At 44.3% G+C, this 144,179-nt stretch overlaps 1 protein-coding gene across 7 annotated transcripts; it reads left to right on the top strand.

The window, feature by feature from the left end:
- Positions 1–28,836: 28,836 nt before the first annotated feature.
- BCL11A (BCL11 transcription factor A) lies at positions 28,837–129,394 on the top strand. Of its 7 annotated transcripts, none has more exons than XM_047067866.1 (5): positions 28,837–28,910; positions 29,393–29,574; positions 36,506–36,835; positions 113,653–113,754; positions 119,063–124,313. In XM_047067866.1, exons 2-5 carry the CDS (start codon positions 29,520–29,522, stop codon positions 121,081–121,083), a joined length of 2,508 nt encoding a protein of 835 aa, XP_046923822.1. In that variant the 5' UTR covers positions 28,837–28,910; positions 29,393–29,519; the 3' UTR covers positions 121,084–124,313. The 7 variants fall into 7 exon arrangements, with proteins under 7 accessions (XP_046923822.1, XP_046923825.1, XP_046923824.1 ...); XM_047067865.1 differs by lacking the exon at positions 28,837–28,910 and adding an exon at positions 128,885–128,965 and having other exon boundaries at positions 29,046–29,574; positions 119,063–121,085; XM_047067867.1 differs by lacking the exon at positions 28,837–28,910 and adding an exon at positions 128,885–129,394 and having other exon boundaries at positions 29,047–29,574; positions 119,063–120,957.
- Positions 129,395–144,179: the final 14,785 nt, after the last annotated feature.

The raw sequence follows: 144,179 nt of genomic DNA, 5'->3' as shown, positions 1-144,179 counted from the left end.
AGAAAATATAGAAAAAGTTTAGAGTTTAGTTCAATGAAATTAGACTGGGCCTTGAGGTCACCAAGAGGCTGATGGTGTGGTCCCTGCCTGGAAGAGCTTTTACTGGTCTAGTGCATATGCCTTGACTCCTTGGCCAGATTTAACACTCTTGGGGGCCAGGCTTGTCTGCATCCGTGCCACCAGGCCCAATTCAGTAAATATATGACAGAATCAAGGTTTGGGGGATGGGAAGTTTAACTGTAACCAATTCTAACTTGGTAAATGACCTCGTAGGTTAAATTTGTTGGCCTCCATCTTGGGAGAAGGAGTTGGATGTTGAGGAGAGAAGACTGAGTTGAAAGAAGATAGAGCATCATTTTTAAGAGCTTCAACTCTATTCCTGCCTTCTAAAGTAAGTGAGGGGGCAAATGCCCCTTTTCTGCTTATCTTCCCCAGTGAACATTTTCTGAGGGAAAAACCATGTAAGAGGAGTTTGGTCAGGAAAGTGAAGACAACAGATACATTTTGCATCCCCACCAGGTAAGACTGCAAGACTTTCACCTGCTGAACAGGGTCATTCAACCCAAGAAAACCTCTACTTGACCAAGGATCATGGGAAGTGTGGGTTAATTCCCTTTCTGTGACTTGTTGGTTTGTCTGTGTAGACTCAGGGTCCCCAGAGGGCAGGAGCCTGGCATACTTAATCTTTGGTTCCAGCAACATTTGCACATGGTATATACCACAGACGCATTTTATTAAACATATCTTTATATTATTAAATGCTTTAGTTTTGAACAGGAAATATGTGCATCTGGCACAAAAGTCCAAAGAATCAGGAGCCTCCCTTTCACATTTGTTCCCTAGACACACTGATCTCTTAGGTCACTGGGCAAGTACTGTAACCAGTTTCTTTTCTTTAAAAAAAATTGTTTTTAATGTGTATTTAATTTTTGAGACAGAGAGATAGAGAGACAGAGACAGAGCACGAGCCGGGAGGGGCAGAGAGAGGGAGACACAGAATCCCAAGCAGGCTCCAGGCTGTGAGCTCTCAGCACAGAGCCCCAGCCCTGGCTGAACTCACACACCTGACTCATATGACCTGAGCCAAAGTGGGCACTTAACCGACTGAGCCACCTAGATGCCCCGTAACCAGTTTCTTTTGGGACGTTTCAGAGATATTCCACACATATGCAAGCAACTGTGTTAACAAATATTCTTGATCTGTCTAGATTATTTTAATTCATTATACATAAACAACTATGTCCACTTCCTTCTACTTTTTCTGACATTACCTCCAATGCCTTTATTAGAAGTGTAATCTGTTCACCTAACGCATAGTATACCTAACAACGCAGTTGAAGCAGTCGCCATCGCGATGACACCGCGGTCCCCGTGAGGATTCCCGCCACGCTTGTCGGTTCAGGCCGCGCGAAGGTCGCGCCGCGCCTCCGGGGGTGTAGTGCCAGGCTCCGGTCGCACGATGGCGCGCGCTTCCTGCGGACCCGGCCCTCGGCGGCGGCGCAGACAAAGGCGGGCGCCCGGCCTCCCCCGCCGGGCAGCGGAGGCGGCGGGCGCTCCGGGTGGCCGCGGTCGCCCCTGCGCGCCGATCCGGGCAGCTGCCGCCTGAGCCTTTGTCCTGCCCTGCCCGCCCTTGTGCTAAAGGATAGGCGAGAGGACGCTGGGCGCAGGCGGCGCCAGCGGGCATCCACCCGAGTCCCGACCCGGCTCCCACGCTCGGAAGCTCGGCCCCACTAGAGCTCGGGTTAAGGGCAAGAAGCTGGAAGCGCCTGAGTGGGACCCAAACGCCTGCTCAGGAAGCTTCGAAGCCTCCCCTTCCACCCCTCTGCAAAGAATTTGCCCCAGAATTCCACCTTGTGGATGATTTTCACCACTGACTCTCCAGTTGAAATGCTCTAGGGCCTGGGTGTCACAAATTCAGAGAAGGTACTGGCATTTAGATTTACCAGGAAACTAGTGAGCGCCTGGGTCTGGCTCCCAAGCTCCTGTCTGCAGGACCCAGTAAAACTTCTCTCCACTCTTGCCCTCTAGTCCGGCAGTCCGATTGAACTTTCTGTGGTGATGGAAATGTTCTGTATCTTCATGGTCCATAATTTGGTAGCCATTAGCCACCTGTAACTATTGAATGCTTGGCGTGTGGCTGAAGAACTGAATTTGTAATTGCATTTAACTTTAATGAACTTGAAGTAGCCACATGTGCTTGCATGTGTGTAGAGGTCCACGGCTACCCCCTTTGGACCATGCAGCTTTAAGGGCTCAAGTTCATCTGGGCGGTTGAATATGTAGTTACGTTGTTAACAGTAACATATTATAAAGATTCACATAAAGGATAGAGCATGTGGCTGTTGCATCTGAAAAGGTGTCTGGAAGTAGGTGGCCTGGGAAAAAGAAGAAGTGGGGAGTTTATTTTGGCTGTTGGGGGAGATGAGTAGGGGGTGAGCTCCGTGCAGGGTGAGGTGACATGGGAAAAAAGGTGAAGAGGAAAGGAGTCTTTAAAATACCCTGTTTCTATTGCAAGTGGGACTGGCCCAACTTTGATCTGTATTTAGAGAAAATTGGGGGGCATAATCACCATCATGTGGCTGAATATACAACTCCCACATGCTGGGCTTCCTGGGACAAGGTTTAATCAAACCCAGAAACAACTTGGACAGAACTTGGGTTCTTCTTCAGTCCTATGTGCGTGTTACCAGGCTTGGAGGATGGCCTGGGTCTGCATCACTGGCCAGTGCAGGTTGGGGTTCTGCTGCTGCTGTTTTCCCTGGATATGTGATAAATATTAAACAGAAACAGTATTGCTGTGGGTTAGGAGAGTGTGTGAATGGGGTGGGAGACAATCCCCGATAGGGAAACCAGAGGATTAGTAGTGTTTCTTCATGGGCAGAATGTCTCAGGTGGCAAGTTGACTTCTCACTCTTCATCATCCTTTTACATTCAAGGAGGTATTTAAACATAAAATTCACAAGTTACTTGCAGCAGCAATCATCAGGGCCTCTGGTACCTGAAGACTGCTTAGTCACCTGTCTCCTCCAAGAGTAAACCAATTGACAACTTCATTTATTTTGATTGAAAATAAACATGTACACCTGTATGGTTTCCCTGGTCTAGCTTATTGAACATTTCTGATAGCATTCCAATGATGTGACCATTTTCTAAAATCCGAGGCGGATGCTCCCTTTTGATCTTCTAAATGATATTGGTGTGTGTGTGTGTGTGTGTGTGTGATGGAGGTAAATGGAGGGAAGGGCAAAAGTGGACCAAGAAATCTTGTATTATCTTTGCGGATTCGATGTGCCCTTTAACCTGTTCTAAAGTATCCAGAAACCTACCTGTGGACACTGGCATCCTGGAGGAGTGGAAGCTGGCTGACGTGTTCTGGCCGGGGCTCCTTCCCATAGTCAGCATTCAGTAGATATTTGGTGAATTTTTATGAGAATGGACAATGGGCCATGATACCATAACCAAACTATCTGTGTGGATTGTCCATCCCTTTTTTGTTTTGTTTTATTTTTCCCCTGGAGATGTTCCCGACCACAAATAAAGGACAAGGGGGAAAATAGTTAAGCACACCTAGAGCTGCGTCCAAACAAAAGAGGCAAGAGACTAAACAAACCCAAGGTTTTCTATTTCTCCCTGAGCCACGTAATCCCTTTGATTACATCTAATACCTGCCAAAACCCAGATGGTGTGCCCACCCATCTCCCGTGTGATAATGCCACATTGTGAAATCTACCCATTAATATTAATTGTCAGCTAGAGAATCTGTCTGAACTACTAAAGCTTGAGATTGCCTTGAGAAAGCAGGCCCTGCTTTAGCAGGGATTTTAAGATAATTCTCATTCTTTCATTCTGTATCTCACATATGTAGAATGTTAAATAATAGTCAGAGAATGCTTTTCTAATTTTGGCACATGTCTGCCTCTCACAATCCAGGTCTTAAACCACTGTTCATTTGGGGTCTACACCTGCTGACCAAAATATTACCTTAAACTGCTGTGGGCTTGCCAGCGACATGTAGGCACCCACTGTTCTCCATGTAGAGAGAATTTTAACTCCCTGGGAGCTGTTTGAATTGAATGTGCCCTAGCATGCGATGCTCAACTATTTCCCCTTTATTTTTCTCCCTCTCAGTAATTGACTTGGTAATCCTTGAAAAGTATTACAAAATCTCAGTTTTTTTCAATTTGTGCTTGGGCCTTCCTGAGGAAGGAAGGCAGGGGCAGAGGAGAAGGCCTAGGAAGAGAATTGAAGGTCCACGTACCTTTGGGGTGCCTCTCCTGCCTGATGATCCCACTGTAGTGCATTTTGGACTATGACCCCAAACGTGCCCAGGTCGCCTCCATGATCTGATCTGAACTTCCAGCTCTCTAGCATTGCAGTTTCTGCTGCGTTCACTGAAGTTGTTTTTTTTCCCCCTCAAGCCACAAAATTTTAGAATCCATTTATGCCCGAAATAGATATGAAAATTTAGTAGGTGTGAGATTGAGTTTTTCCTCTGGAGTCTACCCCCCCACACCCCCGCCTTAATTCTCATGGGTTATGGTACAAACGCCTTTTGACAGTCGTTCTTATAGCCAGCACCTTAAACTTTATGAGTAAATGCAGAATCCGGCCCACACACTGTCTTTGTTTTTTGCCAGGAGCACACAGGGCTGGTAAAATGAATTAATTCAATATTCTGTGTCCCCTGTTCAAGGAGGGAACTTCCTGTTGCCTTGAACTTGATGTTAGCTCTGGTCAGAGAGGCAGCCATCCTCATTGCTGACTGACTGGGACAGAGGGACAGTGCACAGGTGAAAACTGGCAATGTTCTGTTCTTTTGGGTACATAAATGAATGTTGACTTCAAAGTCCTGACAGTTCTTTTATTAGCAAATATTAATTTCAACTGAAAAAAAAAAAAAACCAGAAGACCTTCCTGGAGCAGCATGTCTAAATAGACATTGAGATAATTTTAAAAACACCTATTGGTATGTAAAGCAACCTTCCTCATGAAAAGAAGTCCCTGCACAAGTGGCAGAAGCCAGTTTACACAGCTAAATATTTTGATTATTTAATTTATTGCCACTATTTTACAAAATGTAAAAAAGCCATTGAATTGCAATTTTGTTCCCATTCCTGGCCAGCTTTGTGATTCTATTTTATGAGAACGCTGCTTTTGGAAAGAGATGAGGAATGAGAGAGCAAATGGCTTTCTGTAGAGAGAGGTGAGTCCTCTTGGCTACTTAGGCTTCTGTTGATACAGGACTGGTAGAGGTGAGTTAGGGTCCTAGTGTCCTAGACTCGGTCGCTGGGTGTTCATCAGAAGGCATTGCGAAATAGCGGTGGTCCTCTGCTTCTGTCCTGCCTGTGGCGATTCTGCAGATAGTTCTCTGACTCCTTCATGGACAGTATTAGATGGGAGGCATGTGGGCAGGGAGAGGGGGATGGCTCTCTCTCTGTTTCCTCCCCTCACTGATGCCAAAGATTGGGACAAGTTGTTCTAATGGCACTCAGAAGGCAGAAATCAGCGCTTTTAAAACTGAAGGTGAATCAGAAGGCCTATTTCTGCCTCAAGCGTTTCTGTTCAACCATTTAAAACAACCAAAATTAACTTCTGAACACACCCATTCTTTGCACAAATAATAGTGGGAGGTAGACCAAATCAGTGTGCAAAAGAGAAACCCCCTGGAGAGTTTGTTTCCAGTGTATATGTTTTCAAATGATCAAAATTCACGTTATTATGGTGTTTGAAAGAATTCACCTGCAGGATCAGACCCCAACATTTCAAGTTTAGCTTTGAGCAAATTTTTATGACTGGCTTAGAGACCTTTGAAAAATACACTTAATTATAACAAGGCAGCATTGTGCAAATATGCTAGGGTGATGTTTACACTACTCCATTCTTATCAGTTAGAAGAAACACAACAAAAAATATTAAAGAGCAAATAAGCCAAAATCAATGTGAGAAGAGATGAAAGTGTACTTAATTGAAAAAGAGAGTATATGTGAAAATACTGTAAAAATTGTAAAGTATCACCACACATAAGGTAATATCCTATTATAATTATCTCTAAGCCTTAAGAGAGAGCACAGTGTCGGCACAATGTGTTTCCTCGTGTGCTGGGGCTGTCTGCTGTTTTGTGTATTTATGTATTTAAGCTGCAAGGGCAGTGAGCCATTTTAAACCCCTTTGTAAACCAGTTTGGACCTTCGTTTTATGCTGTGCCTTCTCAAAGGACTTTCCTGAAACCTGTAAGCGAGTCAGATGCCCCTCATGAGAATTCTGGTTGGGAAAGCCCAAACAGAACCATGAGTGGTTCTAACGAAATATTCCTTTTTAGGGATATGTAGCGTGTCTTGAGATGAGAGGGTCAATTTGAAAAGCATTATGAAGATTTACTAAAGGTGCATTATGTCTGATGTCATTCAACACCCTCCCTCACCCCCAGGCCAGTTTATTTGATTTCCTCTGTAGAGGTCACCTACAGAGGTACAGTGCTAACCCTTAACCATAGCACATCCAACATCCTGAAGCCAAAGCTGAAGATGCAAAATTCAAATGTCCCGGAAGCCTCAGGTTTCCAACATATTTGCTTGTAGTTCCAACTCTGGTTGGAACAGAACCCAACCAAGGGCCTCTGAACTGACACCCTAGGGATTCCAGGGGCTCCCCCCTCCGGCACGGAGCTGCTGGTATGTTCTTATAAACACAAATGAAAAGAAATCTCTTTGGTGTCTAATCTAACAGATCTGAAACCAAGTTTTCTTTTGCATGAATAAATTGAGGGGTAAAAACTTTGAAAAAAACCTACTTCCTCCCAAATCAGAAAAACAGACATGAAACAGATTTCTTCTATTCTTCATTGCCTAGGACCCTGACATTTTTAATTGGCTAGCAGAAAGTTATTTAAATATAATGGGCAGGGCAAAACAAATACATAATTTGATGGTCTGTTAGCAGCTCCTCTTACTTATCACATGCAGAAGAACACTTTCTAATTTTCCCTTTGATTGTAACTAGAAATCTCGTTTATTAAGCAGAAACATAGATTATTAATAAATAAACCACTTGATGCCTGTAAAGCACTTTGAGGGTGAAAAACCCCTACTAAATGGCAAATATTATTATTTTTATTGCAAGCTAACGGGAGGAAACTAAGCTAATGAATGCTTACAGAGCCCAAAAGTAGTCATCACACGTAAATTGCCACATACTGTAAACTATTAAACTTGTTTCTTAGATAGAGATGCATTTAGATTTTAAGTTGATACTTTTAAATTTTTGCCAAGGATGAAAAGCAACCCTTATGGGCCTGTAACTTAAATAAGAATAACTCAAGGGATTAATCAGTTTTCACATTTAAACAGAAGTTGCCTAAAACATATAACACTTTTGAAAGTACAGCAAGCAGAAAAAGAAAAAAGAAAAGACCACGGTTAATTTTCTGAGTTAAATTGTTACCGAGGGATATAGCTTTTTATAAGTATCACTTCTTTTGAATAATATCATATCCATACACCAACCTGCATTAAAATAATACCCTAAACAGATAAAGTGAAACCTGATGTTTTAGGGTTCAGGCTCAATGGTTTCTCATGCTATACTCTTTTGCATTTGGCCTTGACACTATGGTATATATGATATGTAAGATGAATGAAATCTTTTACTATCTGATATTTGAAGTAGGGAACCATATAAAAATAATACCAAGTCACAACGGAATAGTTCAAAATGGAATTATGGATGTAAGTGTGATCTTCCTCTTAGCATTTTTCAAAAGTCAGATCATAATTATTCACTTTTGATGTTAGTGAAAGTGGACATACTGTATGTTTTAGTGTATTATGTTAAATTTGCTAATACATACATGAATATGTGTTTACATAAATGGAATCCACACTTTTTGCTCATTCTTCTTGACAGTACATTTAATTTAAACCAAAACACATAATTTAACAGAGAAACCGATAATAATTGTAAAGTTTCCAATAGAAACGACTTTGTTTAAATCTCATATAAATATATATTTTGGCTAAATCCTGCAGGAGAAATCCATATGGGTTACTTGAGATTTTCCTCACTGAAAATGTCAAAGCAAGTCTTCATTCTCAAGAGAACTAGGTTCTGATCTGGGATCACAGCAAAGGTGCGCTGAAAGGAAAGCATTTAAAGACAATTTTCTTGTCTCTCCCCCACCTCCACACACACACACACACATTCCAGGCATTTTAAAAATGACACCATTATGCTCCATGTCCAGGACTGGAAAACAAAGTCTCCTCCTGTTTGACAAGATTCAGCCTGCAGTGATTTTAGCAGCCAAGATACAAGATTTTTAAATTAGGGCCTTCAGAATGGAATATTAGCAGACCCATATTAAAACAATGCTGGCAGCCCTTATGATGAGACAGGGTAATTTTCTAATTAGCAGAAGGCTATTTGAAATGCAGCATGGTGTCCCATTTTTCATACTGTTATTTTCTACTGGGTAGAGCTAGAGAAGTAAAACAAAAGCCACAAAACCTCACAGTCAAAGTTCTATAAATTGGTCTCTCCAGCCCTGTAAAGACAGAATCTAATTTTAAAGGGTTTTTAATTCACAGAACTTAGCTTTGCTGCACTAGGAGTGTTGCGCTACTCAGAGCACCATCCAAACGGTTAACAGATCACAATAGCTACTCATCGGTTGTTTGATTTTATGGTTTAAAAAGACGTATAATGGCCTGTCTTATTCATCCTTGTTACCTTATTATCTGTGTTTGGGTTCATTTTTTTTTAAGAGGGTTTAGCAAAGGGTTGTGTGTACAGTGAATGCCAAATAAATATGATTGGGTGGTTAGAAGGCTTAGATACTTTCCGGCATTTATTCTTCAGAGGTAGAAAAGAAGGGTTTCCTCCATGAGTTTGGGTCGTACTTTTTGGCAAACTGGGTCAGGGGAAGGAGTGAGGGTTGGAGGTAAAAACTTTCGGGACTCACACGGGAAAAGGCAAATTAGATTCTTGACATTAAGATTTCAAATATAGAAGCATTCAAAGAACAGATTTTTATATGTGAAGATTTCGAAAGTCAGTCATCCTGTGCATGTAAATAGAAATCACTGTGGAGAGCATCATCTTCAATTATGAAGGAGAAAGCAACGGTAATGTTCCATCCAAGTTGTGTCATTTGCATATGGACCTCTTCTGCAGATTGGCGAACAGGAAAATAGGTTCAATGGCAGAGAACAACTTGCTTCAAGCCATCCTCCAAATTGCCTCCAGGTTTTATTTTTCCAAAGAACATGTCACCCCCACCCTTCTCAAAAGCCTTAAATGGTTTTCCACTGCCTATAGAATTTGCTCAAGATTGTGAAGCGTGACATTCGAGGCCCCTCCCCAACTTGCTCCAACATCTCTTTCCGGACATCTTGCTGCCATGCCAGTCTATGCTGTAGCTACACCAGGTGAACTGCAGCCCCAAACTCATCACCCCTGTTGGCTCAGGCCAATGCTTCCACTCTGAATGCTCTTCCTGCGTCTTCCCACCAACCAAAGCCTTACTCATCCTTCCTCAGCAGCTGAGAAATCCCCTGCTTTGGGGTGTTTCCTTGATCTCTTCTTTATTTCCTATCCTCAGCCTGACTGGTTTTGTAGCCAGATGGGTGTAAATTTCTCCCCCAGACTATGAACCACTTGAGGACATGGGGACATGAAACTTTTTTTTTTCTTAACTTGTCTTCAGCCCCCTCCACACCTGGTACAGGAGCCTGGGTGTGGTAGACAAAACACCTGGCATTCCATTGACCCTAAAGAAGGGGCCTGCCTACTTCACATTATACATAGCGTTCGATATTCTATACATTAGAGAGATCAGTTATGAATTAAAAGCAAAACAAAACAAAAGCAACAGCTGCTGTATTCCGGGAATCACACTTGAAGCAGAGAGAGAGAGAGAGAAAGAGAGAGAGACAGAGACAGAGACAATCTCTGTCTTCAGAGATCTCTCTTCAAGAGAGATCTCTCTTCAAGAGAGAGAGATTGAGACAGCAGCTGATGTTTAGGGTTCTCTGGAGCCATTTCTTCATTCCCTTCTACCTCATTCCAACGTGATGAAAGCAACTTCCACATCCTTCCCAGGGCCCGGGGATTCATGGCCTGGCTTTTACCTGCATTGAAACTGGACAGTTTTGGCCCACTCTCCCCTCTTCCTGGGACAGCCTGATAAATGCAGACACACCTTATAAAGTTTTGGCTTTTTGATCATGGTGCAAATGTTTCTCTACATTTGGGGGCACTTCCCCTCCCACCCCCTGCCCCAGAACAGTCAAGGTTTAAAAAAGAAAACACAAAGGAAAGAAAAAAAATATTGTTCTATGATTAACTGAATAGAATTGAAAGTCTTTATTTTTAGGGTGATTAAAAATCAATGTGCTTCTCTGTCATGTCTGAGACTGGGATATGGTTTAAAAAGCAGTATGTTCAACTCTGTATCAGATCTCCTGTTCCAACTCCTTGCCCTGATGATTCCTGCTTGTCTTGTTCCTTGCCTGAATGCCAACAACTTGGTCCATCCTAGATGATTTTTCACTGTTGCTGCCGGTGGAATCGTAAATTCCATTGGCTCCTGTTTGCTGGGCCATCAACGATTTTCAATAGCCTCAGATGGCAGATGTCTCTACCTGCTTTGTTTCCCACAAGTAATCAGCTAAATTGTTTATCATACTTGTTTGCGTGTCTATCTCTACTCAATGGGTTATGCTTTTTCCTCTGGGTCTGGGTTCATGGAATTAAAAAAAAAATTTCTCTGTACCCTCAGAGGATACTGTCAGTGTTCTCACAGGTCTCTGACATGGTTGACATCTCTGACCACGGTGGGGTCACTGACTGCACTGCACGTTGCAATCTACCATATCCACCCAGGGGCTTGCTTAGAATCTCCTAGATAGGGCTAAACAGATTTTCACAATATGCAGGAAAAGCACTAGAACCTGCATCTTCTGATAGAACATATGTAAGTAATTAAGAAAAAAAATAATTGCACGTTTGAGAAGGTGGACTCACCAAGCAGTTGTTGAACTATAAAAATGCATTAAGTGTAGTCAGTTTCTTTTTTTAATTATTCAGGAATGTTGTTTATGTTATCATGAAAAAAAGAGGTGAGAAAATATATTCGGCAATTTTTGGTTTTCCCCCATTTGAGCAGATGGCGATTTGTAGTTCAAAATTTGTAACTCAAATTATTTCACATTTTTATTAATCAGTACAATATGTTTTTAAAACAACAAACTGCACTTAGAAATATCAGTGTAAGTTCCCCAATTTGCCTAGTTCCAACAGAGAGCAGTTTAAGAATTTGAGATTTTGTTAGCAATATTGGGAAACAGGACATTCTAGTTCAGTATTTCAATTGTAATTATTTGTATTCCAGTGTTCAGAGTATCTCATATGGGGGAGGGGGCAGTTGAAAATAGTACAGAAAATTGCAATGGGGAGCTGTAAAAAGCTGGGAGAATCTGTTTCAAGATGTTTGCTGTTTTGGTAGAACAAAAAGTGCATTTTGTTAGAGACAAATATTTTTGTGATAAAAAAAACATTTTATGTGAAGTGTAGATTGGACTTTTAATATAAAAAAGAAATGTTAAGCCATTCTATTTTAGGAAGGTTTGCCATCTTAGAATGAAAGCTGTTAGAACCGCATAGATTGGAATGTTCTCACAACTGTTGTCATCCTATGTTCCTCTGCAAACCTGTTAAATTTCATGAGTGTAGGAATAAGGGATCTTTTTTATTATTATTAATTGACACTCATTTTTAGCTGGCATGTGCTGGCAGGTCTTTCCAGACAAACCTCAGACCGTATAAGACAGAGCTTCAATCTGAAAGTTTGGGAGTATTCTAAAGCTCTGTAATATGGAAGCTAGGAAGTGTAATATTAAAGTGATAAACATCTTATATTCAGTGTAATTCACAGTTTCTTTCATTCTTTTTACTATCTATAGATCTAAATCAAAACAAATTCCATAAAAGAGGGGGTTATTTTCAAGCACATTTTCCTTCAGAGAGCTCTTGAATATTTTATCATATCTATTTCTATACATATGCTATACATTTCTAGATCCCTGTTGAACAAAATCCAAGGTGATGATTAAAAAAAAAAAAACTATGACATTAGAATTCCCAGGAGACATAAAGTTAGCCTTTGTAAATGAAATAAACTTTTGTTTGGGCAATTAAAGAATACACACGGATATTAAGTCAAAGAACAATATGTCTGAACTATTAAATTGTGTTTTTTTTTCCAGGAGGTTATTAAAAATGTATTTCAAATTACCAGAGTGGCAGGAAAAAATAAAAAATAACTTAAAACGGTTACATTTTCCTTTGCTGTTGAGAAGGCATATTGGATTTCATACGATTTGATTTCCAAGTACAATATTTCCAAATATCCACTTTAGGACGCGGTGAGAGGTTCACCCCCCACATTCCCAACAGTGAGACCTTTTGAGCTGTCACTGCAGCGAACTGTGAATGGGTGGGCACTTCAACTGTCATCTGGCAATGGGAATATATGGATTTTCTGGGCGTCCCTGGAATTGTGCAGAATCCCGGGATTTAGACAAGCTCTTCACAAGGTCAGACAAAAAACCAGACCCGGATCACGGTGCCGCCCAGCATCAAATGGGGCAGGAAGTGTAAGCTTATGATGTGAGGAGGGAATCTGTGGTGTCTGAACAGCGTCTTCGTCCTCAAATGGTTAATTCCCCCAGGCTGTCATATTGCATAAACAGATCCTCCTTTAATAAAATTAATTAGGTTCTGAGCTTTATAGGGTGATGCCCACTGACCCTTTACATGCCTATTGTTCCCAGATCCAAGCGAAAGAAAAAACAGAGGCTGCCCAGTCGACAAGAGAGAGTCCCAAGTTGAAAGATTAGAAATCTCAAGTAGGAGCTGCGAGAGGGGGTGGAGGAAGCTAGGTAATGTTTGCTTCTGCACCGAACTTAAAAAAACAAAACAAAACAACGCAAAACCCAGCGCTGTGATGGGGTTTTGTTAATTTCGGTTTTTTGCAAGCGCCACGAAATTCAGGCTGTGTTGAGCTCCTGAGAAACATCCAGAGTCATTGCAGATTGCCGGGATGCGCAGCTTTAGTTCAAAAAAGACCCGAGGCATAGGGGCAGGGTTAGGTGGAGGGCACCACAGGATCTGCAAAAGAAAAGCAGTAACCTGCAAACCCACTTAGATTCCCACTACATCCCTCCCTTTTCTTCTGGCTACCCCCCAGCGCTATCCCGGGCATTTCACCGCACAAGTTGCTTCTGATATTCTTTTAAGTTTGCTAAGGGAACTCCTCGAGGGTGGGAGCGGGCGCTGGGATGGGGAAAGGTGAAATGAGGACCGTGGTCTTTTCTTTTCTTCTTCATCACAAGGGGCTTGAGGTCCCCGTCCTGAGGATTAAGTGAGCGCATCCCGGGCGCCTGTGGTCGAAGAAAATCTGAGGCACGACAGCAAACACTGCCCGATGTTGTTAGAAAAAAAAAAAATTTTTTTAAGGGAGGGAAAACAATCGCCGTCGACCGGATGTTTCCAATTACCAGGGAGCCAGAGAACAGAAAGTGTTTGGGGGAGGGGGGGGGGACGTTTAGAGAGGATGGGCCAATATTTGGAGAGGATGGGGGAGGGTTGGAGGTGAGAAGAGACGCAGCGGGGTAAAATCCAAGCAATGAGGCTTCTGCGAGAAGAAGAGGAAAATAGGAAAATGAAGCAGAACTAGAAAAATGACAAAGTGTTGAGTGCTGATTTATTGCAGAAGCCTCTGGTCATTTCCATATATTGAAATGCGCCCAAGCGGCCAGTCAGTCAATTTCTTTTGAGCTGCTGCCGCCGCTGCCCACGGGCTGCCCACGTGACTCCCCCTCAGTCAGCCTCCTTACCACCCAGCCCCTGAAACAGACAGAAGAAGAGGAAAGAAAGAGAGTGTGAGGCAGAGGAAGCATCTGTGTACTGTAGTGGGTGATTTGAGAAGGAGCCATTTGGGTGGGTTTGGGGAAAGGAGGAATGTGGCCTGGGGAGGGGAGAGGTAGGTTTCAAGCTCCATTCAGGTGTTACATCCAGTGACTTCTCTGTTTGGCATCTTTCCATCTCTCTCTCTCTCTCTCTTTACTCTCCTCTTTTTTCCTCAGTCTCTTCTTTTCCTCTTTATGTCTACCCTCCTAAGCAGTTAAAGGGGACAGAATACACCGATAGAAAAAAAATCTATCTACAAATACATAATGGGGATGGGTGTGGGTGGGGATGTAGGATATTCAAGTCAGATTTGATTTTGGTGTCTTTGATACTGTCCGTTGCTTTCGTAGATTTTCCTTAAGGAAAGGCGTGCACGCGCGCGCGCGTGCGCGCGTGTACACACACACACACACACACACACACACACGCACATACACACACGCACATACACACACAAATCCTAGATAAAAGCCAGTGAGTTGTTAAAAATGAATTTGCAGCATTAGAGCTGTTAGCATCATTCAGCAAGCAGCAAGCTTGATAATTTCCAGGTGTTGGGGAACGCCGTTGTCCGGGAGCTCTTACAGAGCTTATAAATCCCTGTTGGGAGGGAGAAAAAAAATCTTTAGAGGTGAATGAAATATCAAATCACAAGACTCCTATGTAGATTTATGATTGCATAAGAAGCTTGATCATTTCCATATACTGAAATGTGCTGTCCTCCTGAGCCTGCCCAGCCCTTCCAGGAGACGAGGCGCTCCGTTCTGCCTTGATCAATGTTGACTATGAAGCAAGAAAGGAAGGGGGGGTGGTGGAAAGCAGGCTGGCACCAGATGGAGCGGGGTCTCGGGAAAGGTCAAGGTTAGCCCAGGCTGCTATTGAGTCGGTAGCAGCCTCACAGATAGATCTCTGCCTCGAAGGCACCCACTGGGGCTTCTCAAAATCAAATCTAATAGAAAAGGCAGTCACAGAATGAAATCGCTTCATCTGAATGCTAAAATTGTTATTAGGCTACATTAGAGAGATATCAGGCACGTGGTTACCAAAAAAGGGAGCATGCCTAGCAGTTTGTGTCTGAAAGAAAAGCTATGAATATGTTGATAACATCAGTAATGGGCAAGTAGAAGAGATGGTTATCTTTTTTTTTTTTTTTTTTTTTTGGTCTGAAGACCAGATTAACATATTAAATGAACATTTCCCCCCCTCTTTTCTGCAGAACTGCCTTATATTTTGAATTGCTTGGAATTCTTCTTTGGGAGGGGAGTTGTGGAAAAAAGTCATTCAATCCAGAAATAGGTGATCCTTACTGAGCAAGAAGTTTGACTCACTTAAGGAATTTTGTTAGCATCTTTCACCAGGTGTGTGCCTTTGGAAATTTATTCCTCAGGCATTACATCAGGGGTTGACACTACCATGGAAATAAGTCTTTCTGGCTTTGGACCACTGGAAATCTGTCAGAGGCCTTCCTCCTCTCCCACTTCTTCCCCACCCTCTTTTTCTGTTTGTATTCTTTTTAGAGACAGAACTGCTTCTGGAGAAAATTTCATCTCCCAGGCAAACCCAGCCTAGGAGAGCGCTTGAGACCAGACACACATAGCCTGTTAGGGTAGCCGCACTAGCATTTTTCAGTCTCTCCCCCCAATTATCATAATGAAACCCACATTAGCTGTTTTTAACCTACAGCACAGCCATATCTTAAAGAAGGATTTAGTCTTGTAAAATAAATGTGGGCTACACTAGATTAAACACGATGACTGCACTCCAAGGGTTAATAAATTTAGAATTAACAGATCATCCCAGCTTGATACAGCTACTATAGATGATTTAATATGCAGCCTAAGTAGGTTGACAGTCAGCTCACAGATGCAGATAAGATCAAACAGTCTCTTGATTCAATAGATTGAATGGTTGTACTGAGTGTCTAGAAGGTGAGTGACAGAACATATATGGCAGGGGTTCTGGTAAAGAGGAGCTTCGATTCCCAACTGCTGTTTTGTGCACTGGTTTTCTTTCTTTCTTTCTTTCTTTCTTTCTTTCTTTCTTTCTTTCTTTCTTTCTTTCTTTCTTTCTTTCTTTCTTTCTTCTTCCTCTCTTTCACAGTTAACCTATAGCAATAAAACCCAGAGCAGGGAACAGGGGTTTAAAAATTCTCCTCCTCATATAGAATAATGGGAGCTTGTTTAAGTTTTGAGTAAAGAAAAGATGGATACCTTTAATATCAAGATCTATTTCTAATTAGTTCTGCCTGGTAACTAATATCCACTGGTTCCTGTCCTTCTCTCTCCTTACAGGCTCTCAGGTCAGGGCTCCACAGACAGGATGCAGGATTCCTGGATGATGCAGATAAAGGCAGGCTCATTGCTAAAATTATATAGGTAATTTCCTCAGCCCTCTACTGTGCTCTAGCTGTGAAGATCTGAATATGGAAATGAAGTGCAAAGCTAAGGTGAAATTCAAACTCCAGTACATAGCCACTGCAAGATGTTTACACTAGGAGAGAGCTTCCCTGTCTGAAATTGGTGGTAAAAAAATAGCAAAATTGGGGGGTGGGGGGCTGGGGAAGCTTGGGGAGTGTCCAACAGAAAAAGTTACGAGTATCTGTGCATCAAGGCTTGCCTTGGTGGCTCTATCTAGAGTTTCTAATACCTAACTGAGCTTTTTTTTTTTTCCCAGTTTAATTTCCTTTATGTATTCTGACTGTACTATTTAAACAAGACAAAAACAGTTTTAAAAGAAGTGTGTGTGACCTGATGTGATAGACAAGTTTATAACAGTTTTATGATTTGATCAAGAGCAAGGGCTTCTCCTAAACCCATTAGATTCTGTCATGTGAATATATATTCAGGCAATTTAAAAATGCATATTATGTATTCAATAGACCGGCACAGGTCTGAATTGTATCATGTTATTTTGTTCTATCCGCCCCCCCCTCAAGTCTTAATATGAAAATCTCTAATAGAGTGACTATAGAGCTATGGCAATCAGTTTTCCAATGTTCCTAACTTGCTTGTTTCATTTATTTATTTTATTTCATTTTATTTTTGAATATCAAAATGTCCAGTCCACCACTATGAGGTAATGGCCCACAAGTTTTTCTTCAATAAATAAAGCCATTTGAAACTGAATAATAGCTCTACACATGGTTAACACCTTAACTTTTCCCTCTCTACTCAAATGTCCTAGTGGGTAGCATGATATTCTTCTAATTCAGAATTTATTATCATTAGGTAACCTCTAGAAAATTCTTAAAATACTTCATTCTTTAAAAAATGCGGTTTCAGGTCTTGATGTGTTTTTTTTTGTTTGTTTGTTTTGTTTTTTGGGTTGTTTTTTTTTTTTGAGAAATAAAACCTATTTCAATGTAACCTGCATATTTAAAGGTTTTGAGATAAAAGCAGATCTTCCCATTTTAGGCCAGGGAAAGTGTTTAAAGTGTATTTGTGATGGGCAGAAGGAACTCTGAATGTGGGAATGGCTGTTTCTGGAGCAGGGATGGTAGGCATTTATTTCACATATTAACCAGATCTAAATGCCTCCGAATTTTATTTTCCCTTTCTTGGACAACCTGTGATTGCAGCAGGGGGCACTACCAACATAGGAATTACTTGGAAGTAGGGAACTCCAGCTCTCCTGTTTCCCCGACTACTTAGAGGCATAGCCACTGAAAACAGTTATCTCTCAGAAATTTGCATATTTATGGTGCCTCCTGCAGGTTCCTGTGATTGCTTTACAGTCAGGAAAGGTAACAGAAAAATATATATCCTCCTTTAAAACATGAAAAAGGATCATATAGGAACAGTGACTCTAATAGGAGACTAATCCTTGCAAAGCCTGTAGCATGAAATTTGTTTCTGGAACATTTTTGTTTTGGTTTTGTTTTAGGATTTGAAGGGAATATTTTGGAAGTTATTGGACGAAGTCCCTGATTCCTTGAAAATAGATATAGGAAAATACTTAACATCTTGAGAAAAAAATTAGCATAGACTTACTTATTCATTGAATGAATACCTCTAAAGAACAGAAAATTCCTTACAGACACAGAAAAGCCACCCAATAGATCATTTAAAAGCCTGGTTCCATGGCATATCTATTTTTTTAGTCCTAGTCATAAGCAACGAACAAATGTGCAGCACAGCTTTGGATATAAAAGTTAATTAGGTCTCAGAAGAGAATAGTTTCATTTTTATTGGCTCTGAGTTCCAAGGATACCTTTGATACACCTTTTCTTTCAGCCCTTTTTGACCTTCTTTGTGGAAACTGTACATGGGCCACTCAGACGTGTTTCGTTCTGGATGCCAGATTTCGGTGACTCCGCTCACCTCTGAAAAGCACTCCACCAATGTAAGCAACACAACTGAAATTACACCCAGAAAAATCTAATGTTATGTTCACCTCAGGACCAAGATGCAGTTCACGTGATCTTTTAGTAGGGGTTTTAGTTCAGGAAGAGATTTCCTGCACTCCTCAGCTGGCAATACCTGAATACAGGAATATGGAGGCTGAGACTTTAATTCTGAGTTGTTCAGTTTCCATGTATCTTCATCAGGGCCTCATCCTTATTTTATCATGAGTGTATTCTGCTTAATTTCCTTCCCTCTTAAAAGGCCAGTGTACAGGGCTCCTAAACCATTACTGCAGTCCTTAGCAAACCTCCTTAGTGATGGCAGAACTCCACCATCCACAGCCTCCTCTGTAGCCCGTCTTTTCCTATGGAAGTGCCTATCAAAATCTAGGGGATGAAAATAATTTTTCCTGCAATTAGACTTTACATAATAAAGACACCATGTAGTAAAAATAATATGTGCTATCAATAATACGTGGTGACATAAATGTCCAAACTGTGAGCAGAAGGATTCTCTTATCACACATTAGTCACCACAGCAGTATGTCTACTTATGTACTACCTTTCAGTGCCACATTAGGCGATATATCTGTTTGTTATTCTGGGTAGGGAAATTCTCATTAAAATAATTACCGCCATCATCTTATTATTTCAGTGCAAGTGTATCCACAATGTTTAAGCATTTGGTATTATGCTGAAAAAAATATAGATCTCAGGATTCATATTTATTTACTTGCTGCTGGTCAATCCCTTGTCTCTAAAAAATGAAGAAAAGCTACCACCTGAAAATCATGGCTCTTTTGCCCCTCTCGGCTCCCACAGTGGTAAGTGTCTTCCTTCTACAATGTTTAAAAATTGGAAGTAATGAATCACAACTTCTTAGTGTTGTCAGAAGTGTATTCACTTTGAACGTTTCTATGAATGAGATATCATGTCAGTCTTACTGAGGGTAAACTAGCTGAAAACACAAGCCTGGACTCAGCTTAAAAGTGTTCTCTTTGTCACGTTAATTTTAAAGAAATTGAAACACTTCAATGTGAAGACCAGTGGAAATAAAACAATCCAGCTTGGAATTCTAAAGATGTTAGTAAAACTAAAGTTATACCAATTTTTTAAAAAAGTAGTTCCTCTTTGGTTTGCAGCTGCTTTTCAGTTTGATTTATTTATGCTAAAATAAAAGAAAAAATTGAAACTTGCAAGTTCCCATGAAGAAGAGTTGACTTCCTGTAAAACATATGCTTTAAAATGAGCATATTTTAAATGTTCTAGAATCTTTAAATCAACACATGCAAAAGAGCTATAATCTTTAGCAAACTCATTTATGGGCTTAATATCCAAATAATTAATATTCAAATAATTAATAATAGAATATATATGCTTCCCCCCCCCTCGTGCTCAGAGTCCGAGAGGGAGTTTATTTTGAAAATCCACTAATCTTGTGTTTTCTCCTACTAATTAAGCTTGGAGTTCAAGATTCAATATGTCGAGGAGAGGGCCATGATTCTTTTTCCATCTTCTGTTAAGAGCACATGCTGATATTTCCCTTGCTCCCTGAGCAAGGCCACAGAAATCACTGTTTGTAAGAAGTAGTAGGGCGGATGCCAGTATGTCTCTATGAGCCTTGCCTCCTTCAAATAAGAACCAGCTAGAACAGGTCTTGATATTTGAAGAAGGTAGTATTTGAGAATCAGGCTCCAGAATTAATCTCTCAGAGTTACTCTGTGTTATAAAGCACTTGGATTTGAGCTGTTTGAATATTTTATTGCATTTCAAAATCTGAGAACTGAGAATGATAAAGAAGACATTTGAATTTATGGTAGAAGAGATTTTGAAGTTCCTGAAAATCTAAGCGGTCTACTTTGTAAGTCTTTGTTCCTGGACCAGACATTTTCCTAAGGTCCTACTCTGTGCTAAGGGCTGGGGGGGGGGGGGCGGGAGAGGGGGAATGATGAAAATGGCAGAAGTTCTGCCCTCTAAGCACTGACAACCCAGGACTTGAGTCAGGTAGTGGTGGTGGTTTTTATGACATAAGTTATTAAATGAAATATACACAGAGAGACATGCAATTGTTTCCACCTGATACAAATGGGCTCACGGTTTATAATGTGTCAGATAGTAGTGCAAATGGCCTGTACTTCTTAACTATTTAATAAGTGAAATAATATGATTTTCCACTGTATGCATATTTATTAGTGAGCAGACACAAATACTTGAATCTTTTTCATCTGCAGCAGCAACTGAAAGTGCATCTGTGGAATTCACTCCTTGGTTCAACAAATGTATTAAATGTCCACTATGCATTAAGGAAGTGAAATAGCATCATTTTAAAAAGGCTACATTCACAAATGCATGCTAGAAATATAATATTGCCTACAAAACAAATGTAGTACAGAAAACTCACTTCTCAAAAGTAACTATTTAATAACATCATAAAACTGAAAACAATAGATTTCACAGATGTTCATGACCAAACCTTATTATTTACCATTCTTATTTATGGGAAACCAAGTTTCTTTTTCTAGAAAGTAAAAATTCTTGTGTCAGAAGTGACCAGAGCAATGTTCCCCAAAACCAGGTCCTTGCTAAAGGCTTAGAATTATTCAAATCAGAATAGTGAAGCCAGGGCTATACAAAGCAAGGATAATAGTGTGCATCAGGATGGCTCTGGCACGTGTGACTTGTGAACTTTATGTGATATGCTTGTGCCTGTGGACGTGCATCCTAGTGCCTTAAAAATAAAAGCCATATAAGAGCAGGAATCATGTCTCATGACTGCTCAGTGCGGTGCTCCATAAACAAAGAAAGAATAACAATTCTTGGGACCAGATTCTTCCTTTTATAGGAACCTGGAGGTTTAGATAACTGACCTTGTGCAAAGGATTTTTTTAAGAGAAAGAGAGAGAAAACAGGCAAACTGTGTATAAGCAGGAATGGGAGACTAGAGAGATTTGTTTATCCTCCACCAAGCTGCCAAAGAAAGATGAAATAAGAATAGGCATTTTCTACCAGAAAAGTTCCCTTTGCTGAATTTGGCAGCAAAAACAAATACTTATGATTAACTATCAGAAGAAGAAGGTGTCTTCGTTTCTGGAAAAAGGACCAGAATAGTCCCAGCTATTTGGTGATCTCTGGGAATGGTTGGCACACATCCGGAGAGGTCGTGGGGCTAGGCGTTTGTGGGGTTTATGAGAGATTGGCAGAAAAGGAACTTGAGCCTGGTGACATGTCTTGATGACTACTTCTCTTTTGTCACCCAACTAATGCCAGAGAAGACCAAGTAAAACTATTGTGAAGTGAGAATCGTCAAGGCCATAATGGTATATGATGGGCTGGTTTGGTGATCTGATTTCCGTAAGAGAGAACAGAGAAAATGAACTGCTGCTCTTCTTCTGGAAGAGAAAAGGTTTCTAAATGGAGATATGGTGGCTGCACAGTGCTTCGTGGGTCTTCCTGTATGAAGTCAGTGATCTTCCTGTCTCCAACAACACCCAGCCATGGCCACATCTTGGTGTGTGTGTGGGAAGGGCACAGGGGAGCATGCATTTGAAAACTCCACTTGAACTCATCTACCACCTGTTTTTTATGGGATGGCTAAAACAAGAAGGATTGGAGAAGCAAGGGTTTGAGCTTTCCACCTTCATCTTTCGTCCTGTTTTACTGCCCTCTCATGGACATATTCACCCCTATATCCCACTCCTGTGTTTATCACTACCATCTCAACCCCCCTAACCTCCACCCCACTACCATTGCCTCTGTTACCGCCACCGTCCTTGTTTTCCTTATCAGCCACATCCTCACCAACAAACATTAATGACATATTATATTGGTGGCATATCAGGTTAATAAAACATATTGCAAAACTCTGGTCCATTAGATAATCCAAGGTACATTCTTCATCTATCTGTGAACAACATCAGGCAGAGAAATATTTAGTGATTTGTGTGTATGTAGTCCTTGGGTAGTTCAATGCTGACTGTACCATGCTTGCTGTGACTTTCTGAGCAAACCAAGCGATAGCAGGAAGACTACAACTTTCTGAAATAAGATGTTAATACCTCTTTTATTTTTTACCACGGAGTAGATAGACTAGGTAGAGATAGAGGTGCTTTATTTCCTTTTGGTAAATTTATACTTTTTATCAGAATGTGACTTAGAATATATACATCTGTGTATGTATATGAGGCTGCAACATTCCTTGACATATAGTCTGAATTTTGTTTCTTTCCATTTCTCTCTTCCTCCCTCCCCCTCTCTCTTTGTATGCATATTCTAGGATAATAAAATAATAAAAACTTATAAGAACAACAAAGACTACTTGTCCAAATAAAGGACTAACTACCTATAAAATTTCCTTTTAGATAGTGAACTCATAGCTAGAAGTTGGCAATAAGACCGTCTGAAACCACTAAAAATCATTTCTGTGATGTTCTGTAAGGAAGACAGGGAGGATAAGAGGAAAGGAGTGGGGATGGGGGGAAGGAAGGGGAGGGAAGAGAGAGAGAGAGAGTTTGTTCTCCAAAAGCTTTCTCAGCTGAGTTATTCTGTCTTTTATAAAACAACTTCACATCTGGACTGATAAGTTGAATTCCACCCAGTGCCATTTAAATAGCCCAAGTTATAAACCTCTTAAACTTGAGGTTTATAATAGAAACACTGACAGACCCTTAACTATAGTGCCTCTATAGTAATGAAAGCACAACTATTTCATTATAGCAGTGTCTGGCAGGGCCGCTATAATTAAGAGTCTGTCAGCGTTTCCATTATAAACCCAAATTTTAAGAGGTTTTTAACTCACATTGTTTTAAATCACATTGGGCTGAAACTTGCTGTACAAAATGTCAGACCAGATGTGGCGTGTGTGTGTGTGTGTGTGTGTGTGTGTGTGTGTGTGTGATATGTTGCTTTTCCTCTTATTTACCCCTCCCCCTACCAAAAGAAGCCAATAGGTGAAGCTTGTTTTTGTGATTGGGTGTGAAAAACATGTACTGAAAAAAATTATTCCCTTGTTAAAAGCAGAAGATTCAGAGGGTGGCAGAGAATTAAGTTTGAGATACTTTTAATTTTTGGTCGTTTTGATTGTATTTTTTCCTTTAAAAGTGCTCTCATTTGGGAAACCGGATATGTTCATATCCAAAAAGCAATGTCAAAAAGTGAATCTTTTGATATTGGATTCCTGACATTCGTTTATTTGGAAGATATCTGATAATGTAGGCTGCTGGAGATGATGGAAATATCTTGCGTTAGTACTCTTAATTTTTCAGTTGCTCTAACATTTGGGATAATCTTTTTGAACTCACCATCTTTGGTGGGAATCACTTTTAGGCTAAAATTAGCTCTTACAATAGGGTTGCCTGATGAAAGCCTTACTGGTCTCTGGGGGAAACTAGTAGAATTTGAATGGTTATGTTGGTTTCATTTACGTGGTAATAGGATTTATTCACTTATTCGCTCAAAAACCATTAATGGAGCATCTACTGTGCACTGGGTATTGAAATACTGTGTATTCACATACTGTGGAACTAGTATGCTTCCATTGCAGTACGTTGGACTGGCTTTATTGCCCAACACCTATGTGTCTTCGATGCCAACGTTTGGGAGCTAAACTGAGTATTTTACCTAGCAGTGTTCTAACCAGAACTTGTCTTCCAAAGGACTTCTTGCTTAAATGGTGAGACTGCTTCCCCCTACCCATACATTATTGACTCAGCACACAGCAACCCAGTCTGGAGGCAAGTATAGACTTATTTAGAGCAGATTCAGCTTTTTACTTCTTTTCTTCCCTTTCTCCATTCCTTCATTAGTCCCTCTTTCCCTCCTTCTTTCTTCCTTCCTTCCTTTCTTTCTTCTCCTTTCTTTCTCTCTCTTTCTTTCTCTTTCTTTCTTTCTTTCTTTGGACAGAAACATCCAGGTATATGAAGTAGCCTGCCTGCCAGCCAGCTACAGGCCCAGGGAGCCTCTGGAGAAATACCAGACTAACTGCTCCCCCAGGAACCTCCCTGGGGAATGTTTGCCTTTGCATAAGGTATAGACACAGTCCTGGGGTGGGGGGGGGGCCTCCTTAGGTCCTAGGCTCTGGATCACACTGGCAGTAGAGGAGGAAGAAATGTTATAGGGAGGTGGGGGCTGAGGGAGGCTGGGGAGAGGAGGGATCAATGGTCCTTCTTCTCACCTTTCAATTTAGGGGGCCCACTTAAGGCCCACCCTCTTTCTCACACACAACTCCCTTCATTTTTTTAAAATTAATTTTTCCTTTGTCTTAAGGACACCCTAGCACTCCCACCCTCAAGAACCCCAAATGTAAAACCTATGCCAAATATTGAATCTAAGCCCAAGTTTTATTTTTATGAAGATGACTGCCCATTCTCTATTTTCTGAATGGCTATTAGGCCAAAAAAAAAAAAAAAAAGAAAAGAAAGAAAAGAAAAGAGCAAAAAAAAAAAAAAAAAAAAGAAAAGGAAGAAAGAAAGAAAAAAAGGAAAAAAAGGAAAATCAAAAGCAAGGTGGAACTGATTGTAACAATTTTTTAACCATTCATTCAGTCATTCATTTATTTATCTTTAAGCCTATAAAGGTGTTTCCCCCTAAAGGCAGAGAGTGAATATTTATTTTAATCTTGTAGTTTCCAATGAGACAGACCTTTTAACCCTTCATTCTCCAGCTCAGCCCGAGTTCCCCGCGCCAGGCGATCCTCAGCACGAGGGCTGGGACTGTATTAAGTCTCTCTCTTGGAGCTGTTTGTTGACCACATTCACGTTCTGAGCCCTGAAGCTAAAAGCACTTTACACCATAAAATAAAAGCACTGTCTTTTTTTCTAAAAGGTTACGTCTGGAGGCCACGCGGCTCATACTTCATACCGAAAACTACTGAAAGGACTATGAAATCCTCTATGATTTACACTCTCTCACTGCATTAGGGTATAGATCTACTCGACTCTAAAAATACGGTGGGTTTCTAACCGACGTGAATATATGTGCATTATTTCAGAAAGTCTGTTAGAAAACTTGTCAACACATTATAAAGCATAAACCAGGACTTGGCTATTAAGTACGGAGATCAGAGGCAGAATATATACTGCAGGAAGTCCTGGGGAGTCTCCTCCGCGGGCAAGATAAAAAGGGGGAGGAGGGGAGAGGAGGGGTCGTCTGTTGCCCTGGAGTTTACATTCAGTGTCGTCACCAAAGGTTTGGGAAAGAGCTCACGGAGCATAATTAGCAAAGATTCCACAGCTCCAAATGAAGTTAACTGAACGGCCAGAAAATAATTTTTACGTTGTCATAATTTATTACTTTCTTAAAGCCACTTTGGTAAAGGTAAATATACTTATTGTGTATCCAAGTGTGCGCGTTTAAAGTGAACTTTCACCCCTCTACAAAACCACCTGCATCATTAATCAATACTTATGTAATATTTTTAAACCTCTTAAAACAACACATTTTTCTTTCTTTAAACACGCGTACAAACCCTTCCCCACCCCACCCCCCACTTTTGGGCTCTTTAGCGAGCATCCAGCAGCAAAGAGGGAGGGGGCATCACTCGTAGGGGCGAGCACAAGGGACCAGCAGTGGGGGTGCGCGACGAGGAGGGATCAAATGCCAATACACAGCCCAGGTTTTCTGGACTGGGTGAAATCAGGCTGGGGGAGGGGCGGGAGCGGAGGGCAGTTCCTATTTCACTCTGGGCATTTTATGATGGTGGAATTAAATATATGTTAATGGTGGAAACGTCGCTGCTTACCTCTCCACTGGCACCCAGAGAAAGCAGCTGCAAAACTGGGTTTTTAATGTATGTTTTAAGATGTGGTTTCGGAAGGAACCCCCTGGAATCTGAAACAAGTGCAATAACATAGCAGACCTACTTGTAACTAAGTGCTTAATTTCCTATGATTTTTTTAAAAAAGAAAATCAATAAAATGTTGCCAGTTATTTATTGGAAATAACCACAGATAGCGGCCCTGATGGGGTGCCGGTTTTAGAGAGCACACAATTGTGTAATGAATTGTAATTCAGAAGACTGTTAAATGTGAACCACAGAACCTTTCAGAGGTAATAAAGTCATTACTTTTTACACTACAGCCAACCCTGAAAAGCTTTATACACACCATTATATATAAATCATACATATATATTTCCACAACACACATTCGCCCATTTATATACCTTCTCTATATATAGACTTTCATGGATGGATGGATGGATGGATGGATGGATGGGGGAAATATTTAAATGTGAAAACTCGGTTCCGAAAGAATCTGACTCACTATTGTTACCTGATGAGGCTTTTATCTTATTTATTTATTTTTCAAAGACCTCCCAGTTGCACTTTCTTCTTCCCTCTCTTCGCCTTCCCTCCAACCATTCATTTCTACGCACCCCCTGTCTCTTGTAATGACACTCTTTTGGTCGCTCTAAAGCTAGTTTAAAAAGATTAAAAAAAAAAAAAAGGACAGTAGTGGGAGATGCCGACCTGCTCTGAAGAACTCATGAAAAAAGGGAAATGGTGTAACGCACACACTACAGAGCTTTACTGCAAGTGAATCTTCCTGCTTCTTAAACAGGATTTGAATGCCTCCCCCCTACCCCTAAGCTGGAGGGGAACAATAACAACAAAACACATTTACGCAAACCCAGTTCAGCACACATCTCTCCTAATGTTGAACATCAAACCCTCCCTTTCTTCCTTAGTGGGGCCCGAAGCTTCGCCGAGCCAGGCAAGCCAGTCATTTTCCAATAGGTTTGAAACTTTACTAAGACAACACGAGAATAAACAGCCGTTTGCCTGCGCGGCAGGGAGGTGGGTGCGCGCTTGCAAGGCGGGGGCTTTAGCTTAAAACAATAAAGCCCCCAGCCGGGTGGGTGAATTTACAGAAACGACGTCCCTTAGACTGAGGAGGGGGAAAGAGAAAACGCGAGGGGTTGTGGAGCCGCTTGGAGGAGAGGGAAGGAAGGCTCCTTGCTCTGCAGACACACACTCACACACGTCCACCTGCAGCTCCGAGTCTCGCGGGCCACAGCGACCCGCCTCCACCCTACACCCCCCACGCCTTCCTTGGACTTGAGTCCATTTGCTTCTCCCACCCCCCCACCCCCAGCCCCCCCTGCCCTTCCGGATTTGGAATCGCAGCTCTGGCTCCTCGGCGGCGGCGGCGGCGGCGGCTGAGGCTACAGGGTGGCGCAGGCAGGCGGGGAGGCTGGGAGGCGGGAGACGCCGGGGGACTTTGCAGACACGTTTCTGAATAAACTTTCCAATCGCAGGGGGTGCTGTTGCTGTACATTTTACGTAAAACTGAAAGTATCCCACGCCAGAGTGAAGCCCGCTTTTTGACAGCGGCAGCACGCGCGCGCGCGCTCGCGCGCGCGCGTGTGTGTGCGCGAGAGCGCGTGTGTGCATTAAAGAGACAGGGGTTTATTTCCAACAGGTCTTCCTTAATTTCCCGGGAACGTCTGTGGAAAGGCCAGAGGGACCTGCAGACTCTAGGGTGCATGCCTTGGCTCTGGGCGCCTGAGCAGCACGGCGTTGACCCAGGGTAGTCACCCCACCACCGTGGTCTCCCCGCTGCTCCTGCGAACCAGTGGCTGTCTCTCCAATCCCCATTTTCTTCCCCCGGGTAACAGCACAGGAATAGTTGTGTCCTGCCTGTAAGAAACATTTTTCTTTCCATTCCTCTATGCTCTAGCAGTTGCTCTGGAGTGGGAGGGGGTGTGTCCATCCCTGGGACCTGGCTCGAGGACCTCCCGCGGCGCCGGGAGCACGTTCCCAGGGACTGGAACTCTCGGGACTGCCCATGCTTTGTCCTCTGGCCCGCGGCCGCTCGGTGAGGTGGACGCCTCGGCGCCTTCCTCGCCCCGGGCCCCGGTACTCCCCTCTGGGGACTGGAACGTCCCCGAGTCTGGCTCCTCGTTCTTTATTCCTTGGCCTCTGTCTCCGCCACCCTGGGGGCCTAGACTCCGTGCTTCCAGTTGGCAATCACTTGCCAGGGTGCTCAGATCCCAGCACCCACCCCCCCCGCCCCCGCTCGGCCTTAGGGGTGCCCTCTGGCCGGGGCCTCTTCCCTCGCCCTTGCTCCCTCTCTCCAGGCTACCCCGGCCGCGGGAGGCCCCAGAGCTGCCTTTCCGGACCCGTAACCCTCCAAACTTGGGCTGGACTCCGTTTTGCCGCGCGCTCCCTCCCGCCTCCCCTCTCCGGCTGCGGAGCTGTAACTTGGAGGCTCAGCTCTCAACTTCGGGTGATTTTTCTTTGCTATCTTCTCCTCAGGCAAAGTTTCCCGAGCGCAGCCGCGGGCTCAGGGCTTTCACTACGGCCCCGGGCATCCGCACGCGGAGAGCGAGCGCGGCCGTGGCGCGGCGGTGAGGGGAAGTGGGTGTGCGCACGGAGGAGGGTGTCCGGGAGCAACTCTACCTGGCTTCCCTCCGCCCGCGCTTCCCCGGACCCGGGCTGCAGTCTCGCTGTACACTCTTGTCTTTTTTTTTTTTTTTTTTTTAAGTAATCTTTCATTTTAGGGTCCGCGTCCGGGGGGGAGCAGGGCGCACGTCTTGCTCCCCCCCCCCGCCACCCCTTTCTTCTCTCCCGGCCACGCTGCCGCCACGGCGCTCGCTGCGGCCACTGGTGAGCCTGCGGCCCCAGCGCCCCCTCCCCTCCGCCCGCCCCTCCCCCGGGGGCCGCGTCTGGCGTCTGCGGAGCCCCCCGCCCCGCACCTCCCCCGCCCCGCACTGGCCATTGGCTTGTCCTGGTCTCTTTTTCATGTCCAGCCCCTGATGTGTGTCCATTGGTGTGAGCTTCCCCTTCCCTCCTCCCCTTCTCTCCTGCTCGCCCTGCCCATGTTTTGTGTGTCTCTGTCCATCCAGACTCCTGACGTTCAAGTTCGCAGGGACGTCACGTCCGCACTTGAACTTGCAGCTCAGGGGGGCTTTTGCCATTTTTTTCATCTCTCTCTCTCTCTCTCTCTCTCCCCCTCTATCTCTCTCTCCTCTCTCTCTCTCTTTTTTTTTTTTTTTTGCTTAAAAAAAAAAAGCCATGACGGCTCTCCCACAATTCATCTTCCCTGCGCCATCTTTGTATTATTTCTAATTTATTTTGGATGTCAAAAGGCACTGATGAAGATATTTTCTCTGGAGTCTCCTTCTTTCTAACCCGGCTCTCCCGATGTGAACCGAGCCGTCGTCCGCCCGCCGCCGCCGCCGCCGCCGCCGCCGCCCGCCCGCCCCGCAGCCCACCATGTCTCGCCGTAAGCAAGGCAAACCCCAGCACTTAAGCAAACGGGAATTCTCGCGTAAGTAACCCAATAATAGTAATAATAATTATTAATAATCACGAGAGCGCGCAGGACGAGAAGTAAGAGCGAGGGGGAGAGAGGGGTGTGTGCATGCATTTTTTAATTTTTTCACGAGATGAACCTCCGAGAGTCGGGAGAAAAGAGCTTAAAGGGAGAAAAAACAAACAAACAAACAAAAAACAAACCTCATCCTATCCCGAACCACAGCCGTACGTACACTTTTGGGATAGCACGCACCTTTTATTTTTATTTAATTTACAAAAATTTGACTCCTCCTCTTTCATGCTTTCCGCTGCTTTATTTCGCTTTTAGAAAAGGAACGCAATGATTTCCCCTCCAATTTTGCAAAATAATGAACAATGCTATGGATGCGAACAACTCTCTTGCAAACCTAGGGGAGGGAACTGGAGGGGAAAAGGGGGGTTGCTTCCACTCACCGAAGGAAGGAAAACGGGGCGGGAGGAGGGAGCCCAAGCCAAAAAAACAATTCCCAGGGAAAAAAGAGGTGAGAATGGCCCTCGGACAGCGGCGCGCTCACGGTCAAGTGTGCACTAGGAAGAAAGTAGTCATCTCCACAATAGTGAGAAAGTGGGATTGTGGGAGGGGGCCCCCCGGCGCTCTGGAGTCTGCAGAGTGTGGAGAGGGGCCGCGGCGCCTGGGAGAGCCTGGCGACCGCGAAGGACCAGAGCCTCCGCCGGCGCTGTTGCCTTTTGTTACGGCCCGAGGTGGGTGTTTGTCCCGCTGCCTTTTGTGCCGGCTCCTCGCGCTTGCCCTTCCGCGCCGCCGCCGCCGAAGGGCAGGAGCAAGGGCCCGGGGCGAGCGGGAGATGGAGGGAGGGCGCTCGGGCCGCCGTCGCCTGGGTTCCCGCTGCCCGCCCCTCCCAGCCGAACCTCAAGTGGCGGCGAGAAGACGTGAAAAATAAAATAAAATAAAAAATAAAAATAAAACAAGGCAAGAGGATGTAAAAATTTTCTTGCCCCAAAACAGAAGCCGAACGCTCGGCCAGCCGTTTTCTGCAAAGCTCTCCTCTTTGACTCCCCCACCCCCCCTGCAAAAATCTCAATCTCTATTAGAGGAGGAAAAATACAATTACCCCCTTCCCCAAAACCTCTTTAGTTGCAAACTTAGAGCGCCGGCGGCATGGAGAGGGAGCGAGGAACTCCCTCCTCTTACTATTTTTTGGAAGATTTTCAAAAAAAGTGGAAGTGGATTTTGATTGGGAAAAATCTCGTGTCTGAATGTTTACAAGCACCGCGTGTGCGGGAGCCTCCTGCCAACAAACAGACAGAGGACCGAGCGCGGCGCGGCAGCCCGGGAGCGGGCGGCGGCGGCGGCCGGGCCTCGCCGGGGCCTCGCCGGGCCTCGCCGCGCCCCCGCCCTGCCCAGGATCGCCCACCCCGCGCCAGCCGCCTGCCCGCCGGCACAGCGGCAGGCCGTGCCGCGACTCCGCGCCAGCCGGGTCCACAGCCCATTTTCGCCCCCAGCACAATACCCAGACCTCCTCCCAGCCCACCAGACTTCGAAATCGGCTGGGGAGAAACTCAGCTTTGCGAAGCATTTTTATTTTGTAAAGCAACCGAAAAAGCGCGTCTGTTTCCCCCTCCCCCGCCCCCCCCCGACATTCTTGTCCACCGCGCCGGACCTTGGGGAGGTCACCACGTGCTTTCCTTGACCCCCTCCCACCCGGTCTGGCCACTATCCCCCGCCTCCCGAGCCTTGCCAGGCCAGGTGGGGGGTGAATTGGGAGGGGTGGGGGTGGGGTGGGGAGGTGAGCAAGGGAGCAGTATGTGCGACTGTGTGTTTTGGGAGTGCTGGATCCTGGTACTCCTTGCACCCCACCCTTGAGTTTCTGCCCTCTAACCCGGGTCTGGCTCAGTCGGGGGTCGGGGGGGGGCGGTGGTCCTTTTGAATCTTTATGAGGTGGTGGGTGGGTTACTGTGTCCAGGCTAACCGAGTGCGTCTGGGAAGGCGGGCGGTGGGCACTTAGGAAAGTTTGGCAGCAAGGGAAAGAAAGGCGTGAGAGGGCCCACATCCCTTTCCCTCCTCATTCGTGACCCTTATTTTAAATTTTGATGTAATTTTAAAACACCGTCTATACCCAGTTCTGTATTTATTAAAGGGTTGGGGGGGTGCGCATAAGGAGTTGAATTTTTCACTGGGCTCTGGAACTTGTCACACACTTCGGAAGCTCCCCCCGCCCCGGCACGTTGCGGGGCCCTCCCTCTCCCCACCCCCGCGGATCCCTCCCTCGCCGCTCTCCCCCGCCCCCCACTCCCCCGGCCGCGCCGGATGCGGAGCAGACGCGGCGTGCGGCGGTGTGAAGTTACAGCCCGGCCAGGTACCGGCGGGAAGGAAGGGCAGTGTTCGCAGGACTCGGGAAAGCCGGAACCTTCTTCGGAAGGATGCAGTGGGGGCTCAAAGGACGGACTGAGGCGTGCAGTCCAGGCTGCTCCCCTATCCCCCACCCACCCCGGGTCCACCTCGGGACGTTCCAGGCTGGGTGGGTTTAGCTGGCCTCTATCCCAGTTTCAGTGCGGGCTTTGGGTTAAGGAAGTAGTATGGAGGGGGTTCAAGGGCCAGTTCTTTCTCATTTTCTGGGTGCGCAGAGGGGGCGGGAGCCATTCCGGTGTTCAGGACCCCCCCTCCCCCCCAATCCTCCGCTTCTTAGGCTGAATGAGCCATTCGGTCGCTAGGAGGCAGAACAAGATCAAGAAAGCTCAGCGAACTTGAACCTGTACCAGAGCCTCCCCCACTCCCTGCTTTGCGTTTCTCGGCCGGGGAGGGACGAGCTTTGCGAGGGTGGGGGTGGGGGAAACGGACGGTTAGGCAGAATTCCCTTTCTCCCCCCATCACCCCTTATGTCTTTGTTCTTCATTTTGACTTTAAAAATGCTTCTGGCCGGGGCTGCGGAGAAGCGCTCGGGAGCGCGGCCGACAATCCCGTGCGCCGGGCGCGGAGTGGGGTGCAGTTTTCGCTTTCTTTCGGGGCGGGCATTTTTGGTAGGGGGAAAAGGGGGGTACGCACTCTCCGCCTTCGAGGCAAGGCCAATGGGCGGGATCCAGCAAGTTTGCACTTGGTTTTCGGGTTCACTTCTTCCACCCCCACACCCCAGCGCAAAGCACGGACAACGGCGGCTACGTTGGGCTTGCACAGCGGCTCTACAGCCCGACCCCTGGCTCCCCCGCCTCCCGCAGCTCTCGCCTCGGAGCCCGAAATCACAACAATAGTAATAGTTATCATCATAATGATGCGGGCTAGCAGCGTCATTAATAATGAATAACTGCAGCCGCCGCGGCGCTGCGCACACTCGTGCCCGGAATTGCGGGGGAAACGCATTTGCCGAGATCCCCCAAAGTAAAAAGTGTGAGCCTGGGGACACAGAATGAATTTCAGGGCCCGCGCTTGAGGTGTGTGTGAGGATACCGAGACTGCACCAGGTTAACCAACCGAGTTTTCCCAGCCTCACTTCCCATTTCTCCAACTGGCGGGGCCAGGGAACGGTTGTCACCTTGAGGCCGGGCTGGACCGCGGGTGGAGGCGGCAGTCGGGGCCCCTGGCTGCCCGTTGCCTCCCGGCCTGGCCCGGGCCCCACGGCCCGGCAGTCGCCGCTGCACGTGTTTGCAGCAAGCGCGGCCGGAGGCTGCAGCCAGCGAGCTGCTCGCTTTGTGCCTGAGTCCCGCCGCCCAACTTCACTTTCTGCAAAGCCCGCCCCCACCGGGCCCCGGGCCCCGGGCCTGTAGCCTTAGCCTTCGCTTTTGTTTCTTTGCTTTTCCTCTCTGCGTTTCTGACTCGGTTTGCTTCCTTACCCTGTTAAGACAATCAAAAGGAAGGACTTGGAAAGCAAAGTTGAAGGCATAGCTCCTTTTCCCCTCCCCCAACAGCCTTCCTTTCCCTCGCTTCTTCCCTACATTTCTTCTTGAGCTTTTTTTTTTCTTCTTTAAATTTATTCCTTTGCAACTGCAGAGAGGAAGGAGATCTCAGTCAGCCGCTGGGGCATTGAGACGTTCCAGTCTGTCTTGCTGTTTGAACGCAGAAGCATTTTATTTTCTATTTTTCTCCTCTTGTAGAGAATTCGTGGCTAATTATTATGATTATTTGCCCACTCCCTTCCACTTCAATCCTGGACTCCCCGCTTTGTAGCGGGAGGTTTAGGCCGGAGCTTAGAAACGTTGGTATTGTGGGGGCGAAGGAGGATGGAGTTGAATTGAGGGAGGGGGTAAAATGGCTGAGGTTAGGAATGTTTTTAGGGAAAGAGGAATTTGCATTAAAATACAGAGAAATTAACAGATGCCCAGAAAGGAAATGTTGATTACCACTGAGAAAAGATGTCAATGCAAATCAGTAGACTACACCAAGAGAATTGTATTTTCATATTTTCTTTGTGCCCCACTTCGTCTTATTTTTAATAATATAGCAGCAATAATAAACACGTTTTGATATTTCTCTGAACATTACTAGCCAAATGTTTTGCAAGAAGCCCGATGTTAGACGTATTTCATACATTAGGATATAATTCTTGTTAATTAGCAATAATTTACGTTAAGAGCATAGAAAATGTTGAGGTTACAGGTTTTATATCTGTACATTTGATCATCTTGTTATTTTCAAGAACTTTGCCTCCTATAAAATTAATTAGGTGAAATGTGGAGGTGTAATCAGCAACCTCTGAATTACCACTTCATTTCCTGGTTTTGATTGTAAATCAGTTCAGTCACTACATTTAGAAGACTTTAACCAAGTCTGTTTTGTACCGCATTACCTTTAACTATTTGCTACCTAGGAGAATATTTCCTTTTGCTCCTAAATAATATTTCCACTTTCAGAATATGTCAGGCCTTGGGGATGAAAAAACAAACAAACAAAAAAATGAATCTTAATGGTGGAGTTTAAAAAATGTTTTTTTTTTTTTTGCAAAGGTTCTACGTAGTACTAACTTTAATGAAACAAAATATTATTCCTGAATCTTTCTTTAATCTGTAACCCTCAGAACTTGCAGTTAATGCTGAACAACAACAAAAAGCCACATTTGTCAATGTATACTTAAAAATCCTTAATTCAAATAGCAGGGATCTTGGAGGATGACTTCCCTATTCAGTGCCTCACTTGGTCAAAATGAAAGCAAATGTAGGAGAAAAATGACACAGAGGCATAATGCAAAAGCACTTCCATTTGTGTCATTTTATTTGAAAAGCATGCATGTGTTTTTTGTATTTATCTTTTGGTCAGTATGTTGGGCAAAGAAACATAAGTGCTTACCTTGCTGTCTTTATTAGTGGGAATATAACCTTCATATTCCTGTGGTGACCTTATGTTAAATTAGGAGGAGTACCAGAGGCTAGAAATTATGACATGTCCTACTTGAGCACAGGTGCAGCTAGGCAGGGCTCTCTCAATATTATTTCACCCAGCACATCTGGGAGTTACTCCAGATCTTCCCCCTCAATATTCAGCCTGGGTAGGGTTGAAATAAATTTAACCTGAGTTCACTGGATTTTTGCACTTTATCAAAATCGGTTCCAATATTCTACACTCAAATTAAAATCTATTTTTTGATTCTCTGTGGCTTTAAGTTCATTAAATGTGAAATTGGCAGCTTGCTAAAGAAGGTCAGACTGATTAACTGTTTAAGACTTGTACATTTTCTGCTTCAGTTTTATTAACTGGCAGCATCCTGGATGTGTTTTGTATTTTGTGATTTTTTTTTTTTTTTTGATAGGGTGAGCATACAGTTTCAGGAGCAGATACTTACCAACTCTTTTTTCCCCTTTGGAAGGTTAAAAAATCATAGAAGCTGTTCAAATGAGACGCTAGAGTATTTTGGTGCAAAGTTGAAAAAAAAAAGGAAACGGGAATGAAAGACATATCTACCTTGTTATACCATCCGCTGGTGATTATGTGTGTAGAAATAGTCCCATAATGAAGCGTTTTGGAGCTCATTCAGAAAATTAGTCAACTTTGACAACATTAGGCGAAGTATTTCAAGTCTAAAGAAAGGACTTCTCAGCCTTGTTCTGAGATGTGGCATTTGCTTGACCATTCTGATTTTTATGTGATGGGAGCCACCAAGTGCAAACATGTTTAGAATATTTTAGGCATTCCTTTCTTCAGAATGAAAAAATGACTAATTGGCTTATTTTCTTAAGTACTCAAAAGTATCCCATTTAGCTAATGTGTCTGGGAAGAATTGCCAGTGAATTTGGTATTTCTTTGATTTTGTGGCACTACTGAGAGTGAGATCAGAAAGGTTTTTGGCAGTATGAATTATGCTACGTTATGATTATTATTTAGATCCGTTTCACAGGTGAATGCAGTCGTTTGCTTATTATGGCGGTGTAAATGTGGCACATTTTGTGTGTGATATAGTAGCTTTCTAATTTACGAAGCTAAGTCTCTGTATACTTCGAAGTATATACACTGACACAAAGGGTGTGTGTGTTTATTTACCTCTTCTTTTATTCTTTGGCACAATAGACAACTTTGTAGGAAAAAAGAAAGAAATTTGGTTTCAATCCATGTTTTTACCAGTTTTGGGGGTAGTTATTATTTAAGCTTTCTTTATGTCACCTGTGTTAACTATTTACTTAACAGTCAACATTGTTTCTAAACTCGAAAACCAGACAGAATTTATAGTGTGTGTGTGTGTGTGTGTGTGTGTGTGTGTGTGTGTGTGTGGTTTCTCAGGAGTTATGTGAGTCAGATAGTTTTCCTTAAATATATGATGATTTGCCTTATTGATAAATTTGCTTTCTTGTTGATAACCTCCATATCCTTACATGTTTTAGGTGCTCACATTTTCTGGGTATTATATGAAGGAGGCTAGAAACACTTTATATAATGTGGTGGGATGGGGTGGGGTTGAGAATGTATTTCCCCTTTCTCTCTCTTCTCTGGTGCTCTAATAATTGTGCTTTTGTTTCTCCAACCACAGCCGAACCTCTTGAAGCCATTCTTACAGATGATGAACCAGACCACGGCCCTTTGGGAGCTCCAGAAGGGGACCATGACCTCCTCACGTGTGGGCAGTGCCAGATGAACTTCCCATTGGGGGACATTCTTATTTTTATCGAGCACAAACGGAAACAATGCAATGGCAGCCTCTGCTTAGAAAAAGCTGTGGATAAGCCACCTTCCCCTTCACCAATCGAGATGAAAAAAGCATCCAATCCCGTGGAGGTTGGCATCCAGGTCACGCCAGAGGATGACGATTGTTTATCAACGTCATCTAGAGGAATTTGCCCCAAACAGGAACACATAGCAGGTAAATGAGAAGCAAGGAGAAAAGCTGTTTGCATGTTTTCTTTTCATTTTCAGAGGTGCTGTAGCCAAGCACTCAGGAGTGGTGAAGAGCTTTCTGTATTTCTCCATGTGACTGTCCACGACAGCCCTGTAATGTTAAAACAATCATTCCTATAGCTTACGTCCAGAACACAAAAAAAAATAAATATTTTCCACTTCACTGAGTCAGATATAGGTGGAATAGGTACACACACCTGATACCCTCTCTCTGGATCTGTTGATGCTGAATTTCTTTCCTTTTTTTCTCCCCTTCTCATTTTTAAGTGTTGAACCTTACTATACCTGGCCCTGTTTCCAATGTCCATTTCCAGCCATGGTGACAAGTCAGAGGCGAAGTGGCCATACAGGCATTTTGTAGTTTGGCCAATGACCTGTTTGAGTCAGAATACCTGGTCAGACCTCCCTAGGGGTGCTGTTAGTTCTCAAGGCTTCTGCGAAGGAGGGTGGGCTGACAGGGCGTTTGGGACTGGGTAGAAAGAGTTAACTGAGCTTCAGGGCTCGCCTTGGATCCATATTGGCTGTCAGCCCGTATGGGGCTGTAATTAAACACAGCCCCGTGGTGGGATGACACCGTGACCTTGACTTTAAGATGCCATTTTCGACTGGCCAGGCCAGAGTAGAGAGGGCAGTTGCTGAAGCGCACAGACATGCTTACTCGAAAAGTTTAAGGGCATGTTGGAAATTTCAAAAGGTTGGTTTGACAGGAACGGCTGCTCCCTGCAGCCTGCCTCCTCAGCTAAATGATAAATGCTTCTCTGTGCTCTCTCTTGTCTCTGATGTGGTTTTGACAGATGTATCTTGATTTTGTTTGTGGTTTACACAACCACATGTCACCCTTACAAATGTCCAGTCCAGACTTCCACTGTTTCAGCTATAACACAATGTAAAAATTCTCTTGGAAAAATACACACACATATTCAACAGCTCTCCTTCCTTTGGTTAATTTTAGCAGAGAGGTAGTTAGGTGTGTGGGTTTCTCAGCAGCTCATGGGAAAAGGAATTAACGGCTAGCAGAGGGACTTAAATCCTTACCCTAAGTGATAAGCAGCAACACTGTATAGTGACCCTTAAGACATTTTTTTGTGAAACCAGAGTGATTTAACACACAAGACAAAGTGAATGCAGAGTCTATGGTGACAAAAATGCTAAGCCTGCTGGTGGTTCCCTTTATTCTATTTCCCCCTGCCCCCTCCCCCAAAAGGCAGAAGGTTTATTCAGTTTTAGGAAAGATAGTGCATATAATCAATTGATTCACTGGAACTTGTCTTTCTGACCTCGTTTGACCACAAAGTTGAACTGTAGTAGGTCAGTGGTCCAGAGGGAATTAAATGTCGTATTATTTCTTCTTCCCGCCCCCTCTGGAATTTGATCATTAAAATCAAACGTGGCATTTTCTTTCTTTCTTTCTTTTTTTTCCCCCATGCTTCCTGCAATAACACTCAGATACTTTTCCTTTAGTGAAAAGAGAAATCTGTACCAGGGAAGCTGCATTTACAAAATATTTTTCTAGAATTCACCGCATTTAGCTTATGTGACATGTAGGTTAACATTTTATCCCCCCACCACACACACAAGTAGGTAATGGCAGTGACCATTTCCATGTGCTGTCTTGTGACTGGAAGGAAAATGTAAGGCATGATTAATGAAGCAAGAGCAAGCGGAAGGGGATTTGTCGTCTTCGGAGATCCAAAGCCTTTCTAAATCACCAAATATGGAGTAACACTTGTGTGATGTAACATCGTATTTACATATCGGGCCGCTCGTTTAAAAGACAAAACACAGTGTCTGTCAAGCAGGAATTAAAACCACACTTCTTACTGAGGTCCCAAATAGGTTATTCACTCTCGGATTAACCAGCTCCAAAATTCTGTGCTTCTGTACTTAGAAGAGGAATCTAAAAGCTGGGGGGGGGGGGGAAGGCACTATAGTGATAGCTTTTTACTATTATAGTTGTGAATGTACATAGAGAAAGAAAAGATATTTTCTTTAACCTCTGGTTGTCATAAAGGTTTTTTGTTTCTAAGACCCAGTATAATAGCAGAGCCCAGAGAAGCACCCCCTCCCTGCCCTGGCAAAAACAAAACACAAAAGAAAGAAAAAAGAAAAGAAAGCAAATTTAAAGGATGTTTTAGAAGGCTAATACTAAATAATTTCACTAGATGAAAAGCGTTATAAGGTATCTAAGATATTCAATGGGTGCACAAATGTAGCAACCCAGGTGAGGTAAACCTTTCATGCACAAATAATTACAAAGCCTTGATTCATTTCATTGTGTTTAATCACCTGTTCCCACCCTGGAATTGGCTGGACATAAATAGCGTGGTCACATCTCAAAGCGAGATGTCAGTAACTAGAATCATGACTTCTCATAATTCACAGTAATGAATTAAGAGTTTCCTATGGTGAAATTAACATTCTACCATCGCACATAAATTAAGATGCCCTGGCCCTCAGGTGTCTCTGAAGGGAAGTTCTGGAAGACGGCTGTGCACACTACCAGCCCATTTCTCTCAAGCACGCCTTTACAATTCCAAGTCTGCTTTTCTTTTTATGGCGAGGAAGGAAACAAAAAGAATAATCATCCAGTAGATATTTGAATTGTGGTGTCACAAAAAGAAAGGCGAAGCAATGCTCCATATTAGTAGAGAGATCTATTGATGAATCTCTAGAAGAATATGTTTGGCAACCACATAAAAGGTAGTCATTTAAGTGCACTGTGTAGGAAAGGCTTTATTAAAGTGATGTAAGTTGGATTTGAGCTCCCTGTGTGTTCTGTGCCATTTTATAGGCAGGAAGCAGGAATAAAACAGTGACAGATTTTCTTGAGATAAATAAAGCTTAGTATTGGGGGCTTTCAAATAGGAGAATAAGGTAGCGTTCTTTAAGTCTTCAGTAAAGTGATCTGCATTTTGACTGGACATAGGCCGCACGAAGAGGAGTGTGGTTTGGAAAGGGTGATTCTTTTTACCTGGCGTATAGATGGTTACGAGCTTCAACACTTCACCCATGTACATGTGTGTGTTGATCAGGTTGCTTGTTTCATTTCATTCACATATTCAAAATACTGTGTGGCTGTGATCCAGTGAAACCATTGACATAGTACGAATTTAACTGGAAATGAGCAGGTCATATTGTGTGGGGCCCAGTGCATCTATTTCTGTGTTAGATACTCACCATCAGATGTCAGCAGCCTGTGACTGGCAGTCAGGGCTTTTAACAGGGCTGTTGCTGTGTTTTGTAGTCTCATCTTTTATGATGGGGGAAATATTCATCAGAGATTAGTGAATGTGAAACTGCTGTTCACTTACAGAAAAGGCCAAAAATATTACCCCACAATGTCAGATTTGAGATTTTGGCTTATGACACATGGAAATCTTTAAATTAGGGTTGGGCTGTCGTGAAGTTAGCTTTTTAAGAGAATGGGGGAGAATAGGACCAGTCTTATAAAATGTACTCAGATCTACTACTATTGATACATAATATTTTTTCTCCTTAAAATCATGAACATAGACGTCTATATCAGGATATTTAAAAATTAATTTGCTTAGGCAATATACTTCGTAACTAGATAAAAATATATAAGACAGTTACTCTAATGGAGGGGGAAATACTAATTCAAAAACAAACATGTCAGCATGTTACTTAAAGGTAAATCAAGTATAATATACTTAACACTTTTCGGAACTTAGCAAATCAACTTGCCTTTTCTTTTTGTACCCATTCTAATTCTTTCCTAACTCAGCATGAATTGGGGATGTATTTGTGTACTTCATGGTATAATTGTAAATGAGACTATAAATTATAGTATCCTAATATGACTACTTATTTTTAATTTCTCTTTATTTGTGTGATTCTGAATAAAAACCACTGACTTCTGAAGTGAATTTTTAGCATAACAGCTGAAAAAGAAAACAACAAACAAACAAACAAAACCCCAATATACTGGTGAACATTTTATTTACCTTCAGTATGCAGAGAATAGAGAATATTGTTTCCTTATATATATCTAGGATTTTCACTGGGAGCCTGTGTTTGTGAGGCCACTACCCAAAGACTCATGTTCATGAGTCTGGGAGTCCTATATACAAGCTGTATTTGTAAATAAGACCAAGAAAGGTTGTGAACTGGCAGCTTGGATGTTTTGTCAAAGTACAATGTCAGAGAAACTCTCTCTAAGACAAATTGTAAATAGAACTGTCACAGTGATTGCATGATTGAGCCACAGAAGTGTCTTACAATTGTTGGCATTGTCAGAGGACTTTTGAAAGCTTAATTAAACACAGTGGCCCGCATGGCTGCTAAATTTACTTCGGAAAGCCAAAAAGGAAAAAAAAAAAGTCTAAAATGTGGAAGATTCCCAAAGATCTCAAAGTTCTTCAGACATTACCCTTCCGGTGACACAGAAAAGATGCATTGTGCATTTTCCTAGTTGTCTTTTATAAATAATAGTTTTGAGAATAGGGCCACGTGATATGAAGATCATCCTGTGTGTGATGTGGAGATTGTGTTAGTTTTTCTGTCTCCTGCTGTTACAGACAGTTAATGTAAAAATGGCCTTTTATTGGAAACACAAATATGTATTCACTTCAAGAACAGGAGCAGAGGGGGAAAGTTTCCCTCCCATTCTCTGTGTTCATTCTGTGAGATCTTAAAAAAAAAGTGCTGTAATTTCTTAAATCACTCCATCCTTGTATTGCAAGTTGTGCCTTTTACGTTCAAGGATCTGAAATCTGTTTTGCACACCTTTCTCCTCGTGCATGTGGCATTTAATTGTGGAGCTGCCCATGGGCTGGAAAATGCAACTGGGTGTAGAAATGTGCAGGCAATGTCAGGACAGCGAACCTTAAGCTCAGGGAAGAGGAGAGTTGGATGCATATTAATGGCACATTTTCAAGTCCTGGAAAATCATTAATTTCACACCACAGCCCCCATGTAGTTTGGCTAATGTGGGAGGACTAAATTGGAGCATATAACTAACGTGCAAATCCTAGGGAAGCATTTTTCACAATTTTGTGATTTCTTAAGTGAAAGTGTTTAATAAAGGAGAATGGATGAATGGTGGCTTTTCAACACTAGTCAGGGAGAAAGGAAGAAAGTTTGGCTTTCCTTGGGGGAAAACATGAAATTGAACCAAAGTAGCACAGCTAGGGAGATGCACCGAGATCACGGCATTCAGTGTTAACTTAATTTAATGGACTTTGGTTGGTCTGTTCACACCCTTTACTGCACAAAGGAATCATTTGACAAAATTTACCCCTAGCCCAAGTCTGTTTTTACATACCGTAGTACCAGCTTTATGCAGTAAAAAGCACTTAGCATCAAACTGGACCCAGCCTGGCACCTTGCCACTTTTTTAGCAAGAGATTTAATCACCAAGGATCTTTAGTACCTTTCTGCTTGTTCAGATTTCATTTGGGTCATGGTTATGTCAGCAGTGTTGTTATTACAAGGATTAAAAAAGAAAAAAGATTTTAACTTAGTGCCCATTTTTAACATTGTCTCAAACCAAGCAGGTTTTTATTTTATGTGTCAATTTGGAGGACATTAATAAAGTTCATAAATATGTTCAGACTATATAATTTAATGGATAATAACCAGTATTGTTATTTGTAATACAAATAGAAAATTGGCCATTGTATCCCTCCCTCCTCTGTCCTTTCCTCCTCCCCAGGTAAATAAGTATCCTTAAACTGCTTCTCTCCTTTACTTCCAGGGTATAGAGGCTCTGGCCAATATGAGTAAATTTACCTTTGTAATTTGCCATGTAGTTTTTACAACAATGACCTAATTAATTTGAGCACGAACCATATTATTGCTAGTAGAGTCATTTTCTGTCACAAACTTAATTTCCAGGAAATGTAACCTGACGAATAAGAATGCTTTAGCTCTCCTAGAATGCTTTAGGTCTCCTAGAGACCAAAGGCAGATTTAAAATAATAAAATAATAATAATAATAATAATAAATGCCAGCATTATTAAAGCCAGTATGCTTGATGCCATACTCACTTTGAAGCCAGTAAACATCAGACTGTATTTCTAATCAGTTTTAGAATGTAACGTATTCCATATTGGGTTCACTGGAATCTGCCTTTCTGCTTTTTACTGGCCAGCTGCACTCCCTATGCATTTTTAAAACATTTCAGCAAAGGCTTTTGCTGTTCTTAGCAGGGTTAGTAACTTGGGGTCTATTTCTGAGCTCATTCGTCATTCTGCGATGGCATTGAGTTAGGTTGGCAAGGGAAGGATTTGAAGCATGGGGGGTGGTGAGGTCACTTCTGACCCCAGCAGGGAATAGGTGAGCTTCATTTGCCTTTACAATAGACGCACAGTTACTGCACCTTGGAGGAGCTCTCAGGTGCCGCTCAGATGGGCGCATGTAAATGCCCTGTCAGATGCGGAGCCGGAATATTAATGCCTCTTCCACCACCGCACCATAATAAAGCTGTACACAGCAAGCTTAATATGCAGCTAGTCTGGGGAATTGTGTAAACTTAGGTAGCCCAGTGTGAAAGACAGCGATGTAAAAATGCTCGATATGCTACAGTTTCCATTCTTGTTCTCCTTTGATCTATGGCAAAATGAAAACATCATCCTTTCCTCCTCTTGGAGTTGTCTCCCCAACTCTGCCACCTCCCAATCCACCACCAGAATTTTTTGCATGTGTGGTATGGAGAAATACGACATAATTTGTTTCGTATGGTTAATTACAGGCGTTTGAATATTTAAAATTTTAAATAGCCGCTGTTCCAGCTTTTCCTGTTAAAAGTATGTGATTTGAACAAAGGGAATACAGTGTAAATATTTGTGGTGATTTGCAACACCCCTCTTTCCCTATTAAACACACACACACACACACACACACACGTGCACACACACGCAGACATTCAGTTTAGATGTAGTGCTGACTTAAAAGGCTCTGTACCTTCATTTGTACTTAAAAAAAAAATCAACTCTCAACTGGAACTCCATTAAAACATTTTGCCATTATTTTTGAGTCCACTGTTGCTTGAGGTTTTAAAGAGGATTTTTATAATGTGTTCATTTAACAGAATCAACAGCTGTCAGAACCAGTTGTGGTAAATCCACAAAACGTACAAAGAAAATACACACGTTTCCTGAAACAAAACACTTGGAAAAACAAGCTGCCAAGAACTGGCGAATGAGAAGTCTGCAGACAGGGAGCCGGAGTGTTTCATCTCTTGGTTCACCCTGGAGACTGATGTGAGCGGATCTGATGCAATGCCCTGGAAGGTTTACCTGACCAGGTGCCTGCTTTGAGGCAATGCACCGGGCAGGAGGGCTGGACGGGGCTGCGAGTTGCTCCCTATTCTGCCCTCCTTTTTTCTTTTTGATCTCTCCACATAGATAAAATACCAAGTTCATAGAGTGCTACACAACAAATTATATCCACTAAAGGTGGGATGATCAGATTTAAACTTCCTGTAAAAGAAGCAAGAAGGCGCCTAACACACACTTTTCCAGATAGGGTTGGCAGCATGTTATGCAGAATTGAATCGGCCCCGCCAGGAAATTCCCAGTGGGACCCTGGAGCAGGCATGTTGATGAAGGGGATACCTGGGGACCTCTGGTCACTCACAATGAGTTTCTGTTTGTATCTTCACTCTTGTTAGCCTTGGCGATGAACAATTACACCTACAATTTGATCTTAGTTTTAGATACAGGTGAGTCCGCTGATTAAAAACTCCCATTAAAATGAAGAATGGAATAATTGTGAAGCCCACTAAGGTGCTTTCAAAACAAACACAGGTGTTGTTGTGTCCCCTCCCCCCCCCCCCCCCCCCCCCCCCCCGCCACAACGCTCTCTGGTTTCTGTTTTCTTTTTGAATTTTCTAAAAAAAACCCAAAAAAAACCAAAAACCAAATAACACAAGGAAGCCCCATGCTAACCATCAGGGCATTTAAATTTATATTCATCAGTTGTTCATTTTCTTGATATGTAATGATGTATAAAAAAAGCTGCAAAAAATCACATCTGTTAATTTTTAGAGAAATAAGGTATAGCTTGGGTTCTTCTTAACTTAGCTGGAGTACAAGGCTCTACATGCCACGTCTGATCTCTTACGTTTTAAATATGGAGTTTCTCTTTTTGGGCCAAAAAAAAAAAAAAAAAAACCTGAAGCATTTCCCTTTACCGACTCAGGGGATACCGTGATTTCATGATTTATTTACATTTAGGGGGGCAGCTCACAATGAGCCATTTACTGCTCATCTTAGCCCCCTCCTCCACAAGTCTTTGAGTTCACAGTTAAAACAATACATTAACCAATGTTAAATTTTAAATCTCATGAGTTTCTCTCTCCTACTCCATCCCATCCTAAGATTAAAAAAAAAAACACACACACACACAACAACACAACTATTCTTTTACATTTAAAAGTGAACATTGGCCACTGAAGAATGATTTAAAGACTGAGAAAATTTTTAATAATAAATCGTAACCTTCTCATGTTATGTTTTTGTTATGTTAAGGGGAAAAAATCAATAAGGAAAAATTTAATTCTGATAAAGATACTCTTGGATCTTTGAAAACAACTGCTGTCCTTTTAACTAAAACATTTGAGCAGCTTCAAAGACTATGTATTTCTTCTGATCTTGGAGCTGTGTGACTGGTAGCAAGAAAGAAAAAAAAATCTTATTCTACATACAAGTGGATTGCTTAACAAGTCTGCACAGACACGTACTTGTTTGTACAATAGAGATAAAAATTCCTGTATAAAAATAATTCAGCTGCTGACAGCAGGCATTGTTGTTGGACCTGTCTTTTGTGCCTGTCCCAGCTCTGGGCCCCCTCTCCCCCTCTATCTGCTTGGGACAGCTTGCTGCCTATAGACTCCTGACCAGAAGTTAATTGCTATACATTAAATATATAGGTATTGTATCTAAAGAGGAATATCTTGAGCCTTCCTATATGCATTCCGCTCTACTTTCTGATGTGATTGCAGTACCGCCAGCAAGAGGGTGGCAGGCAAACGCTCTAATAGGGAAAATGAGTTGAAGGCAGTTAAGGGAAATTTGGCCTTCAGGTCCCATTTGCTCTGCAGTGTAGCATCAGTTTCTAAACTTTTGTTTTTAATCTAATTCTGATTTACTCTGTCACATCCCATATCAACCCTCATTGAACTCTACTCATGTAGAGTAACATTAGTGTCAAAGGGAATTGGTCAGGACTGTGGACCTGTGGCTCATACAGATGGTTGTGGATGTGAGTTACACACAGCTCTGCGTCGTTTTCTTTCTAATAAACGTCAAAAGGGGGCACATTTCTGAGCACGGGCTGTGGATAAGAGAGCCAAGGAATGAGGGATAGTACCTGGATTTTTTTTTTTCACCCCCTTCTCCCTTCTCTTTCCCACTTCCTTGGGATACCTGCATTTCAGGTAGTAAGATCGACTTTAGGAAAACGTCTGAGGCTGGGGGTTGTGGGGTGGGGATGGGGGGAGAGTGGCAGAAAGAAGTTACTCGCATATTTTCAGTACGGGTTCAAACACAGTCACCAAAGCAGAGTCTTCTGGGTCCAGGAGCGGAGCAGTATGCACAGGCACGTGGGCTTTTCAGAGCTGTTTGTTCCCAGTCAGACTTGTACGCCAGCCGAGCTGGGACTTAACATGGGCTTTTCCCGGGGCTGGGTGTATGGGATGGGGCCCTAGGAGGCATTCACTGGGAATTCTCTCACAAGAATTTCTTAAATACCATGAGGTGAATAAGGTGTGAGTTAGCATTCAAGGTGTGAGATAGATTCTCCTCCATACTTGTCACAGGGAAGCATGAGAATCCAAATTCCCACTAGGCTCTGTAGTAACTCGGGTGGGGGGGGGGTGGCGGTGGGTGGACATCACAACTTTCTGAATGTCAGCTGATGTCTGCATGACCTGTTCCTCCTGAATTAAATGCTGCCAGTGCAGGATCGGAGGGGGGACCCCCAGGAAGAGAACTCCCCAACGACAGGCTTTTCACTCCCCAGAAGTAAAGCAGATCTCACTCCCCTGCCTCATATCCTCTCCTTTCTTGTTCTTTCCCTTTTGGAAGCAGAAACTTCTAAAATGAATGCCACTCCAAGGCGACGAAAAAGCTGTTTTTATACCACAGTGGATGTTTACACAGGAGATTCAACTTGAGGGGAAAAAGGCTTTTTGGGAGGGTGGTGGGACTCGTGTTAATCTGTTTTGTTGGAGGACTGTGCAGTATATTGCCTGTGAGCAACTCTGGGCTGTTTTTGATAAATTACCATGTTTAGAGATAGGTTTGGCTCTTAAGGGCTTAGTTTTATGAACAAAGTCCGTAACGATGTTTGCATCCTCTGTTTGTCTCTTAGCCCCCTTTGGCTTCACTAGAAGCTCAATGTTTAGTTTAAGCTCAGTCTGGAAGATATAACAATTTTGCATTAAAAAAATGAGGAAATCATAGGAAGAAAAACCCTTTGCTTTTTGGATGAATCTTACTGATAATTTGCTAAAGCTCATTTGAATTTTAAGCACTTCTTTAATCTTCAAAGGCTAAATTGCTTTATGAATATGCATGGTGTGGGCAGACTTCAGTTCATTACCTAGTTGTAAATTCTAATGACCATTAGGTCCTTCCAGTAATTGCGAATTGTTTTGCATTTTTGATTGGCCTATTAACATGTACATTCGGTGCACATCAGGCTGGCCTGTCAGCCTGCTGAAGGAGAAAAAAAAGGTGAAAATTGTTTATAGCACCAAGATTCTTAGATTTTCAATCTTGCAAAATTGATGATGTAAAAAAATTAAAGCAGTGTTTTTTCTTCTCAAGATTGAAAGTTCACCAAGAGATTTGACATATTTAATTTACATGATGACTTTGCACTCCTTCATTAATGCAATTTGCATATGAAGCTGTTGTTAATCACTTTTGATCATGTTTTGTGTATTAGCTGCCTCAGTGGCTCTCCTCCTCGGATGCCCCAGTAGAAAGGAGCAAAATGATGCATCTTCTTGCCAAGTTTCCTTTAGTGAATTGAGGAATTAGAAGTCTAACCTTGAGTAATTACATATGTTTTATCCGTTTTCTTTTAACGTTAAGTACAGTTTGTGGAAGTGTTGGCTGGAAGTCGTTCTCATTTGGGGAGAAGGCTGTAAAATTTAAGTGTGTGATTGAGGCACATCCTGATCTGTACAGAAATATGCACTGCCTGTCCCTGTTCCCCCCACGAAAGTTGTCGGGCAGTTGCATTGTTAAGCGGCTTGGTGGCCGGGAGACTTGAATTTTCCAGCGTATTAAGACATCAGGCTTCTCCTTTGGAAGAGAGAGGGCTACAAAGTACAGACCTGTGCTACAATGCTTTGGGTTTCTTCTTTAAATATGTGCCTAGCACCTATGCGTCTTGGGCCTGGGCTTGGCTGACTTATTTACCTTTGAGCTCGAGGAAGTCTTCCTGTGGCCTCGTCCAGCTTCTGTTCTCAGCTGCTCGGTCTGTGTCCTCCCCTAGTCACGAAAGTCAGTCATGGTCTCTGGGCTCCTGGGTGCCTCCCTCAAGGTACACAAGTGCCCTGGTTGTGAAAACAAGGTGCTAACTAACGGTTTCCGATTTTTGAGAGCCTGTGATTTTGGTATTTGCCTTTGCTGTTGAATAGCCTGTGCTGTATTATTGATGCTCATCTTTGGTCTATGAGTTTATCACTGGTTAACAAGCAGAATCAGAACACTGAAACTGATATTCTGATTAAAAGGAATGTTTAATGAAAGAAAATAAATTGTGATGGAAAATGAACAGTGTGTAAGAAACGTAACTACAATTTTAACCTCCGAGGGACCCTAGCACTGCCCTACCGTGACTTCCATCCATACCATGCTAAAAGCATGCTTCAGTTCAAAGTTGTTAATATTCAGCTGGGAAACAGTATCCAGAACACAAATAAATTATTAAGTGCATGAACTTTTTAGGCAGTAAGATGAACTGATGGGGTCCATCTGTGAGATCCAGGGGCTTTTTATTTGTGTGTGTCGAGCGATTCTGCCCTCTCCGACTTCACAGCCTTTGGTCTCCGGCCAACTGCATGCATAATTGATTCCACACGCACTATCATTTTCTTGATGTAATTGCTTTACTAAGATATGATGAAATCTAATGGATAATTTGCTATTTGAAAATGGGCAAAAAAATGTTCATACTTTTTATTGGGGGGAGGGCAAGAGAGAAGGGGGAATTCGGATGACCTGGTATTTAAGAATACAAAACAAAACGAAACCGGCAAAACGAACTTATGCACTCTGCTTCAATCACGTTGGTTTGGGTAGGAAGGTCTTTGTGACATATGGAAGCCAGTGTGTAAATCTCTTTCTATCTCATATCACCCTCCTTCATTCCTTCTTTCTCTGTCTCTCCCCCAAACTTTACAAGCAAGGGATCCTAACAAGGTAAAAAGTAAACAATTTAGTCATCACCAGCCTTATTATTCAGTCTATCCAGGAGTTTTGCCATGTCGGTTTATTTAACTTCCAGGAATGTAAACACTGACACAGCCCTAGAAGCAGCAAGAAAGATTACAGTATTAGAGTTAAAAACCGTGAGCATGGAGGAGCTGTGCTTTATACTCAGCTATAATAACACTTTACATTGAAACATAGTGTTAAGTCAAAACCGACTGGAAACTTGTGCTTATATGGAGTACAAATTTCATTCTAATAGATTGGCATAATCTCATGTACCCAGAGTAGATTGTTATATAATGGAGAAACTGTATAAATGTCAAGTACACAAATAATTCTACAGGAAGTAAATGAGAAGTATTAGAATTTCTTAAATCACCATTAAATTTTGTTGGTGGGACAGTCTCATTGGGTGCCTCAAAATCATGTGTGGCTTTGCATAAGTCTTTTAAAAATGTATTTTGAGGGGATTTACGGACATTGAAACATTGTTTTAATCCAAACCAGTTCATGCTTTAAATGTACCTTAAAAAAATTGTACTGTTTTTTTTTTTTTAAAGTACTTAAAGGGAGTGGAAGGGTAGTAAGCATATAAAGTGAATCCATCTCACTGTGGCAAACTGTTTTTCAAGTAAAGTCATAATAATGAACAACACATGATCTGAAATTTGATCAGCAAACATGTACTTATGCCAAGGAATTTTCTTTCTTTCTTTCTTTCTTTCTTTCTTTCTTTCTTTCTTTCTTTCTTTTTCTTTCTTTCTTTCCTTCTTTCTTTTCTTCCTTTTCCTCCCTTCCCTTCTTCCTTCCTTCCTTCCTTCCTTCCTTCCTTCCTTCCTTCCTTCCTTCCTTCCTTCCTTCCTCCCACCATTCACATACCAAGGTTCTGAAAATCAGTAAAGTAGGGGGAGATCATATCTTAATACACGCAATATACAGAATGGCACAGCTAAGCTGTCTTTTGGAAGAAACATTAAATTCACCACCACTAACAACAACAAAAAAACCTTTTTACAAAACTGGAAATGACAGAATAGTTTTAAAAAAGAAAAAAAAAACCCACCCTACCTTCTGATGCTCAAAACTTCAAACTATTAATAGACCACCAGTGAGATAGACTGTCTTTGTGCCTTGAAATGCAAAATGAGGGAAATAATTAGCAGAGGAACAAAATTCTCAAAATTTGAAGAACTTCTGTGATTACTGGGGGTACAGTGAAAAGAAAATGCAAATTTCTTCCTGATCTTAATTAGATTCGATTGTGCGGTGGGTGTGTTGGATTTGGGGGGAGAGGCGGGGGCAGAGAGCGGGGGAGGCTGTGGTGGGGGTTGAGGCGAGGGGCTGTGTGATGTGGAGACAGGTTAACAGGGGCCTGGTGGTGTGGCAGGAGGAAAGGTGGCTTCCGCCGCTGGTGCAGTAAACCAGTAAACGGTGTGCTGATGGGGCTAGAATACTGAGCCCTTAATTTAGCTGGGCTCATTTCCCTTGGGTCTAGGGGATTCATTGGAGGGGAGGGGTGGGTACTGAAATAACAGCTAGGCTGCCTTAGGAAGGGGAAGCAGCCTGTGGGTTACTTTCCCCGACCACAAGGGAAAGCTGTGTGAGACGTTATGGGGCTCTGCCTTGGGCTCTGTGGCCATCACTCAGCCTCTTAAGGGGGCATCTGCACAGAACCCCCAACACCAGAGCACCCCTGACCGGCCGCCCTCCAAACGCACTCTTTAGAGTCCACTGGTGGTGGTTGGCCAGAGTCCCGCCAAAGTATGTGCAGCAAGTTTCACTGGCTGGATTTCCCCTTGCGTGAAATAATAAAAGCCCTGGCCAAGGCTTATGAATCTATTTTTGTTTCATTAATATTATTTATTATGTATTTTATTAATATTTTTAGGAGGGACTGTGCTCTCATTTGACCATTTGTAGTTATAATTAATACATTCCGTACTGGTTGTAAAAAGTGTATTTGCATTTAATTGCAAGTCAGGCTAAATTAATGGATATGATTTAAAACAAAACTCACTTAAAATATTCTTGCAGGGAGCAAAAGAAGGGACAGTCCTTGCATTAAATTTGTTTCTGGGTGTCTGTGGTAAGAGGCTTGAAAGGATTGTGTGGGTCTAACAGGAATCGGGTGTGTGTGTCCGAGAGACATGGGGGCCACGCAAGGGGGAGGAGTAAAACCTGGGCAGGGGGAGGGGCAGCCGGGAGCTCCCATCTTTTCTTTAATTTCTGAGGTTACCAGGAGGGGCTTAAGCAAAGTGGTCAAGTCCATCTGCTCCAGGGAAGGTGGTAAAGAAAGGAGGTTAGTGGCAAGAGGGAAGAAGCACAAAGGGAAAATTGTACATTGGGAACGTTGCTCTCGCGGCCGTGGTGTAGACAGACTGGTTTAGCAGACAGAATGATAGATTGTTTTGTCAAGGGTCCCAGGGTGTGCCCTGAACTTGAAGCACTTTGTTTATCTTGAATAGAAAGGGAAAAGAACAGACATAATCGATGTCTAGTTTTTAGGAGCTCGAAAGAGGTAGGAGAACAGAGAGGAGTCGGGGAGGTGGGGGGAGGTGCAGCCCTTGGTTGTGGCTGTCCATTAACAGATGAACTTGGCCGAGGGCCAAGCTTTAGATGAGAGCATGTCAGGGCCCCAGTGCAGCCAAGCCTTTTCAGTGTTTTTTTTTTTTTTCTTCCTTTTTCTTTCTTTCTTTCTTTCTTAAAAAAAAAAAAAGAAAGAAAGAAAGAAAGAAAATACCTGCTGACTGTACATCAAATGCTCCCAGGTCTTTGGCTAAAGGCAAGAAAAAAAAAAAGACACAGCTCAATTTTTTCCCCTCTGAACCAGTTGAGGCCAGTCTTTTGGCTACACACACAGGTTCTATCATCTTTCCTGGCTTGCCATTGGGAAAAAAAGAGTTGTGATAACGCCAGTAACCCGAGGGCCTGGGACAGGAAGGGTTCGGTGTGTTCAAGAGACCAGCGTGTGTGAGCGCGTGCGTTGCGGCTAACGTGTGTGCGGAGCCGGGGCGGGGCGTGTGGGCCGGCGTACAGGTAGGAAGTCGGTGCCAACTAATTCCTTTTATTTTTTAATTTTTTCTAATGTGTATTTATTTTTGAGAGACAGAGACAGAGAGTGAGTGGGGGAGGGGTAGAAAGAGGGAGACACCATATCCGTAGCAGGCTCCAGGCTCTGAACTGTCAGCACGGAGCTTGATTGGGGGCTGGAACTCACCAGAAGGGAGATCTGGACCTGAGCCGGAGTCCTTCGCTTAACCGACTGACTGAGCCACTCGGGCGTCCCCAGTCTCTTGCGTACCCACCACCCCCACACCCGCCTCGCCCCGACCTTTTTTTTTTTTTTTTTAAAGAAGTAAACTCCTTGCTGGGAAAGACCTGTGAACTAGTCTGTTGGTGGCTGGGAAAGAAAATAACACCCAAGCAAGACCCAGGAAAGGCCAGGGATGGGGGAAAAAAGCGCCCCCATCGGAAGCACAGCACTTGCCCTGCAGGGCTGGTGGCAAACCCATGCGTCTCGGGCTTGTTTTATTCTCAATTATCTTATCTCTTTGGTCTGTTTCTGTGTTTTTTAGTTTATTATGACATTATGCATTCACTTATGAGTGTTGGCAAGCAAGAGTCATCAGCCCAATAACTTCCTGACATTTTTAGCTCTTTTAATGTGCAATCTTTGCCCTCCTGCCACAAGTGGCAAGGTAATTGAATTTCCCTGTTACTTACTGGCGGGAGGCATGTTCTGGTTCCCACCAGAGGAGCTGCTGGCACTAAAGCTGGGTTCATAGAATTCTGCCTAGGGGATACGGGGGCTTCCGAGTGGTTTGGGGGCCTGTCCGAAATGCAGTCCACACAAGAATAGATGTGTTTTTCCCATCACAGACTTGAAAAGGCCCCAGGGTGAACGGCCATATAAAATAGGATAAAATCGTGTTTACTTCCCCAGGCTGAAGCCTCAGCAGGGAGATGGGCTTTTCTTCTCCTTCTCCTGTAGCAAATAGAAACTGGGAAACTTTGGAGGCCTCTGGGCTCATCTCACAGATAACCCCAAACATTCAACAAAGCCCTTAGATGCTTTTTTCACTCCCACCTATGTGTCTTTGTAACCTGCAGGCTGAAAGAGGGGAAATAAGCCCTTAAAAATACATTTATCTCCTTTCATCTCCTTTTCCCCCCATCTTCAGCCTCTGTGAGTACATGAACTAAAATGGTGAAGAAGCGCTGCCATTTCTAGGTGTGTGAGCTTGGGCAGATTTCTTCATCCTCTAAGCTTCCATTTCCTCATCTGTAACATGGGGGGAGCCGCAGGACCCACCACACTGGGGACCTCGTTAGCATTGCAGGAAAACACTTGCCTGGTACCAGGTAAGCACTTGAGAAAAGCCAGTTACTATTATGATTGTGACTCATGGCGGAGCACTTTTTCTCCTATAAGAACTGGGGTCTCAACCTAGTTCCTCACAGTGTGGGGGTAGCAGGTTGGCAAGAGAGGTGAGCCGGGCAGGGAGAGTTCTAATGGGCTCAGAGCCTCTTTCTGCCTCAGGGTGGGCTCCTGTGGGAACCTGCGGGAAAGGGGCTGTTGGGTGGAAACGGCTGAGAGTAGCCCTTGTGGGACTGGTGAGGTGGGGCGATTGGAGGGGCTTCTCCCCACTGGCAGCTCCCTCAGTGCTTGGCCTCTCTCCCTACAGAGAGGGATGGCGTGTGCTGCATTGCCAAGGGAGGGTACCTGGGTATGTGACATAGTCACTCTGGGTTCCAGTTCCTGCTTCACCACTGACTGGCTGGGAGCGTTGGGGCAAAACGTTTAACCTCTGGGAAGTGGAGATAACCCAGGGCACCTCCCTTATATAGGGTCCGTGCAACGAGTAAATGAGAGAAAGCACATACATTACTTGCCACCCAGGACACGCTGGCAGAGTTGCCGTTGCTATACTATGTATCTGACGCCTTGTTATTCCATCCACAGAAGCCCCAGAAAGGAGATCTTATTAGCCCCATTTGGTAGATGAGGAAATTGGGGCTAACCAAGGGCTAGATAACTTCCCTGAGGGTTCACAGTTATGAAGGGTTTAATCCTTTGGCTTCTAGTCATCATCCTCTGTCACCTCCTCAAAATATTTGCAGCTTTCCGTAGTGGAGCTGGGCACCAGTTGGGTGGGAAGCGCTGGTGTTGGATGGCTGGCCCTCCTGTGGGTTCTGTGGTCAAGTTTTTTAGTCTTCTGGGAAAGAGAAGAATGTTCTCATCCAGTTCCTGGGCAGCTGTCCTGGGCGTATTTGCGGAGCCTTGGAGCTGTTGGAAAGAGTTGTAATGTGAGGAATTCTGCTTTGCAAGTAGTCACTTCTCCATCTGTCCAGAGTAAGCCAGAAATGGGGCGAGGGTCCTGTGAAGAACAGGAAGAAGGTTTCCTATTTGTGTGTGACTTGGTTAGGAGATGGCAGTAGGCTGACCAATAAACCAAGCTAGGACTTTTAAGGGCTGGTGAACCCCCTGGCTTTCAGCATTTCTGTTCTCTTGTCTCTCTGACGTTCGCTTCACTGACCACACCTTAAAGGGGGGAGGGGGTTAATCAGAATTATACTCTGAGGGGGAGAGTATGGGAGTGTGTGTGTGTGTGTGAATATGTGTATGTAGGGAGTGCTGGGGGGTTAATAATCTGCTTCTATGAGGTTTTCATTTCTAGCTGAGCAAGTGCTGTGGTAAGGCAAGTCTGGAAAGCATGCTAGGGGACCTGAGAAAATTTTTGAATGGAAACTACAGTCAACAACTCCATATGATCCACATGTGGCTTTCCCTGAGGCAAGTTTTCAAGTGCATGGTGGCCTCCCCCAGTCACTCCGCAGGCTGCTCTGACACCATTAATATTTGCTGAAGCAAGACCTGAGGTTCATTGCAGAGGGATTACATAATGTATTCCGAAACCAAATGTCAGGGTTTTCCTTTAATTACCCATCCTTTTGAATTGGCTGGGCCACCATCAACCACCATTTATATAGTTTCAGAGTCCATTGGGTAGTTTGGAGGCGCCTACTGTGTGCAGAGGTCCCATGGGGGAACTGAAGAGTTGGCTTCCGCGGTGACAAGGGTTGGCTGGGAGTTCTGCTCACCTGGTATGCTCTTCTATTCTATTTGAACCGAGGGAAGTTGTTCAACCAAGGGGTTGTCATCGGCATGGATTCAGGCCGTCTTCTGAGTTGGGGGTAGGGATGGAGGTGGCTGCTGAGAATACATGTGGGTAAAGAACTCCAAGCCTTACGTTTCAATTCTCATGCTGCCCTGGGACTACTGGATCCTTGCTTCCTTGCCCCTTGCCTTTTCCCCTGGTTCTCCACATTGTCTCTACCTGCCCCAGGTTCAGGACCGTAGCGGTATTCCTGATCACCCCAAAAGAGAAGTTCTGAATTTTGTTCCTGGGACTCCTAGATTGAAAAGCAGAAATGATAAAAGGAGTACCATTGCTTTAGAGGTCGTATTTTTCCCCTCCAGTTTTCTCCCCATTCTCTTGAAAATCAGGCCAGCTCTCTGATGGTGGCCTTTCATTTCGTTTTCTTTTTTGGTTCTGCCTTCATTAAGGTAAGCATGAATTTAATGCCCCAAGAGGCAGGCCGGCGACCCTTCAGGCCAAGTGCCTGGATGTGGCAACGCTATAATAAATATTGAATGGTGAGAGCAATGGAAATTTAACAAAGCCATAACTGAGGAGACCGCAGAGGGGCAGCGGACTGGTTAAGAGGCTGTCGGATGAGCTGGGTAGTATTTCTACTTCAACCTGATTGAAATGTCGACTAAAAATCAATGCTGTTGACTAGTGATAATTTACAACGTTCCCGGTGCTAAGTAGTTCCCCGCTTAAGAATGCGTTGGCTGGGCAGAGATTAGTGCAGGGAGTTGTGTGTGTCACAATGAATCAGACGCATTATAGGTCAGCCCTTTATTTGTTTCATCATGACTTTTACACAGTTGTCATGTAATTTATGGCTGCTTTCACGTTGTCAAACATTTTCATTGCATCTTCTTCTTTAACACACTCCTGACACCGACGCGCTGTCTTGGAAGGCTTGGTATTATTTCATAATCCGAGAGGAGGCCTATAAACCATCAAATTACACTATCTTCGGGCTAATCTAAATGCGCTGCAGATTAAAATCAGAGCTCATTTGTCCCTGATGCAAATTATTAAGTTCTAATTATAAATATCCATTTAATTACCCCATACATTTTTATTTTGCGGACCCTTTTGAGCACTGCTGTCTGTGGGGGGGGGGGGGGGAGATGCATAGGAGACAATCTGCAGTAATTAATGTACACGTCCCAAATGTAAAGGATAAACATATGCTGCTTTGTTTGGCGTATTTATTGATTGATTAGATGTATAGAGACTTTGGCATCGGCACAATCCAAAGTTGAAATCTTTTTAAAAGTGAAAACTATTGAAAAATCTTTCGGGGAAGAAAAAACGAAATAGAGCCAACCAAGAGCTCTCTGCTAGAATACATCATCCTAAACTATGGGATTTTATCAAATTCTGAATTTGAATCAATCTAGATTTTGTAGAAGTTAAGGGTGAGAGAAATCCTAACTGTTTTGCACCTAGAATATGAAATTGTTATAGAAAAAACTGTAACGTTAAAAAAAAAAAAGTCATCCTTCTTTCCATCCCTGTTGCCATTTTCTGCTAGGAAATAACATTATCTGCCTGTAATAGGATGACAGTCCATTTGAGAGCATTATGATAAACTATTTTTGATTACCAAACAATAAAGTAAAAGAAGAAGAGAGATAAAATAAAAATTTGTAAAGGCCTTATAACTAGATGCTTACCCTTCCATGAAGGCAGTGGGAAAATTACCAAAACAGGTTTGAGGGAGTAAGGATTGAGGTCTCTTGGGATTTTTCATTTTTCTAGAGCTAAATTTTGACTTAAAAATTATTTATTTTTGAGAGAGAGAGAGAGAGCATACACATGAGAGTGGGGGAGGGGCAGAGAGAGAAGGAGACAGATGATCCAAAGTGGGCTTGAACTCATGACCCATGAGATCCTGGCCTGAGCTGAAGTCGGACCCTTAACCAACTGAGCCATCCAGGCATCCCACCAAATTTTGACTTTTAATGATAATGGAAAGACACTGGTCTGGGAACCAGTATGCCTGGATTCTAACTCTGAACTGTGAAACTTTGGGTTCCCTTCCCCCATCATTGGGTTCCTTTCATTGTAGTTTCCTTGTCTGTAGAATGAGTAGTTTGGAACTGGTGGGCCTCTAAGCCCCTGTTCTGTACTAGCATCCTCTAAACACCATAGGCAGATTCCCTGCTTCCTCTTCTAGCTGCTCTTTTTGGAATCTAGTTGGTGAAGGGGGCTCGCCTGCAGATAGGGCAGAATATTTTCTTTATTTGCCTCAAAGATAGGAGCTACGGTGGAGATTAAGTCTTGGGCTCGTGATCCCTTCACAGAAAGCTTAAGAGTAACTTTCAAATTGCTGGAAGCAAAATTGAAGCATGGTATAATGGAATGGTGATAATTCACAGAAGTTTCCAGCCTTACAAGATTTCTCTGTCTTTTAATTGTTGCAAGCTGTTTTTTTTTTTTTTTTTTTTTTAATATAAACTCTAAGGAGTGTAATGTGTATTTTCTCCAAGCTTGCTTTTTTGGGCAACTGTAGCTGTGTCAAAATAGAAATACGTTTGACAAAGAAATTAGTTGAATTTAAACAACCAGGTATTTTAAATTCAATTAACCGACTGAATTCAGTGATATTTTGCTTCTTCCTCCCCCAAAAGCTGGTTTCTCTGTATGGACATAGCCTACATATGCTGAGTTCTTGGAGTTACAAATTCTTGCTTGTTAAAGGCATCCGATGCAACATGTTTAGAAGAACTCTCCCTCTGTTAGTGTTGAAGACAGCATAAATTGAGGGAAAATGTTCTTTTTTTATTCATCATGTAGGTAAAAGCATATGGCCTGTTCTGGGACATGTGATCTTTGCAATCCATTTTCTAAACTTGGTGTTTACCACTGACTTTTAGCACGGATGTTTCTGTTTTCCAACTGTCCAGCAAATACCATTTATGCATGGCATTAAATTAGGTATAGAATGATGTTTTCAGAAGCATGCTGATAAACAACATTCAGACTTACCCTTTGGATAATGATTATTTAAAACTTTCTTTTATTATCCCACATGCTAAGAATAAGGGGGAAATGAACCAGTTGTGAAATAACGTGTAGGACACAGGCACTCTTGAGATCTATAGCTTCAATAAAAAAGCAATTTATTTAAATTACTGCCTCTTTAATTTATAATGTTTTGGGGATTTTTATTAGGAGTGCTCTATTAGGGCACTGATAATCAGCTGTTTCAAATTTTGCATACTCTTCTGTCTCAGGCAGAAAAACAAAATAGAACCAAATGCTAAAAAAAAAACAAACAGGGAAAAGGAAAAAGTTTAGCCCTGACTCAACCCAAAGAAAGATAATGGGCAGACTGAGTGAATGGTAGCCACCCAGAAGCATTACTTTCCCCCCTTCGGTTATTACCTGAAGAGAAAGCACGATAGCATTCACATGCCAAAGAGATAGGCGACAAAATATGTATTCAGATATGATGTTTAGGATTTCATAGCCCGATAGTCTCTCTTCTCCCCCTACCCTGCATTGTATTGTGCAAATGTATCAGTGGTGTATTGTTAATGTGTGATAGGATGCTACTGCTGGGACAGTCTGGGCTCACTAATGGGGTCAGCTGTGTCACAACGTGATATATGGATTATGTTTACCGTGGCATATTTTGTTTGTGAGCTGGGCTGTGAGATGGGAGCAGATGATAAATGAAGATACCTACAGTTTTCACACTAGGTCCTGTGGTCCCAAGTCTCCAAAACAATCAAGCACTGCTGATAATGGAGAGGTATTTGTGGGGACATAATTGACTTCAAAGTTTTAGATCTCTGGCTGAAGTTTAGGATGTGATAGTCCATTAAGTTAATGTCTTTACTTAAAGCTCCTATTTGACTTAAATAAATTATTTAGGGTTTATTACCAGCACCTTGGTAAACTCATGAACCTTCAGGCTAGTTAAATAACTTTCCAGTGGCTTTTCTGTGCCTTCACGATTCATTTGCTTGGGCTCCTTCCTGTGTATTTATATGACTTCTAAATTTCTTTCTCAAGTTTCAGTGGCAACGAATGATTTTTCTTACTGGTGAGGTACACCTATAAAAGACTTTTCTCTTTTGGAAAAAAAACCCCAAATACAATGAAACTATCATCATAAGATATACCCCCCCCACATGCTTATATGTATGTACCATACATATGTGCATATATACATACACACATATAATGTGTGTGTGTGTAAATATATCTAGTGCTTGTATACGTAGTGTGTGTGTGTGAATATATATTTGCATACTCTCTCTGTCTCTATACATAGAGATTGAGAGAGAGTAGGAAGATCTTCAGATTTACCATGATTCCATTAAGTTAATATAAAAGTTTTAAAAAGTCATCCATTATGAATACTTCTTTTCATCAAATTCTGACTTAGGCAAATCCGTTTCACACTGTTTGTCTCTGAGGGTCTGCTATTCACATAGCCCTGGATTGAGGGGCAGAGTTTCAAGTTTAGGGACAACAGTTTCAAGCTGAAATCATGGATGGCAGCCTGCACCCTTGGCCTTCACTGAGTTTAGGAGACTAGTCTTTCTCTTGGTGGCAGTAACACTTGTTGCCTTGAAGTCCTCTTCTTCACAGTTCTGCCGCAAGTGTATTTCCTGACCCGCCTCTGCATCTGGTTAAATGGACTTCAGTAATCTGTGCAGTTACTTCTTACTTATTTTATATCCTGAAAGATATTAAGTCCAACAAGCTTTTACCCACTGAGTCTACAGAGAAAACGGCCAGGCAATTTTTGTTTCAATCTCCGTGTCTCTCTGGAGCACTAGTTCCAGAGGCTGATCAATAGGTTTTATTGTAGACCTCACTGCCTCTAAAAGCATTGTGACCTTATCCTGTCTAAAAATAGTATTTGCTCTTGCCTGCAGAACCTTGACCTGTGAAAACCCATTTGGAACATAACTGACATATCTAGTCAGCTGTATATCCAAGACATGCTCTGTGAATGAATTCTGTGCAGAACTGTCCGGGAGAACACTTTCTTTGAAGAAAAATAAATACCAGTTCTGAACACTGGGAGTGTACCTGCTTGCCTAGAGAGGTGATGGGCCACACAGTGGGGAGTGAGGAAGACTCAGGAACTAGGGAGCTGTTGAGAGGGGTGAGAACCCTCACAGAGGACTCTCAGAGGGTGCATCTGGTCCCCAATAGGGCAGGGGACTGCAAAGGAACAGGAGGAGTTTGAGCTAAAGTGCCAGGTGGCTTTGAACAAGGTCCGTGACCCTTTTTATAGAGAGTGATTCCCTGAATGCTTTCCTCGGCACCTTTTGTCTTGAACCACGGTAGAAGGGATCCTCCAAAGCAGGACCTAGATGCAAAGAAGTATTTCGGAGTTTAAAGTAGCTCCCCTATTTAATGATAAGGAATTATTGTCACTTCAATTTTTTTGGGTGTGATAATGGTTTTGTGGTTAAAAAAGAGGTCTTTATCTTTTAAAAATACATACTGAAGTATTTGGTGATGAAATGATAGGATGTCTGGAATCAATGTAAATTATCCAGTGGGTAGGGTTGGCAATAGGGTTATAGATAAAACAAGTTCGGCCATGAGTTGCTAGTGATTGAAGTCGAATGACGCACACTTGGGAGATGATTTATACCGTTCTCTGTATGTCTGTATGTATGTGAGATCTTCCTGAAAATAAAGGTGCTGCCTGACTGGTCAAGAGCAAAATGGCCTTGCCCAATGGATGTTGTTTCTTCACTAAGGATTCAGCTCAGAGGTAGTGATGGAGGCAGGTATCCTTTAGGGAAGAAAGTGCTTGTGAGCTCAAGTCTTGTATCTGGAACGTTCATCGTTAAGGGGATCCTCTTAGAGTCTTCGCTGTGCACCGTGCTTCATTCTTCTGGAAGCAAAGGACTGCCCAAATTTGTTTTGGCACGTGAAGAGGAGTTGGAGCTGGAGTTGAATTGAATTCTGGCACCAGTGCCTCCTTTCTTGGTGGGTGTTGGGAAGAGCAGGTGGGAAGTGCCCATTTACCTGGTAGTGTCGAGGAAGATAAGGCTCTTGGGCCTTCCTGTGGCCATCAAGCTCTGGCTATTTGAGAAAGATGGTTTGCCTGAGAGGAGGCTGGCCGTACTCTAAGGGAGAAGGGGACCGAAGCCCAGCGGAGAGAGTGCTGGGGCACAGCCTCTGGAAGATGGGAGGGCGCAGGGCAATGGTGGAACCTCTGTAAAGGGGCATTTGTTCTGTTTAGCAAAAGCCAGGGCTGTCTCAGCTCAGCTTGAAAGCAAGGTCACTGGTGGGCTTCGTGCGGCTGGACACACATTGGAGCCGGGGTGGGCCCGGTCTCTGGCGCGTCTGCCGCCTGGAAGCTGAGAGCAGCCTCACAGAGCCATTCTCAGGCACAGGCCCCTCTGCTTTCACAAAATGTCCGCTCCTGCTCACTTCATGCAGAGGCTATTATTAGCAAGTGTCACCCGGTTATCTGAGAGTGGCGCTTTTAGCTGCCATCGAAGTGCCTGACACTTGGGTTTACAGCAGATTAAATTAAATTTTAGGCTGGTTTGGCTTCACTGGCAGTAGACAATGGGACCAGCTGTTGTAGAAATGTAACCTGGCACCCTCAAGAAACTATGTGAGCGCGCAGGCGCTCAACGCATGCACCTGTGGGAGTTCTGAGCATGCAGGTGGCTCTTGGGCAATTAAGGACCTGACAAGCCACCATTGTGGGAATGGGGAGAGGGCCATTGTCTGGGGTTGACCACCGGGTACACCTCCATTTTCTCTTCTCCGCATTTCATCCCTTCCCAAAAAACTGTTTGTTCAGACAGGTTGTTTCTCCATCTTGGTTTCATTGTGCTTGTTGACAGAAGGGAGTGTATGAAGCTGGAATAATCTTTCTGCTGTTTGCACATCCATGTCACTGTTTTTCTGCAAAGGGGTTAAGTTTGCATGAAAACACCAATGGGAACCAACGGAAGGGTGTAGGTGATTTTGGGCTCATTCCAACATGGTGACCGAGTTGACGTGATGGCTGGTATAGGCAGAAAGTCTGGCTGCTCCCCTGTCCTGCCTTATACCTCAGCCTCCTGTAGGTCCAGCAGGTTGCGGGGAAGTCTTCTCTTCCAGAGGCAAATGTCTTTGCTTTCCTTGGCACTTGGTGTGCTTGTGCCTGTGAATTTGGGACCTTTGTGCTTCTACTATTGAGTCAGAGCAAAATCGTGTACGTCAGCATCACTTATTTAAGATTCTTCAGAAAACTGTGTGGATAATTTCTCCTTATAAACAGAACACAAATGTGTACGTTGTTGCACCGAAGGGCGATGCTCTTTATTTTTATAATCTGGATTTTAAAAAACTCTGCGGCACTCGATTTCCTCAGACTCCAGAATTTATACTCACTGATTAGAAATGCATTATGCAAATAATTCAGTTTACATATCCAAATACTGTTTTGCATCATTCACACCTCATGTCTTGAAAAAAAAAGTGAAATTTTCCTCAAAATAAACAAAACCTGCAGAAGAGTTTATTGTAAGGGTGAAAATTAGAGAGGCACCCATTTGCCTGGGAACTTTTGAGGAAGATTCTAATACTTGTGCATACATAATCTTGCAAAGTTTTTTTTTTCCTTCTTTTTTGGCTGCTATGCATAGGACGTGCCATTCAAGGTATATGATGTTATCTTTGGCTTCCTGAATTTTTCAATGTTCAGAAAAAAGCAGTGGCTACATCAGATCCATATTTGTGCATATGTACATACAGCCATAAGTGAAAAGTTAAGTGGAGGAAATTGAAGGAGATACAAAAATTGCTTACCAGTGACATGGTTTTGCTGCTAGAGAAAGGGGAAAGGAGGGAGATGAAAACTTTTGATAATTCTTGTAAAGAGAGAGTTAACTAAGCATAGCCATGAATGCTTCAGTTCCAGATTGGCAAATGGCAGGGCCCTGCAAAAGTATCTCTGCTTTCAGTGGGTTTTTATTGTCATTGGAGTAATTCAGGGGAATACAGGATGTGACCTCGAGGCCTTGTCTTTAGAAGCACATTCCCAATGCCCACGTGAATGTCTAAACCAGTGGCTTTGACCTCATGTGTCAGAACAGAATTGGCGTCAGAAATCTGCCCAGGATTCCAGTGGTTCCAGCCTCACTCTCTGGGGCGGTTAACCTACTGCTGTTGCAAAGCCTGTCAGATTTCAGGAGGAATTTCCCTCAGAAGGAAGGAAGGATGGCAGGAAGGGAAGCAGGCAGGCGGGAGGGGACCTTGCCTTTTCTCTGTGGTCTGAGTGCCGTCATCTTTCTCAAACGATGCTCCACACCCATCTCCCCTAACAGGTTACAGACACATTTTTGGCACCGCATAAAGTAAGCGTTCCAACATGTTTTTAATCTTTAACTTTCACGTCGTTAAAAGTCTGATGTACTGACTTTCAGCTGCCTGCAGATAGTTCAGGGCACAGCACCTGACAGGTGTAATGTTTTGTTTTATGTCTCTCAATATGGAGGTTATAGAATCAAAAACTCTGCGAAATGCTTTAAAGATGTTGATATCCGTATGCCAAACTCTCATGGTCCTTAGGTTCTTTCTTGCCCCACTTTCACACCTACATTTTTTTTTGTAGCCTGTATTTGAAAGGGGCTCTTGGTGTACGTGGGAGACAAGAAATTTCTTGGTTTCGTGTTACCTACCAGAGGGTCAGGACTGAGAAATCCCACTTCTCCTCATTTTTTCTCAAGGGCTGAGAGATATGTCCTGTAGCCCTTTCAAAGAACGAACTCTCCTTTTGTTGTGGGTCATAGGGAGACAGATTTGGTGGTACTGTGGCTGCGGGTCTGAACTCAAATGATGGAAGGCCAGGGACAAGTAACCCCGTGAACTACCGCCGTGAACAACCGCATCCTGATCTTTGCCCATCGAGCAGCGGCATGTTGATGGGTCCGTCCAGCTTGACTGGAGCATGAATAGTAACTGCTGGGTCCTCGGCATGCCCCATGGCACCTCCTTTTACATTCTGGTTCTGGAGGGACTTTTAAAGGAACTGGGTAATGATAAGTGGGCTCTTAAAATCTCCTCAGCGTTCTCTGATGGGTTTCTGTGTCGTCTCTCACCCGCCCCTGGTGGGTGGTGATTCTCAGATTGAGTGTGATGCTTCTCGCCTTGGCCCCCCCCCCATGTCTGTGTGTGTGAGAAACTGACATTCTCATGTGCGATGGCCTCCCATGTGCTGTTTCTGGCTGGCCCCACCTCCTAGTCTCCACTTGAGTAAGCATATTGAAATTCAGGTGAATCAGGATGTCGTTTTACAGGAATAATCTTGAGTCTACTCTAACTCAGACACTTTACAACATAAATACATTTTATTAATACTAAGTAATAACAAAATTATTGGGACTCGCTTCATGCTGGGCTGCAGCACACCCATGTGGAAGTAAAGGTCTGATCCACTGCCTTCCTTATACAGTTGGGGAGCTCTGCGGACCTTGATGGAGGGAACCAGACAAGAGTTGAGGCCCAGCCTTTTTGGAGGAAGTCTGGAGAGAGAAAACCTAGGCCTAATTTTGCTTTTTCACATTAAGATAGCTAATATTTTTAAAGTGTTTTTTAAAAAATGCCTCCCTTTCCCTAAAATTGAGTCTTAGGGCAAAGCTCTTGTTCCTTGCTGACCAGAGTATCTGAGCAATCAGAGAATAAAGTACAGGTTTTTGAGTCTAATTTCCTTCATGAAAGAGGGAAGTAAATATTTACTGAGCATCTTCTTTGTAGACATAGAGTCATGAAGTCCTAGCATCTACCCTCTCATTATACAGACGAAGAAGGTTGAGGCTGAGGAGGGGCGATGATGGGCCTGAGGCCACTCACTAGGCAGTGATAGAATTGGCACAGAGCCCAGGCCTCACACCCTCACCCTGGCTCGCTCTACCAACTCATACAGCCTCTCCTCACCCAGCGGGACCCAGGGTGACCCTCCTGTGCTTCTGCCGAGAGACTCGTGCTGCTTCTGGTGCTTTTATGTGTGATGGCTAGAATGCTTTCCAGAACTGGAGCTTTGCTGAGAAAGACTCCAGAGAACGGTCCTGTGCTTTGCCCTTTCCTCACGGCCTCCTTCTTTCCCTGCCCTGTTTTGGGCAGGCTTGCCTGCCATGTTTCCTGATGGGGCTCACACAGTGTGGTAGTTCTGAGGTTTGCACAGTGTGCAAATGGGGCAGCTTGGCATTTTTATCCAGATCACTGGACATGGGGTGGGAGGGTGGAGCTGGGGTGGTGGGGGAACCTGTACCTTGTCAGTGTTAGACGGGTCTCGAGAACTGACCAGCTCAACCTCTTCCTCCTCCACATGTGTTCTATTTTTAAAGACATCTCTCAATAGCAGGAAATCCTTCCTTTTGTCTACCTTAAATCTCTTATGCTTCAGTTTAAACCCATTTCCTCTTCATTCCAAAGAAGACAGAGTATCTCATCACCAGCTTTGGGCTGAAACCCCTCATGTTTTACAGTTCTTTGCTCTGTTCCTTGCCACTTCTCCTTCCTGAATATTCCTGAATAACCTCTGTTCCCTGAACTTGAATTCATGGATCTATTGTCTTTTAACCCGTTTATCATTTTTGTACTTCTCTTTAGAACCTCCTGGTTCTAACCTTCCTGGATCTTTTACTCAAACACTGGTCTGATTACTGTGCAATGCACTGGCCAGATACTTTAGTGTTTTCCACATTCCTTACTCTGACACCTGCACTCCGGTATCTTGCTTACTTTTTAAAAAAGAGCGAGCATTCATGTTCAGCCTGGTGTCCAGGAGGAGTTCTAGGTCTTCTTCAGCCATCTTTGAGTGCAATTAAACCTTCACTCCCAACTGTATTGAAGCCACATCTCTCCTTTTCCAGACTCTCCTCTCTGTCCTTGTCCATACTGAACTTAGTTCTCCCCTGGTGTCCCAAGCCCCGTGGCCACCTCTCTGCTTCACCCGGTGACAGGGGGTTATGATCCTGCCTCTTGGCTCCTCTCCCAGTGACAACTTCATGGAGGCTGAGAAATACAGTGAGTGGCCTTTCTTGCCTCACTTACTGCTGGTGAGAGCTGTTCATAACTTTCCGCTGACATCTGGAGAACGTAGGCTTTGGGGAGCAGAGCCCAGATTCCCTGGGAGCCAGCAAAGCCAAGTCTTTTTTGAGTTTCCAGCACAATCCGTGTTACAGTAATAGGAATTGGTCATTGTGTTTAATAGTAAAACAAAACCTAAGTGCACACGAAAAGCACATCCCTTCTGTGTGCTGGGGTGAGGAGAGGTGACAGCGAGTGTGTAGGATGATATGAAAAGCATTACGGACATGGGAAAGCATTTCAGAGCACACAAACATGGCATGAGTAATGGCAGGCTTATAGCCACGAGGCTAGATTTTCAGCCCTGCCTCCCTTTTATGTACCCTAGTTCAATCAGGACGTATATGGAGTGGTGAGAAGAGGGGTCGCCTGCCCTTCAGACTGCAGGGCATTTGTAGCACAGGACCGTTTCGTGGGTGTAGGCCCGGCAGAGCCCAGAGAACAGCCTCTGTCTGGATCTTTCTCGGACTGACTTGTTCACTTCCCGCTCTGCCTAGCCCAGAGGTGATTCGGTAATCCCCACGGTATGACCTCACAGTGGGTTAAGTGGCTTGGGAACTTTAGCCTTCAGTCTCAAGTCAGGAGCACAAATAAGGAAGCTGGGAAGTTGAGTGATCAAGAGTCGGTCGGCAAGTCCTGCATCCATTTCAGACCCTGCTCCCAGGTGCCCCTCTCTTCACCGCCACATTCTCCTTGCCTGAAAGCACTGGGCTGTGCTTTGAGGAATAAGGAGGTAGCCTGGTCCCACACACATGCCGAGTGCTTGCTGCTGTGTTTGCCTTTCCCTGAGCTGGGTGGCTCCAAGGCCACTTCCCCAGCTAACTAAGAATGTGTGAGTGGGGACCCAGCAAAGGCCTGACCCCCATCAGGAAGTGGCTGCAGCCCCTCTGCTCCCTTTGGTGGAGGTATCGCCCTGGGATTAGTGAGAGGGCATCGGTAGTATTCATATGGCCTCCTGGGGGTTGGTATTTTCTACTGCCAAAACCATAACCGTTTCGAAGGCAGGGATCGGGTTTTATTTTTTGTATTTTCATGTCTCACATAATGCTGGTCTATAGATGGCGTTTAGTTCGTACTTTGTTCTGGCTGATTAATTGAAAATTGAAAGGCCAGCATTTCGATTGGATTCCTTGGCTCCCTGTTGAGGAAAGGTGCAGAGGCTAGGTGAGTTTACCTTCTTCTTTCTCTCTGTGGACGAGCTGAGAAGGGGTTGGGATGGGTACGATGCCTTCTCGGCCTTCACCTGCAGGCGCATTTTCTCTTGACGGAGCAGCGAGCTCTTTGTAGCTCTGCCCCTTCTTACCTGGACTTCGGTGTGGGGGAGGCTCCTCAGGGCTGGGCCAACCCTGAGGAGGGCAGCTAGGGCTACCCTGGGAGTGTGGGTAGCTGGGAGCATAGCCTGTGTTCAGAAGGGAGTGAGTCCTGCTTTTCTTCTGGTAGCTCTGGCTGATGCTGGGTTGGGTGTAAATGGTGATATTCTTTCTTTCTTTTTGTGTATGTGTATGCAAGACCTTTGATATTTGAGTAGGGAAATCCTCTCTAATGCATGGAATTCACAGACTCCGGCAGTGTGTTACCCTTTTCAGTGTGTTGTGAAGAGAGTCATCCAGACCAACTAGATTTATTTGTACAACTTTGATTTCTTTCATAAGAAAAAAATTCCAATTTACGTTTATGTTTAGATGGCCTGTTCTCTGAGTCTCAGGGCTGTCCAGAAGTGGACTGCTCAGCAGGGCCAGGCTCAGCACTGCTGTCCCATCAGTGGCCAGGGTGCCTGTGACCTCTCATGGTACTGGAGGTGGTCCAGCATGAGAGCACTCCTCTTGAGAACCTTCGGGAGCACTGCTGGCTGGAAGTGCTCTTGGGGAAGTCTAGGAGGAAATGGCTTGTGTGGCCAGGAGTCCCTGTGCTCTGCCTCTGCCCACCTGCCTGCCTGTCTTTCTCAGGCCAGGCTGCCTTCCTAACTCTCTTCTCGCCACCCACCCTCCTCCCCTCCTGCTCCTTCCCCTCCCCTGATCTTTCTTTGGGCATTTAGGAGAATTCAAGATAGTGGATCTAGAATCCAAGTCTTCACCACAGGCCAGAAATCTTCTTTTCCATAGAGGTGCCTGTCTGTGGAAGGCATTGAGTCTCTGGCCTGTTGAGATAATGGGTCTCCTGCTCATTGAACTCCAAGGTGTTTATAACACAGGACCCCTTTGTCAGTGTTGACCCAGCTGTGCTCTGTTCTAAAGCTGGGTCTTACTTCTGTTTCCCAGATACTGGTATGATGGGATTATTAGTTGTGGCAGGAGGCTTTTTCTTTTTGTTTTCCTCCGCGGTGGCCAGGGATGAGTTGGTTCCATCGTGGATGGGAGCAGGCAGCCAGCCCTTAGAGGGAGGTGGGATCTAGAAGGGAGAAGGCAGGATAGGGAAGGTCCTGGCAGAAATTGAAGATAAGCTCCAACAAGAGAGAAGAAGCAGGAGTTCTTGCTAGAGACAGAGCCAACACCCATCTCTGGTGAAGGTGCCCCTATGGGTGCTTGGCCTTAGGGCACCTGGACTGTGTCTTCTTCAGTGTAGCCTCGAGGGGGGCATGGAAGCAGCATGTCCCTTACCACCTGGCCTTGAACGCTCCTGGGGACTGAGCCCAGGGGGGCAGGAACTCCATTTAGTGCCACCCCTAGCATCAAATTCCTTGTCCCACATTCCACCATCTTGTCGTGGTGTCGACTGCATAGACTGGGGACTGGAGCATGATAGGGGGTGCCTCAAACCTAATTAGCTTGTGAGTCCCTTACTCTCGCCATCCTCCTTCCAGGGGAGAGCGTTTCAAAGAGTTGTGTTGGGTGGGAAAGACAAATTCACCACCCCTCAAGGCTTGGTGGCCTGTGGAGTTTGGTGCTGGTGGGGCAGGTCCTCGCTATCCCTGAAACTCTTCTTAAACGGTGACTATCCGGTGGGCCGTCCATACGTTGCCTCTCTCAGGGGTAACTAGAGGTGGTGGTGTGGTCAGATGTGACTTGTGAGCTGTGCCCTGAGGTGTCTGTTTTTGGGTAAAGTTCATCTCTGCGGTGGCTAAGTGGTAAAACGCCTTCCTCCTGTGTCATCCGAAAGGACATCATGTGGGTGGGCAATGTGGTCAAGTGTACTCCTTCACTTTAGATGTGTGTTGCAGTAAAACCTGCCTGTTCTCCTACCCCTCCTTCAAGGTGACTCATAGTTGAGAAGCTGAAAGAAAATAAGCCATCTTCACCAGACTGTGAACCTCTCCAGGCACTGAACCAATCTCAAGTGATGGGGATGCCCTGATGCCTACCTCACTGAAGCCTCTTAAATTAGATAAACAACATGGAGTTCTTCAGGGCTTTTGTTTTCACAGGGCCAGAGAATTAGAGCTGAGGGGAGAGGCAGATACCATCTAATCTCATTTTGTAATTCAACATGTGTTTATTGAACACTTGCTCTGTGCCCAGCACTGTATCAGGTGCTAGACCTGCAGAGGTGAGCAAGACTAGGCAAGTTTCCTCTCATGAAGGGTTCTCATTTGGAAGATGAGTGTGTGTGTAGGCATGGGGGACAAATTCTTTCTGCCTGAGGGTCAGACACAGACATGCAGCCCAAAAATGGAAAGCCCAGAGGCCAGGAGAGGACAAGGGACTGGTCTGGGCCACCTAACTACTTAGCACAGCTTAGCCACCATCCCGATTAGGTTTTCCTGAGTCCCCAACCCATACTTTTTCTAGCACGTCAAGGGGCTGCCTTTGGCTACTCAACATTTATAGGCGGGGATCTAGGTGCCTCTGAATTGCCCCTTTAAATCATCCTGCGTAAGTAGGCTTCCTCTTCTCACAGCCCCCCAGGAAAGGTTGAGCATAAAGCTTCCTTTGCAGCTCCCACTTCAAGTGTTTCTTAGCCTTCCAAGTTGTCTGGATAAAGTTGTGGCCCCAGGTCGCTGCACACATATTCATTTGGAAGGCCCTGAGACACTTGTGTATCCTGGGAAGACTTACTGTATCTTTGGCCCAGTTAGTACTAAGCACTGAGCCATATCCTTTCTAAGGCATTTGAATGCCTGTCCCAGTTACTGGCAGGCCAGCTTGGTGAGTTGGGGGCAGTGAGTGAAGCACCTCATATTCTTATTTATTTGTTTGTTTTGAAAGAAAATTCTCACTCCCTTTACCGTTCTTCCTGTTCTTTTGCCTCCATGGAAACAAAGTGCACAAAGCTTGGAAGAGAATTAGTGACACTCCTCCCCACCAGTGTCTTATACTACGAGCTTCTTCTGTGCCTACTGCATTTTCAACTTATTACAGCTTTTCTGTGGCTTGGAAAATTCGTTGACTGAGTGATGATTGTTTTCATGAAACAGTGCAACTTGTAAAGCAATGGTTGTCATTAATAGTGCAGTTATGTAGAGAGTAGCTCTTTAAGCCTTCAGTTTCAAATCAGATTAGCGCTCTGTTAACTTAAAATAGCCCCAAAAAAGAAGAAAGAAGAAAAAAAGAACTGTCGGAAATCAGAGGGAAATATTAGCATTATGAAACATGTTAACAAGTGGCCATTAGCACTTTATGTCTGCATGAATAGCATCTTTAAGTGTTTTATTGGTAACAGAATAGAGTGGAGTCACATAGAATGGCATTACTTTTCAAATTGGCAAGTTCTTTTAATTCAGACTTCTCCTTGTTATTGCCTACTGGGGAGCATTTATTCACCTGTCAAAATGTACACCAGGGTGGGAAAAGGTACTTTAGCTGTTCTGGCTGATCCCGGGCTCTCAGGTGTAAGGGATTTGTCCCTTTACCATGCCTCCCCCCACTCCAGCAACCCTCCCCACCAGCAGGAGGGTGAGTCTGAAAGCGCAAAAGGTGATGAGTGATGCTATGGAGGAAGTGGTCCAGTGCTATGTAAGTATGTGGCCATATGCATCTCAGTGTGCCCAGGCAAGTGGCTGGCTGCCACGAGGTGTGTGTGCGGATCACTGAGCTGGGGGCGCTCGGAAGAGCTGCTGGTGGTGGGCTCTTAGCTTCTCCTTCCGGAGGCTCCTTTTAAGCCTTAGGGAAAAGACTCCACTTTGGTCTTGACTGGCCTCTCTCAAGAGCCCCCTCTTCCCCATTCTTTTCCCTTTCCCAAACCAGCTGGACCCCTCTATGTTATAATGCAAAATGCTGTTCCCTCTGGGCCTCAGGGCCTGTGGGGAAAATGGAATTTGGCAGAAACTCAAACTCCAAAGCCCAAGTGACCCCAGGTCTGGCTGCCTGATGGTTTTATAGATATGGCGTTGAGTGGCCTCCTGGCAGTTAGGGATTCTGGAGGTTCCCTCCTTCATTTTTCAACACATTTTTTTGCAAACTTGCCATGTGCCAGGAACTGTTCTTGGTGTTGAGCACATAGCAATGATCAAAGCATTCAAAAATCCCTGACCTTGGGGTGCCCCCATTTTAGCTGGGGAGACAGATAGTAAATGAATAAAAATGTGAATTATATAGTGTGTCAGAATGTGATCAAACTGCTTTGGAGAAAAGTAAGGCGGGGATGAGGGATGGGGAATGTGTGGTGGGCACACTTTAAATAGGATGGTTAGGGATGGCCCCACCGAGAAGAAAGGCTCCAAGGAATGAGACAATCGGCCATGTGGATTTCTGGGGGAAGAGAGTTTCGAGCCAAACAAATAGCAAATGCAAAGACCTTGTGCATAGTCTGCCTGGTTGTTGGAGGAGGAGCAAGGGGCCCTTGCGGTCTGAGTGGAAGGTGTAAAGGAGGTGGGTGGGAGCTGAAGTCCCAGGGACAAGAGACCAGTGCCTTGTTGGCCATCGTGAGGAGTTTGGCTTTGACTCCAAGGGAGATGGAAGCCACTGGAGGAGTGGCATCATGTGACTTAGGTTTCTAGAAGGTCACTTTGGCTGCCTTTTGAGACTTGTGTAGGGGGAGGTGAGGCAGAAGCATTCAGGAGGCTGTTGCCCAAATCCTGGCCATATGATGGCAGTTTGGGCCATGGGGATGGGCATGTGAGAGGGGGCTGGATTCTGGACGCATTTTGAAGGTGAAACTAACAGGATTCACTGACAGATTGGACGTGGGGTGTGAGGGTTAGAGGAGTCAAGGTGGACCCTAAGATGTTTGGCTTGGTGACTGGAAGGATGGAATTGCTGTTTACTGGGATAGGGAAGGCACTGGGAGGTGTCTGAGAGGATGGAGGTGCTTGGTCCAAACTGTGGGGCTCCCCTTCCTCTTCCACTTAGGGCCACAGGTGGCTGTTAGACTGTCCTGCTCAGGAAGCGTTGGGAGGGAAGGGAGTGTGGCCCTCATGGGGCAGTTGGGAGACCTCCAGTAGATTGCTTGTAGCTGAGATGACTTAGGCCAAGCTCTGACTTGTAGTTGTTTAGAAAAGGTGCTTTTTTTGAACTGTTTTGTTCAGTTTCTTTCTCTATTGTTCATTAGCTACCAGAGACAACTTGATCTTTTGACTCAGAAATATGTGCTTTGTGTCTTGCATTTCTTTCCTGTAGCTTGTTTTCTCAGAGCTCAGGTCAATCACCAGGGGCTGCTGGTGAACCATGGGATTTGGAAATGGGTATATAAGCTGCATCTTTCCCTGGACTTCACCCTCTCCAGGTGCTGGAGGATTATCAGCACCTCTAAAGAGTCCTTTTCTGAAGATGTCTCCGTGGCTCTGCTGTGCCCAGATCTGCCATTCCGCCCCGGGTTTGGAATTTCTTATGGAAATCTGTTGTCCTCCTTTCCATAGGTCCTCCTCCTCCCTTTCCCCATTCCTGGAAAGAAGTTGGCTGGCAGATAGAGTGTTTTTCCTTGAAAGGAGAGAGGAGAGCCCTCTAATGGAAAAGTAAAATAATTCTTGGAATTCTTATTACACCCAAGCTAGCCAAAGCTGAGACCAAGTAAATTATTTGGAGGTAATTTGCAAGGGCCTGAATCAAACAAATTGCTTTCTTGCACTGACCTCAGCTTGATTCTTTAGAGCAAAAGCTGGCAACGTTAAGAGTTCGGTGAGAAACAAGAGAGAACATTTTTTTCTGAGTCACTTTTGTGTTGAGGGCATCTTCTAGGCTTTAGGGCTCAGAGGTGAACATCTTTTGTCAGCAATAGGTTCCTTATCATAGGTGGTGCTCCTTTGCCCTCAAGTATCAAAAGGCCTCAAGTAGCAGCGTTTTGAGCAATGAATTTAACGTCTATCAAGTTAGCCTTAGTTTTCTCTTTATCTCTTCCAAGGTGCTGGCTTTGCTACGTGTATCACAAATCATTCTGGAATACTAGGTGGCTCAAGGGAGAACCCACAGAAGAGTCTAGTCTGCCAACTTAAAGGTCCAGCCTGTTGTCAAAGAGGCTCTAGGGGAAATCCAAAGGTCTCCAGCCTTTCCCATGGTCCTAGATATGGAAGCACCAGCCTCTTCCTGAATCAAGTGGAGATGGGTTCCTGACATCTCCCTCCTCATAGCTATGCCCCTTTTTGACCACTTTGCTGAAGTGCTTGAGATCCTTTGCCTACCGAATATATCCTTCCCATCCTGGAGGAAAACAATGTCCCCTTTAGAAAGGGAAAAGTCCAACACAGTTCCACATTCGCTGTTCCATAAACTTACAACTGCATTCCTTTACAAATGTGTCTTGGGGATGTTTGTCTCGCAGCAGCTGGCAACTGCCTCGTTTTTGACAATGTCAGACTCATTGGCTACGCTGCCCTGTTGGCCCCTTTTGCTACTGCAGGGAGAATGGCCTGAGGCATAATTCTGTGTCCCCCAAGAAGCTTCTCTCTGGCTTCTCTTTCTCATCAAGCCTTGTCTGCCACATTCTAAAACAAGTGTGGCTGAGTTTGAGTTTCATCCTATTTTTTATTTATGTAATTTTTGGTAGTCGTTGTTTGGATGGGGGGTTGGTAGATGACCCTAGGGTAGTTAGCATGTTAGGTTGGCTCTTTGAGATGAATAACTACTTAGCTGTTGCTCAACTACTTTTGTTTGTGAAATAAAGGGCAGCAAGCACCACGACCTGAGAGAATCTTAGGTTTATTGTGATTTCTTTTTTATGTTTGTATATGCCCTGCTCAGTTAGGGTATTACCCGTAACCCCATAGGAACTAACACCGAAGGCCATATGATTTTATTTGATTTTAAAGCTTTAGAAATCTGTGTGTGTAATATGTCTTTTGCGATTTTTTTTTTGTTCTTTAGCTTTAGAAAGTGTAATAATAATCCATAATAATTATCCCATAGTATGCTGTCCTTTGTTATAGGAGCACTGGATTAGTGTGAAAACGTGTCCTGTATACAGTTTCAACAGCTTGATTTTGCTTCTTCCTTCCCCCTTCCACCCCCCCTCCCTTTTCTGTCTTGTGCTATTTGGAAGACAATTTCCACATTTCTGCCATATGTCTTAGAAAAGCTAAGGACTAAGAGGCAGTAGCAGACTTAGGACAGCGAGCTTAGTTCAGGTGGGGAGGCAGCCCTGTATGGCAGAGACTGTTATGCAGACAGAGAGCTTTTCAAACAGCTGCATTTGGAAATAGTGCTTCCCCTTCCCTGCCCTCTTTCTTGAGAGACTCCCAAACATCTGAAAATGCAAAAGCACTTCACCAGGTTTTAACTTTTCTGGCTCAAACAGGAGCAGCTTCAAATCAACAAGAGCATAGCAGTCTTTGTATATTTTGTAGACATTTTTTGAGCTTCTTAAGCAAAACAGGCCCTCTCTTTTCTTCCTTTCTTTGCATCCTCCTTTCCTTCCCTTCCTTTCTGCCTTTCTACCTTCCCTTCCCTCCTCTCCTCTCCTCTCCTCTCCTCTCCTCTCCTCTCCTCTCCTCTCCTCTCCTCTCCTCTCCTCTCCTCTCCTTTTTCTTGGTGCCTTGTTTTGCATTCTGCTGAACTGGAAGAGTGTTTAATCCTTGGCCTCCTGTCTGTTGAGATATTATGTTTTTTTAATAGTGCTTGTTTATGACTAAGGTCAAAGACAGTATTTCAGAACAAAAATTAGAGTTAGTTCATAATTGAGTACATATGTATGTAACTGTTTATTTTTATAGTTTGCTAATTTATTTTTAAACCGCTCAGTTATGCCAACATGTTTATTGCTCTGTTCATCACATGCCTTACCAGTCAGGGTGTTAAAAGGCACATGCTTTTCAATAGTTTGGATCCCAAGTTAAATTAGATAATGCTATCAGGTAGCAATTTAATTACATTAATTGAACGTTTAGGCGGAAAGGTAGTTTTGCAGAGGCTATAATGAAATAACATTTATAAGTACCCATGTATAAATCTCAGCATTATAGACATGATTTGAGGTTGCTGACAGAAAAATGGATATATATCGGGCGTTTAGGAGGAAACGTGAGGGGGCTCTATCAGCGGTGGTGAATGCTGCCTTCGCAATTTCGGAGGCTGCTGGGCACGGCCATTTCCTTCGTTTCCTTCGTGAGCTGCCTTTATCATTAGTCTTCTGAGCAGAGACACACAAAGGCACTTGGGTGTGTTTGTATAGCCAGGGCTTTCCTGGGAGGCAGCATGCCAGCTTGGGCTGGCTCACTGAGCCTGAAAAGACAAGACACAGTCTAGTGAGGTCTTTGTCACCTTGGAGGGTCGAGGCTTGGCACATTTGGCTTTATCTCTGTGGCACTCCCAGCCGGCTCCGTCCGGGATCTGAGGAAGGCTGTCTGAGGGTTCCAGGGGATTTTAACAGACTGGAATGGAAGCCACTGACAGAGAGAGCCCTGGGGCATGAGATGTGGCAAGTCAGCCCACAGCTCTTGCCCGTGAGGGTGGCTTCCTATGACGCAAAGGGAGTTAATTAAATGAGGGGGCCAGAGCCCCAGTCCGTGGTCAGCTGCCTTCCCTCCATACCCTTGGACAGAATGGGAGCGTCGGCATTTGGGTAATATGACAAGCTGTTTGGGGGCCCAGGTGTCCCCTCCCACCTCTCTGATTTCGTGTGGTGGGTGTCAAATGGTGGCTAGCAAAAAGGGATTTTTAGGTGTGCTAACAACAGATTCTTTGCCTCTGAGTAATTAATTGTCCTCTGACACCATCTGCTTTTACCCCAGCTGCAGAGACTAGTGTGGTGGCCCGTATGCCCCGCAGCACCCTTTGTGGGTTATATTTACCGAATGCCACCCTGCCTCCCTCACAGTGTCTGGCAGATAAATCAGGTGGGCCTGCCATTGCTCCCGGGTGTTCTCTGGATGTGAACTTTCTCTGCTCACCGTTGTTTTGGGGGACACCGGCCCCCTCCCTCAGGTGGAATTGTTCCTGGCCGTATCTGTAGCCCGCCCTTCCCCTTGGGAGGCAGCCACGAATGACTTCATCTAAAATTAAAGACCCAGATGGAGGATTACCCTCCTCATCACAGACTGGCCATGTTGGGGCCTTGCCTCTGGGAGGGAGGGGTGGATGGGACAGGTTGTAGTTTCAAAATACTCTTGCTTTGGTGGCCGGAAGGTCTCAGTCCACTGAAAGAGAGCTGAGGGAGCTGGGAGGAAGGGTGGACAGGTGTGCCTTTGAGGAGAAGGAGGCCTGCTGGTTGGGACAAGAAGGTAAAGGAGGGTTGATCTGGCCCCCAAGGGAAGGACAGAAAAGCTCTCATTCCTGGTTGCAGATGCAGTGTTTGTCCAGCTGAAAGCAGCCCCACTTGGTTGACTACCCGATGAGTGATTTTCCCCAAGTTGACAGCTGCTCCAACACATTTCACCTGCAAGTCCTGACAAAGTGGTGTGCTCTTTTGGGGCTGTTATTACTGCAGTAGGCATTTGGAAGAATCTGGAAGAATGGGGTTCCAAGGGACGACCTTGAAGCAGTTTCTGAGTATCTGTTCCTTCCCTTCTTGCCAACCCTGTAGCTTTTTTGTTTGGTTTATGAAAAACCGGACCCATCCCTTTTAAACATCCACTGTGCTATTAATAATGTGAATAGAAATTAAATTACAGTATGTTTTTATGGTTCTGGAAAAGCCCTTTGAGGAGCATTGTCGGATATGAGCCTAACCTCATGAGTGACCTTGTGAAGAGGCAGGAGAGGTGGTATGTGAAGCCCAGAGAGGTTAAAGAGCATGTCTGATCTCACACAGCTACAGGATGGACTTAGGGTTCAGACCCAGGCGTCCCCCCTCCCGGCTCTCCATCCGTTCCACAGCCCGCCCACAGGGCAGACGGTCGGGGCTTGCAGAAGGCTGCTCTTTGGTGGAAGATCTGTTGGAACAGTTGGGAGCAGGGACGTCAGTGGGAGTGCTCACTGCTCGGGGAGGCAGGTGATGGGAATTAGTATGATATTTGAGGGTTTGCAGGGGCAGAAATGTGCCTGCCATTCAGCCTTTCTATATACTTTTGAGAATTTATTGCCATAGCCCCTAAGCACCAGGGGAAATGTTAACTTGGAGGAGCTTCTCAGCAAATACCTCTGGTACAGTTCCTGGTGAGCAGCAGTACCTGTTTCTTGGGCTCACACCTGCCTCTCTGCAATGGCGAGAGAAGGCTCTGAAGAGGAGGGTTTGGGGAAGACAGACATGAACCTGGTCGTTTTAGCAGACTTGGTCTTCCGTTTGCATTTTCTATTGACTTGACTTTTCCTGGGTTCCAGGATGCTGAGCTCCCGTTGCAAGGAGAACATTAGTGTAAATATGAAAACCACAGGTAGTTAGAGGTTGACTTGTTTGTTTTATTGTACCTTCCTCTTTGGGAAAGTGGGCTGGCAAGGTGGAAGGTTCAAGTGTGTGTAATACTCTGGCATTCAGATCGGTGGCCTCGTCTCCCTTTGCAGTGGGTGGCTGGGTTGGGTGAACCCTGAAGCAACTTAGGAAGGGAAGGGTGGGCCAGACAAATCTCTGGAAGGCTGTGTGCGTTCATCATCACTCCTGCATGTGTGCCAGCCGGAAGCTGCTGTGTGGTGTGAGCCCTGGGTCCTGTTTGCTTGTGTGAAGGTTCAGTGGGCATGTCTGTCTTGTCCTGCTAAGCAAGTGTAAGTCAAAAAGGAGACCGGAGCCCTGTGGTACAGGGGTGGTGTAGGCTGAATGATGCTTTTTCAGAGTTCTTAGAATGTGCCACCTAAAGCCGTGAATGCTTCCAGTAGGCAGTGGCAAATGTGGGGTTTTGCTCTGGTGGCCTTTCATTCAGTGTCTTTCATTTCCTTCCTTCTTTCCTCTCTCCTTTCTTCTTCTTCTTTAAAAAAAAATTTTTTTTAATGTTTATTTACTTTTGAGAGAGACGGAGACAGAATGCGAGTGGATTAGGGGCAGAGAGAGAGGGAGACACAGATCTGAAGCAGGATCCAGGCTCCTAGCTGTCAGCACAGAGCCCGACGCGGGGCTCGAACTCACGAGCTGTTGAGATCATGACCTGAGCTGAAGTCAGCCGCTCAACTGACTTGAGTCACTCAGGTGCCCTGTCTTCTTCTTTCTTTTTTAAATCGATAAATAGTTGATAACCAATATTCAGAAGGTTTAGATAAATGCAAATTATTGTTTAATTTAAAAAACTTTGCAAAAAGAGGGGCACCTGGGTGGCTCAGTCAGTTAAGCGTCTGACTTTGGCTCAGGTCATGATCTCACAGCCGTGTGTCAGGTTCTGTGCTGACAGCGCGGAGCCTGGAGCCTGCTTGTGATTCTGTGTCTCCCTCTCTCTCTGCCCCTTCCCCATTTGCATTCTGTCTCTGTCTCTCTCAAAATAAATAAACATTAAAAAAAATGTTTAAAAACGTTGCAAAAGGAATTAAACTATGATGAAAGATCCAGAATACTGTCCCTCTCAGTGGGTGTTGGGTTTGTATCTTATCTCCCAGATCTTCTGGCAGGATAAATGAGTCCTTACAAAATGTCAGTTTTCCCCGGCAGAGCCACCTGGGTGTTTGATGAAGTTTTTCAGAGCTAGGTCGGAATTCCTGGGTGTGGAAACCAACCATAAACCCTGAAAAGCCACTGGTGTGGGAGCGTGGATGGCAAGCAGGCCTGAGCGCCACACATTCCTTTCCCGCCTTGGGCAGTGCATGAGAAGTCTAACCACTAGACAGGAGGCTTTTGCCCTGTCCTGGGAACAGACGGAGGGGAAGGTATACAGGAAGTTGTTAATAGCACTTAAAGGAAGCAAGTGCTGGCTGTGTCCAAGGAGAAGTCTGGGCCCTCGAATGGCTGCCCAGGCTGGGGTGGATGGTGAGAGTCAGAATCCCTGGAGGATTGGGGTTCCTTTGCAGCTGCCCCCCCTTTTCTCTCTTGGTTCTCCTGGTTGAACTTCAGTCTGTGCTTCCATTTGCATGGAGACTGCCGAGACTTCAGAATGGGGCCAACGTGATGAGGGTGCTGGGGCCCCTCCCAAACCTCGTTTGGAGGAGGTGGCCCCCACCCCTGAGGCAAATGCAGTGAGTAGATCTGGGTCTGCTCCCTTCCCTACAGATACCTTCATGACTAGCTTTGATCCTTATTTAAACACATTCCATGCATATTAACATGACAGACACATTGGTTTTGCTCCAAGCAAGTAGCAGGCTTCCCTAGATGGGCCCGGGCCCTTAAAGACAGGTGGGTTTGGAAGAGAGTAAGCAACAGGTCTCACTGTTCTGAGAGCCCCGGACGGACTAGTGTTCTCTCTGTGTCTTGCTCACCCTGCCTCCCCCTGCACACCAACCCCCCTCCCCCCGTACCCCCCAGCTCATTTTACCCATGAGAAACTTGACTCTCTTAGAGATTAAGTGCCTCCTCCTGGTCACATAGCTTCTTAGTGACAGGACTAGAATTTATGTCCTTTGGTTGTCAGTTGAATGCTTTTTCTGCTCTACTGTATTACCATGAGCAGAGCCAAATTTTTTTAAATTGGTATTTCTTAAACGCCTATTTTAATATAAGAAAGCACGGGATTGGATGTGAATAATATTTTTTGATGTAGGTGGAGGATAAGGGGAGGAAGCTGACTGGGGACAATTCCAGAGCAATACCTGAGATCTGGGAGTTGTGTGTACAAAGTGTGTGATGGCCAAGCGTGAATATGTGCTAGCAGGAACCCACTGTGCTACTCTTCTGAATTCCACGAAGAAGTTATTCTGTCTGTAATTTTATTAGGCTGAGACTTTTTCCAGTGGTTTATTTTTCCGTTTGCTCACAGTCCATAGAGGAGAGCCAGGGAGGGAAGCCAGTGCGCTTGCACTATTTACCGACGCCCTGACTTTGGAACTCAGCAGATCTGCTGTGTGTTGCTTTGTTGCACCGATTTTCACAGATCAGGACAATAATAGACTGTAAGCACATCAGCTCACTTGGATGGACCTGATAGCTGATTGTTGCCTTGATAAATATCTATACAAATATTTATATGATTCTGATAGTCTTGAGTTGTGTTGTTACAACATGCAAAGCTGTCAGGTTTCCAGGACCTCTGGTGGTAAAGCTTCTCTGTGGAGCGAGGCTTATTTTTGATCTGGCCTTTCCTCGCTAAAACCCTGGTAGCCTGAGATCTCACCTAGTGAGTGCAACACGAGTTTGTGGAAAGAAACGTGACATTACCCCCTTCCATCATTCACTGGTAAAATAACCAGAAGAGGCCATTCTGGGATGCAGAGAGGCTGGTGTAACATCTCAGAGTTCTGTCTTCCTGCTCCCTTGCTTAAACTTTCAGGTGTGAGGAGCCCATTGCTGGAATTAAGGAAGCAATATAATATTTTGGAAGGCCTTTAGCTCTGGCCACCCAGGTGAGCACCTGAAAAAGAACTTATAGACCATTTGGAAGTGACTAATTCTATTACAAAAGCATCCATTTCCCTGAAGTATCCATGGCTTCTTGGGACACTTGAATGTCTGTTTACAGATCATTGAGGATTAGAGCCGCTAGACTGTGAGCTCTTTGAGGGCAAAAAAGGCAGCTATTTTCCTTTTGTTCTCCCTACCATTGACAACACATGTGTGGAACAAATGAATGAAATTGGCTGCCCTTCACTCTCAAGCAGAATGAATGTAGCATTTTCAGAACAATGATGTGAATAAGTACAAAACTGGATAGTTCCTGACACTTTTCCAGAAACAGGTCTAGGTTTGGAAGTCATGTACCAAAGGCATCTTGTATGGGAGAGGCTTACGTGGTGGCTGGAGACCACTACTGTTGATTGAGTCAGCTGTGATTGGGCCAAGCAGTCCAGGTTTTCCCCGTGGCTCACACAAGGATGTCGAGCCCCAGAAGTGCTCGTGAGCCCCCTCTGCTAGGTTATCAAGCTCCAGAAGCTCCTGAGCTCCAGACACTGGTTTTTTTCTAGGTAATTTCACCATAAACATCTTTGCCTAGACATCATTGTTGCTGCAAGCATTTTTGCTGCAATAACTAATTGGCCCGAAGGCAACTTTGCCATAAAAGGTAAAAAAAACAAACAAACAAAACAAAACTGGTTGACAGTTTGGTTTCATTTCTCCATTGAGACAGTCCTCACATTTTTACACGATATAAATCTTAGCTCTCATACTGGTCTATATGGTGGCACAGAGTTTTGAACCCACATTTCCCATAGAACTTTGGAATGTCATCAACAGACAAGTGACAATATGCCAAGAACAAACAGCAGTGTAGAAGGCTTTCACAATGCAATACAAAGCCCAGTTATACATAAGCATCCTACTATTTGGATACTGGTGCCTCTCTTAGTGAAGGAAGAAATTTTAGCAAGAAAAGAAAAAGATGGGATGGTACATGAGATGAATCAACAAGCAAAAATATGTATAATGCTATGAATGAAAGCCATTGAAGAGAAATGTTTAGGTACAACCCACAAAATAAAATCAGTTACTTGCACAGTATTGCCATGAATCAACACTATACATGTTTTTTTTAATTTTTTTTTTCAACGTTTTTATTTATTTTTGGGACAGAGAGAGACAGAGCATGAACGGGGGAGGGGCAGAGAGAGGGAGACACAGAATCGGAAACAGGCTCCAGGCTCCGAGCCATCAGCCCAGAGCCTGACGCGGGGCTCGAACTCATGGACCGCGAGATCGTGACCTGGCTGAAGTCGGACGCTCAACCGACTGCGCCACCCAGGCGCCCCAACACTATACATTTTGAATGTATTCAACTATTTTGTACATTGCAATAAAGTCTTTTTAATTTTATTATTCATTTTCATGTTTCATTATGTACTTCTAAATGAATGTCCCTTTTTTTATTTTTTGTGATTTTGTCTTTTATGGCAAGATCTGCCTTACGGCCAATTAGCTATGGGGTGAAAATGTTTGCTAGTATGGGGCTTATGGTGAGAATACGCCGCAACCCCAGGAGGCTGGCAGTAGTGTTGTCATGCACATTTTACCGATGGGGAGACTGAGGCTCAGAGACCTAAAAGAGCTGCTCTGGATTACACAGCCAGGAAGTGATTGGAGGTGATGATTCTGGAGCCTTCATCTACCTAGTTCTGGGATTCTGAGTGCTCACCCTGCCCCGCACCCCCCCCCCCACCCCAGGAGCTTGGACCCACGTGCCCCACTCTGAGCTCCGGGTTGACGTTCCAGGCCCAGCAGCCTTACACCTCTATAGGTGGCGTCACCAGCCTGCCTCTGGACTTGGTCCTGGGGGTGGGGAGTACTGGGGTACCCTTGGTCCTTCCTGCTGTTCCTACATCCTTCACAGGGCCTCCCTTTCCTTCTCTTCCTACCACAGAGACTGGCTGCCTGGCTCTTGGGTAGGCTGCCTGTTCCGATGTGCACTCCTGCCAGGGATTAGTGCCCTGGCCAGGCCACGGCTGCTCCCCCACCCTGCTCTGAAGGCATGTCTGTCAGCCCACAGGGGTGCGGTTCACAGGCCAGAAGTCGGAGGCACTCTGCCTGAAGGAACTGGTCCCAGGGAGCCTCATCTGCCCTCCTCCTCCTCCTCCTCCTCCTCCCTGCCTTGGCTGGACTTGGGAGTTTGACTCTCAGGGTCACCTCTCCCACACCAGTCCCTCTGCCACCCAGGGGTACCCCCAGACCTTCCCCGGCCTCTGGGTTTTCCATCCTGGGGAGAGAAGCAGGACTGTGGGAGTCCCAGCCCTCAGTGCCCTGGGTATAGCCCTGACATGCAATCGCTCTGGCAAGCAGCCTCAGGCAGGCCTGGGCAGAGGGCCGAAAGGAGAAGGAGCAAGGGGAGCCGCAGCAGACCAGAGAAGAGACAAAAGCCAGCTCAAGCGCAAACTGCCTGGCAGTGGGGTGGGTGCCCTGGCTGGAGGGCTGGCCCGGGCTGGCCTGCCCTGGGAGGAGTCAGGTTGGCGCCTGCTCTCTCTGAGTCTCAGGCCTGCTGGCTGCCGGCCAGCTGCTGGAGCCGTGTGTGGGCGGCCGACACAGGGTCTTGGAGTCTTGAAGGTTAGGGGTTGGGAAGAGGCGGAGAGAGAGAACTGAGATGGCAGAACTGAGATACGTCCCCTTCCCCGCCACACGCTGGGGCCCAGGTGTGGGCCCAGAGCTGTTTCACAGCAGCTACCCCCTTTGAAGTGGAGCGGTTTTCCTTACTACAGTCCATGCTTTGGTCTTGGGGATCTCAGTCCCTGGGGTTCACTGACACCTGTGAGTAGGTGCAGAGTGGTTAGCAAATGACATCTTGAGAAGGCCACACTTTGAAGGAGTTTGCGCTCTAAAGCCAGGTATATCTGAGCTCGTTCAGCCGCTGGTGGGGTGGCCTGAAACAAGTTGATCAACTCTGTTCAGCCTCAGGCTCCTTATCTGTAAAATGGGAATAATTAGCTTTCCTGTCCACTGGGAAGAAATGTTCTGCTCGACTCTCTCCGAGGTGTTAAAGAATGTGTGTCTTCCCCCGAGGGTAGTGTTCTGGAAGGCACGAGGCATGGCAGTCTTTTGACTTCAGCTTCAGCACTGGAGGGCACTGTCCGCTGACCATGTGCTGCGTGGCATCTGGCTGGAGTTCCCCCTCCTCCCTCAGACTCTGTGACCAGACACTGTCTCTAGGTTGTTGGTTCGGGCCCACAGATGGGAGAGGGTGATGGCAGCCCCGGGAAACTGAGTCCCAGGGGACAGGCCACAGGGTCATCTCCCAGAAAAGGCAAAGATAAATGGGTTTGTTGCTATGGTGTTCTTCCCTTTCAGTGCCCATTTTTGGAGAGAGTTGAAGGAAGGGAAAATGGGGAAGAGACGCTGCTCCTGCCTCACGCCCCTCACCCTACCTGCTTCCTGTTCTATTAGAGAAATGTAGTTTCTGCATGAGTTGGACAATCATCTGAGTTTGATCAAGGTTTATTGATATTGATATATGTGTAAGATACATATGTATTAGTACATAAATTTGAGAGGACTCCCTTAGCAACAAAGTTGCTCTTCAGAGGCTCTTCAGAGAATCAGCAGCCTGGACAACAATAGGGTGGGCCCGGCACAACCTCGGTCCTAGAGATGACCTCTGCAGTGCGCTGGCTTCTGGCCTCCTTGTCCCCATCAGCCTGCTCCCCTCTCTTTCCTGTTCATACACATAGGGGGATAGATGGGTAGGTCAGATTGCCTCTGCTCATTTCTCTTTAGCATACTCAACCTATTTGCTATAAAAATTCAAAAACATGCAGGTGTCAGAGGCAGCTATGTTATGAATGTCCCAGGCCACTTCTAGGAAGGGAAGGAGGTAGAGGGGAGCCCAGTGCTTTGTGGTGCCTTCCCGCTATCAGGATGGTGCAATGCTTCAGGCTGTCCCTGCCCATGTCCTCAGTGCACACCCTGCAACCTGGTAGGGACCCCTGTGTCCAGCCCAGCCTGGGTGTGCATCTTGTGTGCTTGGTAGGCACTGATAGGGGGTCGCCGTGGGGAGGAGATCTCCTTGGAGCACACTGCCACATGTCCTGTGAGCTGTCCCTGAGGCTGTGCCCAGTGTCCAGGGTCTCTTCTTCCAGGGCCCTGCTGGTTATCACTGTGGGCATTATCTCCACTCACCACCTCTGCACTCAGGGCTGTGGTGTCCCCTTGAAGAACCACACACCCATCTACCCAGGGGCCCTTCTTGCTTAGAATCTGACCCAACTCCCCTCACCCCCTCCTTCAAGGACTTCTGACTCACCCCGGCCTTTCTCCGAGCAATGTCTTTTCCCAAAGGACCAGACCTGACTCTCTAGGGTTGCTCTGTGGGTCCCAGTCCCTCACCTCTTTGGGCTTGTCAGGTTTTGTGTACAGCAATCTACAATGCCCAAACCTTTGTGGGTTCTCATGATGGCCCTCAGCTGATGCAGTAGTTTCATTAGGACTGTGCACAGGACCCTTTTGAGCATTTTCTAGCAGATGATTGTCCCATCATCAGCAAAGGGACAAATGGAACAAAAGAGGTCATGGGGTCCTCTGGGGGAAATGTGTGGTGAAGGTAAGGGGGTAGCACAAGGAAAGGAGGAGTAGAAGACTGGTCCGGAAGGCCTTCAAAGGAAGTAAAGTTTGTTAAATTGCTCCTTAAGCTGCAAAGAGCCATTCAGGGCAAGCTATCAACATCATCATCAGCAGCAGCAGCAGCAGCAGCATTATCATCATCATGGTCATTATCATTACCATGCCGAGGAGGTAGGTGGTAACTGACCAAGTCTCTAGCTGATGCCTGATTTTAGAGGCCATGTATTTGTTTACTTGGAACATTCCAATTCAATTCAAGAGCTGGCATTTGAGTCTAGATGTCCAAACTCTCTGATATTCCCCTGACTTACTAAATTGAGGGCTAGTTTCTAGGGTTTGACTTGAAGATAGTTTTTATATCCTTGAATACTAGTTGTCTATAGTGTGAAAAATCTGAATGTATATAATAGAGCAGTAAAAAGGTGATACTTCATTTTACGAAAGATTTTTTTTTTTTTTTCAATTTACAAAAGGATCCACAGTGGTGTTCCTTTCCAGGGCAATGTTTCTCTAGCTGAGTAAGTGTTTACAGGTCATTAACTACTCCATGGAAGGACTTTGGTAGGGAAAAGGAAGGCTGCAAGGAAATTGACTCATAGCTCTAGCTTAGAGATGATGATTCAAGAGAATTAGAATGTGCTGGCCAACAGGTGTCTGCAGAGCAGATAGATGTGCGTGCTGAATTGGGAGAGAAGTAGAGAGCATGCTTCCTTCCCTCTGAGAACTTAGAGTCCCTTTGGAAGCAAAGACTTCTGGTGAAGTAACTATAGAGACACTGTGATGAAGACAGAAATTAAGTGCTAAGTTGTGTTCACTCACCTCTTAATCACTGTTGATAGGAAAATGGGCCGTGCTTTCCAAAAATTCCATTTACATACTGCTTTTCAGGACTCCTGCTATTGCATACAGTGAGGGAGGTTTGAGGAAGGACTTGGCCTAGGACTCCTCCTGGGAGCATGGAGAGAGCTCACGATGGAATGCAGAAGGTTGGCCGTCCTGGACTTTAATTCAGAGTTGGCACTCCAGCAATGGCCCAGGCCCTGATGGATGGTGGGAGAGAGAAGGTGGTGAGGAGAGAGGTTTGTACGAGAGGGGAGAGATGGACTCAGCAGGCTCTTCCAGAAGTGGTAGCTGGCTCAGATCTGTGTCTCGAACCGGTGGCAAAGTGGAAGGGGGCCATTCTATTTCTCTCTTCCTATTCTGCCTGCTGCTACCCTGAGCTCACTTTGGCTGTGTGTGCAGTGTGGACCAGGGGACAACAGCAGATTTCTCATCAGATGGTCAGCAACAGCTCTGTCTCTGCCTGGGAAATGGTTTCCAAAAGCTCCTGGTTGTGGCCTGGACACCTGCCTCACAGGGCTAGCCTTCGGGATAGTCCACTTTCTCCCTTTCCCCCATCTGTGGCAGCCTGCACCACCTTGCTGGGCAAGGCATTCTGTAAATGGGTTTATTGGACCTCCACTGTAGAGGTCATAATTTGTTTCTCCGGCTTCCAGGGACCCTCCCTGGTCCTAGTATTCGGGGATTTCATGAGCAAGTGCATGTTCCCCAAGTATTCCCTCACATACGCATACTGTTCATTCATTCCCCACCCCCCACTGTGTGGTCCTCAAAGCCTTCATCATCAATCAGGTTTTCACAACAGAGGGTGGCCCTGGCCTCCTTCTCTAGTTTGTTCCTCACTTTTCTATCAGTCTTTCTTGGATCTGTAGTGTGTTTCTTAGGTATTTAAAAAAAATATTCTAAGAAGAACGAAAACGTCTTTGTAATGTGGAGACTCTCAGATAAGTGGCAGTACCGTTTAGAGCCTGGAGCGTGCAGTGTGCCACCTCTGCCCCAGGCTCCCACAGCGGCATGGGCTTTGGGGCGAAGGGAGAGTACTGAATTGCCCATTCCTGAGCAGGAAGGGAATTGGAGTTTGCCAAGCATCTTTTATGTAGATGTGCCAGTTGAAGTTCCCTTTTGAACATTTTGACCTTCAGGGAAGTCCCAGACTCTCAAACCACAGGGAGCCGCATCAGGCACGTAATGTCTGCTCCCCAACCTGGAAGACAACCTGACTGCTTCCACTAGCTGAACCAGACTCATTTCTAGGGGGTTCTGCTTTGAGGTACTGATGGATGAGCCACTGCTATGAGAAGAAAGGAAGCTAGGCAGGACTTGGAGGTTAACTAGAGTGATGGGGCTGAAAAGAGATACACAGCTGGTGTGTCCCAGGTGCATAAGTAAGAACAGGTAGCTGATGTCAGTGCAGAGACCCAGCATCGGCCAGAAAAGAGATATGGCATCCACTCTTAGAAAGTACACACTGTAAGAATTGGTCTGGTGCAAACTAACAGTTGCTTTTATCAAAGGCCCCAAGGAAGGGTTTGGCCTCTGATTGGGGTGGGGGTGAGGGTGGGGTGGAAGAGGAGGGTTAGATCTCCTGGTTTGTGGCTGTTTGCTCAGGTGGCCTCTTTCGGAAGACTCTCTTGGTGGTGGAAAGTTAGGTTTTATTTCTCAGTGGGAATAAAATGATTTGTATGCATTGCCAGGTGGACTAGATCATCTGTCCCAAAATTATAAAGGAGGTGAAGGCCCCCTTGTCTGTATCCTCCCCACTTTGTCACTGTCCATTCAGTTTTCATCTGTCTGTCTGTCCATCCATCTGTCATATACAGGCACCTATCAGGTTCCAGCTACTCTGCATTCTCAAATGACCCTGCTCGCCAGCTTCACATGGTTTCTTCTGTTCTCTCCCTCCCTCATCCTTTTCTATTACTCTTGGGAAAGGGGCTAATGACCTCATTTCTGCTGAGGTGTAAGTAATAAATACCAGGAGGTATGTGTTTTCTTTCACAGAGCACTTACTCTGTTGTAAGTACTTTCCAAATATTAACTCATTTTCTTTTCATAGAAACTCTATGAAGCACATACCATTATTATTCCCATTTTTCAGATGAGTCAATTTTTTATTCTAGCTGAAGAAATGAAGTGTGGTGGTACACCACTATGAGCCAGGAATTATTTGTCATCACAGAACCAGCATCCATCTTCCCAAGTCTGGCTTTGGCTTTGCCAATGGAGGTTAGGTAGTTGGAATGAACACTTCTCCTTTTTGGTATTTCATCTCAGCTAGGGCCGTTTTTACTCTCCTCTTGCGTATCTCTGCAAATGTAGCATGAGAGTTGTAAGACCTTAAGGAATTAGAGATCATTTATTCCAACCTCCTTGTTTACAGTGGGGTGATTGGGTTTCTAGAGAGGTGATGAGGCCAGGCATGGTCACCTGGCTGGGTGGTGGCAATGCATAGATGAGGAGCCAGGACTCCCAGCTCCCGGCCCCGTGTCTTCCACTATCCCATACTACTCTGTCAGCACTACTGTCTCCCCACCTCACACTTCCTTAGTCTATTTAGCTAAAGGATCTATTGCCCCGGGAATAAGGATTTGCTTGGGTGTCTTAAGTAACGCACGTAAGGGTCACTCATGGGGCTTCATTTTCTCTTTCTCAGTTTATTGCCAGGAGCAGTCTTTGTTCCATTTTCTTCAGCTTCTTCTTCTTGAGTTGTTGTCTATTTAAGATGGCTTCCCCCTCTTGTCCACTTCCCCCCTACTCCCATGTCTTCCCCTAATCTGCTTCTGCCACTGCCTGGGGCCATGCGGTTCCTGTTGTGAGGCTCTAGCTCCTTCATGGATCTTTCTGCTTCCCGTTCACCCATTGTCCCCCAGCCCTGGTCTGTTACAGCTGATGGGCGTGGGGGAGGGGCGAAGAGGGTGAATCTTCATTTCCTCCTCTGGCTTTCTGTTGTCCACAGCACTGGGCAGCAGCTGTTTCCCCCTGGGCTGTTGTCTGAGAGAGGCCTTGATGTTGTCTTTCTTCCCAGGGCCTTTTGGCAAGGTATAAGTTATCTCCAGAACCATTGGCTGCTGTTCAACTATACAGTTAATGGGGGAGGTTAACCACCTCCTTCTCTAACCTAGTGGGGGGCTCTTAGGCCACTCAACACCACATTTAATTGTGCCCCTGACTCAGAAGGGGCCTCTGAAGTTTTGAGGTCTCTATCACTTTCTTAGGGTAATGGAGAGGTTTCTGCTTGGAATAAGGTGACATTTGGTAATTGAGCCAAACAGATGGCTGGGATACAGGCTTTGGAGCTGAAGTCCCAGGGGAATGGGGTAAAGGTGGGGCTGGCTGCAGGGTGATAATATGGGGGCTCCCTGGACTTTCAAATTCCAAACCTTATCTCTGTTCTCAAAACCTGAGTTGCCCTAGGTATTTACCTAAGAGAAATGGAAACATGCATTCATATAAACGCATACACATAAATGTTCATTGTAGCGTTGTTCATAATAGTCAAAAGTGGTAACAACCCAAATGTCCATCAGTAGGTGAATGGATAAATTGTAGTACAGCCATACAGTGGAATACTCAGGTATAAGAATGACCTACTAATACATTTCAACAACATGAAGCAGTCTCCACATTATTCTGCTCAATGAAAAAATTAAATACAAAAGGTGATATACTGTTGATTCCATTTATATGAAATTCTAGAAAAATCAAAATTATAGTGACAAGAAGTAGATCAATGATTAATAAGGGTCAGAATTAGGGGAGGGGATTAAGGGGAAGGAGGAAACATTTCAGAGTGATGGGAATGTTCTCTATCTTGATTTTGGTGGAGGTTATACAACTGTATACAATGAGCAAAATTCATTCAACTGTACACTTAAAATGAGTGACTTTTGTTGTATGTAAATTATGCCTCAATAAAGATAAAAAATAAAAACTCCATTTGAGTTGGACCAGCATGGAAAGCTGTCTGTCTATCTCTAGCCTTGAACTGTTTGCGTCTTCTCAGGACTCCAGCTGTCTCTGAGTGGGGCACCAAAGTACATTTCATGGAAATCATAATGCTCTTTGGATTCTGGGGAGATTTCATAGGAGTTGATTATGACTGGGAGAGAGGCAGAGGTAGACGGAGACGGTGTTACCCACCATGAGCAGAGCATGTGTACTTGGGTGAGAAATGCATGAGCACTTGTGAGTGTGTGAGGAAAGGAGTAAGTAAAGGGTGGGTATTTGTTGCATGGAATTCCATTGGGCTTTAATAAATAAAAAGAGGAGAGGGTGTCCAAGTCAGTCTTATTCACTGATAGATCTTCTCCTTGGGTAGAGATGCTAACTGTGTAATTGTCTGGGGAATTCTTGTAAAGTGAGAGTTTTTATTTGTTTTTGATATCCATCTTTCTCTCCGAATTTGTCTCTCATGCAGAGTTTCTAAGGTAGCATAAATGTGATATCTGAACTTATTTATTGGCAGACTTGTATGGAGTGTGTTTTCTGAACCCAGCTTGGTGCTAAAGCTGCATAGATTTGGGTCCTTAACATGGAATACCTCCGTGCACGCATACTGTTGGGCCCTACCTGGCCACGTGGCCTGACTCTGGGTCTTGGCTGTTAGGATAGAGGGAGGATGCCCAGGGTACTTTGATACGAACAGCCTGCCCAGCCTGGAGAATTATGGGCAACATTACAAATAATAGTTACATTAGTTGCTACCTTAGTTTTTTGCCTGGCCTCCCCTCTACTACACCCATGGCTAAAGGAAGCCAAGAATGTCCGTGCTTGCTGTTCTCTGGCATCAAAATGAAGTCCTTTTTAGTGATACTGGATTTAAAATAATATTAAAAGTATGTTTTTGGAACTTAGCTTTTTGCATGCAGGATGTGCTTCTGCTGAGCCTTACTTCTTTGCAGATGACCATGGTTAAAATACAGCTGGAAAGTGGGGTGCCTAGCTGGCTCAGTCGGTAGAGCATGTAACTCTTGATCTCGGGTCATGGGTTTGAGCCCCACGTTGGGGGTAGAGTTTACTTAAAAAACAACAACAACAAAACACGGCTAGAGAGTTGTACAACCTTAAAGTTGGTTTTCACATTGCGAAGATGTTATTTTTTGCTAACTCTGACAGCCAGACTCAGGTTGACCTGGCACATGCTCTGGTTGGCACACATACTTCACTTCTGCTCTTCTCCAGGGTGTGGGGTGGCTGTTTAAAGAGGGTGGATATTAATGCTAATCTTTGTGTAGCATAACGTGTTACTGCAGCTTGCCTTTTTTATCTGGAAGTTCAAGCAGATATCAGAAGGGAACTGTTTGTGGGCACAGAGATGGTTAAAATTACCATTATGGCCAGAAATGATATTTGGAAAAATAACTTCCCTTTTAAGAAGATAAATCAATTATTTAACCATTATTTTTTGAATTCCTAGGATATATGTTTATCAGATATCACAGGCTATCCTGGGTACTTTGAAATAAAACTAAAAGAAGTAGAGAATAGTGTCCCTGTACTTAAGAAGCACTTTGGGGAGAAATGGAGTTAAGTAGAATCGTAGGTAAGCAGCAATGTAAGGACTGGACATGAGGCCAGGGTGGTGCAGGAAATGAGTGTTCCATGAGGCTGAAGAAGGAAGAGATTGATTTTTATGCTGAGGTGATTAGTAGACCTTTAGCTGGGCCTTGAAACATGAGCAGGATTCCAGGAAGTCAGAGAGGAAGAAGAAAAGCCAGAAAGGAAATGAGAATGGAGAGGATTTTTATTTGAGCAGAGTATTTTCACTGGTGGAAGAGAGGGAACCAAGCCTAGAATAGAAATGTGAGGCCGGATTATGGAGCTTTGAATGGTAGCTTAAGGAGCTGGACCATATCCTGTTGACCATGGGAGACTATTGAATTGTTCTGAGCAGAGGATGAAGGCAGCATTCTAGGAGACATGAATTGAGGGTTCTGTCCAGAGGTGGGCTGGGCAGGTTGTTGGAATTCTTTCTGTAATGTTCTTCATCCTGAGTTCTCCTATGTTGATATATATGTTCTAGAGCATGGAGCTTGGTTGACTGTAGGGTTTCCTTTCGCAAGCAGAGTAGAACCAAACATTGTAGGATACTAGCGAGTGGGTCTGTTCTTAATGTAGAGGAACTTTGAGGTCTTGGAAAGTTTTCATTGAGCCCACATTATGGCTAGGGACTTGACAGGAATAAAGTTTAGAAGCAAAAGCCCATCAGGTTCCATATTGTTCTCTTGTCCCTCTCCTCCAGACCATCCATTTTGGGGAATTATTATTATTCAGGGCATGGATAATTTTTCATGGTGGCATTTATCATTTAGATGTGAGGAAGCAAGGTAGGCACCAAAATCTATATCCTTGAACTCTCTTTAATAGCATCTTCCTACTTTGGGTGTTAGTAAGCTAGCCTGAATTTAATGAACTTTTTTGGATAGAGTAAGAGGAAAATTGAGAAAAAGGGTAGTAGATAGGCATTTGGAAAGGAAAGAAGGTCTGTGGGCTCAGGAGATTAGCCAGGGAAGCACAGAAAGTCCAACTTGGAAAAAGCAGAAACCCTAGTGAGCCCAGAATATTCTGTAGGAAAACTAGCCTCTGTTCAGATTTGAGATGGTCAGAACATCTCTTCAGCCTCCTTCATGGTACTTCTTCCTAGAGGCAAAATTTTCTTTTGAGACAAGCGTTAGTCAAACAAGCATTTTTTGTTTATGGTTGATCCCTTGGCATGCAGCATGGCTCCTTGTCCTGGACAATGAGGAAATCATTTTAATGGCAGCCAGGGCAGCTGTGCATTTCACTGCAAAGGAATAACAGCTTCTAGGAGAGTTTGGTGGCTTTGGGGAAAAACTCACAGTGGCAGAAGTTAATTGGAAAGTAGAGTAGAACTGACTTCCAAAGGCTGGTATTATGTGGATTTGGATGTGCTGTGGGCAAAACGACATAAAGGAAATGGAATGAGAAATAGTGTAAGTGACTGGCAAGGACCCTATTGGCTGGTAGACTAGTGTTGACCGCTCCCCCAATGTGAATTTAGTGAGGTGTTTCCACTTTATCTTCCCCAAACTCTCGGAAGCAACAGTGTTATTGGGGTCTGAGACATCCTTCAGAAACTTTTTGGCCACCTATTGTTTATAACCAACAGCAATTTTTTCTTCTTTCTTTGAAGATAAATTCATTTTGGGTGGTAGTGACTTCAGGCTGTTTTTGAATCTTTGGCTATGGTGTGAAATTCTTTTATTTTTTATTTTTAATTTTTTTTAATTTTTACATCAACCAAAGCTAGAAAGTTTTACTGAATCCCCTTGCAGTATAATAAGTGTTTCCTTTCTTTGGGGAAGCAAACTATTTACAGCCCTAACAGGGTTTACAATGAATTGTATAAGTGATACTGACTTCTGTGTCAGCAAAAAATGAAACAAAAACTGATCATAGATGACATTACCTAAATGACAGTACCTACGTGTGTCCTTTCTTTCACATCTGCTGTAATCCTGTTATGGCATTGTCCTATTACCCCAAGTACTGTCATCTTTAAATGCTGTCAGATTGTAACTGGATTGCCAAGGACAGAGGAGGGGAATCAGAGAGAACACAATGGCATTTCCCAACACACCACAGAGATGGCTTTTTCCTATCCCATAGGTTGAATTCTTGGAGAAATTGTTTAGTTAAAATGATGACTCAGATGTCTTTTACAAGCTTTGATGAAATAGCCAGATTCACTCGTCATGTTCCTAGAAGGAAAGAAAGAAACATTCTCTTTTAACAGCTAATGAGACACACTCACTCTTCAAGGGGAATGTTAATGTTTCTGCATAACGAGAACTCCTTATAAGTATTATTATTGTGTTTTCAAAACCAGGTCAAAAGTAATAACAAAGAGAGGGCTCTATCTAAGAATTTAAAATCCAATCGTTTCTCATCATGTTTTCCCAGACTTGAGTAGGAGACTCCATTTTAGAGATGGGAAACTGAGTCATAAGACATTGAGAGGCAGATGTTACTGGACAGCTGGAGTTGGGAACATTTGTGTTTTGGATTTGTGCCACGTGTCCCTGTTCTTCCTTATATATTTAGACCAGATTCTTATCCATAAAACGTTCATAAATTTCCGGTACTCACCTTTCTGCAGTGTCCATAGGTAAATGGGTTGATGGGAAGTTGAGTGCATTGAAATTAAGCCTCTTGCTTTTTGCATGCCATTGCTCATAAATAAGGGAGTGAGAAATGGTTACCCAAGCACCCTTATTCAGGCTAGCTTGGCTGCCAGAGAATAGGGCTAAATTTAAGGGGACCAGCTAACACTTCTTTCTCGTGCCTCTTTGTTTTTTTGTTCTTTATTATTATTACTTTTTGCTTTGGATTTTATTACAGTATAATGTAGTCTTTCCTTAATCTGATTCTGTATTCATTTTTTAATATATAATGTTGATTAGTATGTTCTATTATTTATAGCCCTCCAGAAGGATCCCAGGGGAAGATAATCTCCATTTGAGGAGATGACTTCCCAATTTCCATACAGATGATGAAACAGTAACTGCCCACTCCATGGCCTCCCTCCCAAGTCTTCTTCTTACACTCTCGGTGTGTGGTGTGTGGGCCGCAGACACCCGAAAGCCTGACTGGAGGTGCAGCATGGGATGTGCTGACATTAACGCGAAAGGACTGGCTAATTGACTTGCAAAATATAGGTTAGGGAGTTTTATGGGATATCAAATTATCTTACTCTTTCTCTGATTAAAGACAAAATATTATATTAAGTAGATCATTACATGGGTAAAAGGTTAGGCCTTCACACACTTAGAGGTGCGGCGCTGGCTTCCCCCACCGCTGCCATGTGGCAGAGGCCCGTGGCAAGTAGCGGACGGATGGCAGGGAGACTCACTGTTCACAGAAATGTGAAACGTCCGAATAGAGACGTTAGATTTATAGGAGGGGCATTTGCCTTAGCTTTGAATGTCCTGAGTCTTTTTGATTCTGATAGAATAGACTCTCAAAATTAAATATTAATTTGTTCTGATTCCATTTCTGTTAGGGAAAAGGGCGAAGACATGAAAGACAGAGTGAGTGGTGGCCAGAGCAGTGGCCACGTTTCAGAGATGGGCCACTCTTCCCAGTCTGCCCACGAGTGGCGTTCACGGGGCATTGAGTGGACACATTCTGTCAAGGGACGCGATCACTCTGTGACTGTCACGCCACAATGCCTTGGTCAACCGTCTAATGTTATAAAATTCTTCCTGAAAGAAATTTCAGTCCTAATCCTGATGTTGAGTTGGAAGCTCCACACGTCTGATAATAATCTGCCAGCTAATCCACCATGCCTCTCATTTCTGTGCATTATTTATTTCAAAACCTGGGCTTGTGGTTTGTAGAAAGGGACAATTTCAAGGCTTTCCCGGTCAGATGTATTGCAAATGGGTAAATCTTAAGAAATTATCTCTTAAAGTGTGTGTGTGTATGTGTGTGTGTGCGCGCGCGCGTGTGCGCATGTGTAGAGTAAGTGTAAGTTTCTTGAATTTCTTACTTCAGTACTTAACTACACATGTGTGTGTAAAGCACAGCATTTGCCACCCTGTCTCTCTTGCTGTGTGAGAAGCCGTGGTTGCCAGGGTGGGCCAGTAGAGCTGTGGTTGGTGTCTTGATTTGATGGGTGGGGGAGAGAACAAATCACAAGTTATTCCCTGGAAATGAGCCAAGGTCCACCTGCAGAGCAGTGACCCTGAAAGCCCAAGCACCAGCCTCCCCAGGATGTCTTGACCTTCAGCAGCCTTCTTGTCAAACCACTTCAGAATGGAGAACAGCTTGCCTCTGTGCTGTACTGTTGACCTGTTGATAGACAGGAGTGTTAGAAACTTTGGGTAGATATGAAATTAGATCCCTAAGTACACTAAACAGACTTTGTGTGTTGCTGGGGGTGGGCAGGAGCAAAAGGTTGGAGAAAGAAAGTAGAGGACACAATAAAATATGCAGTCTTACTCTCTAGCCTTCCTGGGATGTATCAATATCTGTTTCCGAGAGAAGACAAAGCCATCTGTTGCGGAGATGGAGTTTGTCCGGAAGACCTGGAATTGCTGTGTGACCTTAGGGAAACACTTGCCTTCTCTGGGTTGAGCTCAGCCCTTGGTTCACCAGGGGCAGTGCTGGTATTTATAGACCATGTTTGACAGTCCCGAGTGAAAGGCAACTGCACTTCTCACCTCAGAATAGCAAGCCTTTCTTATATCTAGGTTGCTGGGACAGCTTCCTAGGAGCTTGGTGATGTTGGATGAAGGGTTTTTCTTCTGAAATGAGTTGATTGGTTTTTGCCACTTTCCACGTTATTTTCTGGGTCTAGGTGTTTTCTTATTTTTTCCACACAGGCAGTGTCTAATGGAATACAGAGTCTGCCATGGCTCACACGATCCTGTTTTGTCAGTTAGCTTTAAAGGCCCTGAGGGTTTTCCTGGGACTGGTGTCTGGAAGCCAATGGCCAAAGTGACAACAACAGGATGTGGGTGGGGGCGTGGGCCCCGTTGGGGTTAGAGGCCCGCTGCATCTATTGGGGATGCTGTTCTTGGGAATCTTGCTGGGGTTGCCTTGCCCCACCCTGCCTGGTTGCTTTGACATTATCTAATTCTGGGTTTGTGTGAATTCATCAGTCTAGCCTATGGCATCCCACCCCATCCCATTCCGTTGTATTTCATAAGCTAGCAACTGCAGGGCCAGGCTTCTGTTATCCTTAGCTGCCTGCGTTTGTCTGCAGGACCTCAAGGAAGGACTGGGTCTTCTTAGGGAATTGGGCCCAGTGTCAAACTTGGAGTCAACGTGGGAACCATGGCAGCACGGGATATTGTTCTTCCAGGGCTGTCCCTTGTTCTTGGTGGGGGTGTGCAAATAGTTTTTATGTATCCTATTTTGACTTAGATAGTGGTTTCTTTTTTGGCCAAGTCTTAGGCAAGTGCCACACAGCATTCCTTCTTGGCCTAAACTTGATGAAATTTAGATGAATTTGATGAAATAAGCACAAATTTACACACACATGGTCATGGACTCATCACCCATCCCCTTATCCACCCCAGCACATACCCCAAAATGAACTATTCCTAAGTGAGAATTCCCGGAATTTTGAGGTCTTCCATTGGAATGGTGATAGGGGCAGAAAACCTTAGCCCCATATGCATTTTTGCCTGAGTTGCTAACCTTTCCTTACTTCTTCCTCCTTTTCTCCTCCCCCTTCCAGTTCCCCCTTTCCTTAAGAAAAAACAAGTGAGCCATGCTGGAAGTACAGGCTTGACCTCCACCTCACCAGGTGCAGCTGCTGACCAGCGCAAAAAATAGGAAATATTTTTTTAAAAGAAGGTTGGGGGGTGGCGGGGGTAGTTTCTGTTCCACAATCACTGCTGTTTCAATAAAAAGCAACCTGGTTTATTTGTAAAACCTACTTCCCTTTCTGTGAATGTGACCGTTTTCAATAGCAGAGGACCCTGATGTGTGTGTGTGGTGGGGGTAATGGGAGGGAAGGTGACAGAAGGGAGATGCTAGAAAGAGGATGGAAGGAAGAGAGACAAGAGGTTGCAAGGAGAAGGAAAAGGGGAAGAGAGAAGGCAAGGAGGGAGGCAGGAAAGGGGATTGAAATTTGAGCTATTTTTAGCTGAATGTGCATGCAGATTTCCTCAGGCTTGTTGGCTGTGGGGAAACACTGTGTGGGGACAGTCACCTTGTGTGTAACTTCCTGCATAGCGGCCATGGTGACTAAATTTTCTGACACTGTCAGAGTTTGGACAACCCTGCCAGCTCTTGGAAGGACAGCCCAACAACTGTCATAGGCAAAGCATCAAAAGCGTGAGCTGTCAATAGTGACCTGCATTTGCAGAAAATCTGAGGGCTTTCTAATTAACGGAGGAGCTCTAAATTAGAGTAAAGCTGTTCGACAAGCCCCCTCAGATGCGGGAAGTGTCACGGCGCAGATAATCATTACATCTAACAAGCTTCTGATTTTTAACAGAAGCTACGAGGTGAACTCGCTTATAATGGTTCAGTTTCAAGGGGGAAAAAATGCCACCCCCTTTCCAAAAAGGAAGCGGGAAAGAAAGAAGGGAAGAAAGAACAAGAAGGAAAGAAAATGGGAAGGGGGGGAATGAAAAGAGAGTCTCATGCGGGTACTTTGGGCAAATGCTCAGATCTCATCCCTGAATTCTTGCCTTTGTTGCTAGCTGAGGCTTTCAGATACATCTTCTGTTTTAGTTTTCCCTTACTGTAATCTGTGTCTGCTAATATGCCAGCTCGTTCAGTTGAGGTTTCCCAGAGACAAGCATCTTCTGTGAGTTATTTCTGACCATCGCGCATTCCATGGGGTCTGAATTGTTGAAAGCAGTGCCCCAAAACTAAACAACTTGAACATTACAATCAAAACACATGATACAGACAACAACTGATTAGGGTTCTACCTTGGATGGAGAAACAGACTAGGGGCTGAAGGGGGCTGCAGCTGGACCTGGGGACTTGCCTGAGATCACTTGGGGTTCATCTGAGCTCAGGCCTCCTGATCCTGTCCAGTGCTCTTTGCACAGGGCAGGGGGATTTGAATTCCAGTTTGAGGCATTGATTTAAACCAGCTTTGAGAGGCCTGAATGGAGCTGATCGTTTGTGTGCCTTCCTTTGGGGGTGCTTCCCTCGCAAGACCCTTTCTCTACCATGGGATACACATTAGAGGAGGAGAGGGCCATAAACCTTGATGGTTGGCTCCCAGTTGTTCAGGAAGTGCTGCGTTAGGAGCAACACTTCTTTTGCTTGTGTGGCTCCCCCCAAACCACCCACACTATCCTTGCAATTATTCATGGGCAATAAAATAATGTAAATCACACTGCCTGATTCTTCTCAAACAGCTTACAAAGTAATCACAGGCTGAGGTGCAGGTTTTCTTGCAGAGTCTTTATCAGTAAATCAGATTTTGAGCCTTTATCAGCAAAAGTTAGATTTAAACATCATTCCTGTAATGTTTGAAAGAAAGATTTGTTTCGGTGGGGACTCTGCCAATCAGTGATCTTCCAGCTTGACTCTGCTATCAATTATTGCTGCAATTATTTGTCTAGTTGGATATTTAAAATGTCATCAGAAAGAGATGATTACATATTCCAGAAAGCAAGGCACTGTATAATCAGATGAACTGAATCCTGTTAAATGTAGTGTGGGACCAACCTGTCCTTCAAAGTATGATTGTTGAGCTACCACCAGAGCAGCCGCCTTCTGCCTGGTTTTCAGGAAGCTGATCTTAACCTTGGGATGCAGTGCGCTGCTGGGGTCGGGTGATACTCAATTATGGGAAACTTTCCAAGTCCGAAAATGGAATTGCTCCTTCAGATACACGAGAAGTGCATTTTGGTTATCTCATTCAGTTCATCTGCAAATCTATAAATAAGAAGTCCCTCTATTCTTCTTGCTTCCTGTGGATTTAAATGCCAAATCCTGATTTGTGGCAACGTTGTCACATGCCCCTTTTCCCACTCTCTATGCCTGGTGCCCAGGATCTAAGCAGTGGCAGTAGAAATTACAACTGTTTGGAAGCCAAGAAAAAGCTCCATTTCTCACTTTTCTCCAATTCCGGATATTCTCGGCCCTGCTCCATCTATCAGCCTTCTCCCCACACACCTCCTCCACTGCACACCCTCCTTCTGTCCGCTCCACCAACAGGAAACAAATGCAGCTTCAAATTTATTTTTTATTTTATTTTTTTTGATGGAGGAAGAGAGAACACAACCTGAACAACCAGCAACAACAACAAAAGCTCCAACCAAACTAAAGTCTAGACAGAATGGTCCCAAATGTCCCAAATGTATAGAAATTCCTCCTTAATAGTCTGACCCTGTTTCGGGGCACCAGGGGTGCCCTGATGAGTAGGATTTTCTGTCTGAAAGCGACAGCCAAGCCTTCAGCTGGGAAACATTAGTTCATCCCCATTCTTAGACCTGACTCTCGGTTGCAGAGGTGTTCTCTGTGTCTAGGTGGGTTTCGTGAGCTAGAGAACATGGTGGGCTGGCTGGCAGGGCTTTTCCCAATTCACTTCCTACTGTGCAGGCTGAGCTCTTATGATTCCATGACACGTTGGTGGTCAAAAGACTCTCCCACCCGAATATAAAATGCCCTGGGGGGTTTGTTAAGAAATTAATCTCGTCTGCGAAAACAGAAAAAGCACCTTTTAAGACATTGGAGCCTTGGGTTGTGTGCGCTTGTGGGAGAGAACAACATGTAGGGGGTGGAACATCAGGGAAAAAAATGACTTTAAAAAAGTCACAACCCATTGAAATGGAGAAAAAGCACTGCCCCTGCTGTGATCACTCATAGCCAGGAGCTGGCAGTGGACAGTCCTGTCATCTTTGTCCCTTCTCCTCCTTCACTGGCTATGCTCTTTACCTGGGTTTCCCTGCCAGGCCCTGTAGCTTGTGGCCTGGGTGGCCTCAGTTCCAGCCCGAGGTGACAGAGGTCAGCTGACCACACTGCCCTTTTGTGGTGGGGGTGGGGGTGGGGGGAGCAGATACCGCTTTGACCCTTGAAAGTGGGTTATCTGCTTGTGGTGGGTGAGGTGTAGTGTATTAAAACCACACAACAAAGGTGTGAAGGGCCTGGTTTAGCTCTTGAATGATGGAGAGAGGGCCTAGGTTCTAAATGTTTTTACCGTTCTTGGGATTCCTGTTCTATGTTTGTTTTCAGGGGGTGTGTTTTTCTCTTCATGCCGTCCAGCATGTCCCAAGCAGAGGTGGGGGCCTGGGCTTGGGCATGGGGATCTGGGTAGGAAGGGAATTTCTGCGGGGTTGTCTCCTAAGCCCATGGCCATGGTTTTACACTCCACGGACCTTGCCAGTCCCTTGGCTGGGAAGCCTGGGCCCCATAGAACACAGGCAGGGCTTTGCCTTCTTTGTTTCCTGGGCCTCCGCTGGGCTGTGCCGGGAGATGGTGCAACTTAGGTGATAGGGTCTGGGTGGCTGCAGGTGTTTTCCTGCATCTGAGGCAGGGAGGCATCCGAGACCAGCCAGCCTTCAATGCATCTTCCATGGCTAGCTTCCTAGCCTTGTTTAATCCCTTTTAGTGGAGCAAAACCAAGGGTTCTAAATAGAATTATTTGAACTGAAGAACTTCACACTGTTCTTTCTCTTGGGGCAGAAAGATAGGGGTGTAGGTGGGGGATGAGAATAGAGGGAAGTGTGGGAGATTACTAAAAAAAAAAATTTAGAGAGGGAAAGGAAAGGGACCCAGATTAGGTAATTGGGGCCAATTCACCAGAAGACTTCAGAAAAGTTGACATCGATTGTAACTCTTCTAACTGTGTAATTACACAGCATTTGGAAGGTGAATTATTAACCCGATTGTCCATAACAACCATTGAGTAAATATACAATTACAGATTGCCAAAATTGTACAGTGAACCGATGGGCCAGCAGCCACTTTCAAGGGGCTGTAATCATCTCGTGGGTCAAGGCTGACCTGGACGTTCCTTGGTTAATGAATCATTTACTGGAGAGACCTCAACAGCCTCAGGAAGAGAAGGTTCCCTTGGTCACTGCTGGCTCCATGGCAGCTCCTTCCAGCCAGGTGGTTGGGAATAAAGAGCTCTCGAACATGGGGAAGGCCACTGAATAGCGCTTAATTTCTGAGTGCTTATTGAGGGACTTTTCTTTGCCCAGAATGGTGTCAGATCATGAGAGGTGGACAATACCATCTTGGTTCTCAGAACCCTGGGGTTTAGTTGAGGAACCAGTGCCGGTGGGTACGCGATGATCTCATGGAGCCCTGGACCCAAGAGAAGTGTAGTGTAGAGCTGAAGACACAAGAATGGCATATCCTTTGCATTCCCTTCCATTGTCTAACCAGGGGCCTTTGTGCCCCAGCTCCGTGAGCCTCAGTGCCCCCAGCCCTAGGTGAAGGGGGGCAGTAATCCCAGTGGGGCCTCCTCCCGGGGAAGTACACAGCCCTCTCACACTGAGGAGCCAGCCTGTGTCAGCCAAGAGCCTCAGGCCATAAATGCAAAGTATGGTTGAACAAAAGCCGCTTTTGAGTGAGAAAGCTGAGTGGAGTTGTCCCAACCTGTCAACTTCAGATTTCTTTCCTCCTCCCCATAAATCAAAAAACGGTTGGTGGAAGGGAGGGACAGAAGCGTTTCATTTTCAGATTTTGTAAGAAAATAAAATCAAATCAAAAGAACCTGTCCCACGCTGATACCTTACATGCCAGGTTTGAGCCTGAGGCAAATTTTTGTGGCCATGTAATAAGCCTCTTTAAAATGGTGACAGACCCTTGACTCTTTGCCTTGAATTACACTGATAAAAGACATTTTATTGCGTTAGAGCTGGGGCAGGAGTACAGGACGGTTCTTGCCTGGTCGGCCTCTTTGAAACCGTGTCAGCCCTGCTATCCACACTCCCCACCTCCTGACAGGGTTTGAGCACCATGGCGGCGGAGATCTGTGGGCCTGTGACAGAGGGGGCTTTCTGCCCAGCAGTGGAAAGTTGAGGCTCTGGACGTAAAAGGATTTCAGCCTGAGGGGCTTGTTAGAGAGAGGGGAGTGTGTCCGTTCTTAGTAGACATGAGAGATCTTGACATTGGTGGTTCCAGGTCATTCTCATGGTTGGGACTGCATGGAAATAGAGCATGGCTGGGAAGGCTAACCCTCTCAGACCTATATTTCCTAGGCAGTCTTAGAGAGATTCCAAAGGCAAAATGATTCTGAAGTGGAGGGTCCCTTTATCCCCCTCTTGATCCCTATGGAATAAGGATACAGGGATTGTGGCCCCTTGGCCCAGGGAGGCCAGGCGTCCACAAGCTGAGCTCCCAAGTGAACCTGCCCACTGGGTAGAAAGGAGATGAGATGGTGCGTTCTTGGTTTGAAGGGCTCAGAGGTGTCTGATAACTTTGGGTGTTACCTCTGCTGAATCAACAGAATTAGTAAACCCAAGAACAGCCAGCAACACCCACTCTGTGGCTGGATTGGGAACTCTTGAATGAGTGCAGATGATGCATGTGGGCATCTCTTTTTTATTCAGGAAATTCTTTCCAGGTTGGTCAGTGGTATAAATGAAAGATTAGAAATTGGGTAAAAAGCCAGGAAAGTAACTATAAAGCCAAGAAAATAGGCCTCAGATAAATAGGCTGTGTCTGCCTCGCCTTCGTTCTGTGGAACTCTGTCAGAGAGGTTAGGGCTGAGGCTACAGCTGGGCCGCTCTGTGCCCAGAAGGAGGGAAGGTGCTGAGGGACTGGGGAGACAGTAGCAGAAGTCGGAAGAGCTTGTGGGCGGGCAGAGGCCTGTTTCTGAAAGGACTGGCTGCCTTGGGATGAGGCCTGGCCTCACAGGACCAGAACCCTTGATTCAATCTCACCTCAGGCGAGAGGGCAGCCTAGTTTTGTTCCCGAAGAAATGTCAGAGCCTGACCTGCTAGACCATTTTTTTTTTTTCTCTTTCGTTTGTAGAGCTTTGAAGTCTTAAATTAGTTCTCACAATTTCCGAGCACTTCTGTATTAACCATAGGACATAACAGGTTTTCATTCTGGAGAATGGCCAATTCTGGTTCTAAGGATCCCTTGGCCAAGATTGTCACAGAGCGTTTGGCCTGCAGAGTCTGCCTTCCCCACTGCCTCAGATGCACGCACACACCACTTTATAGTCCCAGGAAGGCAAGTGATTGCCTGTGAATGGCATAAAGATTTGTGTCTAGGGGCGCCTGGGTGGCTCAGTTGGTTGAGTGTCCGACTTCGGCTCAGGTCATGATCTCACTGTTCATGAGTTCGAGCCCCGCATCGGGCTCTGTGCTGACAGCTGGGAGCCTGGAGCCTGCTTCAGATTCTGTGTCTCCCTCTCCCTCTGTCCTTTCCTGGCTCATACTGTCTCTCTCTGCCTCTCAAAACATGAATAAATGCTAAAAAAAAAAAAAAAAAAAAAAAAAAGACTTGTGTCTAGACACCACACTCTGCCTTGGCTCACCTTGAGGGTTCCTGAAGTGAGTGGTGATGAGGGCCATACTTAGTGCCCAGGAAGGTAGACTGAACTCTGACTCCCAGCCCTGCCTTCACGACCTGCAACGGGATGCTTTTGACATCTACTGTGTCCTCGCTGGGGAGGTGAGGATAACACCTTCCCTCATCCGCAGGACCACTGTGGGGCCAGAATGTGAGGAGGATGCTTTGGGAAGAAGAGGAACATCTCCAGAGAGGCCAGGATATACTTCCTTAAGAAGGGGCCGGGTTTGGAGGCCTGACACGGCCTTCCCGGGGCTGCCTGTTCTTTGGGGCCCTTTTCCCTTGAATGGTTGCACAGATCAGTTCTGGAAGATAAGACCAGAAGACTCTCCAGCTCCCTGGGTGGTCAACCATGCCTCTCCCCTCCCTTGTCTCTCCAGCAGCACCTCTGCCCTACCCTGCAACGCCCAAGAACACCTGAAAATGTCAGGGATCTCCTTATAAGTGCCAAGCTTGGGTTTGCTTAAATTTATTCTGGTATTTGCTTGAGACTCATGAAATGGTGGTATAGAGGCATAAATTACATTTGTCATGAGCTGACACCGATGAAAAGGTTCGGGGTGGCCTCTTCAGAGTAATTTGGGAGTTGCATGTTCTGTTGGCTTTGATAGACCAGTCCTCTGCTCTGGCTGGTGTCATCAGAATTAAATGTTTGCTAAGCAAATGGTCAGTCTCATTGGATCCATCTTTATAACCCAGATGCCTTTTCCTCCCCTCAGGCATCTAATACTTAAGCCAGGAGAAACTCAAGTGCATGGTTTTCAAGGCTTTCCGGGTGTCTGGGACTATGATTTTCCACCCTTTTCTTCATTTCTCCTGTGGGTAGGGGGGCGTGAGTGCTATCTGTGAATATATTTGCATGAGGCTGGACAGTTGGGGTGGCGGAAACAAACTCAGAACAGCTTCTTTTTATCTGCCCCCTTCTAACCACAAAGGTATTGCAGTTGAGCCCCACCTTAAGAAAGCCCCAAAACGCACGAAATCTCATCAATAGCAACTGATAAATTAGAGGGTGATTTTTCACATTACAGAAAGATTGTTAACTTTTCAAAAGGTTTCGCCACAGGGTTCCTTTAAATAGTGAGCTCCCCCACTGAATTTAAAGTGTTTGTTTACAGATCATTAACTACTTGACAGAGAGGTTGGGGAGGGGGTGGAGGAAGAAGCACTTAAAAGGTAAAATGTTAGAAGCCCTGCCAATTTTCGATAGGCCTGGAAGGGTGATGAAACATCTCTGAAATGATGTTGGTTAGCAAATGTGATTCAGTTTACAGAAACTCACTTTACACATGGCTTTCCAGGAACCTTTCAAGTTGGTTGAGGGCAGGGATCACAGGACACTGGGGCCTTGCCACCCTGGTTTGAGGTGGCCTGGAGAGGACTCTGGCCTTCGTTAGAGCCCCGTGGGTGCCAGGCTCTGGCATGAGGCCGAGCTTTGCCACTGGCCTTCTGGCACAGACAGCAGAGACCTTTTCCCTTGACATTTAGCCCGAGTTTGTGGAAACTTTCTTCCTGGTCCTCTGTGACCTTCAGTCTCTTTGGCTCTGGACCCGCCTTGGTTTCCTCCTTGAAGCTCAGACAGGTGAGATTTGCAAGATTGTGCCCCAGGAAGTTGAAATCCACCACCAGGGCCTACTTTCTGAGTCTAAGAATTAGCCTGGCAGCTGGACCCAGCCCACACTGGCCTGGAGGTTCATCCTAGTCCCTGCAAGGTCACTGGGGCACAGGCCCATCCTGGCCGGCTTTTAAGATGGCCCCTACCAGGTCTCTTAACTGCATCCCAAACTCCTGTTCCATATCTGGTCTCAAGGAGACTTTGACTGGCATGGGAAACAGGAGGGAGAAGTCATCATGCATCTGATCCAGTCTTCTCTTTTTAAGGATGAGAAAACTTAGGGTCAGAAAGGGGAAGGGATTTACTCAAGGTCATGCACAGCTGGTGCCTGGCAGAGTTGGGACTGAAGAATCTGGATTCCTGACTTTGTGCCAGCAGCCTCTCCGAAGGCGCGAGTCCCTGACATCATAAAGGAAAAGAGTCTGGAGAGTGAGGGTCAGTGGTGTTCATAGGGGAATGCATTGGGCATGGGCATCGTTCCCAAATTCTCCCAAATTCTACCTGAAAAAGACCCCAGGTAGAGGCACACATGCACCTGCACACACACACACACACACACACACACACACACACACACTCGTATACTCACGCATATACTCTCACAGTCACGCACACCCCACCACACACAAACAAAATCCTCACATTAGGACTCAGAGGAGGGGTGAGGGTAGCCCCGCCATACCCATGGCTTTGAAGAGAAGAAAGGGGGGAAATTTGGAGGGAAGGTCAAGTTGATGACTGAAGAGACAAAGCAGTGTAGGAAAATCTCCACATTTCTTGCACAGTCATTTGTTGAGAATGTGTCAGCAAGTACAAGCCCATCTGAAACTGGCAATGATACATCTGAAATAGATTATTTAAGCCAGGGAGGCAATATTGCAAAGAAGAATGTGGCTATCAACACTTGTTTGTCTGACTCAGAGGAATAAAACACACTGAATCCTGCTTCAGCAGACCACCCACCATTCATCAGGGCACAAAAATGGAGGTGGGGGAGAAGCAAAACAGGACGGATGAACTTGCATAAAGAGTTTCTCAAGCATCCGCATGGCTATGTCCCTTATTTTAAGAAAATGTGATATTTGAAAATAGGAACTTATGAAAGCTGAGGACTTCACAGACGTCCTCAGAGGGTTTATTTAGACGAACACATCCTCTGTTGTCAACTAAAGGAATCGGTGTACAATATTTTGATTTAAATGTAACTACCTGTTGGGCCCCATTTGCTATGTGCACACCTTGGCCTTTGCTCCTCTGAGCATCTGTACCTGCTTTTGCTTTTGTCTGGAAAGTCCTTCCTCTTGGCTTTCCAGGTGCAGTTCATAAGTTACCTCTTCCTGAAAGCCGCTCTCTTGCCTTTCAAGTGGAAGTAATTTCTCTTCCTTTGAATTTTCATAGCGGTTTATCTGTGCCTCTCTCATGACACACTTTCTGCATTGGAGGAGAGCGATTTCTGTCCAGGCCTTCTCTTCTCTGCCTCATTGAGGGCTTTACTGGCAAGTCTGTCTGGGTTTTCTTTGTGTTACCCCCAGATGCTGGCCCATTGCTCTGGGCATTACAGGCCCTCAGTAAATAGTTGTTGAATCAACACATGAAAGAGTGAATGAATGGCATTAACCTGAATAACACATTTTGCATAGTGAGGTACACAGTTAAACAAAGAAAAAAAAAATCTGTCCTAAGACAATTTGTCTTTATAGAGTTGCCCTTCCAGTCTCCTTGATTAGTTCCACCATTATAAGGCAAAAGCTTAAAGTGTAATAAAAATTTATCTAATTCACAATCAAGTGAAAATACTTTGGGCCCAGAGCCAAAGAATATTATTGGAGCGCACTTTTTTCAACACCCTAAATTTAACCAGCTGGAATTCTTTTTTTTAAAGTACCATCCTATTCAACCTTTTTGAAATGAAGGATTTGCCTTTTAGTGGGAAATCTGCATTTCAACACAAAGATGGAACACAATGTCTTTGGTTTAGTTATTCTTCAGAAAACTAAGCTCTCTCTCTCTCTCTCTCCCTTTTTGAATTACATGCTTTGCTTAAGTTAAAGACACAGATTGCAGAAAATTTTGTTTAGGCCTGACAGATTGGTGGCTTGCATTTTTTGCATTTTTATAGATAAAGGGGCATGAAAGGTGTCATCTCTCCTCCCTTTACAGAGTGAATTTCTAGGAGAAGAACTCAAAAGGTGAAATTAATTTTTAGATAATCAAGGTTATGAGAGAATAGAATTGGTCAAAAAAGAAAAAGAATTTTTAAGTGAGTGATTGATGAAATTAGAGTCACCGACGAAGGATTAAGGAATATAGAGATCATGAGCAAATTTCAGCAAAGTAGTTTTGTTAAGTGTGATATCTCCAGAATTCTTGCTTGCTTTCATCTGTACAAGATACACTTTTTAAATTTTTTTTTAACGTTTATTTTATTTTTGAGACAGAGAGAGACAGAGCATGAACGGGGGAGGGTCAGAGAGAGAGGGAGACACAGAATCGGAAACAGGCTCCAGGCTCTGAGCTGTCAGCACAGAGTCCGATGCGGGGCTCGAACTCACGGACCGTGAGATCATGACCTGAGCCGAAGTTGGACGCTTAACCGACTGAGCCACCCAGGCGCCCCAAGATACACTTTTTAAAGAGCATCACAATTTGGTAAAACCATAGCTAGTAAAAAAAAAAAAAAAAAAAAAAAGATGGAAAAAAATGCTTATTTAAATGCTCATTTCTAGAACAAAAGGGAATGCAATTTTGACAATATCAGAAGGTTAATTAAGAAGTCTGTTAGCAATGATAAAGCTGGCACATTTTCAGTTTAGATTGACATGACTCAAGACATAGGCATAGCTAATGTTTGCTCTATAATACTTTGTTAAGACACAGAATCAGAGAGAGAGGCGCTGGTATCTATTGTAAAGGGAGGGTTAAGAGCTAGAAGGGCATTTGGTGGACTTGCTTTCCGGTTAAAGAAGCCTGTATCCCAGACTAGCTGCACTCGTTATTTTTGTGATTTGGATCCAATAATAGTGATAAAATTGGAATTGGTTCATTCAGGAAACTGTACAAACTTTCAGGATGTGTTTTAAGTGTAGTCTGTAAGTTGGCTACTGCCTGGGGAAGAGGGGATTTGAGGATCTTGGAGCTGGAAAAGAGTGTCAGGGTCCTTTATTTTGGCCTATATCACCAATATAGAGATCCTTCCCCATTACGGTGGGTTATCATTCATTCTTTTCTTGAAGACCCAGAGTGAATGGGAGGTTATGGCTTTCCAGGGTGACCCGTTCCACTTGGGGACAGTTGTACTCCTTTTGTGCCCTAGCTAATTGGAAAAACAGGGAAGTTTTCTAAAAACATATGTTTAAGAAAGGAAATATATATACACCTATATACATTTCAGGAAACATCAAACACCTATATGTCTGTGTTCTCCTCTAGAGAGGCCTGGGGATTTAATACCTGAAAAAAGTTGGGCACCCAGAACAGTCTCTAAGTGTGTTGGAAATGATGCTTTGTGCTTAGCTGTTTCGGCACATGTGTAGATCAGCAGAATTACTTGTCGATGAGAAAGACTCTAATGTGGCTGCATTACATACCCAGTGATTAATTTCAGAAACAAACAGCATGTCAATAATAAAGGAGTCTTTGAGATGTTCTTGAGGAAGCCTAAAACTTGACTCAAGGACCTTAAATTCCAGGGACATCCCACCCGGCTTAGAGAGCTCTGCATCAAAAGTCAGTACCCCACTGTATATAGAAATGTAAAGTGACCAATGTATAACCTTAAATCAAAACCATTCCTGATTTACTGCAGGTTTTTAATGAGACCTGAAAAAATAAGATTCATTCTTTTTCATTCAGGCATCAGGAAACATTGCAACCTAATAATGCATAAGGCATTTCTGAGGAGATGCCCAAGTGGAGATGCTGGGTCTAGAGAGACCTTTATGAAACAGAACAGGTTAAAACACCTTTCACCAGAAGAGCACAGGCATTTGAAAAGACTGATCCAGAAGAGGGCAACACATCACATTTGTGAGCCCAGACAGGGAAACAGAGTCCAGGTTTACCCCACCCATGCAGTGTGCCACAGCTGCTTCCTCAAACATTTCAGCTTTTATGAAAGTGGTGAGGACACCATCTGTCTGACATAAACTGGTTTGGATGTTGTCTAGTGCAAAGAGCGCCCCGTACTTGATAGAAAGCCTGGGTCTGTTCCCTGCTCTGTCAGTGAGGGAGGTTGGAATTCCACATGAAGGGATTCTTAGGGATGTCCTGGGCTTGCTCTGTTTTGGACAGTTCTCGTCCTGAAAGAGGTGAATCTCAGAAGGGACAAAAGTCTCATAGCCAATCTGGCTCTCTGCCAGCGGAACATGCTTCCAGCTTCCGTGCCTCCTCTTACCCCAAGACAGCATTGTCTTAAACTGGGCTGTGTCCTCAAACCACCTGGGGGACTTGTTAAACATAGATTGCTGCATGTCTCCCACCTCCAGGTTTTTATTCAGTAAGTCTGAGAATTTGTGTTTCCAACAAGCTCTGAGCCATGCTGATGTGCTGTGCTGATGCTGGGCCTGAGGCTGCCCTAAGAGAACCACCAAGGAAACAAAAGAGAGCAGAACTAGATTTCCCACTTTCCAGCCAGCTACCTGAGCCCACCACTCCCTGGGGGAAATGGAGAGAAAAGGCCCTCAAAGGGGTGGGGGGAGGCAGGCAGGTAGAGATGCTCCTTGAGTGTGATGCTTCAAAGCATTAATTGTGAGACTTTGCCTAAAATATGATGAAATCACTGAAAGCATCATCGCAAGAAGTTAAACCCTAGGGAGGCTATTAACAACTTAGCATTTCCAGTTCCTGTGGGAATGTCGACAACTTACCAAGGAGAATGTGTGCAGAGGCTGCAGAATCAGCGGGGGTTCCCCATTGCCTGTGCTTTGACAGTCTTCCTGGAGGAAGAGAAATTCAAGTATGAGTCTCTCAGAAAGACAATGTCAATAGCTTGTTAAGCTGATAGAAAGGGGTGTGTCCCTCTTCAGCCGGCCAAATTCTGCAGGGGAAGCAGAGGTAGAGGGTGAAAACCGTGGGGGGGGGGGGAGGGGGGAGAGCCAAGAGGCTCAGGAAGCAGGTCAGGTGTTGTTGTTTTCCAATTTTGAAACCAAGTCAGTTCATTTGGACCCTTTGAAAGGCCCACTCAACACCCCTGGGTTGGACTCCCTCCCGAGAGGTTGCAATGAGAGAAGTTGTTTCTCCTAATGGGTCAATGAGTGCCTCTTAACTGGCACTCCTTGGGCAGGAACCAGGGGGAGGAGATAGATGGATCTCCCAGGAAAGAGCACTGGTGGGAAGCAGGAGAGTAATTCTGATCTTCACTTTGTGGTTAACTATCAACATAGCTTGTGGGCTAGTCACTTAATTTCACAAGCCCTCAGTTTCTCCATGTGTAAAATGAAGGCGTAGACCTGATGATCTTGAAAGTTTTTCACAATTCAAAAACCAAAAACAGGTCATGGTACCAGATACCCAGATACTCTCCTCGAAGAGCCCTTGCTTTGCCATGTGGCCTGGCCCACTTCCCCACAGGGCCCCTGGAAACTCAGCTTGTTCAGGGCCCCTGGAAACTCAGCCATGTGTAGACATGGTTACCAACCAGACATAAATGCAAGTGGTCAGGCCTGGGTTAGGTTAACATTCCTCTCATTTCTTGCTGGAGGCCTATCAAGGCACCTCAGCTTCTCCTCTCAGACTAAATGGCAGGGAATTTAAAATCAGACTGTCCCTGTGCAGGTGTCCAAGTACATTGTCGCATTTCTGCTAGGGTTACGGAGTTACCTCAGTTGTGTGGGTCTTTAAGAAAAGGATCTCAGTCTTGGTGAAAACCAACTTCTGAAATGGCTAAGACGAGAACAAGTGCAAAAATGGATTCTCAGATTTCTTGTTGAAAAACACAATGACTAAATCTGTAGTTAATTTTGCCCTATACTCTCAATACCCTGTTTATAATATACACAGTCAACTGAAGACGTGCTTGTTTTTTAAGTCCAGTCTTTGCACTTTTGCTGGTTCATTTTGTGTCATTAATTCTGTTTGGGGCTGGAGAGAAGGACATGCCTGTATAGATGGACTCAGGCTAGGCAGGGCCTCCACAGCAGCCTCCCTTTGCAGGCCTGGTAACAACATAGCTTAACAACAGAGCATAAGAGCTTCCATGAGCAATATGCCATTGTTACCCACCATGCTTCTCATGAAAGGAAACCTTGTGCTGACTGCCCTGGCTGTTCTTGGCAATGTGAATCTATATAAGGAGAACAGGATGTATTTTACACTTGGGACCTGCTATCCTAGAGTATAACAACAACACTTTTAAGTGCTCTTAATATTAAGCTAATGGAAAACATACTCTGTTTACTCACCATCAAAGTCTGTTTTTCTTCTCTCCCTCCTCCCCCAATCATCACAAACTCCAGGCCTCTACAACACGCTGGGTATCTCCTGCTCCATCTATCCTACCCTCTGTCTCAAGGTTGACCTCTACATGCTTGGTTAGCTCAAGGTGGACTTGGAAAAACTAGGAATTTACCACACAAACCATATAATCCCCAGGTTGCACAAACCAAACATTTCCTTTCTCACCAAAGTCTCAGAGCTAGAAATGCTTGATTTATTGCTAGTATTATGTTTATTAGTGTGAGAAGTCATTTCTCCTCACCAGAGTGCAACAAAATGCAGTAGAAGGGAGAAGGTGGGCCACTTTTTCTGGGTGCTGCTATTATCAGAACGCTGGTCTATCCTTGTTATTTAATAGTGGGATTCCTCACCCTGAAGATGGGGACTTGGCCAAAGTTATCGTAACCCCAGAAGTCTAGTATTTATTCTCCACTACTTTGTGTTGTAAGAAGCCATGTCTATATGGGGTATTTCGCTGATGGGATTCTAGAGTGTGGCCCAACCAAGTCCCGAATGTCTAAGATTTCCCTGTCTTTGGAGGTGCTATTTGAAGTACATATTGTTTTTTGCTTGGGCGTGTCAAGTAAAGTAAATGTATGCATGTAAACCAGCCTTGCAGATAAATCCCTCCATTTTACCAGTCTACCCCATAATATTGCCAATTTCCCCCTTGCTATTTACATATCTCTTATTATAAGACAATAAACAAACAATAACAATCAAGCAAATGAACCAAAGACTCCCCCACCCCTGCCAAAAACAAACCCCTTCTGTTTTGTTGAAAAAGACTAAAATCAAAAACAAAACAAAATTGTGGAAATAACTTCATCACAGTTTTTTTGGGTTTTGTTTTGTTTTTTTATTTATTTTTTTGATATAGGCCTTGGGCCTGTTAAGTATCTGCAAGGCTGTTGTAATGATGTTAATCTATTTTAATGGAATTGAAATGTGATATCCTGTGGTTTACGATGCACATTGTTTATAGCTTTGGTGCTTGATTTTGGGTTTCTTTCACAGATAAACTTCTGCACTGGAGGGGCCTCTCCTCCCCTCGTTCTGCACATGGAGCTCTAATCCCCACGCCCGGGATGAGTGCAGAATATACCCCGCAGGGTATTTGTAAGTTGAGCATTATTTCTTCTACAAATGTCCATGTGTATAGAGATGAGAGTTTCTGGAAATTACCCTTACTTTTTAAGTACTGAAAGGAGTTACTTCCAAAATAGATCGGCATCCACATATGTATTATTCCATTACTCACTTGGCACCCTCTCCCTGCTCCACTCAACCCCCTCCTCTTTTTCTCTCCCCTTTTTTGTGTCATTCCCATGGAGCTGACAGTAGCTCATCCCTGTGGGTCTCCTCCCCAGGGTCTTACCTGGCTCCACAGCTGGTGACCATAGATCTCTGTGTGTCCAGGGCCCATTTTATTGCTGGACATTCACTTCCATGGCCTCATTTAGGACTTTGAGTTTATTCCATGGCATACCTGTTAGCAGAGGCCAGAATCAAAAGAGGTCAGTTTAGAGTTACTCTACAGTTATTCTCATGCATGTTATAGATGCATTTACATGTGTATTTAAACATGGTATATTTGTATATATACATGGCGCGTTATATATGTGCACACACAGACGCTTTCTACGTGTTTTTCTCCTAGTTTTAGAGAAAAATGCACAGCATTGTTGCTTAAATTCAAAGATACCACTACCACCGCCATCACCATTAACACCATCCGCTTATGTGTGCAAACCGACTTTTATCTTTTTATGAAATTCAGATTTATATGTTTATGAAAATGTTTTTGAAAGATGTTGTTCTAGAAGGTAATACAGTTTGCTTTTCTGTGTAGTAATAAATGATATGAGTCATGCATGGCTAAAAAGTTGGGTGGGGGTAGGGGTCGATTCTGCCCCAAACACAAAAAAGCAGGTTCAAGGAAAAAAAAAAAAAAAAAGAAGTGTGACACCTACCTCATTTTTATTTAAGGAATTAATTTTTATTTCGAAAGTCAGTGAAAGGTTACCTGTTGTGGAAAGAAGAAAAGAAAGAACATAAAGAAGAGCATAATGGTGGGGAGTTCAGCCATACAGGGGACCTGGTTTTAGATGGGAGAGATAAAGTACACCCAGCCATCTTGTGAATGGTGTCTGCCTGCAGGGCAGGGCATGCGCCCTGAGACCAAATTTGAAGCCAGTTGTTTATTTTGTTAACTCCTAGGTAATCCTAGGTAACAAAGAGTTATTGTGTGAATTTCACAAGTCCTCAAGTCCTGAGGGCTGGGCGGTGCAGGGGTTAAAAGCACCTCTTCTGCCATCCCCTCCCCGACACGAAGCTGGGCCTAAGCCTGGGTTAGGTCACCGATTGCAGAGTTTAGGGGGTTGGACTCACGGTTTCGAGTCCCTACATGCTGGCTGGGTGGGGAGAGCTCTCCTCCTTTTGCTGGGGGTGCCTGGGGCCCCGCACTGGGCTGTGGGAACAGAGCCACCCCCTTGGAGGGAAGGGATGAGAAGGGAGTAGGGCAGCAGAGAGGAGGGTGGAGCTGAGTGGCCAAGGGCTGCTGGCCTGGGAATCAGTTCAAGGTCTCTGCCTCTTCCGCTGACCCTCCTGAGTGCAGGGGTGGGAAACTAGGAGCCTGCTGCAGAATCCATGTCTTCTCCCCCTCTTCCTGCAAAGGGAGGGTACCTAGTTTGCTGGTGCCCATGCTGGCAGGACCAGTTTAGGAGTGACCAGACAAGGTATGTGGAAATGGGTTGTGGAGTTCCAGAAAGCATTCAGCAGAGCTGACCCCCAGGCCACTCAGCTGCCTTAACCAGCTGCCCTTGGCTTTCAGAGCACTGAGCACTTAGCACTTCCCTGTGGCATCCCTGCTGGTGGACCACAGTCATGGGCCTTAAAATGGCCCCTCCTGCCACCCTCTAGCCAGGACCTCCCTCCCTTTGGCCTGAGGCCTGGATTCTAGATTCTGGATTCCAGCCTTCTTCTGGAAGCCTTTCTGGGTGTACAACCTGGTCAGTCATCATGCTAGGTAACTAATCAAGCCTGGGAGTAATGAAAACTCACATTCACCTTGGACCTGGTAGTTTACAAATGGCTTTTATACACGTCTGTCATTTGAACCTCACAATTCTGTAAGGTACTGTTTTTATGCTCATTTTACAGATAGGAAACCTAAGGCTCAAAGAAATTAAGTGTCTCAGAGCCCATAAGCTGGCAAATAGTAGAGCCAGGCTTCTGGTGTCAGACTTCCTTGTTTTTCTCAATCCTGAGGCTTAGATCACATGACTCTTTAGCATTGGTGACAAACTAAAAATGGGGTTATTCCTTCCCATACAACAAAATGAAATAAAATAAAAGCTGGTAGGTGAACTAATGGCTGATTTTAACTATTTGATGCCTGGAGTTCCTATGCTTGGGGCCAGGACTCAGTTTATTGCTCTAAATCAAAACAATTCCCGTGAATGCCCAATGAGGCTCTCAAATTGAGAAGTTGATTTTCGTCAGAGTAAATGAAGAATATTATTATATTTTACACGTCAATAAATCAATGTAGCCCTAATTTTGCCACGCAGGAAATCAATTCTGGTCTTTCTAAACCATCAAAGATGTTATGAACAAAGTAATTTCACAAATTATGGCAAGTAACACATTTATTGATGACTGCAGTTTAGGAATTGAGAATCTGTGCGCACTGTAATATAATATGGTGCACTGGCATGAGCTGAGTGAAATACAGATTATATGGTGAAACTGTAATGCATCATTTGCTATTAGTGGACTGGTAATAATTACCAGTTTCAAAGCAGCTCTTTTGATGTAATCTTTAGTCTCAATCGTAACAGCCCTTCTCATTGACATTATGATTACACTAGCTGCCCTCATGATCTAGAATATCTAGTTGATAGGAATACTAAAATGCGATAGTGAAAACTGTATGTTGTATGCTCATTATAAGATAAAATGCTATCTTCTCTGACCTGATGTCTGAGAGGGGAGGGTAACAGCACAGTGTGAACATAGTGTAACACTATCACATCACTGGCTCTGAAAACAAAATTTTAGGAAGTTCAGAGCAGCAAAATAAAATGGACTTTGCTTGTTTAAGCCTTTTGGAAAGGATACAGGTGAGACCCTTGATGCAGGGCTGTGCACATTTTGGCACTGATCCGTAGCCGTGGTCAACGTGCATGCAAAACCAGATTGCTAATTATGGGTCCAGTCCTGGGATTCAGTAGGATATCATAAGCGAAAGTATGATTTTAAGGCATTTGGAGTGATGAAAGTGTTAAGGACTTGTTTCAGCTGACAAATCTCCTCTTTACTTATCCAATCCGGATTGTCAGGCTAAATGTATGATAATAACACAGAGTCCTAGAGAGGCAAAGGAGAAAGCCACAGAGGGTCATGTTAGTTGGAACCAGATAGGTTTTTTCCCTGCCTATTTAGAACCCAAGTCATTGTTCAACAACAACAAAAAATTTATGAAAATACTCTCAATGATGCTTTTTATTTCCCTTTGAAGAAAGGAGGCAAACAAAAATAGGCAGATAATGTGATACTAATGTCAGCGTTTTCTTTCAAAATCTTTCTGCCTTTTTTTTTCCCCTCCCTCCACATTAGGCAAATGTTGGAAACCTAATTTTGGTATCTTATCATCTAATCTTGTTAAAGAGATTTACCCAGGAGTGGGATATATTGAGTGAGATTATAAATGCATTGTAAAGTAAATCACAAGGTCAGGGCAGGGAGTCCATTATTCAGACAAGTGCTCTGAGCAAGGCTGGCTTGTTTGGGAATGCAAGTGTTGGGGCTCCTGAGAAGACCCTGCCAGCTTTTCTTTCTGACTTGCTAAATGGAGGAATCGTCGTAATTGATTAATTCCTCATTCCCACTCTTTAGCTCCATGGTGGATTTTTTTTTGCTTTTAAAAAAGTTACTGACAAATACTAGCTGGGGCCTTAAGCGACTCCTCTAGTCCCCCCTTTTAAAAGACTGGCTAAAGTTTATTTCTCATTTGTACTTTATGCACTGGCTTTTTGAGAATCCCTGGGAAGTTCATCTATTTTTTCTCAACCTTGTCCTTTGGCTACCAATATTTGGGCCCTTTTTAATGCTGTAGTTGACTGGTAAACTGTTAGTTAGTCCCTTGGTGTATATATATATATTTTTTTTAAATTTAGCTATCTCCAAAAATGAATGATCGTGAAGTCAAGCTGGCCCCCTCTTTGCCAAAGTGGCATTTACCACTCTCGGGTTCTTTTCAGCGAGAGAGAAATAATGTGACTTAAGCAGGGCCCCTCTCCAGACGGCTTGGCTACTGGCCAAAGAGTTGACTAGCTGAACTGTATCTTTCTGTTTCTTTCTCAACTGGAGCTGAGGCTCAGCCGAGGGCGCAGGATGTTGTATAATTTGGTTCTCGTTGTTAGCCTCTCAAAATAATGAGGAGGAGGATAGTGTAGCATTTCTCAGCCTGCTGCCCGTCATGGTGCTGGCTGCTTTAACTGTTCTTAAACTAGGATGCTGTGTCTGCTTAAGTTGGCACCAGCCGCTCCTCCTAACTTCTCCAGACTTGCATTTGTTTGACTGGGGGAACAACTCCTAAAGATTTGATACGGCCTGTTGGTTAAATCCAAATTAAATTTCTCTTTTGAGATTTTTTGCAACATCCCTTGAGATAAAAATGGGAGTCCCCATAGGGTGTTGTGGAACCAGGATTGGGACTCACTGATCCTCACACAAGGCTGGGATGTGAGAATGTTGCTAGTCTCTCTTCCTTGGAATTATTTTAGGAGTACCTTCCCATTTTTAACAATATCAACAATCAGTGTGTTTCAGGCTAAGATTAAAAGCATCTCCAGGGCCATAGAGAACTGTAACGAGTTGACCTTCTCTTTTTTGATATCCCTATGAAATGATTGCCTGTTTAGAAAGTTCACCTGCCACCCAGGGGAGAATAGAACGATGGGATTTAGGAAGCAGAAAAGTTTCCCTTAGGTCACCTTGTCCAAGGCCCTCACTTAACAAATGAGGAAACAGAGGCACAGAGATGAAATAGCTTGCCCCAAACCACAGCTGGTGACAGATTGGAGAGTTCAGAAGAGGTTTGCTGAGGTTCCTTAGAATGTAGGGATCCTCATTCTCAAGCTTGAATTGGTGCAGATTTTTCTGCTTTGGAGATCGGATTTAAAATTCTTAGAACCGAATGAAATGGCAGAAAGACCGATTCGACAAATATTTATTGGGCACCAGCCACCAGATGAACCAGGCACCAATTCTAGGCACAGGGAATATTATAGATCAGTGAGGGCTTAGGCCTGTGGGGTGGAGGGCTGGGGGCAGGGAAGGCTGGAGGTGAACCATAAATAAGCAATTGCTAACGTCCTCCTCCGCGATTAAACATTGATGTTGGTGTTGTATTATTTTGCAGGTAAAGATGAGCCCAGCAGCTACACATGTACAACTTGCAAACAGCCATTCACCAGTGCATGGTTTCTCTTGCAACACGCACAGAACACTCATGGATTAAGAATCTACTTAGAAAGCGAACACGGAAGTCCCCTGACCCCGCGGGTTGGTATCCCTTCAGGACTAGGTGCAGAATGTCCTTCCCAGCCACCTCTCCATGGGATTCATATTGCAGACAATAACCCCTTTAACCTGCTAAGAATACCAGGATCAGTATCGAGAGAGGCTTCCGGCCTGGCAGAAGGGCGCTTTCCACCCACTCCCCCCCTGTTTAGTCCACCACCGAGACATCACTTGGACCCCCACCGCATAGAGCGCCTGGGGGCGGAAGAGATGGCCCTGGCCACCCATCACCCGAGTGCCTTTGACAGGGTGCTGCGGTTGAATCCAATGGCTATGGAGCCTCCCGCCATGGATTTCTCTAGGAGACTTAGAGAGCTGGCAGGGAACACGTCTAGCCCACCGCTGTCCCCAGGCCGGCCCAGCCCTATGCAAAGGTTACTGCAACCATTCCAGCCAGGTAGCAAGCCACCCTTCCTGGCGACGCCCCCCCTCCCTCCTCTGCAATCCGCCCCTCCTCCCTCCCAGCCCCCGGTCAAGTCCAAGTCATGCGAGTTCTGCGGCAAGACGTTCAAATTTCAGAGCAACCTCGTGGTGCACCGGCGCAGCCACACGGGCGAGAAGCCCTACAAGTGCAACCTGTGCGACCACGCGTGCACGCAGGCCAGCAAGCTGAAGCGCCACATGAAGACGCACATGCACAAGTCATCCCCCATGACGGTCAAGTCCGACGACGGCCTCTCCACCGCCAGCTCCCCGGAACCCGGCACCAGCGACCTGGTGGGCAGCGCCAGCAGCGCGCTCAAGTCTGTGGTGGCCAAGTTCAAGAGCGAGAACGACCCCAACCTGATCCCGGAGAATGGGGACGAGGAGGAAGAGGAGGACGACGAGGAAGAGGAAGAAGAGGAGGAAGAGGAGGAGGAGGAGCTGACGGAGAGCGAGAGGGTGGACTACGGCTTCGGGCTGAGCCTGGAGGCGGCGCGCCACCACGAGAACAGCTCGCGGGGCGCGGTGGTGGGCGTGGGCGACGAGGGCCGCGCCCTGCCTGATGTCATGCAGGGCATGGTGCTCAGCTCCATGCAGCACTTCAGCGAGGCCTTCCACCAGGTCCTGGGCGAGAAACACAAGCGCGGCCACCTGGCCGAGGCCGAGGGCCACAGGGACACTTGCGACGAAGACTCGGTGGCCGGCGAGTCGGACCGCATAGACGATGGCACTGTTAACGGCCGCGGCTGCTCCCCGGGCGAGTCGGCCTCGGGGGGCCTGTCCAAAAAGCTGCTGCTGGGCAGCCCCAGCTCGCTGAGCCCCTTCTCCAAGCGCATCAAGCTCGAGAAGGAGTTCGACTTGCCCCCGGCCGCGATGCCCAACACGGAGAACGTGTACTCGCAGTGGCTCGCTGGCTACGCGGCCTCCAGGCAGCTCAAAGATCCCTTCCTTAGCTTCGGAGACTCCAGACAATCGCCTTTCGCCTCCTCGTCGGAGCACTCCTCGGAGAACGGGAGCTTGCGCTTCTCCACGCCGCCCGGGGAGCTGGACGGAGGGATCTCGGGGCGCAGCGGCACGGGAAGTGGAGGGAGCACGCCCCATATTAGTGGTCCGGGCCCGGGCAGGCCCAGCTCAAAAGAGGGCAGACGCAGCGACACTTGTGAGTACTGTGGGAAAGTCTTCAAGAACTGTAGCAATCTCACTGTCCACAGGAGAAGCCACACGGGCGAAAGGCCTTATAAATGCGAGCTGTGCAACTATGCCTGTGCCCAGAGTAGCAAGCTCACCAGGCACATGAAAACGCATGGCCAGGTGGGGAAGGACGTTTACAAATGTGAAATTTGTAAGATGCCTTTTAGCGTGTACAGTACCCTGGAGAAACACATGAAAAAATGGCACAGTGATCGAGTGTTGAATAATGATATAAAAACTGAATAGAGGTATATTAATACCCCTCCCTCACTCCCACCTGACACCTCCTTTTTTCACCACCCCCCCTTTCCCATCGCCCTCCAGCCCCACTCCCTGTAGGATTTTTTTCTAGTCCCATGTGATTAAACAAACAAACAAACAGAAGTAACGGAAGCTAAGAATATGAGAGTGCTTGTCACCAGCACACCTGTTTTTTTTTTTCTTTTTCTTTTTTTCTTTTTCTTTTTTTCCTTTATGTTCTCACCGTTTGAATGCATGATCTGTATGGGGCAATACTATTGCATTTTACGCAAACTTTGAGCCTTTCTCTTGTGCAATAATTTACATGTTGTGTATGTTTTTTTTTTTTAAACTTAGACAGCATGTATGGTATGTTATGGCTATTTTAAATTGTCCCCGATTCGTTGCTGAGCAAACATGTTGCTGTTTCCAGTTCCGTTCTGAGAGAAAAAGAGAGAGAGAGAGAAAAAGACCATGCTGCATACATTCTGTAATACATATCATGTACAGTTTTATTTTATAACGTGAGGAGGAAAAACAGTCTTTGGGTTAACCCTCTAAAGACAGAATAGACAGCACTGAAAGAAAATCTCTATGAGCTAAATGTCTGTCTCTAGAGGGTTAAATGTATCAATTGGAGAGGAAAAAAAAAGGCCTTGAATTGACAAATTTTAACAGAAAAACAAAACAAGTTTATTCTATCATTTGGTTTTAAAATATGAGTGCCTTGGATCTATTAAAACCACGTTGATGGTTCTTTCTACTTGTTATAAACTTGTAGCTTAATTCAGCATTGGGTGAGGTAAGAAATCTTAGGACCTAGCATATAATTCTATATTGTATTTCTCACAACAATGGCTACCTAAAAATATGACCCACTATGTCCTAGTTAATCATCATTTTCCCTTTAGTTTAATCTTATAAGCAAAACTGATTATACCAGTATAAACGCTATTTTGCTCCTGGTGAGAGCTTAAAAGAAATGGGCTGTTTTGCCCAAAGTTTTATTTTTTTTTTTAAATGATGATTAAATTGAATGTGCAACGTGCAAAAGCCCCGGAATACAATTAAATACATTAGTAAGGAATTCATTTTATGAAGATAACTTAAACAATGTCTGTTCAAAAAATTCTGGCACCAAAAGAAATAGATCCAGATCTACTTGGTTGTCAAAGGGACAATCAAATGATAAACTTTAAGACCTCGTAGACCATATTAAAAAGAAGAGACTGACAATAAGGTTTGACAGGAGGGTAACAGAGGAAGAAAATACGTGATCTTTTAGCACAACGTGGTACTATTTGCCATTTTAAACTAGAACAGGTGTATAAGCTAATATTGATACAATGATGATTAACTATGAATTCTTAAGACTTGTGTTTAAATGTGACATTCTTAAAAAAGAAGAGAAAGAATTTTAAGAGTAGCAGTATATATGTCTGTGCTCCCTAAAAGTTGTACTTCATTTCTTTTCCATACACTGTGTGCTATTTGTGTTAACATGGAAGAGGATTCATTGTTTTTATTTTATTTTTTTAATTTTTTCTTTTTTATTAAGCTAGCATCTGCCCCAGTTGGTGTTCAAATAGCACTTGACTCTGCCTGTAATATCTGTATCTTTTCTCTAATCAGAGATACAGAGGTTGAGTATAAAATAAACCTGCTCAGATAGGACAATTAAGTGCACTGTACAATTTTCCCAGTTTACAGGTCTATACTTAAGGGAAAAGTTGCAAGAATGCTGAAAAAAAAAAATTGAACACAATCTCATTGATGAGCATTTTTAAAAAAAAAAAACTAAAAAAAAAAAAAACTTTGCCAGCCATTTACTTGACTAATGAGCTTACTTACTCGGACTCAACATTGCAAGCGCTGTGAATGGAAAACAGAATACACTTAACATAGAAATGAATGATTGCTTTCGCTTCTACAGTGCAAGGATTTTTTTGTACAAAACTTTTTTAAATATAAATGTTAAGAAAAAAATTTTTTTAAAAAACACTTCATTATGTTTAGGGGGGAACTGCATTTTAGGGTTCCATTGTCTTGGTGGTGTTACAAGACTTGTTATCCATTTAAAAATGGTAGTGGAAATTCTATGCCTTGGATACACACCGCTCTTCAGGTTGTAAAAAAAAAAAAACATACATTGGGGAAAGGTTTAAGATTATATAGTACTTAAATATAGGAAAATGCACACTCATGTTGATTCCTATGCTAAAACACATTTATGGTCTTTTTTCTGTATTTCTAGAATGGTATTTGAATTAAATGTTCATCTAGTGTTAGGCACTATAGTATTTATATTGAAGCTTGTATTTTTAATTGTTGCTTGTTCTCTTAAAAGGTATCAATGTACCTTTTTTGGTAGTGGAAAAAAAAAAAGACAGGCTGCCACAGTATATTTTTTTAATTTGGCAGGATAATATAGTGCAAATTATTTGTATGCTTCAAAAAAAAAAAAAAGAGAGACAAACAAAAAAGTGTGACATTGTACAGATGAGAAGCCATATAATGGCGGTTTGGGGGAGCCTGCTAGAATGTCACACGGATGGCTGTCATAGGGGTTGTACATATCCTTTTTCGTTCCTTTTTCCTGCTGCCATACTGTATGCAGTACTGCAAGCTAATAACGTTGGTTTGTTATGTAGTGTGCTTTTTGTCCCTTTCCTTCTATCACCCTACATTCCAGCATCTTACCTTCATATGCAGTAAAAGAAAGAAAGAAAAAAAAGGAAAAAAAAAACAAAAACAATGTTTTGCAGTTTTTTTCATTGCCAAAAACTAAATGGTGCTTTATATTTAGATTGGAAAGAATTTCATATGCAAAGCATATTAAAGAGAAAGCCCGCTTTAGTCAATACTTTTTTGTAAATGGCAATGCAGAATATTTTGTTATTGGCCTTTTCTATTCCTGTAATGAAAGCTGTTTGTCGTAACTTGAAATTTTATCTTTTACTATGGGAGTCACTATTTATTATTGCTTATGTGCCCTGTTCAAAACAGAGGCACTTAATTTGATCTTTTATTTTTCTTTGTTTTTATTTTTTTTTTATTTGGATGACCAAAGGTCATTACAACCTGGCTTTTTATTGTATTTGTTTCTGGTCTTTGTTAAGTTCTATTGGAAAAACCACTGTCTGTGTTTTTTTGGCAGTTGTCTGCATTAACCTGTTCATACACCCATTTTGTCCCTTTATTGAAAAAAATAAAAAAAATTAAAGTACACAATGTAAGCTTCTTGTGTCCTCATTTGACACACTCTGTAAATTACTTTCAAGAAAATAACAGGTTTTAAGAGAAGGCCAGTCAGTCTTTTTCAGGATTGTTTCTATGGGCATTTTGATGCGTGCATTATACCCTAAAGGAACATAAAGTGCTTACTATATTAAAATAGACATATCTCAAAACATGGAAATAGTTTTTAGATTTTATAGTTCTAGAATAATTTTCAAGAAATGGAAAGTGTTTTCAGTCTGATGTTAAAAACTTTCCCTTCATGTCTTAACAATAATCCATCCAGATATAAATGAAAAATTGACTGGTAATAGCATCTTAAACTTTTATTTCCTTTGGATTTTTTGCTGTTCTTGTTGTCTGAAAGTTCTTTTCTATTCTCCCTCCCCTGCCCTATCTTAGAACATAATGTAAAAAAAGATTTTTTAAAAAGTTAGCTCTTTCATTTCCATATGAGTCTTTCTTCATACCAAAAATAACATCACCCTCCCCCCCCCCCATAAATATCCAGAAACAAAGGCATCATGTTAACGAGAGAAAGAGAGAGAGAGAGAAGTAACCAGTAGTTCAGCCAGATGTGGCAAATCTGTGGAATCAGCCACTGATTTCCTGAGATATATGGTGGTTTGCCTTGTGATCCTGTGATCTTAGGGACCAGAGATGGGACAGATCTTTTAGAACTTTTTATAGTGTCTTCCTGACTGGTAGCAAACGAGAGGGGGGAATATGCTTCAGTGATCTTTTGCCCAACCAACAGATTTATGAAATGAAACATAGCCTTTGAAAAGCAAGTTAGGTCCATTATAAAAACGCCTCCTTAGAAATCTGTGTTGTCAGTTTTACAAATACTGCATGCTGCAGCATCTATTTGCTTTATTAAAACACATACTTCTGTGATACTGTCTCCCTGTTCCCAGTGTAGATGAATGGATACAACGTTGTTCTTCTTTTTGTAAAAACCAAAACAAAAGCCGTTCTGTTGTCTTCTTGTGGTAGCATTTTCGTTGCTCAGTTCTTATGCCCTGGTGCCTGTGAGGTGGCCTTTTCATGTAATGCCTTTTATCTGAGACAGGAATAGTTTTATCCTTCTAAAATACACAGAAAGTAGGTGTATTTTTTTTAAAGCCAGTTTGGGTGGGAAGCAGAGAGTGGAGGCAGAGAGGAATCCCGTGAGAGAAGATTTGGGGTTGGGTACAGGGGCTGGGTTCAGATGGATGTATCTCGCAGAACTTGATAATTGGCAGTGACCTGAGAGGAGATATTTGTGTTTTGAATTAGGTTACTTCACAACTGAATCCAGAATGCTATTCAAGATAGAAATATTCTCCAGTGCCATGCCAGTTTGCGATGTGGTGACTTCTGCTCCACCGTATTAAATGTCCATAAAACCACTGTGTGTCCCTATTACTCTTTTATTAGGAGCTATGAGTGCAGCTGTGCAAGTTTTATATACAGTGTTCATTTTAATTTTTCAATATATGATGCTCTTAGCATAATTAGGTTTTGCATCCTGACAGACAGAATTAATGGCAGATACTGTATACTTACTTGTATGTTCAAATTTCTTAAATCAAATGGGGAATGGGGAGGGGTGCAAACATGTGGTGATAAATCACAGATTATGTTTGATTTACATGGTCCCAAAGTTAAATAAATTTATCGGGAGACACGTTCTTCAGGGTACTCAGTCTCCTGGCTTATTGAAGCCCTCTTATAAAATATGATTTCTGAAGCTGAGTGAACAATACGAGCATGAAAATCTAGGCAATAAAAATATAAGTTATAACTGACATCTGTATCTGGAACCCCCGAATTAAAAATCTTAATGCAAAATAACAAAAAACATTTCCAACAGAGGATGAATTCGAGATTTTTTTAAAATGAGGAAATGCTGAGGATATTAACAGTTTTCAGAATTCTCAAGTTTATGCGACACCCCAGATGTGTTGATGCAATGTTCTTTACCCACCTGAACTCTTAACGCGTCAATGTTCCTTTTTATCTTCATTTTGAGAACAGCTTCATAATAAACAGGAGTACAGCAAATACTATTTCTCACAGATTTTAACTTAGAAACCCTCCCAGTGCGTGGGCTCTCCCCATCCTGAGACCATTTCCTATCTTCTCTTTGTTTAGGACCCTACAAAAGGACCGAAGCCAAATCATTGCAAAGGTGGCTAAGAAGTGGGGTGAACACTTGTTTCTTCATTTGTACCAGCCATGGCAGGAAGTGTGGAGTAGTTGAGTTTTTCCCAGGGCATTCTGTGCTAGAACTGTTTATTTAAATACCATTTTTGTGTGTGTAATAAGTCCATACTGTATACGTTCATGATGCTGGAAGTGAGGATTTGAAAGGCAGTGGCAGTGGGAGTTAGATATCGTTTCATTTGGAGAAATAAGGAAATGAGGAGGTTTATTCACAGACACTAAAAGTTTGTTCAAAGGTGCTGGGATATTTCAGGCTTTCCTGAAAAGGAGTTGAGGAGCCTCAGGCCCCATCCTGTCCTGCTTCGAACACTTCAGAGTGAGAGGGAGGAAATACGGTGTTTTCTTTCTTTCTTTCTTTCTTTCTTTCTTTCTTTCTTTCTACCTCTTTCCCCTGCTCCGCGCGTGCACACACTAACATGAGTTCTTAGGACTGTGTTGTAGTCGTGTTCTCTTCATTAAGATTCTGTTACTCCATCGTCCCTGGGCCTGGTGTGTTCAAGAATGTACCCATCCCATTCTCTTTTCTTTTTCAGACAACTTCCCATTTAAAAAAAAAAAAAAAAGAGAGAAAGAAACGAAAGAAATGTGGGAATTTTGCCAGTGTGAGGATGGGATTGGCAGTGTTCTTTAAACCTGCTTGGAAAAATATTTTTTAAAAGACCGTTAACTTTTTAACAGGCACGAGGCACTTAGCAAATTTTCCTAAGTGTCTCCTAAGGCCCTGCTGCTTTCCCAATTAAAACTAAATGAACCCATGTTTAGAGCAACGGACATCAGAACACACAGCCAGATTTGGGATTCTGGACGTTTATTCCAGGACTGCTCTAGCTACAAATTGTAGACATGGGTTGTTGGGTGTGCACTTTTCCTTGCTGTCATCTTGTTATCCCATTAGCCCTCTGTTTCATTGAGTAAAACACATGGCCAGTGAATCAGCCTTTAGGGGGGATGGGTCTGTTTCTCTCTCTCTCTCTATTTCCCAGTGTCATCTGTGGTCATGGGAAGCGATTAATTCCTCCCTTCCAAAAGGGGAAAGGAGATCAGTACAGTTCACCTGGGTCATTTGTACTCAAGATCCTAAACTTGCCTGAACAACTCCAACGGTTGATCCAAATACTGTTTTTCCTTTCTGTAAAGTGGCAAAGACTACTTAAAGGGAGCATATATATTAGGTCCTTGTGATTCAGCAGAAAGGGCAAATTAAGCGATTTCCCCAATGTCTCTCCTCTAACGCAGGACACCCCCCCGCCCAAACCCATAGGGGGCTGTGCTTTGCAATAACGTAGAGCGTGGTACATGCCCAGGCCGTATTTTGTCTGTTAGAGCTTTCAATACTGGTAGCAGGTCTGACAAAGGGGTTCGATGGGGGTATCAGCCAGAGGGGCCTCCACGACAGTGGCAGGGCTGGACTGGGAACGGGGTTCCCCAGAGCCCACCTGGACACAGGAGGCCCCTCAGCCCTGGTCTCCACTGCGCAGGGGGCATTCGAGAGAGCAGCTGAGCTCCAGACCCTGGGCCTCCTGCGGCGCCAAGTCGGGGGAGAGGAGGCCCCAGGCCCCTGCTTCGGGTCGCCATGGCAACGAGCCCTGGAATGCCACAGTGGTAGCCCTCTTCCTCGGCACATCCGGACTCCCAGTTCTGCTGCTTCAAGTCAATGTAACACAGCAAAGGGAGGAACCCCGGAGGAGAATAACCACTCCCTTCTTCCCTTCACCATTGCCTTCCCCCTTTACCAAAAAGAAAAAAAAAAAAAAGAAAAGAAAAGAAAACTGCATGTTTGAAAGAAACTACAGGCAGTTTTTGGTGCAATTTGGGAGCAACTATTTTGGGTTCTGGTTTCCTCTTCAGGGATGTGTTCGCCTCTTGTAAATCGTTGGCTGCTTTGACGTTGAACTTGATGACATTTCATGTTTTCGTTGTGCTGCTTTTACATCAATTTTGAGTTTTTGTTTCTTTATAATTTTATTATTATTTTAAGGAAATGTCCCCCTTCCCTCCTCCCTCCCCTGTTCTCCTCAACCAAAGGACTGTTTCCTACTCAGTTTTCTCAGTCATAAGGGAAAGTGTTTCCTTCCAGGTGTGTCCCAAGTTTATTAGGACTACCATACGATTGGGATCGGGTAGCGGGTCTGGGTCCTCTGTGGGGAAGGCAGGGAGGGAGGCATGGGAAAGGTACTCAGGGGGCAGAGATTTGGGGGGAGGGGACAGAGTTTGAAATCATGTTTAAAGATGCCAGTGGCTCAACCTGTGGTTGATTTAAGTTATAATTTTAAAGAGCTAGTTAGAGAACAGAAAATCACTGGGCCAAGTCACACCTGTACTTTTTTTTTTTCCCCTTCCTCTGTCTCCAACCTCCTTCTAGGTTCTTCACACACCCCCATTCGGCGTAGTACCCAGAGAGCTCAAGATGTGTGGCAGTTTTCGGATGGAAGCTCGAGAGCCCTTAAGTTCTGAGAAAATTTGAAGTCCCCAGGGGCGGGGTGGACGCGTGCTGCCCAGCCGACATCTGCGTGGCCTGTCATCCTGCTAGTTTGTGATGTTTTCCGACAGTAGCCTCCAAGAAGCCGTTGTGCGAAGACAGAGTCCTGCAGAGTCCTTCCTGCCCAGGCCTGCAGTGCCATTTTATTTATATTTTTTAAAAAAAAGTAAAAGCAAAAAAACAGACCCACATTGGAACGGTGAATCAGTCCCATATAGAGGGCCCATGGACCATCGCTGTCCTGAGTGACGTCCTGGCCCTTTTGAAACCAGCCAACCTAATTACCTGTATTGTGGAATCGAGCATGAGTCCCCCAACCCCTTGTTTCTATACATTCTATGTTGTCTTTTAAAAAGTGTGCTTAACATTGACACAATAAATGTTGGAGCTTTAGGTGGTGTTTGCTTGTTCTTTAATTATTGATGCTTATAAGACAATGCAACTGCTTATGACTTTGTATTTCTGTACCCGTTTCCTGCAGACATCCATGGGGTGGGTAGGAGGAACAGACTTGAGGAATGGGTAGGAGGTGTAGGAGGGGAAGGAGGTTACTGCTTATCAGATGGCATAAATTTTCAAGGAGAATCAACATGCAAAACTTGGGAATAAATCATAGCAATATCATAATTAATGTAGTAGTAGTGCTGCTGTTTATTAATGCTGAAGTGTGGTTTTCCTAACTGTCTGACTTATAATTTGCATACCATTAAATAATGCATAATATGGCACGCTGAATTCTGTTTTTCAAATATATGCTTTTGGTGGCTACCATGCAGGATTTGAATTTGTCTTTTAATTTAGCTCAAGAAAGATAACGTCACTGGGTTAGTGGTAAATCCCAAAGAAGGTGATAAATGTCAGTAGCGGCTTATTAAATATTCCAATTTTAGGTTCCCAAACCTTTGGCAAATATATCTTAATACAGACAAACAAACACACGTAAAACTTCTTTATTACTTACATTAACTAACACCAGGAAATTTGGGGCAGATTTTGTAAGGGGGAAAATTGTAGGAGGAAAGAGGTTCACATCAGAACACACGATTATAATCGTGACGTCCATTGCTTGGAAATTAGTGACACGAATAAGTTAGGTCTACAAACAGGTGATAAAAATCCCTTCTGGTCCAGTTAATTTGCAAAGAACTTTTCTCAATTTGGTGTTTCCTATTGCCTGGAGAACCAGAAGAGAGCTAGAAACAATATAGCATATTAAAATAGGTTTATAAATAATAGAACTCAGACACCTGTGTATTATAGATTTACATATTGGCTGTGAACGTAAGTGAGGAAAATCTTACCCACTCACCACCCTCTGGCTAGATTGCCTAGCCTCATGAGAAGTTAGCAAGATAATTGGCATCTGGATTCTTTCCTGCTTATTCATCATAAATAATGACTTCTTACAGTACTCTATTGCCTTATACTTTATATAGTGCTTTCATGTACCTTATTTCATCTGATCCTCGTTGGGACAGACCTCACAACTTGCACTCTGTGGGTGAGAAGATCAAGGCCAGGACAATCAGGGAGGAGAGGAGGGAAGCCTGGTGTTCTGGTGTCTAGTCCAGAACTGATTTCACTGAACTCTATAACTTATCAAAGAGCGTGTCTCTCCCTGTGTTAGCACACAAGCCATAGATGTTCATGAACATACCCAAGTATGGCTTACACACACACACACACATCAAGGATGTCCATAGGTAAGGGCACACAAAGTTGTCTCTTTCTACCAACAGCTGTGTGCACTGCAGGAGGGGCTGGGAACAAGGGTCCCTCCCTGCCATCTCTCCCTGGTGTCTTTTCCACGACAGATAAATAACCCTGATTGACTAGGTGGCCTTGATGAGTTTTTGAGAGTTCCTCCCACCTAGGTGAGATGGGACTTCCAGACAAGTGTCATTTCATGGAGCAACACTCTCCCTGCCCTATGCTCTGCCTTTGTGTTGCTGAAACCTGAGACCAATAGGGGTTCTGTGACAGCATCCTCCCTGAATGTGCTAAGCTCCTTGCTGATACCTAGAAAAAGTGACACCTTCAAAAGGGACACCCGACTGACACAGAACTATCAGGTGTTTTTTTGGACAACTAGGCCTTGGGAACTGCAGTTGGTGTTCACTACACTCTCATTTCTGGTCTATGTTTTTACCTCTGCCTCTTATTTCTTCTCAGAGTCAGAGAGCCACTGGGCAATTGCAAGTTTCTGGATAATTGTAAATAACTGGACCCATTGTAAATAAATGGATATTTCTGGGAGTGGGATTTTTGTTTTTTTGAGGGGGTGGGGGAGGAGTGAGGGAGTGGGTACAGGGTATCATTCCTTCCTCCCCCTTTTGGAAAAGCAAGATGCTTCACTAAAAAAAGAAAAGACTGTCTCTTTATCCCCTATCTTTTTTAGCTGAAAGAGAATAAGAGTTCATTTATGAGATTCATTATGAAATGACCGTGTTGTGCTAGTGCTAGAACTTTTGAAAACCCACACAGGATTGATGATTTGGGAAGACATCTCCCTGTGTGATATGTCAAGGTCGTGGTTATCTGTGAATGGTGGAAGCCGAAGAAAGGACTGACAAATCTGATCGGGGTCCTCACTGTGCCCTCTCCTGAGAGTGAAACTTCAAACTGCAGAGAGATTAATTGGTTGCCCAGCATGTACTGAGCACGGATTAGAGGACACAGTCTCGGGTGCTCGGGAGGGTGGGGACCAAATACGGGACATTGTGCTTACCCTCCCAAGCCTGGTCTATAAACATTAATTCTGTGGTCTGTCCAGACTGTCACACTAAACAAAAAGGTCTGGTTCAACTTCTGAGTCCGTGATGGCAAGACTTAGCTCCCACGACAGCACCCAGGCTTTTGAATACTGGCAGTGTTGGAGAAACAAATGATCGTATCAAAAACTGGTGGTAGTTCAAAGAAATTAAACTAAAGGTAGTTTAATTTAGGCAAGGAGAGCAAACGTGGTTTCTACTGAGGTCTCACTGAGTGCCCCAAACTTGGGCAGAATGTTTCCTGGGCACTTTTGCTTAGAGTTTTCAATAATATTTGTATCAGAGTCAAGTCTTGCAAAAGGTGAGGGATGTCTTTCAAGTTTTGTGTGCACTGACATGATTTTCCTTTTTTTGAGGCCTGGTTGAGATTAGTATTGAAGAAGATGATTATTAACATTAACATACTTTTCCTCTGTGTTAATGTTTATTCTATCAAGAATTCTTATTTTACAAATCAATGTCTCTAGGAAGTAGTGGTAGAGAGGATCAGAACTGAAGTATTTTGTAGGCTGTTGTTTCTCTTTTCCCATGCCATACAGCTATGGCTTCTTTCGGGATATAGCGTGAGGAAACAGATTTGACGAATTTGCATACTGGCTGTAAAGTCAATATGAGGTTCAACTGGAAGTTACAAGCCCACCTTCCTTCTCCAGGGATCCATCCTGTCTGAGTTCCTAACCAACAGGGAAACAATAATGCTATTTCTTTTCTCAGAGTCTCTAGCAGAGACCGTACTCTTCAGTTCGCACTTACATTAAGATGACGAACTTCACACATTCCAGAAAAATCCAGAAACATAATTGTTTTCCTTCCTGTCTTGCTGTAATTAAGATACTTCCTTGTCAAATCACATTACCTTTCTCCTGATTTTTATTTTTAAAAAATGCTCCCAGAAAATACCTAAGGTTTATAGGACACTTTTATACACATGGTAGAATCAATTTTCCTAGAGATTCTAGAAAGGTAAGCCAACAGACTAAAGCTGAAAGGAACCACTGCAATCATTCATTTTACAGATCAGAGCAAGAGAGTCCCAAAGATTAAATGACGGCTCTAAGATCACACAGCTTGGGGAAAAATAATAATAAATAATAATAAATTAAAAAAAAAAAAACCGAGAGCCAAGCTCCAAACCACACAGTAGCTGAGTCAGAATTGGAACTCAAGTCTCCAGCACCTTTGGAAAGGAATTCAAGCGGCCAGTCTCTCCCTTGTGACCTACTAAATTCAGAAGCAAGAGTGGCAGAAAAGTGTGCATTACAGAAGGTTTTAAGAATAAAATTGAAAGCTTGTTTTGGTGCCAGTCCTAGTGGGGAGCATGTGAGCATGTCCCATATTTCAAGGGTTTCTAAGCAGCATCCCGATGGCAGAGAACATCTAGGTCACTACCTGGAAGCCTTCCTTCTTCATTTCACCCCTCCGATGGTAGAAATAAACTTAGGGACCAAGAATTGCTGCAAGACAGCTTTTAAAGTTAAAAGGGCATAAAAAAGAGCTACTCATCAAACCAAATTCATCTCAAATGACTTAAATAGATTTCACAATCTGTTCCATTCTCTAGACAGGATTTAAGAGAAACACCCACTTAATTTGAATTTCAAGTCCGCATCACATCCTGTTAGAGAATCCAACTAGCCAATAGCATGACCTGAATCTTGTTACTGGGGATATTTAATTTTGAGTTCAAAGGTGGTGAAATAGCAATGACCTACAAGGAGGGTTGACCGAGATGGTTTACAACTCTGGGTTGTGAGGACTGATCACCTTCCTATGCTATTGAGGCCGTACGTTCTTTTTCCGTAAAGATGAAATCTTACTCCCCCCTTTGATTAGGGGCTCCTGACTCTGTTAGAGATGTACAAGTCCTGCCTCACCCTTTTATTAGATCTGCCGTGTTCAGCTCTTCTGCCGCCATTTCTTTTCTTGCCAGCCACGCTTTGATTCACGTTCACTCCTTTGAATGGACATGGGTTGACTTTGAATGTTTCTGGGCCTGATCGGGCTGCAGTCGTGTGCAGCAGCTGTTTAGAGCCCGCACGGACAAAGTCACCTCTGAAACAGGAGCAGGATGGCGGGAGGTCTCACAGAGCAACAGCAAATCAAATATCCCTGTTGAGGATGGTCTGAGATGAAGTAATTTGCCTGGTTTTGTTTCCCCCTGGCGATAGTTCCCTGGATTTCCTGAAATGGCGCTGCCAACAGGCAACTTCTGCTGCCTTCACCGTCCCTTTCTGCGCCTGTGTCTTGGCTGACTTTTTCTCTCTCCTGAGACACATAGAAAGCCTGCTGAGACGACCGAGGCGATTAGCTTCCACTGGGCTCTAAGATTTGCAGAGTTGCTCTGCCCTATTTCAGAGTGCCCGATTTTTCACCTGTTGCTTACCTCACCACATGAAGGGGAAAAACCAAAATGCAAATACTCCTTCTCAGAAATTCACTCAAAGCTCAGAACTCTGAACATGAGAGATTTCCCTTTACAGCGATCCCCTTTGTGTGGATTTGCCTGTAGCCACTACGCCTTATTTGTGGAGTTCTTTTTATTTTTTAGCTTCTTTGAGAGTACATTTTCTTCTCCCTCTGATGGGATGATATACTGAGGATGGACTCCTGGGGGTTATAGTGCAGGCCAGCAAATGGTGCCAGTCTCTGAGTCAGCATCTCTGGGCTGTGATCTCGGCTTTATCTTTGCCGTGTTCACTCACCTGGTGTCCCCTCTCTCTGCACTTGACGTTATACAAAGCCCATTCCTCCCTCTGAAAAAGGAAGGGCACACCCTGCCTCCTACCTCCTACTACCCAGCAGCATGCACCGGTCAGTTTTATGAACCACCCAAATGCTCTAGACTCCATGTAAGAATGGGGATATTGACATCCGGTCTTGAAGACTATGGACAAGTGAGGTTGTGGTCCATCTTAAAGGCAGGCTTTTCTTTGCTTTTGGTTAGTAAGGCCATTTTCTTTATAACTTTATGGCACAGATTAAAAAAAAAAAGCTGAAGCAATTTTTGTTTGGAATCTAAAGCTGTCATCATCTTTCAAAAATGTGAGCATTTTTGAAATGGTTACATTTGCAGTGCTCAGGGTGCGTTTTATCACTTGGGTACCCCTGAAGGTTGGAGGTCTTTCTCTACCCCTTGTCCTGCTAATGGATAGCAACGGAGGGCCTTGTGTACCTACTGAAGGTTGCAAGGCACCACACATCTGTTGCCTGAAGATAGAGAGCCAGGACGTCTGAAATATGATCTCTATTGAACACCAAACCCATCTCAGCTGGCAGACTGCTGGGAGCTGGAGAAAGAGCAAAATAGAGGTTAAAATGAAAACAATAAGGGGTGCCCGGATGGCTCAGTTGGTTGTCTGACTCTTGTTTTCAGCTCATGTCATGATCTCATGGTTTGTGAGATTGAGCCCTGAGTCAGGCTTCTCGCTGACAGCATGGAGCCAGCTTTGGATTCTCTCTTTCCCTCTCTCCCTGCTCCTCCCCTGCACTGGCTCATGTGCTCTCTCTCTTTCTCTCTCTCAAAATAAATAAACTTTAAAATAAATCATCATAATAATATTAGCTAATGCTTATTCAGAATTTACTATGTTCCAGGCATAGTGATAAGAGCTTTCTATGCCCATTCTTATTTCTTCTTCATAACCATCTTGTGGAGTAGCTGCTATCATTATTCCCATTTTACCAAAGCCTAGAGAGACTAAATGACATGTCCACGGTTGAACTACTGGCACTGCCATGATATGACTCTAGAATCCTCACTCTTAACCTCTACATATTGACTTCCAGGTTCTGTCTCATTCTAGAATTTTGTCATCATATATAATGCCAACGTGGAGGGTCCCCTATGAAAAAACAATGACAACAGTGCAGCGCTAATTAAACTGATTAGAAAGCATACTCAAAGGGGCCATGCCTTTAGGGTTTTGATCTTGTTAACTCTTCAGCAAGGTTGGGGCGTGCATTTTTGTCTGTCTTTGGCATTGGGAGAACCGGTTTGATTTTGTGAGGCATATCTGAGAAATTTACTCATGCATCTTCTCCATCTGCAGTAAGACTTGTTCATTTGTTCAGTCAACAAATATTTATTAGGTCCCTGCTATATGCAACCTACTGAGCTTAGTGCTGAGGAAAGGAGGCAAAGAGGTAAAGGACACAGTTACTGCCCATCAGAAATTGCCACCAGTGGAGAATTAAATTAATTAGAATCCTACTGAATAACTAGTTAAGCTGACGTGGTGAGAACAGTGGGCCTTTTTAAATGCTAATATATAATTCACTTTGCCAAGGTAGACAGCAGGCCAGGGGCTTCAGCACTCCCAAATGAATGGGAATGTTATTCTTTATACCTTATCAGTAGGACATACTTAAAAGTTGTTTTCCTTTTCTTTTTTTTTTTAAAGTTTATTTATTTATTTTGAGAGAGAGACAGAGTAGGGAAGAGGCAGAGAGAGAGAGAACCCCAGAGAGAGAGAGAGAGAGAGAGAGAGAGAGAGAGAGACAGCACAGACTCTGCACTGTCAGCATGGAGCCAGTCACGGGGCTTGAACCCATAAACTGTGAGATCATGACCTGAGCTGAAATTGAGAGTCGGACACTTAAGCGACTGAGCCACCCATGTGTCCCTTAAAAGCTGTTTTTCAAATGCTGGGGATGATTATACATTGATGTTTCCTCATGTATTTGGTCTAGTCCTTCTTGTAAATAATAACAGCAGAAAATTTAGAATGAGGGTAGCAACAGAAACACAGTTTCTTGTCCTGTAAATCAAAGATAAGTGATACCTATATCCTACATATCCTGTGGGTATATCCTATATAAGGGATAAGTCCATGCATATCCACCCTCTGAGCTGACCTGTGACTGATTACCTGCTGCTAATTCATTCTAAATGAAACACGACGAAGAAATCTTTACTTCTGCTATGGGCTGTCTGATGATCTCTTTTGGAATGTCAGTATAAGCCAAGTTTGTTTTCCCCACCTACAGTGTGCAAGGTGGTGTTCTAGGCACTGTGGGCAACTATAAAGAAGTATAGGGGCACCTGCGTGGCTCAGTTGGTTGAGTGTCCAACTTTGGCTCAGGTCATGATCTCACAGTTTGTGGGTTTGAGCTCAGAGCCTGGAGCCTGCTTTGGATTCTGTGTCTCCCTCTCTCTCTGCTCTTCCCCCACACTCTCTCTCTGTCTCTCTCAAAAATAAATAAATGTAAAAAAAAACTATAAAAAAACAAGAAGTATAAGACCCAACCTCTGCTCTCAAAGGGATTATAGTTAGTCCTATTAGGAGGATAAAATTATAAGCATAAAAGCAGGTAATTAACAATGAAAGGGTGACATATGAGTAATTCAGAAGTGAGAGATACAAACTATAGGAATATGAAGGAAGAAGATTTCTCTGGGGTCCACAGAGATATTGGGCTTTTCGTTGGTCATCAAAGGCACGCTGGGACTTAAACCATAACAAGAAAGGATGAGGGCGAACCAGTTCAAGGCAGTGCTGTGGTATGTGGAGGGCAGTGGCTAGATCAGTGTGGCAGAAAAAAGTTTGTTTATGAAAATAATAGGAGCTAAGGTTAGAAACTAATTTGGAGCCAATTATGGAGGCTCTTTAATGATAGGAAAAGGGCACAATAAAAATTGTGTCCAGAGAGAAGTTTTAGGAAGAGTATAGTAGAGTATGGAATGGATTGAAGGGGAACTCAGAGCTGACCAAGAGGCCAATAGGAGGCTGATCCTTGAGGGTGTTAGCAATTTCCCGGAGGGAGGGCTCTGCCATGAGTATAGTATTTGGGTCAAGCTATGTAGTCATCTTCACAGTATTCAAGCACACAATGACGCCTTTATTCAATGGTATATCTAAATTCCCCATTTGCCTTGATCTAGATCCACCCCAGACTGAGTATGGAAGCCAACAAAAGATCTTCCTAATGTGTTGATTGTTGTTAGAAGTCCACACAATGAAGAGCCTAAAGATAAAGACCTTGAGCCTGAACAGTTCCTAGAGAGGAACTGTTTTTAGAGTATAAAGGGAAAATGCCATATCTCAACAGGCATTTAACAATTTAGCAACAAGTCTCAAGCACAATGATAAACTCAACTGGAAAAAACAGAAGAATACAGGAGTTTTGGAGTTCAGTGGGCTCCAAGGATTTCCTTTTTTTTTTTTTTAATGTTTATTTATTTTTGAGAGATAGAGACAGAGTGCGAGCAGAGGAAGGGCAGAGGGAGAAAGAGACACAATCCGAAGCAGGCTCCAGGTTCTGAACTGTCAGCACAGAGCCTGAAGCAGGGCTCACACTCACAAGCTGTGAGATCATGACCTGAACTGAAGTCAGACGCTTAACTGACTGAACCACCCAGGCGCCCCAAAGGATTTCCTTTTTTGAGGGGGAAAGATTTAAGATTTTTAAATAATTTTTTTTCACTATTTGTAAAAGTTGAATTATGTTGTCTTTTCCTTTGCAATATGCTTATTGGTACTTGCCAGATACTGTAATATGATTTTATTGTCATTGGCCACAGCATTAGATGAATTTCATAATGAAGGCATGAAGTGAAAGTAAGCAAGCATGTTTACATGGAATCAGAAATGTTCTCTGTACCAAGTAAGGCTGAGCAGTCTAGGGCTTCACTCTCTTGGAGTTTAAATTTCAAAAAAAGAGACCTTTGTATTTTTGTATGGCAGTCATATCATCTGGTATCCCACCACACCTCCCTTCTCCCCTGGCTACCATTCTGTTCTTCCTGGAAGCAGGATTGGACTATGACTGTCCAGTGTCATAAATCAGGACATTTAAGGCATCCAGAGAATTCATTTTTGAAATGAATGCAAACTGGTTGCAAACTGTCCATTTCAGAAACCCTTGAGTTTCCCCCAGAGCCTCCTCCCGGCTCCTGTGACCTGTCCATAGCTACAAGCCCCAGTGCTGGCTCCACTTCTCAGGAGGATTGTCAAAGATGTAAATACAAGCTAAAGATCAGTCATGAGCGAGTGGCTGGGAGCTGCCCAAGGGGTTCAGCACATGTGGAAACATTCCCCTGAGGTGTGAAAACACTTTGACATTACAGGTATGGGTCATATTTCCCTCCCACTGAAATAGAGTATAACTGAAAAAGTTAAGTATTCCCTACAGACCTTGATGGGGGACAGGGAAGAAAGTAAGACCTCTGTGAGAGGAAGTCTGTGGAGCACAAGACAAAGCTCCCTTTTCCAGCTCAGCTCCCCCTCTCCTATGGCAGCACCGGGCTCGATTCACACTCGAGCAAAATGATAATCACTGAAAGTCGCACGTAGGAGCCCCTCCTTATCTGCAGTTTCGCTTCCCGCAGTTTTAGTTGCCCATCCGCAACCAGGGTCGGGAAGCAGGTGCTCCTGATTCAGGGTCAGAAGGTCCATAGCAGCCCAGCGCCACGTCACAACGCCTGCGCCCTTCATACGTCATCTCCTGGTGCCGACATTTTACCACCTCACAGCCTCACAAGGAGAGAAGTACATAGGAGGTTTTCAGGTAGAGAGATGGCATTCACATAACTTTAATACAGTGCAGGCATACCTCGGAGGTATTGTTTCGTTCCAGAGCGCCGTGATAAGGCGAATACCGCCATACAGTGCGCCAAACGAATTTTTTGGTTTCCCAGGGCAGGTAAAAGTTATGTTTACACCACACTGTAGTCTAGTGTGTAGTAGCATTATTCTTTTAAAAAAGGACATGCCTTAATTAAAAAACGCTTTATCGCTAAATAATGCTAACCGTCACCGGAGCTTTCCACGAGTCCTAATCACTGGTCAGAGAGCACCATGACAAATATAACAATAATGAAAAAATTTGAAATATTGCAAGATTACCAAAATGTGACCCCGACATGAAGTGAGCATATGCTGTTGGAAAAATGGCACTGGTAGAGGTGCTCAGCTCAGGGTTACCACAGATCTGCCATTTATAAGAAACATAGTGAAGTATAATAGAGTGAAGCACAATAAAACGAGGTATGCCTGTATATTTTAATAATTGTTTTATTTTATTGTTAGTTTTTGTCTTTAACATCTTACCGTGTCTAATTCATAAATTAAACATTATCATAGGTATATATGTGTAGGAGAAAACATGGTATATGTAGGGTTTGGTGCTATCTGTGGTTTCAGGCATCCACTAGGGGTCTTGGAATGTATCCCCAGTGGATAAGGAGGTGTTTCACGTGATCAACCTTTACATTTTCTCCGTGAGACAGCGTTACGGTGTATGTGCAGGAAGGGTGTTATGTATGCACAGTTACACTTCTAATTTCTTATGTATACGCCTATTTATAACATATGCATATTCATGTCTTGTGTATGCTGCCAGTATGTACACAACCAGATAGGAAAATATGCCTCATCTGTAATGATTGTGATGATCTCAAGGACATTACTGGGCTTTGATCTTTGATATTCACCACCCCCTAGTTTCTAGAGTCTTGTCTTTAGAAACTGTATTCACTCTGCCCCCACTCTTCTCCAGGCATTAAAAGTAAAGGCTACAAAGCTGGGCTAGAGAAGGTTCATTTATCCTCTCCTGGCCTAAGGAGTCATTGTGTCTACAGAACAGATGTGGGATGGGCAGGACTGGAGTAAACCTATCCCCTCTCCTACTGGAAATCACATTTAATTTTAACCCAAGGGGCCTCTGTGTTGCAAATGGAGAGGTAATTAAGCATCCAGACTCTGAGCCTTTTGGGGTGAGAGGGCTTAGTTTTTCATATATACATCTAGTATATTTTTGAAGAGCAGAGGGTTGGGGTCAGAGAGGCATAGGAAGCCTTGAAGAGAATGGAAACAAGATGACAGGTGTTGGACGTATTGCTGTTAGGTGGCATGGAAAAATAGAACACATATTTAAAAATTAATTCCAGTTTTAAAAAGCTCAAAGAATTCTACCAGCATTCTCGGTAGTGTGACAGGGGAATGGAGAGAGCGCTCTTGGGAAGGAGAGGGGGCTGGAGTGCACCTTCTGCTATCATCATCATCATCATCATCATCATCATTAAAACATATACATTATTGAAGGGGAAAAGTTCCACCTGCAGAGACCTGAAGTAAGACCTCGAAGGACAGGAGCCCTCTGTTGGTAACGACACTTGGTTGTTAACCAACACAGCCAAGGACTGAGCCCAGTGACCTAGAGGGAGATGGCTGAGGTAACCAATCCCCTGGAGTGGTCCTCTGAGGAGTATTGGTCCCATTTCAGCCACTGCCAACAAGGAACATTCTACTTGCTGCTGTTCCGTGTTGATTTAGACCATCCCTTCTGGGTGCGTGGCTGTAGTAGAGCTCGGAAAATCTGAAGCAAGCGAGAGGACTTGGGATTTCCATTTAGGAATGTTGACACCTTCCTCTAGTCAAGGGACATGGAATGTGTGAGTGTGTGTGTGTGTGTGCATGTGCACACACATATTGGACTTGTATAAAGGATAGGGTCAGTCCTTTTCTCCACCACCCCACTCGTGTAGGACTGGTGAACGGAAGGTGCTGTTGTATACTGCACACCCTCTCCTTCCACCACCCTCTTTTGGAACCAAGCTGAGAGAACTCTAGCATGGGCACCCTTAGTTTTTTTTTTTTTCTTTTTCTTTCTTTCTTTTTTTTTTTTTTTTTTTTTTTGATGGGCCAAGCTTACAGTTTTCAAAGTGCTATGACAGGATGGTTGCAAAAATAAAAAGCTAGTGAAAGCTTAGTCACAATATTTCTATAGCTGGCAATCAAAAGATCATATTGCATGCAACTGGCAAAATCATCATAGGGAAATTATGCATTTTCCAGAATACCTTATTCCCTTCTGTGTATTAAACATTACTTTAATATTCTGGTGACAATGTTTTATAATTAATCTAAATGTAAGGGAATGAACACACCAGAGATTATGTCTCAGTGCAAAGAGGTGAAAAAGGCTTTTTTGCAGTGGCAGACCGGATTACTGACTCAACTCCTTTCACTTAAGAGCAGCCACGGATATCACTAAGGGCTAATATCCCGCCCCATCCTCCAGTGAATGCAAACATTCTGTACACTTTGGGGAGTAAAATCTCTTCACTCATAAGGGTGTTAATGTTAACACAGAAGAAAAGTGTTTTAAAAATTGCATTAGTTCATAGACTTACATTGAACTCATGAGGGGGAATCTAGCCCCAGAGAGATAAAAACTAAAGAGCTAAGCTATAAACCAGTATGATAACATCCTTATTATAAGATGCAAATTGAGGGACCCAATTCACTAAAACACATGTTACTGGTATTTAATTTTGCTTGTGGGAATATATCAGAAGTTGGCCTATGCCTTTTGCACAATGTACTTAAAACGAGGGCGAGTAACTTTAGCTATTAAAAAAAGTGATAAAGAAGCACAGGGCAAGCCAGGATTGAGAGATAATTGCAAGGATCTAATTTAAGTGTCAGTGTACACAGCTTTCTTCCCTGGTTTGGGCTTAGAGACGTGGCATTGGTGTGGGAAGGCAAGTGCAGCCGCATTCCTGGATGGGGAGGCTGGGGTCCTGCCATAGAGCCGCAGAATGGCAGCCCCGCTTGGCTGGCCTGGGGCCCGTGGGGACGTAGCCTGTGGGGTGGGGGCCACATGAGGCTGGCCAACGCCCAGTGGTCATCGCAGGAACTTCACTCGAGCTAGTATGTTTGGGAGCCTGTGGTTTGGAGAAGAGAAGATACACTTCCCCATGAGAAAAAGGTCAGTTCCTCTTTCCTTTGGTGGCACAAACAGCCTGCTGGGTGTGCTTGGACTTCCTGCCACCAGTTCCACCCCTGAGTAGGTGATTATGCTTCCCTCTCTGGGTGATGGGGTGACGTGGTGAGGTTGTACCCTGTATCTCCCCAGGTGGCCATTCCTGTGGGGCTTCGTGTACAAGAGAACTGTTCCCCAGCTGTCACCTCCTTTCAGAAGCCTTCCTCACATGGGGCCTCTGGGAAAGGGACCTCTCCCCTCAAGACCCATAGTGCCATCAGTGGACCACAGAGCATGGGCATCATCTGGGAACCCAGTAAAGAGCACAACCCGCAGCCCCTCCCCAGAGTGACTGAGTCATGATCTGCGTTTTTTAAAAGTTTATTTATTTTGAAAGAGAGATGGAGAGCAAATGGGGGAGGCGCAGAGAGAGAGGGATACAGAATCCCAAGCAGGCTCCAGCTGTCGGCACACAGCCTGACTCAGAGCTCAAACTCACAAATCGTGAGCTGAAATCAAGAGTCAGATGCTCAACCGACTGAGCCACCCAGGTGCCCCCATGATCTGCATTTTAACAATGTGAATTAACGTTGACAAGTGTGGCCAACCCCACCCCCTGAACTATTGCATGAACCCCTCATTTGTCATTTACCATTTAGGGCTGGCAGTGTTTATATAATTAAGAGAGGGTTCTCCAAACATCTATTTTTGGGGGAGGGGGAGTCAAATCTTTGTGATTAGAGGGAAAAGTATCATAGTAAGCATAGGGATGCAATGGAAGTTGTCAGGGCAGAAGCTTGACACACTGTGAGATGCTACCTTAGATAACATCAAGGTCACCTTGATGTTGGTTGGGGAGGGAAGGGGTGTGTAACTCATGGGGGCATGGAGGGTCTGCTGAAGGGATACATTTGCTATGATAGTGTTCACTAAAGCCCTAGAAGAAGCTATGGACATAAGGGTGGTCTGCCACTGCCTAACCCTTTCCAAAAATAAGTTGCCAACAACGTCCTTGAGAATGGAGTTAGGAGGACAAGGAGGAAAGGAATGGGGGAGGTGGAGCGGGGGGATGGGGCGGGGACCTCCCCCCACCCCATCCCACCCCAGGTAACCTTAGATGATTAAACTTGCTGCCTCCAGGCAGGTTGGATCAGCCTTCAGTGATTTCAGGGGTTTCTTGGACTAACCCTGCTCCCACTAGTCTGCCAGCGAACACAATTAGGAAAATGCTTATACTGTGAAGGCCGGGTTGAAGGAATACCTAAGTGTGAATGAGTTAAAGGAAAACCAGCCAATCAATTCATAAGTCTTAACAGGAAAAGAGATGTGCCTGTCCTGGTTTTGCTAGGCTGACATGGCCAGCTCAGCTAAAACCAAGAAGGGGGCTGAGTGCAGAACATGAAGTTTGGAGACTCCATTCTTTCAGCCATGAGTAGGGCCCAGACTGAGCAAGAGAGGTGGAAGCATCTAAGGAAGTATTTTAGTCACTCGGCTGCAAAGGCTACAGTTCAACTTTGCATTATTCAATGCAGTGAATGTTTTTGTTTTTTGTTTTTAATTTTTTCTTTTTTTGTTTAATGTTTATTTATTTTTGAGACAGAGAGAGGCAGAGCATGAACGGGGGAGGGTCAGAGAGAGAGGGAGACACAGAATCGGAAGCAGGCTCCAGGCTCTGGGCCATCATCAGCCCAGAGCCCGACGCG

The sequence above is a fragment of the Lynx rufus genome, unplaced genomic scaffold (genome assembly GCF_022079265.1).
Source record: "Lynx rufus isolate CCGP_SWC_20201006 ecotype Redwood Valley unplaced genomic scaffold, mLynRuf1.p SCAF_8, whole genome shotgun sequence".
Classification (NCBI taxonomy): domain Eukaryota; kingdom Metazoa; phylum Chordata; class Mammalia; order Carnivora; family Felidae; genus Lynx; species Lynx rufus.
This window is presented reverse-complemented; position numbering and strand designations above follow the sequence as displayed.

Coding starts and splice junctions, on each gene's coding strand:
- BCL11A (XM_047067865.1), top strand. CDS start 29,520: ATGTCTCGCCGTAAGCAAGGCAAACCCCAGCACTTAAGCAAACGGGAA. Junction 36,836..113,652: donor CAAACAGGAACACATAGCAG/GTAAATGAGAAG, acceptor TTTCTTTCACAG/ATAAACTTCTGCACTGGAGG. Junction 113,755..119,062: donor ATATACCCCGCAGGGTATTT/GTAAGTTGAGCA, acceptor ATTATTTTGCAG/GTAAAGATGAGCCCAGCAGC.